The 128390-nt window shown below is 40.8% G+C and overlaps 8 protein-coding genes across 13 annotated transcripts; 6 read left to right on the top strand and 2 right to left on the bottom strand.

The window, feature by feature from the left end:
- Window positions 1-9409: 9409 nt before the first annotated feature.
- fgf8b (fibroblast growth factor 8b) lies at window positions 9410-14392 on the top strand. Its single transcript, XM_035179882.1, has 5 exons — window positions 9410-10099; window positions 10200-10236; window positions 10829-11009; window positions 13255-13361; window positions 13520-14392. Exons 1-5 carry the CDS (start codon window positions 10041-10043, stop codon window positions 13814-13816), a joined length of 681 nt encoding a protein of 226 aa, XP_035035773.1. The 5' UTR covers window positions 9410-10040; the 3' UTR covers window positions 13817-14392.
- Window positions 14393-15205: 813 nt separating this feature from the next.
- Window positions 15206-18629, bottom strand: dpcd (deleted in primary ciliary dyskinesia homolog (mouse)). The gene is made up of 6 exons (XM_035179870.2): window positions 18479-18629; window positions 17825-17905; window positions 17599-17720; window positions 17337-17470; window positions 17065-17167; window positions 15206-16544 (listed from the first exon to the last, which is right to left on the bottom strand). The coding sequence occupies exons 1-6, from the start codon at window positions 18585-18587 to the stop codon at window positions 16440-16442; spliced, it is 654 nt and encodes a 217-aa protein (XP_035035761.1). The 5' UTR covers window positions 18588-18629; the 3' UTR covers window positions 15206-16439.
- A 111-nt stretch (window positions 18630-18740) lies between these two features.
- On the top strand, window positions 18741-25808 carry poll (polymerase (DNA directed), lambda). 2 transcript variants are annotated; one of them, XM_035179690.2, is made up of 9 exons: window positions 18741-18840; window positions 19986-20129; window positions 20295-20592; window positions 20773-20884; window positions 21365-21703; window positions 21891-22064; window positions 23410-23538; window positions 24188-24356; window positions 24451-25808. In XM_035179690.2, the coding sequence occupies exons 2-9, from the start codon at window positions 20015-20017 to the stop codon at window positions 24810-24812; spliced, it is 1698 nt and encodes a 565-aa protein (XP_035035581.1). In that variant the 5' UTR covers window positions 18741-18840; window positions 19986-20014; the 3' UTR covers window positions 24813-25808. The 2 variants fall into 2 exon arrangements, with proteins under 2 accessions (XP_035035581.1, XP_035035588.1); XM_035179697.2 differs by having other exon boundaries at window positions 18828-18909.
- A 269-nt stretch (window positions 25809-26077) lies between these two features.
- wbp1lb (WW domain binding protein 1-like b) lies at window positions 26078-42513 on the top strand. Of its 2 annotated transcripts, none has more exons than XM_035179784.2 (4): window positions 26078-26486; window positions 33803-33905; window positions 37074-37235; window positions 38843-42513. In XM_035179784.2, the coding sequence occupies exons 1-4, from the start codon at window positions 26400-26402 to the stop codon at window positions 39682-39684; spliced, it is 1194 nt and encodes a 397-aa protein (XP_035035675.1). In that variant the 5' UTR covers window positions 26078-26399; the 3' UTR covers window positions 39685-42513. The 2 variants fall into 2 exon arrangements, with proteins under 2 accessions (XP_035035675.1, XP_035035684.1); XM_035179793.2 differs by lacking the exon at window positions 26078-26486 and adding an exon at window positions 30164-31943.
- Window positions 42514-43904: 1391 nt separating this feature from the next.
- On the top strand, window positions 43905-48976 carry as3mt (arsenite methyltransferase). The gene is made up of 11 exons (XM_035179806.2): window positions 43905-44007; window positions 44251-44299; window positions 44544-44671; window positions 44783-44933; window positions 45376-45512; window positions 45609-45678; window positions 45794-45875; window positions 45955-46086; window positions 47221-47360; window positions 47448-47570; window positions 48628-48976. Exons 1-11 carry the CDS (start codon window positions 43991-43993, stop codon window positions 48733-48735), a joined length of 1137 nt encoding a protein of 378 aa, XP_035035697.2. The 5' UTR covers window positions 43905-43990; the 3' UTR covers window positions 48736-48976.
- Window positions 48977-49886: 910 nt separating this feature from the next.
- Window positions 49887-85373, top strand: cnnm2b (cyclin and CBS domain divalent metal cation transport mediator 2b). Of its 2 annotated transcripts, XM_035179638.2 has the most exons (8): window positions 49887-51537; window positions 73793-73936; window positions 75593-75730; window positions 76704-76873; window positions 79333-79426; window positions 80338-80400; window positions 82464-82642; window positions 83407-85373. In XM_035179638.2, the coding sequence occupies exons 1-8, from the start codon at window positions 50049-50051 to the stop codon at window positions 83686-83688; spliced, it is 2559 nt and encodes an 852-aa protein (XP_035035529.1). In that variant the 5' UTR covers window positions 49887-50048; the 3' UTR covers window positions 83689-85373. The 2 variants fall into 2 exon arrangements, with proteins under 2 accessions (XP_035035529.1, XP_035035539.1); XM_035179648.2 differs by lacking the exon at window positions 80338-80400.
- A 3930-nt stretch (window positions 85374-89303) lies between these two features.
- Window positions 89304-114837, bottom strand: nt5c2b (5'-nucleotidase, cytosolic IIb). 3 transcript variants are annotated; one of them, XM_047338268.1, is made up of 19 exons: window positions 114424-114837; window positions 112043-112162; window positions 106433-106506; window positions 101188-101305; window positions 100753-100848; window positions 100569-100660; window positions 99704-99761; window positions 98996-99089; window positions 97859-97912; window positions 97632-97715; window positions 97441-97482; window positions 97206-97313; window positions 95893-95959; window positions 95643-95813; window positions 95438-95530; window positions 95197-95248; window positions 94754-94814; window positions 94265-94441; window positions 89304-93283 (listed from the first exon to the last, which is right to left on the bottom strand). In XM_047338268.1, the coding sequence occupies exons 2-19, from the start codon at window positions 112141-112143 to the stop codon at window positions 93026-93028; spliced, it is 1800 nt and encodes a 599-aa protein (XP_047194224.1). In that variant the 5' UTR covers window positions 112144-112162; window positions 114424-114837; the 3' UTR covers window positions 89304-93025. The 3 variants fall into 3 exon arrangements, with proteins under 3 accessions (XP_047194224.1, XP_035035553.2, XP_047194226.1); XM_035179662.2 differs by lacking the exon at window positions 95438-95530 and having other exon boundaries at window positions 114424-114832; XM_047338270.1 differs by lacking the exons at window positions 112043-112162; window positions 114424-114837 and adding an exon at window positions 101973-102036.
- A 5419-nt stretch (window positions 114838-120256) lies between these two features.
- inab (internexin neuronal intermediate filament protein, alpha b) lies at window positions 120257-124758 on the top strand. Its single transcript, XM_035179817.2, has 3 exons — window positions 120257-121335; window positions 121865-121989; window positions 122186-124758. The coding sequence occupies exons 1-3, from the start codon at window positions 120289-120291 to the stop codon at window positions 122466-122468; spliced, it is 1455 nt and encodes a 484-aa protein (XP_035035708.1). The 5' UTR covers window positions 120257-120288; the 3' UTR covers window positions 122469-124758.
- The last annotated feature ends 3632 nt before the right edge of the window (window positions 124759-128390 follow it).

Raw genomic sequence — 128390 nt, 5'->3', positions numbered from 1 at the left:
AAAATTAACTGTAGGTGTGATGGTGAGTGTAAATGGTTGTTTGTCTCCTTGTGTCAGTCCTGCAATAAACTGGTGACCTGTCCAATATCACCTGGGATTGGCTCCAGTGGTTGAGATAATAAATGGATGGATGAATCAAATCTGTTTTTGGAAAAGTGTTGCTTGTAGTGCTGACAACACTGAGAATTAACACTGACCTCTGCAGATCGTCTCAACTTGAGCTTCTTTTACTTCAATGTTTGTTTGTTTTTTGTTTGTTTTTCCCCATATACACACTGAGAGCCATTTGATGATGAAGAAAATCAAGTTACTAGAAATTGCTAGAGACCAAAACAGAACTAACAATTGATATTACACTAAATAATTAGCCGGAACATTGAATAAGATGGTAATGCTGCTGTGTCTGCTTGATGTGTAATTTGACCATTACTTGCTGACAAGTTAGACAAAACAACCGGATTAGCCGAAGGTTTATCGCTGTCGTGATTATGTTTATTGTAGTTTTCTGCCCCCTAGTGGTCAAGCATGAATTTGAAATGCTTGTTTAAAACCATTGACTCTATATAGAAATGAACCAAACATCTCCCCTTCCTCCCGATGTACAAAGATGAAACCAAAATATCTCTGAGCCAAAATATCTTCCATCTTGTGCTGTGGACGTCAATTGGAGCCAGAGTTAGTTGTGCAGTATCAAGGTCCCGCCCATGCACCCGCCTGACCAATAACGAGTCAATCATCTGAAGTCTCAGGCCATTTTTATAGCATCAAATAACTAATCAAAACCAAACCTATCCAAATGTGAACACTTCAACAACCATCAGTGTGATGAGAACTACATATAAACCTACAATGACAGAAACCCTCTTTGGGAAAAATTTATTTAATGTGTACTTTGACTTTTTGGTTTTTAGGAGGCGGGGTTTATGACCTGTACTGCAGCCAACCACCAGGGGATGATCCAGATGTTTTGGCCTCACTTTTGAGGGCTGTCATGTTGTCCATTTTTATTTACAGCCTAAGTTTAAAACCTATGAATGACATGAATTATAACAGTATAATGCAGATAAGAATATATATGAAATATATTAACAGTGTTTAAGATGTAAAACCAGTGCATACAATTAAACCTGGCAAGTACTTAGGTTAAAATAAACTTTGGAAGTGACACTTAGTTCATGTCAAAGATGTTTATTTTCCAAGCTATGTACCCTGCCTACTTGTATTTGCAGTTATCGCCACTTGACAATGAACTAAATAAATGGTACATTTTGGGATATTTGTTCTCAATGAAAGTTTGATTAGTTATAAATAAAATGTTAAAATTGTTATCATTGTAGTTATATCTGAAGGCAGATAACTGGCAAATCAGGGCATGTCTTGTTCAGGTAAAGCTTTACAGACTCCTGATGTACTGTACAAACCCTTTACAGCAGAGAGGGAGAATGGTGTTGAGTACAGACACAAAATTCCCAAAACAAACTATTAAATCAAAAAATTCCAAAAATACAGCTATGCTCTTTATTACATTGCCAGCTTATTATGAGACAATCATTTATCTGTCAGTTTTATTTTCATGCAATTTGATGATTCAATGATGAAAGACAGCATCTGGGAAAGAAGAATGTGAATCTGAACCTGGGTTGTTTCAAGTTTGAGAGAGGCAAGTTGTAACTGTGAGAAAAGTTTAAAAAAAATAAGTATCTGAGAAGCGTGAGCAACAGACTGAGATGAGGAAGGACGATTAAAATGATATTTCTTAAAAATAGGAAAAACTTTCTTGTGCGAGAGATAAAGGAGAGGAAGACATACAGAGAGAGAGGGGGAGAAAAAGAGCAAGAGAGAGGCAAGGGGAGGTACAATTCCCAGAGGACCATTGAATTTCCTTTCTTTCTTCTCTGCGTTTTTCATGGTCCTCTCACTCCCAGGTCCACACAGCTGTTTCAGGGCCGGGGGCTTCTTTCTCCAGAGCCCAGATGAAAGAGCCGCCCTAAGCAGCCCTGCAGGTAGGTCTGTTAAAGCCATTGCTCTGGCTGTCCTCTGCCCAACGCATGAAATAAAAAAAGGCAGAAAGAGCGAGGGAGTTTGGAGGAGGCAGGTTGGAGGAGGGAAACGGGAGGATGATATGAAAACAGGGATAAAGAGAAACATAAAGAGTAAGAGAGAAGGAACAGAGGACACAGATGACAGACAAGGAGAAGAGATGAAGATGGAGGGATGGATGTGCAAGGGAGGGGGGGGGTTGTGGAGAAATAGGGGAGGATACCTGCCCTCAGCCACCCCAGACTCCCCCTCACCACCCCCTGATACCAGGAATGATGTCTGCTTTTATTGACTTTGTTAAACCATTTTCAATGCTACTTCCTATGTGTTTACAAGACAGTAAATCACACTCCATTCGGGGTGGGGGGCTATGGGTTGAAATACGGGGGGAACATCCAAGACACTGGGAAACGAAGACCGCTCCGGCTGAGCCAACAACAACTTTGCAGCTTTCTACCTCACTGCCAGCGCTTCACGCCACACACACACACCTATTCTCACAGGGAATTGACGGGGATGCCACTGTGGGGCCCTCTGTCTTCATCACACTCACTTTCATCTGCTCTGACTCATTACTCCGAATGAGTAATTTAAGACCCACTGAATGATACAATTATAGTCGAGATACTTAAAAACAGGCCGACCAAGAGAAATAGCAAAACAGAAGTGCTACGCTCGGCCGTTGTAAAAAGCTTCACCAGAGAGCTTTACACTACTTAATATCACTCGGAACACCACTCAAAGTCATTATGAAAACACATTTGGATTATGGCAAAATTGGGTCCCCTTAATCACTTCTACACACTGGGGTCATTCCCAGACAGTCGTTTCATCCAGTTAAAAAGTAATTCAAGCTCTGCGCGCCGCCGAACACGAGTAAGTACTTCAAACGTCATCCAGTGGCAACAACTTTGACTTGATTTTCCAAATTTTCTCACAGTAACAATTTTCTCAGGCGCTGGCATTGTGACACAACCACATATACACACACGCGCGCGCTCAGCAAATAATCACCGTGTGACTGAGCAGCTCCGATTTACTGAAAGGTAGACAGACACCCCAGCCCCACCCCGATGACCTAATTTTAGTGGCACAGTACAGGACCGTTACTGTCCCTCACACGCTGTCTTTCCATCAGACCAAATTCATTTCTAAGATGACAGCTAGAATAGAAATATGTCACAGACACCTCTGCGTGTGACATAGTTATACAAGATGTACAAAATATTTAAATTCACTGAGTCAGGAACATGACTACAAAACTCGTATGACTCCCCATTCAGAGGAAAATGGTTCCAATAATAGTCCATGATGAATAAACTGTATACGAGGGTTTATACATTGTAACTGATGGCTTTTTTTTATACATCACTTGTGAGTTGTCAGATTGAAAAACGCTATATCTTACTGTTGAATATCAATAAAGTCAAGCCATAGTTTCTCACTTTTTAATGAACCATCAAGTCTATACTGATAAATGTTAATAAGACATAAGTTAACAATTGTTAATAAGTGTTTTACAATAAAGTGGGCTGATATAAATGTGAGTAAGTCATTCATAAATTGTAATAAACCATCAGGTTTGATATTCTAAATGTCAGCTAGTGAGGTTATTTGGTCAACCAGGCATTGAAAGCAGAGCCCCATCACCTGAGGGGCCACAAAAGGCCAAGTCTCAGCATGTCAGCTGGTTTTAATTTTCTGTTTATCTGTATATTATATATTGACCATGCACCAATGAAATCAGCATCAACTACAGTGAGCCACACTGATCTTAGCCCCCTCTTGTCTTGTTGATGAACGTACATTTTTGTATCTTTTTATGCACAAATTGTGTGTAATAAAATTAGCTTAAATTAGCATAAATATATCATTCCATCATGTGCTGGTGGCCCTAGAGTTATTAGGAATCTCGAGGTAACGTGGTACCCACAGGTTGCAGAGAGGGTGCTAGGTGGAAGATCAGTCGGGGCCCAACAGCAAATGTTTGCCCTGGGACCTCATAACAGTTTAATCCAGCCATGTAATAAGTCATTAATAAATGTGAATAAGAATGTTATACAAGTTATTAATAAATCAAAATCCTACAGCAATGTTATCTACAGGTTTACGTAAATGGTAATACAAGAATGAAGGGTTTCTTACAAACATCCAACTCTGTAATTGTAAATTTGTTGACACATACTGGTATCGACCACATAGAGTCGATGTCTAATGTCAGGGGTCAAATGCTCCAAAGAAATGTGACTTGTTAAGGATGGTTTCCATTTTAATATGTATCATTTTTGTCGTTGTTAGTTGAAATTCTTTTTTATGTGAACAATGTCAACAAATAATTTGAGTGTTTGACTTCCATTAGTAGAATGTATGTGATTAAACCTGCATGTCAAACACACCAGGAACAAATTGTGACTTGCAGTGATGTAGCCATGAGGCAGCGCACCCTCGAGGCAGTTCAAGGTAAGTAAGCGGTGTGGGGATGTGGTAACAGGCACATTATGTGGTCCACGGTGTTGCAACAAAGCAGCAGTGCGTAATTACAACAGGTGGTTGAAGAGTTTTTCTTCCAAAAACACCACTGAGGTTTGGGCGATGAGCGACACCGCGACCAAATGACACCGAGAACCACAACATCCCACATTTTCTTTCCATCCAAACACACACACACTCACACACACACAGTCTCATATTCTGCCCGTCTTCCTCTCTGGCTCTGTGTTTTCTCTTCCTCCATGGTGTCTACCTTTCCATTGGCTCTGCCTTATGCAAGAGTGTGTATTTTTATGTCTCACATTAGCTAGGGGGAATAATACCTCGCACTGAATGGTAGTCTGCTCTGGGGCCTTTTCAGACATTCAGTCACTTCTCTTCTAAGAATAACCAATGAGTATATTTGCCAAAAAGGTTCCTCTCTCACCAATTTTTTTGTTTTGTTTTTCACGGCGTCCTGCGATTGCTGTTTTCGTACGTCACTCCGATACCAAAGCTTTTGTACGAGCACACTGTGATCCAAATGAGAAAAGCAGCATTGGGAGTCCAAGAGAAAAGGCACAGAGCGGGGATCTGGGGCAAAACTTGGAACTGCGTCAACTCTTCTCAAACTCATTAGGAGGCCAGAAACGCTGGTCACCAGAGAATCTCAGGGGTGAGGCAGCAGACAGTTCGGTATGTGAAAAACTAGAATAAAAAAATGATAGCTTTTGATCGTGTTTCAGAAGGAACCTTTCATGTACAGTCTGGAGAATTTTAGCCCAACCTGTCTGACAGGTCACCTTAACCAAATGCCATTTGGGTTTGCAGAGATGAAATTGTTTCTAAATTGTAAGTGGCTGCTGTGGACTGTAATGAAGTCAAAGAGATGTATCGACTCTGTAGTACTAAAACAAATGTTCTCTGTCACGTTTTCTACAGCAGTAAATGACTGCGGGGCCCGTACGACATGTGAGAAGATGTTGTGTGCAACAGAATAGTTCAGAATTTAGACTATAGTGCAGTTCCCATTGTAAAACTGTCTGATTGGAAGGGGATGTTAGCTTGTGGAGCTAGCAGAGCTAGCGGAGCTACTTCAGAGTTATTCCTTGTCACTAGTGAGTTCTCCTCAAACAGTTCTACAATATACTATCACTTTTATATTGTTTGTGCAGATGTTGTGTGCAGAGCTTTTTATAAACAGTGTATGGTGCAGAGTGAAGTTAGAAAACCTTAAGTTCATCCAACCTGTTTTATCTGCAATGACAATTACATTGCATGTCGACTATTTCTTTTAACCAATCGACATAATGTTCAGACCTTTATTCAATATAAAAGTTCTGCAATATCACTCAGTATAAAGTATTACAGAAGCACCCAGTACATCCATGAATGTCTATGTCAGTCTGATATGGTAAATAGGGTTGAGGATAAAAATCTAAAATCATCTTGAAGTTTGACCCATATGTCGTATTGTATTTTAAATGTATAATTTGCGATTTTTCTGCAATTTACAATGGAAATGATAAATGTGAAGCTGATTAGATGAACGGTTTGTGTGATATGCATTCTACATACAGACAGACATTTGTGAGAGTTAGGTGAGAGTACAGCTGGTTAGCAGCCGGTTAGCTTAGCTTAGGAATGGAAACAAGGGAAAACCACTAGCCTAGTTTTGTCCTATTGTGTAAAATATGCCAGAGAGCACCTTAAATGTTCAATAATCATTATTTCATATCAAACGGAAACTTAAAATGCACATGTTGTGGGGCATACCAGTAGCTCACCTGGTTTAGTGCATATCATTTATCAAAGCTGAAGCATTACTGCTGCGATCTGGGTTCAAATCTGGTCCAGGCCTGTTTGCTGCTCGTCATCCCCTCCCTCCCCCTCTTTCCTCCTGATCTACACTGTAGCTGTCAAAAATAGAAAGAGCCAGAAACAGACATGTTGTGGTTTTACAGAGGGTCATGTTTGGGATTATCAATCGGCTGTTTGCAGTGGTTTCCTACAGTCATGACGCCCCCATGATGTTGCCAGGCAACCAGCATAGATTTACACATACGTCAATGGTCTCAATCTCCTCATCTAACCCTGATCTAAGCCCTTTTTTCCAAAACCGCCGCACTACTCTTTTGAAAATAAAGGTCAGTGACTGTACCAGGGGATTTTCAGTGTCAGTATAATGGCACCTTTTCAACTAAATCAATGCTTGGATCAGGAACATCTCTCTTTCCTTGAGGACTTTTATTAAAACTAGTCACTCTCGTCACATTGACTGTCATGATAATAATTATGATTCTGTAGAATTACCAAGCCATAAACTTTCGCCATGAAGAGTATTTTGTGCACATTTAGCCTTAAAAATAGGAGCTAAAACTGTTTCATATGTTGTTTGCTTTGGTTCATCATCACCATTTACAAGTTACTGAAACTCTTCTTTACAAGTTCTTCTGAAATTCATCCCCCTACTGACAACTGCCACTGACAATGTGGGGAATACTGTAGGCAGCTTTCCGAACAATAAAAAACACACGACCTCTGACACAGTCTGGTCTTGGCTGACCTGACCCCAAGGCCACGACAAGGACACAAGCTGGCAAGTACGTTAGGGGAAGAAAAAAAACACCATCTTGCAATAAAACAGTGTTGTGCTTACCAAAATAAGAGACTGTTTGCAGAGGGGATGTCAGCGGATGAACATCTATGTGAACAGGTTCGTTTCATTTATCTGCATCATCTGTTTTGTATCAAGCAGTGGTACAAGTTGGCAGTTAACATTTCTGTCAAACTCCTGTACTGACATGAGTCACAGGAACTTCATTCATCCGTTTCTAAGCTGACAGGACAAAAATAAACATTTCTGCTCACTTATGTGTGAATTGAACTCCCAAACCCAAAAGCGATTGAAATGTGAGTTATGTTCAGTAGATCATCACAGCAGGTTTAAATATACAGAGACTCTATGACTCCATGTTTCCTCTGCTTCTTAAACAAATTTCATTGAAATGGCTGGTAAGTGAACTAATCAGTAGGTTAGAAGGTGCCATTGTGTTGTCTTCAGAAAAAAAAAGAGAAAAAGAAACACTCATAAGCTTTAATTATCATCCATGTGGATTTCATATCAGCCTGTGTGATCGGTGCTTCACAGGGGTCAAAATATGAAAGAACAAAGTGCTGAATTGTTCCAGGTGGCAAAATCACTTGTTGCCGTGTCCCACTGGAACTAATAAGGCAGGTCCATTTTCACCCCCTAAATCCCCTGCATTGGCTAAAATGACTGATTTACAGCTAAGACATTAAAACATGGACCAAACTCACATTATGCACATGCACACTCACACACACACACAGCACAAAGGTTTCTGATACTGTTCACACAGAGAACATGGGCCTGCGTCTCTGTGGCCTCACAGGTAAAAGAGTCCAAGGCCAATAATTGGTTTTGGCTCGTTGGGACGATAATCAGATTTGAGGTTTGGAGTCAGGAAACCTACACTGTAGATTGGAGTTTCTATTCTGATTTAAAGTGCAGGTATCAAGGCACTGGTGACGCCTTAAAGGAGTTTCACTTGTGGTGTCAGGGGGACAGAGGAGATTTAGACGGCAGAGCCAGATTTTCTTTTTTTACACCATCTTGTGTGTTCAGTTTTAGCCGAATAAGTCACAACCGTTTGTCAACGTGTGAATGACACTTTTAATGCTCATTTCATCGACGAACAGTGAAAGTATACCTTCTTTTACTTTTCCATTAGTATCTCCTCACACATTAAAGATACTGTAACTAAATTGTATTCGAGAATCTGGTGCAAACTTCTTACAAAGTTACAAAACCACACAGAAAGAGACAGGTGAGGTAAAATGTTACACATCATATTATTATTTGAGAAACTTATATTATTAGCTGTGAGCATGCGTAGATGATTTACTGTTCAGGTTATGAAAAGTAAAAAATGAAATGCTACTTCACAATCTTTACTCACAGCCACCGTCTCCACATGGATTAAAGCAAGCATCAACTGATCAAGTCTGGAGTTTTCAGACTTGATTCACACAACCACCCACCTTCCTCCCTAACAGACAAATGAGTGTGTAACAAGTCATGTTCCCCTGAAGGAAACCCCGCCGCTGTGTTGTCGCAAAGAATAATTACAATATAATCGCATGATGTAGTGTTCGAAGCCATGCTGTGAAAGTAGCGCACCAGGCCCAGGACACACTCTTCAAAAGATTCAGACCAAGAAAAGTCATGGAAGAGTGATTGTGAGCGGGAGAGCATTTGTATCCAAGGCAAAGGGCTTTAGATGTTATGTGAAAACCATTTTGTGTCATGTGTTCACATGGAATACATATTACTTACATTTGTAGGATGAAAAAGTACATCAAGGTCCGTCCCGGGAGACCACCAAACAATCTCTAACCTGCATTTAGGGAGTAAGTTAATGTAACTGTAGATTTGCTTAAGTACATGCCAGGGAGTTTTTCCATGTGGATGTCTGTGGTTATAGAAAAAACAAGTGCACCGACATTTTACGTGTATGAAGATACTGTAATAGGACCTAATGGCATGTGATGAATAGGATTAAGGTGTTTGATTGTGATTAAATGCTTAGTAAAAGCTTAGTAAAATTTTGGAAGACATTAGATGTTTTTCTGGTAAGTAAGGAATGAACCTGATTATTAACTTACAAATATAAACTCTTATTTCCTTCTATATGTTGTTAAATGATACACAGTTGAAGGATGAATGTTGTGTTTATGGGGTTGCAAGCAAATAGGTGAAGGCAAAATGTTTTAACAAGTATTCAGTTTCAAATTGGCTCCAGCCTGGACGCTCCGCCTGCTCTCGCCGAGGATATTGACTTTCCCGCAAGTTAAAGTATTTAAATGTGGAGGGAGACAGATGCTGTATGTGGACTGGTGGCGACCACAAGAAACACACGTGTGGGCGGAAGGTTGATGTTGGGAGTTTTACTATCTGCGCATCTTATAGAGAGACATCAGCTGTGCCACCACTGCTTTAACTGCACAGAAAACAAATCATTCCGCGCTGTCACTCATGGAGTCCATTCAACCTTTTTATTTTTTTATTTTTAATCACTTATTTTTAGGGCATCCCCGGTGCGCATTTTACCGCTGGTGCGTAAAGACCCGTGCGTAAAACTCCAAAAACGCACCGCTCTGCCGCGTCAGAGAAAGCCAAAGGGGGCTTATTCCTCTAATCAAGACTTTCGTTTTCAGTGAGTGATTGACACGAAGGGATTTAGCGGAGCTGCGTTGGTGACAGCGACACTTTCTCCGGACTCTCGGTGAGGATTGGCACCGCAGCGCCTTTTAAATCTCCAGGACCAGCAGAGTGGAGAGTGGATCCTTTTTTTTCGCCCGCATGGGACCCTGTCAGTTTTGGATCTCTTAATTGTCCCCGCTATCGCCTTCTATGTGTAACAAGAGGGACATAAATCTGGGCTGAGATCCCCATCAGGAGGAACTGTATTTCCGAGAGCTCCTAGCAGCGAATCAGTGGAGTATTCATGAAGCAATATTTGAACTATTACAAGATGAGGCTGAGAACATCGAGGTTAGGTTATCTGTAAGTAAAGAGGTGTCACTGTCATATAGTTGGTTATATGTAAGTCAATGAATTCCGGCTACAGGTTGTTAATTTTTCCCCATTTTTCTCTCCCCTGCAGGTTACTTCAGTTCACGGCGCTTTGCTTTTACGCACAGGTAACTCACATTCTCACCTCAATAAAAAACACTGCACTAATGTTGCGTAAAGTTCTGCAGTTAACAAAGTAAAAGTTCACAGATATCCAGGCGCCGTCCACCGTCTCTACATCTGCGACAGGCTGCAATAACAATGAAAACATTTTATTATGAGCGCTATGGCAATTGGCAACAATTCAAACATCTTGAAAAGAGGTAAGCTCCAGCCTGAAAAAAAAAAGTAATTGTTTCTCCACATGTGGGTGGAGAAACGCTGAAATGAAGGGAAAAAAAGAGAAATCAAGAAAGGGCGAAAGATCATCGGTGTTGAAAATATAAATAAATAAATGAACCGGCTGGATGAATTAACAATTGAACAAAATCAAAGGCAAATCCCGAGAATCTCCGCAATGTCCTACAAACGATGGTGGGGGAAAAAGACGAAGCGGGCTGAATTGTTTAAATATGATGAATGACTTAATGAACTGTGGGACAGCGGGGCCCTGGCTCTTTGACTGGCAAGCTCGAGTCTCCTCACGGTTAATATTCATATTTCCGCAGTGCAAATTCCATGCGACTACTCCTGACATGTGTTTCCCATATCGTCCGACAGAGCTCCGTGCAGTCACCCCCTAATTTCAAGCACCATGTCACCGAGCAGAGCCGCCTGTCGGACCGCATGAGCCGCCGGCTGACCCGCACCTACCAGCTGTACAGCCGCACCAGCGGGAAACACGTCCAGGTCCTGGCCAACAAGAGGGTCAACGCCAACGGGGACGACGGAGCGGTGCACGGTAAGATGGAGGAAGAGGGGATCCACCGCGCTCAGAGACACAGCCACATGTCCACGGAACTGTGAGCAGCGGGAAGTGAAAGACGTCAAATATCGCGAGAAACATGTTCTTCTTTTTAAACAGTGGCCAAGGTTAATCGTCCCAGAAGGTGGTGTTTTTATTTACACAATTTAGATAGGATTATCAAGTTTAGTATGCATGTGTCAATTAAAACACCACAAGAACCTGCAGGAGACAGGAAACATGTCAAATAAATATTATTAAGCTAGCTTACGCCAGTGTAACCCTGCAGTTTGTGTATTTAACTACATATTTAAAAATATGCTAGAAATCTAAATAGATGTAGCATGTTGCGGAATCGTACAATTCAAGTTAATCACTTTGAGAAGCTGCGGGAGGCCGGAAGTGAAACACGCAAAAATATTGCGAGACTATATATACTTTTAACAAGTAGCCTAGCTTAACTGCAGTTTATATATTTTTACGACATATTCATTACCAAAATAGAGTGAGCATGTAGCTGAATAAAGGTCCAAATATGTGAATTAAAACACTTTGAGATTCGGCGGGAATTGAAATTTAACATTATAAAGCTAGGCTTCTTTTTAGCAAGTAGCCTAGCGTGACATCCCCTGCAGGTGGCATATGTAATTACATTATTCAAATATAAATATCAAATACAATTACAAAAGGTGGCTGAATTAAGGACCACTTAGGCCAATCCAAAATGTCTCTTAAAACATTTCGAAAATTCAGATAGAATGAGTATGTTGTTGAATAAAGGACCACGTATGTGAATCCTTAATTTCAATTAAAACACAATGAGAAACAGTGGGAGACAGGAAGTGACATATGCAAAATATCGTGAGAATATGTCGTGTAATTAACTTTTTTAACTTTTTGAGCAAGGCTACTATTTTATGCAGGTGGAGTATTCAATTACGTAATTTAAATATAGTATCAAATAAATGTGCATGTAGCTGAATAAATGTCCACATATGTGAATTCATTCAGGAAAAAACTTTTTTTTTTATAATCTTTGAAACAACAAAGCAACTTTACCTCTTGAAGCCCCAGTGTGCCATGTCCAGGTCCATGAAAACGCGATGACAGCTAAAGGCCGTCATGTCTTACATTTCAATGCTTTTATACCTCAGGAAAACAGTAAAAAAATACTTAAGATGTTCACCTTACAAACACAGGAATAGTTTAAACTCAATGGTGCACGGTGCGGCGTTGAAAAGCAGTATAAATTATGTCGTCTTTCTGGCAGCCCGTAGGAAAATAGTCGGAGCCAGGAGAAACAGAGGTGGAAACTGTAAACAGAGTTAGTGGCATCTGTGTTGCCATCTTTTATGGACTTATGAAGGTAATTTATTCTCTTTCGTGTGTTGGTGGTCCAGAAAGTCATTGACACCTGTTAGGATGGACTTTTCTTAACTTCTCACAGGAAAATTGTCTTAAACTGAGAGGGAGCAGAATTCCTGTCACCAAAGGATTTTTGGTGCGTCTAGCCATCTTTCCACCGCAGCCACCATCCATCCATCCACTCCTCTGTGCCGGCTGCCCGCCTGCTTTTTTGGAGGCGGTTTTTATGAGGAATTTTCATTGCTTTACAACTCAATGTATGACTCAATTTATAAGGAGCTGCGGTGAAGTCAGCATCTTCACTTTATACCTTTTCCTCTCCTGTGTGCTCTTTTGTCTTTTAAATTTCCCTGCCTACGCACACTCACACATACGCACACACACATACACGCAGAGTCGATCATGCACACACTGGCTGCACATCCTAAGTGGGTGTCACTCTTGTAACTGGCCCAAATCTGACCGCTGCTCTGTGCTTGTGGCTGTGTCCCCGACCGCAGTATTCTCACTCTCCTTTATCCCCAGTCTGAAATGCATCGCAGCACAGCATTTACCGACATCCAACAACAATCACGCCGTGAGAAAATCACTATCATTTGGTGCTATTTTGGACGGCTTGCATGCTTTGTTGAAAGGTGGCTGCCGGTTCATGAAGTTTTAAAGTTTTTGTCTTGATTCTGGTTCCCTGGTCACGATCTTGTCCAGACAATTTCATGCCATTTAATGATGACTTGATGTAAATCCAGTTCACTGCAGCTTCCACTGCACATGAATAATACATTCAAGTCTCACACACACTGCAACATGATAATCTGAACGCCTGCACCGTGTCACAACTGTGTCATCTCATTATTTCTGATCTCTTTTGTCTGTGCAGCTAAACTGGAGGTGGAGACGGACTCTTTTGGAAGTCGTGTTCGTATTAGAGGGGTGAAGACAGGATACTATATATGCATGAACAAGCGGGGGAAGCTGATTGGCAAGGTAATCTTGAATTCATATTTTTGAGACAACATTTATCTGTTGCTTGGAAATGTTAATCCAAATTTGCAGTTTATGGACACATTGTTGAGACGACGAATACAAAATGAATTATATTCAGAAATTGTTGTCTCACTATCTCCCCTCTTTTTCTTTTGCAGCGGAAAGGCCGAGGCAAAGACTGCATCTTCACCGAGATTGTTCTGGAAAACAACTACACAGCCCTCCAGAACGCCAAGTACGAGGGCTGGTTTATGGCTTTCACACGCAAGGGCCGCCCAAGGAAGGCCTCCAAGACCAAGCAGCATCAGAGGGAGGCCCACTTCATGAAGCGTCTACCCAGGGGGCATTTGCTGAGTGAGAGGAGGCCGTTTGATGTCCTTCCTCTCCCTGTCCCCGTGCACCCTTTGAGCAGGCGGACTAAACATTCCCATCACCAGCGCTCAGGGGACCGCTGAGGACTGAAACCACTGAGGGAGAACTGTGGATGAACCAGCGCGAGAACCACTACAAGAAAAAAACAAGTGCTCCCAGCAAAATCAACTTTTACCATCAAGGGCCCATACACTTTTTGCCTCATTTTGTGGACTTATTATGTAATACTTTGTACTGGATTGTGTGTAAACAATCTAATATCTAATCTGCTAGTTATTTCCAATTCAGTCAGACTTTAGGAAAGTTTTTTTTCTCTTATTAAATCAGGGGGCATTTAAAGGACTGAAGAGCTCAACTACATTGACATGAATGAAAACCTTTGGTTAGAAGTTCACCAGCTCAGCAACAAAGAATGTTTGAAAAGAGAAATGAGTACAATGCAGCTAGACACGGCAGCTATCTGTGGATTTTCTTGTGGTCACAGCATCTGAGTCTCAGTTGACATGCTATCTTGCCTTTAGGAGGAGTTTGGAGAATTTTAACCTGTTTTTTTTTTTCTACACATATAAATATATTTTTACTGTAAAAATGTAAATTGCGTCAAATGATGGAAATATTTATTGTAGAGTGTATATTAAAACCACTAAAGAATCAGTTCACATGCTGCGTGGCTTCTCTCTTGTGTAGTTGTTTTTGGACGAAGCGTACAATGCTGGTTGGCCTAAAAAAAGAACAAAAAAAACTGTTGCTTTTTTTTCTCCTCCTCCTCCTTCTTCTTCTTCCTCTTCTTCTTCCCCAAGCTGGAGACCCAGATAACTGAGGGGCAATATCTGTGACAGGCTACTGAATTCAGTGTGCTCAGCAAGTGAGACTTGGGCCTGAATGGCCCGAGCTATGCATTAAAAGCGATGAGGTCAGCCCACCATTTTGGCCCAAACAAAGGTTACCACCATGTAGTTGCATTTCTCACGATCGCACACCGTAACTCTCTGATCAAATGGGCCCTTTGTGTAACCTCATATAAAAGGGCATGTTATACAATAGTGGGTTCGAATAATAACACGAGAAGGGGTCAGTTATCAAAAAGAAGCCAGTCACACAGGGAGGGGTGGGTGGTGGGGGTTGCGCAGAGGGGCTGCAGAAAAAGCACCAGGGCCTGTGTGGCAAAATGTGGCATCGGCTGAAAGAGGGGGAATGGCTGGGAAGAGGCATTCGCGAATGAAAGGGAGGCAGAAAGGAAACCCTCTTCCCAGAGGCAGTTGAGCATGACCATCAGAGGCCAAACGACAGGGGAGGAAGAAGACCCTGAACAGAGGAATTTGGCTGCTCTCACAATGCATGAGCTGGACAACCAATTTGTTAGTTGGTGTTTGCTGCCACAGGAATTTGTTTTGACAGCAGCTCGAGTGCTAAAGACGGCAAAGCATTACAGAAAATTAGCAAAATTAAGACCTCAGAATCATTGCTCGGTATTCGATGTAATCACATTTTATATTTATTTAGTATCAACAGCAACAAGTATTGTAAAAACAAGCAGAAAAACACTTCCTTGACTGACTTTCTTCACGTCAATTCCTTCAAGTCTCTCTCAAGAATTTGCAAAACAACAGGACAGGCTGCGAATGAAATGCTTTCTTGTGTTCCTGTTCTTTCCATCTGGAATAAGACAAAGCACAATGGTGAGAGAGACCTGTGGTTTTGTCTCTGCTTCTTGCACTTGCTCTCTGGGTTTGGACAAGTGGTAAAAAAAAATGCAAGGAATCACAAGGTTGAAACGATCTATATTTAAATACCATTGTCTCTTTTTTTATCCACTGTCTAAGTATTTCCGACAGTAGTTTTTAAAATGAACTTATCAAACATCGCAGTGAAGCAAGGATCTATACAATCATTTCTTTCTGTACATGCCAGGTATTCACTCAGAATTTCCTTTGACAAACATGAGAGCTGCCGACTTTATATTCGTCAACATTAGGCCCTTTTGTAAAACAACTCTGGAACAGTTGCACTCATTTCTAACCTGTGTCGGTGGAGTTTTAGCTGCAGACCACTGCGTCAGAGTGACCCTCTGCTCTAATGGGAAATGGTAACACTAGTTTCAGTAATGGCTTTCAGGGTGGCCCACTACATGCAAGGAACATAAGGATATTCAGTTAACACAAATGGGTTGTGCTCGTAACAGTGACCCCGGAACGAACAGGGATGAGGCATTGTGTGTTTTGAGTGTTTTACAAGGACATCAACGAAGAGGAGGGTTGTGGGTTATGTGACCCTGCCATCGAAATGTCTCCCCGGTAGCTTTGGTGACAAGGAGTACAAAATACATGTTGTACTCTTTGGTGACAAGGAGTACAAAATACATGTTGTGGCAATATTTTAAAATTCCAAATATACAAATGTTTTCTGCAGTTATTTTTCTGTGACAGAAATTATTTGGAGAAAAAAAACCTCATGGTCAAATGGCAAAGTCAATAAATCTGACTGTGAGGCTGAGAAACACATTGACCACGATTAAATGGGCCACAGTTGAGAAACATAATGAGAGAAACTAACCTATGAATAAGGCACTGAGAGAAGGGATTCTGAGTGAAGGGATTCTCACTATAGTAAGTCAAAGTAAGGCTCACATGTGACTGGAAAAATGACGCTGCGTGTTTCTGCTTTAAATGCAATGCAGAACGTTTCTCTCGCTCCCACCGTCACAATTCACTGAGTTTTGCAGTCGACGTTCCCATCTCCAGTTCCCTTCAGTTTCTTCAGCTCCTTCAGTAGCTCCTGCTCAAGGGTTAAGATCTCTTTGGGCTTCTTGTACTGGATAAGAGAGAAGAAAGAGTAATTACTTCAACATTCTCCCCATCTGCCTCCTGCATATCCTCCACTGCAGCCATATCGAAAGAACATACAAAATACAAAGCTAATAAAACAACAAAAAGGAGCAATTACTGTGGGCATAAAAAATTTAAAACCTCTCGGGTGCACAGATTTTAAAATCCACATCTTGTCCTCATGATGCATATAAAAATACTTAAATAAACAAAGTGATGCTTTTATGAACATGACCGTGGTTTATATCAAATTGAAGTAACTCATGCAAGTTAGGATTATAGTTTCCAGTAGATTTTATTTGGATTTGTAAATTTAAAAAAAATCCAGATTCTTTTTAAATAACTCACAATGCTCAGATGATAATGTTCAGGACCCTACATTCATCAATTTAAGTCTAAAAACAGATCTAAGAATCAAACTGTAATGTTTGCACCTTTACAATTAAAGCAAATAGTTTTACAACTGGTTTAAGTTCATTTATTTTTCATTGGAGCGTCGCACTTACGCTGACAATCAAAGTGTTGTTGGCGTGAGTGAAGCTGAGGGCAGAGCAGTCGAATGGCAGCTCACTGCGCTCCATGTCAGGAACACTGAACTTCTTATAATACCTGGGAAGACATGCAGTCAAATGTCATAGGTTTGTCCGGAGACTGTGAAGACTAAAGTGTTGTGCACACTGCCATCTATAGGGAGACAGTGAGGATTACATGCAGCAAGTGTTATGCATAGGAATGACCCGATGGCCAGGAAAACCCAGTGTTCTTATGTGTAAATTACTTTTTGTTTGAGGTCTTTATGATGATGCATTTCTCCGATGGCTCCACAACAACACTGAAGACATCTTTAGGATAGGGAAGGTTACGGATTCGCCACTGAAAGCTGCTCTTTGTGTCTGTACGCATGAACAAAGGCTGCGGAGACAGAAAGATTGATAGTGAAAGAGTTCTCTCTCATACAAGCCAAGGTGAAGGTGAGAATCTGGGGTGGTTCAGCGATAATTCTAGGATGAAAATGAGAGAAAATAGGGAGAAAAACCCACATTGGAGTTGTTCTCCTTGATCACATCGTCCGAAGATGCAACAGGGCTCGCAGGTGGCTCCCCAACCTCCACCTCCCATTGGCCCTGAGCTCCAAGTGTGCTTTTATTACGCCACTTTCGTACTGAAATGAACCAAAGGTTGTGTAAGACAGACACACACAGGCACTCCATGCACTGTTAGATATTTAAACATGAATTGCCCCATGCAGCTGTGTAAAAATCTTACCAATGAGCTCATCTGTTTTCAAGTCATACTCTTCAGCCATTTCGTTTCCATCTGTGAAGAGGAAGTGGATCTTCCTTTTTCCTGGAGGTGGAATTCAGAAACATATTAACATACAAACAACAACAACAAAAACTTGAACGTGTTTCTAGTGGAGCTCAAACAAGCTAAGCAATCGCAGTACTAACCCAGATCCTGTCAATCTTAGGACAGTCATTGACATACTAAACACCTTTTTTAAATTTGTTATTCCTGTATACATATGATATTTAAATGTGGGTCAAATGAAATAAGATGTAAATGCTGGATTATAATAATGTAATGTAATAATGGCAGAAACAGACATGGACGAACAAAAGCTAGTGTTTCAAAGATAAGCTTCAAGTGAGCAGAGATGTTGATCAGGACATTTCCCGAGTCGACACACAGTGTGTCACATCGCACCTCTTATTCATGTCACAACCCTTTTCAGACATCGTTCTGCAGATGAGAAATCGCCACCTGCTTGTTGCCAAATGGCACCAACGCTGTTAGCTTACATTGGCTAACATTAGCTAACAGTCTAGAGGATGACGGGCTCCTTAAGCAGAGGTTTCCTTTTGGGGAAGTTTAGTTTAAAGGTCAGGAAGACGAGTCCTTGTTATCGGTTGTTCTCACCGTCGTGTATCAGAGCTGTTTTCCTCGATGACTGTAAACTCTGAGTCCAGCTCTGCACAGCCATGTCTCCACTGGCGTCTCTGTCGCACAGGACCACTTCCGTAACCATAGCAACCCACGTCAACACGTAACCCGACAAGTAAGAGCATATATATATAAAAACATCTGTATACATGGGAAATTACCTGCATTTTTCTGAAGATTACCATCTATATATTGTAATTTGTAGACTTTCAGATGATTTATTTATAATAGCTAGACTTTATGAGCCGAACGAAACCAAGCAGTGACCCGGAAGTGAACCATTTGAATTGATGTCCGTCTGTCGTCGTGTTCATTTGCATGGTTCCATCTGAGCAGGGGTAAGAGTCCAAATGTCACAGTGTAATGAGTTTAAGGCTTCAGATATGGAAATGTATTCGGACCTGCTGGTATGAGTATAACATATTATATATGTTGGCTGTAGAGACTAACTGAAAGAGTCTAACGCATGTGTTGTTTACTGTTTCTGTTCGCATACGCTAAAGTTGGCTAGCTAGGAGCAGACAGAGCACAGTTTGATTTCTGAGAGATCAGCTTTAGTGTGTGGAGCAGGATCAGCTGTCCTGCCACACAGAGCTGGTCCCTACAGCTCCCACGTGTTTCTTTTACTGGGAAAAAGCTGTAACTGTATGTTCTGTGGGCTGCTCCATTCAGAGGGGCAGACAGAAACCAGCTTGCTGACATCTTTGAAGTCTTTGTATTTTATTTGAGCATTCCCATGTTGTACTCTGTTGTACCATTGCCCTACAATCGGATGAATGAATGTTTACATTTACTATATAGTCATCCTTATAATTTGATCTATGTCACTAGTTACTATTACTACTAAATAATGCTGTACTTTTAAAATAAGTGATCTTCTTATCAATAATATGTTCTGTATATGAGTGGCAGTAGTAATAAGTCCAATTATAATATTTGATGATAAAACACTCTGTTGGTATGATTCGCATGTTTACTCTTGACATTTAATACATTTGATTGATATTACTTTCATTTTACTTTCCTGTTGTCGATGAGTTTTGCAGTGATAAATCTCACATGGCACAGATTGTACGCCTAAAGCAACTTTGATTTGCTTCTCTTGTAATTTGGCACATGTAATGTTCAATATCGGATCATATGGATTGCTAGAGGTGCTGGGCTACAACTGCATGATCACATAGGGGATATTCACTCTGAAATTGATACACTTTTTTGTTTAAAAGGTTCATTAAGATTTTAGAATGTTTTTACAGCATAGTATTGTTACTATCAAACTGTAATGCAGAATTCCAAATATGAAAAGGAAAAAAATAGAAGACAATAATTGTTGTTCAACCAGTCTTCCTGTGTGAACTTGCTACACATTAGTGTGTGAAGCATATTTGGTGCTAGATACAGTACACAGCTGATGTTTCAGGTATGTGGGTTGGTTTTACTTTTCTAACTCATAATTACGTCATAATTCTGCTTTGTGCCACAGGCCCCTGGTGCCCCCCTGTGATACACAAGATGGAGACTCGTCATGGCATCATGAAGGCTTTCCCCAGAGTTAAAAGGGCCAAAGTACTACAGGGAAAGGACGCACCACCACTGAAGAAGAAACCAGATGCATGTGATGCCTCAGGTTGTTATTGTGTTTGCATTTGTGTTTTATAAATAATGGAACAAATGGAATGTTTATAGATTCATATCTATTTAGGGACATAGACATCTAGTGTTAACACCAAAGTAGAAGCCAGGCAATGCAACACATGTGCTCACAGTAACCTGCTCCTCTCCTCTGCCACAGGAGACACTTTTAATGGAGTCACAGTGTACATCCTCCCTGCTGGAATAGGAAGTGCCAGATGTCAGATTTTTCAAAGACAAATTCAGCAGAATGGAGGACAGACAGAGAGTTCACTGTGTCCCACTGTCACTCATGTTGTTGTAGATGGCAACATGGACAGTGACAGGGCTCTGCGCCTACTGAAAGTGGATTGTATGCCCTCTGGAGTCCAACTTGTGAAATGCACTTGGTTGAGCCTGTGCATCAGTGAGAAACAACTCCTGGATGTAGATAACTACAGTCTTCTTTTACCCAAGAGGTAAATGAGCCATTTGTTCTTTTGTTCTAGAATTCTTATGTTTATATATCTGTGTCCTTTGATTTTTCCAGTTTATGAGGTAGACTTAAACTTGTCAATAGACTAGACAGAGACAGTGGATGTACAGTTGAAATCTATTGTGACTTAAATCTTGTATCTTTTTATTCTTTATCTGTTTAGGGATCCTGAAACAGAACATGAAAATATTAAAGAAGAGTTGCCGATTGTCAAACCTGCAGCATTTGTTGAACCAATGTCTCATCAAACCAAGCAAGAGGAGACTATAGACATGGTAGGTTGCAAGGTCATAAGATGCTTTTCTGATATTGGTAAAATCTTTCTTCATAGCAGAGCCGCACTAGATTATTTCACCCTCTCCTGAATCCTCTCTCTCACAAACTCTCCTGCGGCAACACAGAGTAACACACACTAAGATTGTCATTGGATGCATCTGTAAACTCTGACTGGGTTAAAACAACATCCTTTAGTTTCCACGAACTGAAATGACGGGATTATTTGCATATATAACAGGGAAGTGAGATCCCATCACGAGGAGACACATTCAGCACGGCTTGTAATGCCAGGTGTGAACAGAAGAACTCAGAGGTGACCACTTGTGATTGGATCTCTCAGGATGGATGTTAATACCAGGTCCTAATAGGTTCTTATAGAGTTAACCAGCAGTAATCATTTGGTGCAAAAGTAAGCACAAAACAACAAGCCTCTGCGTGTTGGATCGTTAACTCAGTTTTATTTAAATTCCTGCTATTAGACTGGACCAGAAACTAAAGATGAATTGCGAGCAGAAGAAGATGTCGTCTCTCATAGTGACCTGAAAGCCCTCATCACTGGCCAGCACCCCAAAGAGGAGATGCCTGGCCCCAGCCTCGACCCCGGTCCGGACCCTGCGGCTCAGAAGGCGGCCTCAGGAAAGTGGGTCTGTGCCCAGTCCTCTCAATCCAAAAGCAATAACTTCAACAAGCACATCACAGACAAACTAGAAGTGCTGGCCAAGGCCTACACGCACCAGGGGGACAAGTGGAGGGCGCTGGGCTACTCCAAGGCTGTCAACGCACTGAAGAGTTACCACAAGCCTATTACATCATATCAGGTACTGCAGTGCAGATGCTTTTATTATTATGTCGTTGGTGCTGTCAGTAATTTGTGTGGTTGTTAAATATACCGGAGCAAGTACTTTTTGGTGCATCACAGTTAAGTACACTTTTTATTGCAAGGTGTTGGAATAATTTTTGTATATACAATTTTTATATAAATTTGTTTCCCCCCACTTCGTTCAGGAGGCTTGTCAGATTCCCGGAATCGGAAAACGAATGGCTGACAAAATCGATGAGATTATGGAGAGTGGACATCTCCGGAAGATTGATCACATTGGGGAGGCTGTGCCAGTACTGGAACTTTTCACTAACATTTGGGGTGCGGGAGCTAAAACCGCACAACTGTGGTACCAACAGGTAAGACACACGAGCTTGTATGCACATATATATATTATAGGCATGTTTATGTAATGTGAGTGCTTACACATATAAAGGTAAGTCAATTTACAAAAAAGTCTGTATTTTTACAGACATCACTGTGTCAGATAACTGAAATGCTGTGTAGATTAAAACTCTGGATCAAACCCTGTCTGATAAATCGGCTGAATCCATATACATTGCATACCAAAAAGTGTTCAGATCCCTTCACTTTTCACATTTTGATAAAAATGTTTCCCTCATCAGCTTACTTTAAATAATGACACATTGAAAAACTAAATTTTAGAAATTGTATATTTGACAGCACTTACAGCCTCTAGTACTCTTGGGTATTACACAACAAGCTTTGTACACCCATTCCACTCCTGCTTCGTCTTGGTTGTGTGTTAATGGTCATTGCCCTGTTGTAAGATGAACCTTTGACCCACTGTGAAGTCCAGAACATTCTGGACCAGGATTTCATTAAGGATATCTCTGTACTTTGCTCTGTTCAGATTTGTCCTCCTGTCACTGCTGCTGAACCCCCCCCTCTCCACAGCCTGTTACTACCACCTGGCTGGTTTACTCCAGAATTGAGATCTAATAGTTCAGTCTTGGTTTCATCCGACCAGAAGGGTCCTTTAGGTTCTTTCCCGTGTCTGAGGAGAAGATTGAGCCACTCTGTCGTAAAGCTGTAGTGATGTTTCTCCCATCTCCACACAGGATCTCTGGAGCTCAGCCAGAATAACCATCAGGTTCTTTGTCACCGCTCTTACTGAGCTCGAGGAAGACTCCTGATTGTTCCAATTATCTCCCCTTTAATAAATCTAGAGGCCACCGTGGTTCTTGGGAACCACTCTAGATGAAGAAGCGTCTCAAAGATGATTAAAAAGAAATAGTTTAAACCATAAACTGTCCCTGCTCAGTACTTACCTCATCACAGCTCTTTAAAATCCAAATGTAAGAAATTGTTTGTTCCTATTAGGTGTTAAAAGTATTTCTGCTTATATGGTAGTTATCAGGTTTTCTGAAGTCTCAAATATTAATATAAATACCAGCTTCAAAATTCATTTGAGTAAAGCTTAGCTTCATCGGCGGAAGCTTTTGTTATCTTGAAATACGTCTTACAAAAAGATGACTATACAATAAGCTGGAAAGTGTGATTTTTTTTTTTAGTAGATATGGTTTTGTTAAATACACCTTAAATTCCGAAGGTTTAATATTGAAGCTGGGCTACACATTTTCATTGTGATTTAATGAATGAAACTTTGGCAAAAAGAAGACAGGAAGCAAATGTCTAATATATAATGTGGATCAAATGTATTGTTTGATTTGTTGTTATCAGGGATTTCGCACTTTGGAGGACATCCGCACAAAAGCCCACCTGACCAACACTCAGAAAATAGGACTCAAGCACTACGATGACTTTCTGGACCGTATGCCCCGAGAAGAAGCGGCAGCCGTAGAGAAATTGGTAATGCATCTTCATTTCTCGCGAAACATACAACGTTTTGTGATGATGACTGAAATGTGTTTGATTTGATTTTCATCATTTCAGTGTTGTGTTTAGCCGTGTACATAGAGATGTGATATCTCTGAAAAAGATTCCACCTTCAATCCACAGAAATTTGGAGGACTTAAAGTAGGAAAAACTTTGAAGCGGTTTTCCTTGACTGCTTGATGATGAGAAAACCAGACCATGTTCTCACAAAGTGAAGTGAGCTTCCCAAAGGGGAAAAGTAACTCTTAAACTTGCTGCATCTTAAGGTAGCCAGATACCTGCTCGCTCTACAGCACTGAGCACAATGCTAGTTGTTTTTAGATAGTATTACTGGATTTTCTTTTTCCTTCAGAGCTGCCAGATTGAAAGCGCACGCGAGGCAGATGACTAAAGCATGTGTCCTCCCTCAGCCTTGTCAAAATTATATGTGATGCTACCTCCCAGTATTTGGCTGGGAACAGGTAAAAACATTGCTGTTCGCCAGCGGGAGGGACTCTATAAAAAATAGAGAACATACAAATTAAACACTGGTTGTATGTTATTAATCCGAAGATTTCGAAAGGCTCCTTCAGTCTAGGTTACGTGCTGGGCTCTATTTTGTGTCTCTTTTTGGTATGTGCAGGTGAGGGATGCCACCCATGCTATAGACCCAGGACTAGTGGCGATGGCCTGTGGCTCCTACCGTCGAGGAAAAGCCACATGTGGAGATGTAGACATACTCATAACTCACCCCGATGGCAAGTCACACAAGGGCATTTTCAGCAAAGTGTTACAGAGCCTCCATGACAGTGGTAAGCTCCATTCTTTTTTGGTGGAAGGGATTTTCTCCTGTCTTATTCGTAGGTTGGATTTCCTTCAGAGAAACTAAAACGTCCTTTCTCTCAGGGTTTTTGACAGACGACCTGGTGAGCCACGAGGAGAATGGAGAGCAGAAGAAATACATGGGTGTGTGCCGTTTGCCAGGACCCGGCCACCGCCATCGCAGGCTGGACGTCATCGTTGTGCCCTACGGCGAGTTCGCCTGTGCCCTCATGTATTTCACCGGGTCGGCACACTTCAACCGCTCAATGAGAGCCATGGCAAAGACGAAAAACATGAGCTTATGTGAGCACTCGCTGAACAAAGCTGTGGTGCGTCAGGGAACTTTAAAGTTGTATGGCGGCACTCCGCTTCCTACACCGACAGAGAAGGATGTATTCAGTCTTTTAGGCATACCGTACAGGGAGCCCAATGAAAGGGACTGGTGATCATTTGTCAATCACAATGCAAAGTTGGATTTTAGAGAAAAATAATCATGAATCAATGAGAAAGCTCAATCATGCTCAAACAACCAATTTTAAGGATTTTTTGCTGCTCCACAGATCAAATTAGAGCCCTGTTTGCCTTGAATGGCAATTTTACTCACTATTATTCTCCTTTATTATAAAAAGGTTCAAGCTCAAAAACATATTTACTGACTTAACTGCATCTCTCAGGTTGTTTCAGTTGTATATGCCAAGGTTTCTGAGATGTCCAGTCCTGACACTACTGTGAGTCCAATATATAAGTGAAGGGGAAATTTGTTGAGGATTCCATAGCCTTTAAAAGTAATTTAGAGTATTTTTTAAAAATTGTAGTATGTATATATTTATCTATATATGTGTAAGTTAGTAAGTAAATTAAGTAAGTATTTCTTTTTTTTTGGGGGGGGGGGGTGGCGTATAGATTAACTAGCAGGTCGAAATCAAACCCGGCTGCTGCGGAGGCGTGCCCCCCCCCTCCCCTATGAAAAAATATTGGATGAATGGATAAATATTGATGAAATTCCATCAATATCAGTGAAATCAATATCACTTGGAAATTCCCGAAAATCAAAAAAAAAAAAACTGTCGCTCATACTTTCAAACAAAGTAAACCAAATTAATAAATAAATCCTGGATCCTCCACTTTGTCCTTATCTACCGCAAAATGGGATGTTTTTTTTCTTGGTCCATGTCTCATTCTTCCAAGTTTTGTGGAAATCTGTCTGGTAATTATTTTTTTCTCATCATAATCCTGTTGAAAAACAAAGCACCAAACAAACAGGAGCGAAAGCAACCTCCTTGGCTGAGATCATTATCAGCAGGTACAAGTAGAGCAAAGTGGAATAATATGTGGTTTTACAAGTTGAGTGAACTGTTTGACAACATTTTAACATAGGCAGTGATTGGTGGTGTATTTTTATTCTGAGTGGTGATAATAAAACATATTGAAAGGGAACAGTAGATCTCCCTATGCCTTCCTTTTCTTTTCTTACATCTGCTCATTGAGGCCTCGTCTTTACAAACTCCAGTCTGAATTCAAGAGACAGTTCAGTTTGAATTTAAACATCCGATCACGAGGATGGATGTGGCAGCGTTTTAAACTTTAAAGAAGAGGGGACCAGGAAGTCAACAGGGCCGCGCACTTAAAGACGCACCGACCCCTGATTGGACAGTCTCCCCCCAATAGCTGCCCAGTCCGCAAAACCAGTGTAAGTCCACGCAACAGCACGCCCGTCACGTTGCGCACATGGGTCGGGTTGAGGTGACCACGCCACACCCTGCGTACAGACGGAGTCAGGGCGGCCGTGTTGCGGGAGGGGGGGAGCGGCTTGTGTAACAGCTGTACGAGCCAGTGGCACCGACAGCAACCAGTTGCGCCAGCACCGTGCGCCCCGCTGAAATGTCTCGTACGCAGAGGAGGCGGCGCATGCAGCGGCCTCTCAGCGCGACGGGCACCGACAACTAGCGGGGGGATTTACTCGGACGCAGTTTGTGTACGACAGCGGTTACATGTTCGTGTCGCCACCGCCGCTGTAGCCACTTGTCGGAGGAATGAGAGGCCTGTGCGGGGCTCTGAAAATGGGACTGTTCCTGCACGCTGTGGGCTCTGTCACCCCCACCGAGTCTGCGGTGGACCGGGTAAGGCTGAGCTCTTCAAAACAACGCTCCCTCGCAGAGCTGCTAGCCTAGCCGCTCCCTGCTTCAGCGGGCTAAGTTAGCAAACCACCCCGCTAGAAATGTACCCGCTTATTCCGCGGCACACACGGCCCCTAGCACAGCACGTTGTCCGTGCTGTCGTGAAACATGAGCCCCAACTCGCACCGGGCTGTCAGGGAAGCTGTTAGCACGCCTGCTAAGCTGCTATGGCTAATGCAGCTAGCTGAAGAGCAGGCACAGTGAGTCAGGGCCTGGCTCTGCTGTGTTTACGGTGGAGCTCTGACATTTTACACAGTAGAGAGTTGCATAAACAACAGAAGCAGTTCTTCAGGTATGAAGGCTGCCAGACAAGTAGACTTCACCCCAGTTATAGTGAGCTGAGCCTTGTAATTACCTTTGCTAGCACAACAGAAAAGAGTTCCTCTTGTTTTTCTCAGTCAAGTTATTAGATGTTATTGTTGCTGTGTTGACAGGGATCTCCTCAGAATCCCCGGGCAACTAGCAGTTCTAGCCTTTACAGAAAGGACTGTGTATGGATGTGAGAATTCTTACTGTGAGTTGAGACATCTTTCCACGCACAACAGAAAACGTTTTACACTTTTCAGAAAAAGTCCCCAAAAAGTCCAAACAAAACACAGATGTTCAACTCCACAGATAATGACACTGTTCTATACGTGACTTCAATATCATTTATATTGATGCACATGTGGTCAGAATAAAGCTTTAAATTCCAAATTAATATAAGAAATCAGCATTTTCTTTTGTCAAAATTTATCAAGGGATATTTATGAAAAAATATTTTTAATAACCTATATATCTTTCAACTCTCAATCTGATTTTTCCCTTGTGGAGACAGGCAGTGGTTCCCATATTAAGTAGAATGGCTCTCAGTAAAGTTCATACCTCTGCCAAGGCCCAACAGTCCCCTTATGAAACCCCATTTATATTCACTCGATCCAGATTTTTGAATCTACACCAAATTACACATTCGTAAGTATCAGTCCCCTTAATAGGGTAAATTGTTTTTTCATTATCGAGATCGTTGAATTATTCTTTGAGAAATCAACAAAGAATTAGAAAAATGTCCTATCCCAAAATGTTAAAGAAAGTGGAAAAATAACCCAACCTGCATCGGCCACCAGGATCCAGACCAGCTCCAAAATGTAATGGATTCCTTCTTGACCCATATCTCATCTTGTTAGCAAGTTTTCACCAAGTGGGAATCTGTACAGTTTTTATTTGGTGTGATCTCACTAACAAACAAACATACAAACTAACCAACAAACAAACGGACAGGGGTGAAAATCATAACCTCCTTGGTATTGTTTGTTTTGTTTCATATGATCACTCATACGTCATTTGACTGGGTGGATTAATGTCACCAGTCAGCATCCGGTACGGTTTCTTATCAGCGTGTGACATTCATGTCAGGAATTTTCCTTCATTGTTTGACTGGTAAGCGTAGAAAATGTAAAGGACAATCCTGGTACATTAAAATTCAGTCATATAATTTATTATTGATGTGCTGTACTGGAAAAGAGAAAATGTAGTACCAACTTAAAAACGTACATCAATTGGTAACACACAAATTATTATAATATAGTAACTCTAATTTTTTTTCAAATGAAAGTTAGCAATTTTATCAATATAACTTTTAGTTGACCAAACTTTATTTGTTTGTCTGTTAACAATTGAAGTATTTTAAATTGGTCCAACAATTTTCTTTTTCAGAGTCGCAAACAGATAAAGTATCTATTTAGTAACTACACTAGTGTGATAAGAAAATGATGACTATGTAACCACAAAGCTGTAAACTACAAAGTAAGACAAGTTTACAACTGCATGTGGAAGACCAGTACATGTAGGTCTATGTTTATGTCCAGTCAGAGTGCCACGTGTTAAGAGATGCAGTAACAACAGACACTTCAAAGACTCCTGGATGCATCAGAAAAAAACTCTTCTCTATGAGCTTGACTAAGCAGAATCTATCAACAATTACAAAGTTCAAAAGATTATATTAATAATCTACATTTAAATCATCATTGTTGTCCCCTGCACTATTGTGTTCCTTTTGACCACAACAATGTTCAAATGCAAATTTGTATGTCCAAAGCATATCAACTATTGCTTTGCAGGGTATTGTCTTCCCATTACTATAAATATAAGCTGTATGTTACCCTGTTTGTCCTGAGAAAGCATATACGTATGCCCATATCACAACCTGACCAGTTCCTCCATTCAAGAAACAAAGATTTGTCTTTGTTTTATCAGCAGATAATGTGCTAAAATATCTCTGAAGGTTCATGTAAGTGCTGAGATTTAAAGTTCAACTACCATTAAAGAAGCAAAAAACTAAATCCAGTTTATATTGTTATCACGTGCAGTATCATGTTCTATTTGTTATCAGTGGATGTGCATAAGCCATTGAGTTACAAAACAACACTTTTATTTTAGGAAGAGCTCATGTAGTACATTTATGACAGGACAGAAGTGAGTCCTCTAATGATTCATGTGTGGCTGAGACAAAAGTAATATCACATGGGCCTGTGTAATATATAACATTTACATTAATCCCCATAAATCTCCACATAACACAGAGTCAGCATTATGGTAACCAGTGATAACTTGTCTCTGTCAGACATTATGAATAGTATTATCCTAAGCAGTTTACAGGATGAACACTGCATCATACAGTTAAATATTTGAGAAAGGTCACATTCAGGCTAAGGTGTTGTATAGTTATGTTGATGGAGGTGATATTGAATAACTGCATTTTAACTTTTTTGTACTTAGCAGCTGATATGAACTGTCACTATGATGCATTAAGGGACTGAACACCTGAACAAGCATGTTGTGAATGCAGCACAAACATATCACCAGCTTTTAAGATGATATGAGCAAAAAACATTATCATTAATTAAGATGAAGGTTTCTGTTCATCTCATGAATATATGATCAATATTTACACTCTTTAACTTATGTTTCTCCACCAAATCCTGAGGGAAATATCCAACTCTTAAAGGGATAGTTCACAGAAAAATGAAAATTCACTCAATCTATTCGCCACTGTGCCGATGAAGGGGTGGGTGAAGTGCCTGAGATCACAAAACACTTCTGGAATTTCAAGGGTAAACAGCATTGCAGCAGAATCCAATACGATTGAATTCAATGGTGACCTAGGCTTCAGATGTTATAAAACAACAGAAAAAACATAACATGCCTCCATACTGCTCCTGTGGTGTCACCCAAGTGTCCGCAAGCCCCGACATTCATATTCAACTCTAAACCAGGTCATTTACATCGTGTTTTTAGCCTAAATGTCCTCTGATATCGTCCAACGAGGTGCATTCACAGACCCTCGGACACACCATCGTCTGGCTATGTCCGCTGGCTCAGCCACTTCCAGTGGACTTTTAGGCTTAAAACTTGGTGTAAATTACCTTGTTTCGAGTCGAATGTGAATGTCGGGGTTGAGGACACTTGGATGACACCACACGAGCAGTATGGAGGCAAGTCTAGGTCACCATTGACTTCAATTGTATTGGATTCTGCTTCAACAAAGTTCACCCCTGAGACTCCAGAAGTGTTTTGTGGACTCAAACACTTCACCCACCCCTCCATCGGCATAGTGGTGAGTGGATTATGAGTGAATTTTCTGTAAACTATCCCTTTAAGCTGCTGAATGCTCCACTGTGTTCACTGGGGATTGTAGGACATGCAAAGTTCATGCATCCAATGTTCTGCTTGACCCTGCCTGAAGCCTCTTGTTTCAGCCTCACTGGTAACGTTAGTGATAAGATCATAGTTATTCAATAGTTACAGCTGGAGTTGGTCTTCGTCTTGTACCTTAAAGTGAAGCTTTAGCCGCTGGCAAACAAACTGCATTTTCTAACCATGAGATAACGTTTATCACCTCACACAACCTTGTTCAACTCTCCTTCTCAGCTGTTGCTTTGTGGGAATGTAAAGTATTAGTGACTGTGACAAATATACCAGCAGTTTTTTTTACGTCCCAAACAACCTTGATGTCTATGAAAGAGCACCTTTCTTTGTCGCAGGACAGGATAATAAAGAAGGGGTCAGCGGGTTCTCTGTGTGCATCGGCTAACTCGCCTGCTCCTACGGACTGCTGATAAGTGGATCAGCTCTCGCGGTGTGGTCAAGACTAAGAACTGTAGCCACTTATCTCCAGCAGCAGTATTCGATAGTCACCAAGGGATTATTGAGCTGTTCTCACTGTCTGCACGTTTCAACAGCTTCTCATTATTGAGGCTGATTATTTTCTAACGCAACAATAATATCTGGGACAGTTACCAAACCCGCCTTTAATGTGGCAGTGCAGCATGAGAAGGGTGGATGGTTTGTTTAGATTAAGTGCACATGCGCCAATTTTGTATTCTGCGTGTTGCTTTTGCTCCTGTTCTTTCTCGTAAACAACTTTCTGTGTGGTGAACATTGAGGTTGTTCTGATTGGGGGGGAGACAGAGGAATCTGGCTCGTCCAGATTCTTATCTTGGTCATGGTCTGTCAGGAGAGGTCAAAACAAACCGATAGAAATTGTTTCAGATGACCCAGAGTTTTTTCAGGTTCAGATATTTGATTAATTGAATGTCACTTATCCAGTAGCACAGGTTGTTTTTGAGTCCCATTTGTGTTAAAGATTTTTTGTGTCAAATCCAGACCTCTTTCAATTCTCTCTTACGCAGCACAGACTGAATAACCAAACAAACTAGATGGTTATCTCTATCAAATTGCAAAAGGGGCCATGCCAACCCAGTGGAGAGCATATGGTGCAGAATAGTTAGCGAGCCAATGAAAACAGTTATCAGAAAAGCTATCAGAAGCAAAGTGGAGGAACAGAACATTACATGTTTATTACATGGAAAATTAAATCCCTCTGTGTCAGTCTGGGGTTTTGAAAAAAGTCTTGTTGACAAAGCTGAAAAAGCTGATGAGAAATGATTCATCTGTCAGGAGTAGAGAGGTTGCGGCCACATTTCATTTAAGCACTTTGGTTTGTGCTGACCCTGTGTGTCCCATGTCAGTAATCTTTCCTATGTTAAGGCTCTGTGTTTGACTTTCTCACAGATTTTCTCCACGTTTCCCTCACTGCCAAACACTTTGCAAAAAACCTTCTCACCACTGCTTACGCCTTATTATCACGCGGCCCAGGCCCTGTTAGGAGCCCGCTCTCCACTGCTAGTTGGAAATTTCCGTAGAGCAATCCTCGTCGTCCACTGTTTTGGCCTGGGTGGGAGTGGGGTGAGGGGGTGTGTTTGTGTGTGGGTGTGGATGGGTATAAGGTGGACGGACGGAGAGAGAGGGAGAGAGAGAGTGAGAATGTTTGAGAGCTGTTTGACTTTTTTCTTCTATGGTACAATGAGCTGAGAGGTGGAGAGGACCTGGATCATCATGCCTCGTAATCTGGGACCTGCACTGGTAATCTATATACATAATATTAATAAAATACATAGAAGGATCATGAAGAGAATCTAGAGGAAAACATGTAAATGATATTGCAGGGAAAACCACAGACATTTCTCAGGAGAGGATTTTCGTTACACACTTGTCTCTATGCTGATGTGTCTGATGTTATTATCTTCTAGCCTGTGTGCTTCTTTTTACTGGTATGACATTAGTGTGTAGGAGTGGTAACGTTTGACCAGGCAGAGCTGCTATAGTTTGGTCTTGGACAGTTAAAACATGCAGCCAGTTGGACCAGAGACAAATGCCTTATTGAATTTCGATGAAAGTGGACTGTTGTGCCGAACTTCTTCTGACTGTGTGTCGGATCTTTGGGAACATGCTGAGTAGTTCTATGCTGGCTGCGATTCAAACATTTGCACTTGATATGGGCAATGAACGTTGATGCAATTCTAGTAGCTTACAGGGACAAGTGGCCGGGACTTGTTTACTCCAGATTCATTGCTAAGTATAAATGTTTGCGACTAGATATCTGCAGTGTTATTATTCTAAATTGAAGACCAGGGGCAGAGTGTAAAAATAAATACAGTGTCCTACTTCTATACTACATATTAACTGTACATGTGATGTAATATATACTAATCTTCATAGGATACCCTTTATTTTGTAGTTTGTGTGTAAGAAATCAACACTTCACCTCAGAAAAGAGAGTTACTCCTTTTTATCCTGTTTTTCAAATTATTTTCGGTTTGTTTAGCTTGGAGTAATATTTCCGTTTCCGTTATGCAACAGTTGTGTACATCAGCAGCACACTCAAGAAGAAAAGTATGCATACTGACTTTATTTGGGAATAACGTGTGTTAGTGTTATCTGTTTTGAAATTCTACAAAATGGAACTGGAACATGGGACTGGGGCTTGTTTCAGAGGACTGAAGAACAACATAAATGATGAACTAGCTCCATAACAAAGTAAAGGCTTCTTGCATAAAAGGCATTTGAAATGTCACAGTAGGAAAAATACTGGTAGAAATGATAAAATGAACAGTGGCTGCATTCCATTTAGGTTCTTTAGTTTCATTCTGTTCATGTTATTAGAACAGTACCATTTTGACATAATTGGCAGCAAAAGCACCTTTGCTTTCTGCTATGTCAAGTCAAAATGTCTTCTGTGAAAATATCCTGTTATTATAGATATTTTATGGTTAATTCAGAGTTTTAACAAAATAGTAGGGATGCCCGGATCAGAAATCAGTGCGATACTGACTCAAACAGCTGGATCAGGTATCACTCAAATCTATCAACTTTTATTTGTTTAGCCCATGTTTACGAACCACAATTTGCGTTAACAAGGTCTTGGTCTTAACAAGGTGCGGCATCCTCTGCCCTTAACCCTCGACGAGACTGAGGAAAAACCACAATAAAACCCTTTTAAAGCACAGAGAGAGCGAGAGAGAGCTGCATCTTAGGGGATCCCTCTCCCAGGATGGTTGGCGGTTCAATAGGTGTGTTGGGTAACAGAGCACATCAACAAAATAACAATATTAACAACATTCATGAGAGACTACAATGTTTACCATAAATGGTATTTCTTTGATAACAGGTCCAAATCCATAATCAATTATATTCTTTTATTCTCTTTTTAGTTATCAGTTTGGAGATATTTTGCACTTGCAATGCGAACATGTTCTGCAGCTAAGAACTATCCCAGTATCTTCCACACAGTGAGGCTCACAGCTGAGTCTTATGGGTTGTAAGAAACAACATGGATTCTAGCTATTGGCATGTTTTATGGCTCTGTTTTTATACCATTTCTGTTTAATTGCAGGTCATTTATTCCTTTTAAAGTGACAGTTTTTCTTCTGTCCATCTTGTAGAGTCTGCTGCACTGTGAAGGCGTTAATAACCAGAGCTACATCTGTGAGTCGGGACACTGCTGCGGAGAGTCTCAGTGCTGCAGCTACTACTATGAGCTCTGGTGTAAGTGTCTCATTCTTTTTACATTTTACTTTTTTCTTTATGTCTTCACGTTCAACATTCCTTGATAGGTTCTAATACACATAATTTGACATAGTGAGTCTTTTTCATGTTAAACTACAATGATATAATGTTAGTAGTTCACCGTTGATTCAGGAGGAACAGACAGAGGGATGAAATACAGAATTGCATCTTTTTATAAAGATTAAAAAAGGAACTGAGAGCAGAGAATGCAACAGCCACTCAACCACAATGTTAAAGCACAATTCTCATATCGTTCAACCTTTCCTATAAATGTGGCTATTTTGCTACTATGAGCTATGCTTACTTTACAATCACCATCTCTGTTGCAGTGATCTTAGGACAAAAGGTCTCATGCAAAGCAGTGTGTATCAGGGCAGTCAGCATGAGCCTCATATCATTTCAAATAAACATGAATCTTTTCAATCTCTTGTCTCCGACGCTGACCAGAAGTAAAGGGATTGAAGCCACCTGGAATGGCCACTATACTAACTTATAGGGCTCTAAATCAGGGTCAACTTTCAGGTGGACCTAACCTTGGACCCTGCATACACCATATGCCACACACTCACTCTGTGAGGCTGACTGAGGAAATTGATTGGCACCCATGAGCAAAAAGCTAAATGCACATTTTATAAGGGCAAGTCATCTCACTGGTGGTGAAGGGTATTTATCCAAAACGGAGTAAATAGACAAGGAGCTAAATCAAGAGGGCAAATAGGCAACAGGACCATTCTGAAAGACAATATATCTAAAAGAAACTGGTGGTATTCATGTGGCCACTGCTCCGCACAGCTGAATGAGATAGACAACCATTACTGTAGAGAGTGGGAAATGTTGACAGTAAGTCTAACACTGTATCAACAAGAAATTATTTTGTATTGTTTTCAATATATCACTCTCCAATAATTGGGTGAGGAAAAGACAGGGGTCAGCTGGACGAAAGCGCAGGTCTCCATATGGTAAGAGAAGCAATAACAACATGTAAAAGACTGTTGTTATGAAGAATGATTACATCAGCCAGTAAGTTGACCCAGATGTAGATCCCCCCCTATATAGCAAAACAGCTGTTCATCGCGGCTACGTTCTGTTTTGAAATAGGTATTAGAAATAATTGTAAAGATAATTTGGAAAGCTGTGGGGGGGGGGGCTCAAACTGATTTCCACGAGAGTTGCTGTTTTGAACAAATCATTATCAACCTAAATGTATTTATAATGTATTATAATTATGACAATTGTAATACTGTCCGGTCCTGCCACAACTTCTCCTGCACATTACCCAACAATGGTTTGAGGTGTTCTATTTACAGTAACCATTAACACACTGCAGAGAAAATAGTCTAAACCATACAGGATTAGTACCAGAGCTGAATTAATACATCGGGTATTCTGATCTTCCAGCCAAATATTTCAGCTACATTGTGTCTGTGTTAATGTTGTGCAGCAAAGAACAAGATGTTGCAGTTTAGAAAAGCCAAAGAGAAACCATGTCATATGTATGTACTGTGTGATAGTATAACGTTTGTTGAACCTTGTGGAATTGGTTGATCATGATATTCAGTACTGAGATTCAAATTTTGTAGTTTACATTCTTATTTCTCAGAGACACAGGCCGCCTTGCTGCGTTGTCCTTGAAGTGACGTTGTGTTGATGTAATGACATGTGTATTTCAGAAACACAGAAAACACAAACTCACTGTTTTTTGAAGCTTCACTCAGTTTTGGTTCCCTGCTTCTGTTTAGACTTGACTCTAGACAGTACAGGTTCACAAATAATTATTTAGAAGAAATTTTAAACTTCATGCCACAATAAAAAAACACACAATGATCTTTAAGAAACACATTGTGCTGGCATATGTTGTTATTATTATCAGCATTATTGTTACACATTTTCTCTTAATATATAATATAAAATTCAAATTTTTATTTTTTGATATTTATTTCCCTGCTGGCTTGGACAGAAATAATCATGAATCATGAAGTCATCATTAAGAGATAAAAGCAAATCCCAGAGTTATTAAACCAGAGGTCAGCATGTGATGCATTTGTGCTGTCAATTATGAAGTTGCTCCAGAAGGAAAGAATTGGGAAAGTCTGTCAGTTGTAGAGATAAGAATAGACTTGGACCCTTCAATAATGGCTTAACTGAAAAAAAATGAATGGCTCAGTGTGTAGGATTTAGTGGCAACTACAGTGAATTTGCATATTGAACAAAGTAAATACATCTCGCCTCAACCCTCCCCTTTCAAGTGTGCAGGAGAACTCCCTGTGGCCTGACATGAACTGTAGTCTGGACATTTTCATGAAATTTTCCATATGTGACAACACAAATTCCGAATCAGTTGCTCCTGACATTTTCTGGAACTTTTCCTGCCAGCTCCCAAGCAAAATGTCCGGAAAATCAGCGATCTCATTTGAGAGTATACCAGGAAAATGTCTAGAAAGTTCACAGCGAGCGAGTGGGAGCCTGGATGACGTTTAAAACACACGATGGACACAAAACAGAGAAAGAAAAAAAAATAGTACAAATAACTCAGGATGAAAAAGAGGAGCTACACGTAGAAGACAAAGATGTCAGCTTGGAAAGAAAACGACGGGGCGACGCCAGTGTCGCTGAACTTTGAACAAAAACACATTGAGTTTAAACGTGGTATACAGTGGAATTTATACATCATGTCATGCCGGAACCAATTTTCAGGACATTTTGCAGAGTTCATGTCTGAAAACGGCTCAAGCTTACAAAACAGTTATTTGGTGCAATTGCTTATACACTACTTAAAATATAAAAGTGAATATTATTCAATTTTTACAATAGATCCCACTAAATCATACACATAATAATAGGGAATAGCATTAAATTCTTTCTTCAAATCCATAGTGCAGTACAGACAATATAAAGGGAACGTTTCACAATGTGAGAACCAGATGTTGGCTGGATTGGATCGGCAGTGGTATGTTTGTGCTAACAGCAGGGACTTTATGTTACATCACCACATGCTACAGTGAAACATGCGTATTATCGAGCACAGTTTTTCCTGTGTTAACGTTTTCATCACCATGTGAGTTAAAAATATCAATGGATAACACAATCAAAAATCCACTTAGTTCCACTTTAAATACAACATGTCTGTGTTTGTTCTTCTCACCGTAGGGTTTTGGTTGGTGTGGGCGATCATCTTCATTTTGAGCTGCTGCTGCGTGTGCCACCATCGCCGCACCAAACACCGGCTGCAGCAGCAACAGCGGCAGCACGAGATCAACCTCATCGCTTACCGTGAAGCACACAACTACCCCTCTGTGCCCTTCTACTTCAGTAAGAGATACCACTGGCACATGATAGACTTGATAACTTGAATTTGATCATATTTTTATTTTTTTGCCACTTATACATATATATGTGAAGTCTCCTTATGATTGCTGTCAGCAACTACTCAGATTTGAGTATTTAAAGCTGCAGTTTCAAACAATGTATGAAACTTATGTTTAATGTGAAATAGGTTGCTTATGATGACAAACCCACAGAGCATTCTGCAGCTTCTCTCAGCTTGAAGGGTATTTTATTGTCTTTCAGCTCATTGTTTTATTTTAACTGCCTTCAATTTCAAAATTCTGGTTCAAACCCTTGTTTTGATTTTATTTTCTTTATATTTTACTTACTGTATGACATGGAGGCAAAGATTTTGCCGTGGCAGGTTACTAGGTTTAAATGTCACCAGCAAAAACTGTAGGTTCAGTCCAACAGATCTCCCCTGCTTTATTTCCAACCATGGCAAGCAAAAGGTTTAGAAAAACCCACAGTTTGTGATCAGACAAGTCAATAGTAGAGAAAAACTTAGAAGCTAGTCAGTGAACAAATTTGAGTATTTAGATCCAAATATCTCAATTGGGAGATGGTGCTGATCAAAACATCGAGGAGAGTGAAACTCGACTCCAGAAGAATGCTGATGTTTTCTCTCTCTGGTGATGTGTAAAGAGCCATCTCTTTGCTGTCTTAAAGGGGTAGATCACCGAAAATGAAAATTCACAACATTTGATGCATGAACTTTACGTGTTTATCCTAAATCTTCCAGTACCAATCCAAGTTTTCTCACTTCATTCAGTGATCAATTCTTCTGGTCAGAATAAGTTTAACTATATATTGATGAATACAGTACAATCAATACAATATTTATCTGTGGTCTATATGAGTGGATTTTAAGTACCCTTTATAAGTAAATACAGAAAAAACAATAAGCCTCCCAGTACAAGGGAGGTCATACAACACTACACCTCTGAGGCCAATATTTCAGCTAGGCTGAGTCGGCTGATTGCTTTACTGTAAACAAACGAATCACCACTGTGAACACACTATTCTGATACAAATTTTCATTTCAGTCCAGTACATGTCTGCTGATAATGTGTATATAAAATGATTGGACTTCTGTTTCATTGTTTCAGTGTAAACTCTCGTCAATATTTTTTCAGTGATATCGAACTGAGGAATATGACACTAGTGACGAGCAAAGTCAGTGGCTCCTGACTCACATGTAATGTTTGCACTGAGATCCATCCCTGGTTTCACACAGCGTCAGAACCTTCCCTGTTTGCATGCCCCAGTTTTCAGGAAGCGGCAAGCATTTCTCTCTTGGTACCTTGCCAGTGTTGCAACACCATCTCGCTTGGAGCTGAAACAGCCCTCGGCACAGAATTGACCCAGAAATTAACTTGTTTTGTCACACTTTCCTCCTATTGCTTTGGGAATGCTTAAAAAGTGGTATCGAAACTTCAGTAAGGTCACATTGAAATTTGCACAAGCCAGACAGTGGTGTTTTTCCAAGGAAGAGTGACTCATATAATTCTTGCTCACCTGATATTTTAGTCTGTTTATGTTTATTGTTATGTTTTTCCTACTTAACACTGTTTTTTCCATCCTCTCTTTAGGGTTTCTGCCAAACTACCTCCTGCCTGACTATGAGGAGGTGGTCAATAGACCACCGACTCCTCCCCCTCCCTACAGTGCCTTACACACAGGCCCATCCTCAGTGGCTTCTAGTCCCCTGGCCTCTGAGCCGCAGGAGAGACACTGTCCAGCCATCCAGCCTACTCCACTGCCCCAGGTCTCTGAAAGTCTGTGTTGCAGACCCAGCACAGAGGAAGCACAACCTCCCACTTCAGACTTAAGGCCAAAGCCTGACAGCAAGCCCATGCAGACTCCACAAGATTCAGGCGTGATACTCCTCTCAGATGGGCTCAGTAGGGAGGCACTCACCAGCCAGGAGAAAAGAAGCGGAGATGGGGAAGAGTCTTGCAAGGACCCCCTGCTGAAGGACCTGTCAGAGGGTTGCGCTGAGGACAAAGATCGGCTCCCCAATGGAAGGAGGAGGCGATTCACAGGGGACTCTGGGATTGAGGTGTGTGTGTGCAGCACACGTGGGAGCGGCAGTTGCAGTGGAGTAGGAGGGACGGGCCAGGAAGGCAAAGAGTTGAGGGAGCTGGAGAGCCTTCTTGGGCGCGAGGGACATGGCGACAACGATGAGGAGGAGGAGGGGGAGGATGCGGGCGACTTCTGTGACAGCTGCGGTCATCGGGCCTCCTTCATTGTGGAGGAGGAGCAGGTGCTGGGTGGGCTGGAGAGGCAGGCCGCTCGTGGACCTTCAGGATCTCCTCAGGCGGCTCAGCAGATTGGCAGCGGCTCGCTCCACCCTCCTGTGTGCCTCCTCCTTCACACCATCAACGAGCAGGAGGGGCCGCACAACAGCACCAACACTGAGCCGCAGGGCTGAAACACAGCTGACACGGCGTTGTCATAGAGGGAAGGAGAGCACTTAAGACAGGATATGGAGGCACGTGCTTTTGTATTTAAGTGTATTGTGTCTAAATGCTTTCTAAGTGAGTATTTTTATGAATGTGTGCATCTTAGATAAAACGGGTGTGGAGGAAGTGGAATCTCAACTGAAGCGAGTGAGATCCAAAGGTTCCAGACTGGAACAGTGGCCTTAACCTGTGTATGTTGGGTTAGTTGGGCCATAAAAGCCCTCTAACAGCCTGTGGCAATTGAGACTTCTCACACTGCTCACAAACACACACAGTCTGTCAGATGTCCGTCTCATACAATGGAATCTACTGACAGTTAAAGACTGGATAGCCGAAGCTGTGATGTCAGAACAGGACGTTCACTGCCTAGGATGAACTGAGCTCCTCCTCAATGGGTGCTTGTAACAATTCTGCAAAGCCGCTCTTTCCGTTATAATAAAAAGAAAAAAAACACACCCAGCAGGAACATTTTGAATGAGTGGAATGTGGAAGTACCACAGTGTGTTTTTTATGCAATCTGATACTGTACAGGGACACCTGAACAAGACTGTGTGGGACGTCCTGTTAGACTCATGCTTAAGTGCTTTTTCAGCGATTTAAACCGCTTTGCCTTGTTCCCATTTTGTTGTTCCTTATCTGCCCTGCTAGCGATAGTGTAAGTGCATTAACAGATCTTTATGTGAGCAGTTCCTATTTTGCACAAAATGTATTTAGCTATATAAATGAAAAAAAAAAAGTCAAGACAACTATTTTTTTCATAAACTAAAAGTCTTAAAGGACCGATATGAAAGTTTAGCTTTTGGCTACATCTCCAACATTAGCATTAACAGCTGTCTACTTAGCAGGCTTGAAGAAATATTTTAGGTTCAGACTTTCCTTTACTCACAGAGAAAAGTGGAACGCAGAGCAAATGTTAACTCTTGTTTTGCCTCTATTTCTGTCACTTCATCTTCTTCTGTTATGGAGTCACTGTAGCGTCCAGCCTGCCCTGAAAAAGTAGTGCTGCTCAGAGGGCATTGTACTGCCTTTTTTTTTCTTGTAAATGCAACAATTGCTAAAGCTCTTGGCTAGCGACCATCACCAACAAACCGGGGCAGAAAAAAATTACAAATAGCACCTTTAAATTTTAGTTAGTTTCTTAGGGTTTTGTGGCCACATCTGTAAGAAATTGACTTCTGTAAATTGTTTGTATACAATCATTTAAAAACTTGATTTAATGAATGTTTGTAGTATGTGCCTACCCCACAACATGCAGAATGTTGATGATCGATTAGCCTCACTGAAAGTGAGAAATTGTCAGCAATCAGGTACTAAAACCAAGAAAAGAATGTTAAGCTTCAGAGATTACAACTGAGATGGGCAACATCAGACCTCAAACTTTTGTGTCAGTCACTTCAATAGATTACCACCTTCACCAGCTACACAATATAAAAACAAAGATTTACACTCTTAATGTTTCATATCAGCACAATCTCTACCATTCTCCACTCGTAGTATCCATTGATTAAACATATGTTATAGTTTCCAGTTAAAGGATTTTACCCACGAGTGATTGATTCTGTAAGTCTTTTTTTTAATATAGGACAGGAAATTCTTCATTTAAATTGTACACAAAACGTGTAGTATTAAGCATTGGTACACATGGTAAAAGACACATTTTCTTTCAATAGCTGCAGTCAGGTGTGTGGGGAAAGAAAAACCTCTGAGGCAAGAGAACATAGAAAATGTATGTAGTTTAGACAAATTAATAAATGATAAAAACAAGGACCAAATAAGATAAGAAATCACCATATGAGTGCCAAAATTAATTTGAAACACAATGTGGTTAACAAGCAATATGTGTAATTCTTCATTGTGGATATAAAGCAAAGATCATTTAGAAAAATCATAAAAAGAATCATATTAATAAAAATAATAGTTTGTCATCGATACACAAAATATTGATTGATGACAAATGTGCACATGAAACATGAATTGCCCACAGAGGAGAAAGTTGACGTGATGTGTGAATCTTTCACAAAGTAACTTGTTTTTGTTTGCCCACTCTCTGAAATGAACAGGATCTGGTGATTCTAAATGCTGTTGTGCTGTAGCAATGTCGTTTTCAAGACTTTCCGATATTGTGATGTCTGCATAGCACAAATGTGTAGGTCTCTCAGATTTATACTAAATATACCATGAAACAATCAAACGCAAGGTGTCTCCCAAAAGCTGTAGCACAAGATAAGAAACTGTAACATAACTTTCTGTAATAATAGTGAGATGACTGAATTTTACTCATCGAAGCCTGAACACACTTTAAAGTGCTTTATACGCTTTTTGTGACCTAGAAAATGCAATTGTGGTACATGTAGTACAAAGATTAGCTATTTTTTCATATCGGCTGAATCCTTTAAAAAATATTCTAACTGTATAAAAATGTCAAAACCACTTTATATTTGCAAATTGAGGACAATATTCTGTAACATGTTTGTGAACCAAAATAGTTGCTTTCATCATTTTTATGGAATCAGTAGCTTTATTGTTATGGACAGATTTTCTTTTGTCATTGTGGGTATTATTATTGTTTTTAATATTATTCTTCTGTTGAGAAAAGATGTGTGAAGGGTACATGTGACTAACAATACACTAGAGTCTTTGATAACAAGATCAGGGGCATCTCGCCAAAGACACTTTTTCTTTCTTTACCAGTGTGTAAGGTGGTTTTGCACATATTATTTGAATGTTCTGATCATAAGCCATTAATTACAAGTACCAAGATGGACGTATGTTTAATAAACATACTCTTTTAAATTCAAGCTGGCAGTTGTGTCTTTGTGGCTCTTTCATCAGACATTTCAAACATTACAGAGTTGGGTTATGGTTTGTCTAGTCAAGTCCAAGTCAATTTATATATAGAGCACGTTTAAAAATAACATAGCTAAAACAGGGGAGATACAATATAAGATAGAACAAGCAGCCAATAAGACAACTATAAGACATTGAATGAATGAATTAAAAACATAACACACATAAAATACTAAAAAGCCAGAGTAGGCAAATTAAAAAAGCAACTATTTACAAATCTGATAAGAATAAGAATAAGAAGTCCTTCATTAGTCCAGCAATGGGGAAATTTGCAATATTACAGCAGCAAAAAGACATCAGCAGTAATAAGTAGACACATTAAAGAAATATATAGAAAAATATGAATGGAAATAAACATATATACAGTGTTAAGAAATATATTATGTGAGAGAATACGTACAGTGAATTCATTGCACATTAACCGTTTATATTGCACAGACATGATTATGGCACAGTGAACATTGCACAGTTGAGAAGTGTTAAAGTGACAGTCGGTGCATGTAGTTTTACTGGGAGCAGAGCTGGTTGTACAGTCTAACAGCTGCAGGAAGGAACGACCTGCGGGGGGGGGACTGGTTGTCCATCAGAGAAGACAGCTTCGCCATCATCCTCCTCTGTCCCACCACCTCCAGTGGGTCAAGGGGGTATCCCAGGACCGAGCTGGCCCTCCTGATCTGTCCGTCCAGTCTCCTCCTGTCGGCAGTAGAAAAGCTTCTGCCCCAGCAAACTACTCCAAAGAAGACAGCAGATGCCACCACAGTCATAAAAAGTCTTCAGGAGCGCCCCCTGCACTCCAGAAGAGATGATGTAGATCCATGTGTTATATAACTTACTGTGCTTACACAACTTTTGGTATATTGCATTTGATAAAAAATTGATTGCGATAACTATTGATAAGGTTCTCTTGCCTAGTATATTTCAACTTTGGACTCAATTTAGCTTTTCCTCGTCTTGATGACCTTTTTTGCCCTTTACCCAAAAACCCATTCATACAGTTCATCCATGTGCAGCACTTCCTCCTCCACACATCACTCACACTGCCAGCACAGCAGTCATGGGCAACGTGGGGTTCAGTATCTGAACCACCGAACCATCTGGTAAGTGGACGACCCGCCCTACCACAGCTGCAGAAGTTCTCAAGGTTCATCCATTTAGATGATGGGTATTCTGTGTTGACATGGTGAACATACTTTTAATAAATAAATCTAAAGAGACCCTGTTAATTCATTCCAGGGGACACACATGGATATCTTCCATCTTGTAGGGTTGCTCAGCTGAGAGGGAACTGGGAACCTCTGCTGTGCCAACTGTGATTCCAGGCGGTGACAGACAGGGCGCGCTGCTGAGCAGGAAGTGAACTGTAAACATGGGTTCACAGTATAGACTGAATATAACTGCGCTGCTGCGGTGGACTTTACACTCGAGACAATGGCTGAAGACAAGAGGTAAGAAAGATCACCCTGAGAACTTCACTTTGGGCTTTGTCATCCTCACATATTATCTCTAAGCTGGGTCCGATTTCAATCTTCTAACAGCACGTTAGCGTGAGAAGCGAGTTACACATGTTTACATGCGATATTACAACTGTGAACTGGTGTTAGCAGGTTAGAGGAAAGTTAAGTAAACTCTGTATTGTACATGGAGCATTTAAAGTATATTAAGTATATTATGTATACTTATATTTACAGTACTTGTGGAAAAGGCTTCCATGAAGGCGCCGTTCACGTGGACGTGAAGGTAACACATCTTACATGTCACACTGGTCAACCTAGCTTAAATGCTGTAATTAGCCTTAATTAGCTTTGATTAGCATGCTAAAACTCTGCTGATGTTTATTAAAATGATAATGTTGTTGCTCAGTGGTGCTTGTACCTCAGTGATGTCTAAATAAAGCTCTGTAGTGGTCTGTAATGGGTCACCTCTGACCTGTGTGTGTGTGTGTGTGTGTGTGTGATGTGGGGACACTTGTTGCCTTGAGAAGGATTATTATGGAAACAAGCTGAAGCAAAGCTCTGACCTGAAGACCAACGCCTGTGTGGCTCCAGCCAAGCCCATCCCTGCCTTCATCCGCCAGGCGCTGAAGAAAGTGCACCCTGAAGTCACTGCCAGGTGTGTTGTTGTTGTTGTTGTTGTTGTTGTTAGTGCTGCACTCTCCACTCTTGTCTTCTCCCTGCGACAAACTGACTCTGGCTGTTCACTGTGTTTCCCTCTCCTCTTCAGGTACTATGGCTGTGGCCTGGTGGTGCCGGAGTGTCTGGAGGACTGTATCGTCCTGGACCTGGGCAGTGGCAGCGGGAGGGACTGCTACATGCTGAGCCAGCTGGTGGGCGAGAAGGGCCATGTCACTGGCATTGACATGACTGAGGACCAGGTACTGTGCGTCAGCATCACAGTGTGGCTCACTGATAGGCTGTAGTAGCCTCTTGAGGCATTGCACGCCCCTGCATAGTTAAATGATGTATGGATTGTATTGATGGCTATTAATGGCTTATACAATTTTCCAATTTGGATTATAGAAGACAAAAATCAGCTCATCACTCTGCTTTGTCATATTACTTTACACTTGGCAAATAGCGTTAAATGCAACCAGACATGGGCTCCACAGTAGAGCCTGACTGTAGGGATTTTTACTGGCCAATGCCGATACCAATATTAGGGAGTAAAAAACATTCCAATTATTTAAATAAAATTGGCAAGATGTCGTTATCACACCCACATGACAAAGAAATGCAATTATGGCTTAATATTTTACAGTTTAACCGCAAGAGTGTGTCCCCCAACAGCAACACTTCAGAGTCTGTGTTCTCTTCCAGCTCAAAGTGGCCAGGACGTATGTGGACTACCACATGCAAGAGTTTGGATACAAGAAGCCCAACATCAGTTTTGTCATGGGCTACATCGAGGCCCTAACAGAGGCGGGTCTAGAGAAGAACTCATTTGATATCATCATGTAAGATATCGTTCAAGTTTCTCTTTGTTTCACGTTTTAATGCTCTGCGATACTCAAGAAATTGTGTTGAGATGTTGGTTTCCTGCCGTCACATAGTTCCAACTGTGTGGTGAATCTGTCTCCAGACAAGAGGCAAGTCCTGGCTGAAGCCTACAGCATCCTAAAGGTAGGCTATTTTAGACCAAGCTCACAAATATGACAACAATGCCATAATAAACAGCGCCATTAAATCTGTTTACTCTGATCCTACCTGGATACGCTGTTCCTCTGTTGGTCATCAGGACGGTGGTGAGCTGTATTTCAGTGACATCTACAGCAGTGACAGACTGACAGAGGAAATAAAGAATCATAAAGTGCTATGGGGTATGTCACATAAATATTCTGTTGCCACACAAGACAACAGACACCTGCCAGAGTATCAGAGTGTGGTTTGTCTTGGCAGGTGAATGCCTTGGCGGAGCGCTCTGGTGGAAGGACCTGCTTAGATTGGCTGAAGAAGTTGGCTTCAGCCCCCCGCGGCTGGTCACAGCCAGTGTCATCACCGTCGACAACAAAGATCTAGAGGACATCCTGGGTTTGAAACCTTTTTCTTGTGTTTATTTCTTTTTGTGTATTGCCTTATTTGCCTGTTTTTTAACCCCTGATGTGGGTGGATTTGCACTAATGAGAATTCATTTTCAAACTGGTTTTGCAGTTACGATATTACAACAAATTGTAAGATTATATGAATATAGCTGAAGCATTTAAGTGTGCATTACTTAATCTTTCCACTTATTCTTGGTAATTAATCTTCTGCTTAGGTTGAAGAGGGTGCAGAATGATGTGAGGTCACCGGACTTCATGAGCCAATGTTGTCCCAGATGTATCAGAGCTAGCAATTTGCCAGAGTTCACACAGTCCATGGAAGAAGTCTAATTAGCCTTAGTAAAGTAGAGACTGCTGCGTGAGTGTACCATGGGTACGTAGTGCCCTCAAGATAAGGTGACCGGTCAAGTTAGGTTATTAGTATTTACAATACTTTGAGTTACAACACAGCTACCATTTCCTTCACCCCAGCTGATTCTTAAATGACAAACAAAACTATGCATTTTTTTTTTTTTAGACACCTTGTGGTAATGTTGACTGTGGACTGATCGGCCGTTAGTGTACAAGAAATTATCTTACAGAACTGTTTTGTATTTAATAGGAAATGATCCAAGATGTCAATTGAACTGAGTTTGTAAAACTTCTAATATTGAAAACTTCATAAATGCCAGTACATTGTTTGTGTTTGTGGGATTTTATGCGAGTCCAAGTTTGAATTTGCAGTTTGTCATACAGTGTTTTCTATAATAACACAATAGGTATATTACACAACATAATTATGTAAATTTAATGGCCATGCTGTTGCTTTTTAAGAAGGCTTGATTTTGTGTTTCCACTAGTGTTGGTCCTATATTTAGTTTTGACTGTAACCTTCTTTTTTGAGAGATTGATTGATGTTTACATAATTTACATAATTTGATAATTGCACATAATTATTGAGTGAATTAGACTTGTGGGGTTAAATGTAATTTCTCCAGCACAGCTCTGTTTCATGTTTTATTCAGGTTTACATATAAAGCAGACCAAATCCTAACTATGCTCTTGAATCACAGTCTAAAGGTTAATTGACGTTATAGATTGTTGTACCTCATTTATTTATTTCTTTACTCTTCTTATAATACAGGTAACTTCAAGTTTGTCTCTGCCACATACCGACTGTTTAAGGTCCCTAAAGGCAACACCAAGCCCAGTCAGGTCATATATAACGGCGGCATTACTGGAGTAGAGGACAGCTTCCAGTTTGACAGTCAGTACACATTCAAGGTGAGTAGATCCAGCAGTGTACCTGCAGTTATGTCTATTGCACATGCACATGCATCAAATGGTACCAAATGTGGGCGTCTTTCACAGGTCGATGGAGTAGTGGATGTGGACGGAGAGGTGGCCAGTATCCTGAAACATTCCAGATTTGCAGGGGATTTCACTATCCAGCCGTCTGGAGGCCCTGGCGGGTCATGTGGAGTCAAACCTACGGTCAGCGTCACAACTGAATTCTTAAAAAATGTGAAAATGTCCGATCGGTCTGTGAGCGCTAGATGTCAGTATGTTTGTATTATCCGTTTGAAATGTGCGACACACCCAGAGAGGCCAGAGTGAACAAAGTCACACACACACACACACACACACACACACACACACACACACACACACACACACACACACACACACACACACACACACACACACACACACACAACAGGATGCATGCTGCAAGCTCTTACACACACACACACACACACACACACACACACACACACACACACACACACACACACACAGTCACATACCCACTCAGACATACAGTACATACACACACATCCACATGCACAAGGTCAAGCAGCTGTCTTGGAGTCATAACCAGACTCTGGAGTCATGCTGGGAACCTTGAACAGGAAGGAATGTGTTCTCCTCTCAGCTAACGGAATGCCATCTTATCAGCCGTCATGGCCATTGTGTGTGCACATGCAAACACACACACAAGCATGCGAAAGCATGTCTTCAAACACAACAACATGTTTTTTAATGACTACTCAAATCCTTTAATCACTCGTAACACTTGCTTTCTGCTATTAAGGGATTTTCATTCTGTTTTGTGGAAAAAACACATGCATTTATAATCTCAGTTATTTATCAAAACCTGTGCCTTGGTTTAACCTTTGGACTGCCCCTCTGAGGCCAAATCAGACCCTATACACTTTATTCCATTCAACAACACTAGTTGGTGATAATAGCCATAAAAAGTCTTTGGTCTTGTTCTTAGAGGCGCAACTACTGTGAAATGAACAATCAGTGTCTGATAACAGACACCAGGAGTATAAATTAATTTATAGAGCTCAGTGAACAACAACTTTTTACCCAACACGTTTGCAGAATGTCACATTAACCTGTTTGATACTGGAAAATATGAGAATGTTCTTCAAGCCTTACTCTTGTCTTGGATGAAACTCAATTTTTATGTAATGTTAAAAACAAACCTGAAATCAGGTCATAAACTGATAATGATCTCTAACTCTTTTAACAATTGATACAGGCAAAAGTGGAGGATCCTTTCCAGTTGGTTCTTCAGCTGGAGAAACAAGGACCAGGTTCAACCACAGGGGGGTGCTGCAGCACAAAGTCTGCGACCTGCTGCAAATGATGATGGGAAGAGCTCAGCAAAATGCAGGCCCAGCATCACACTGTGTGCATTACAGCTGTGACTGTACTAAATTCCTTTTTCATAATACATAGTGAAATATGTGTAATTAACTTTGTAATTAATTCTACTGATCTTATGCTTACTTACTTACTTACATATAAACATATTCAGATAATGTATAATTCAAGTTTTAATCTAAGAATAATGTGATGTGAATAAAACGACTATGGCCGTGACAATATTTTTTGCCTTTTGCTTGCATCATTATTCTTCTCTGTTAGTGTTCCACTTTTGCCACTACAGTACTTCTGTTACAATACTTTTAATTTAACGGAATAATTTGACATTCACATTAGTGTGAGCTTTGCAACTTTGTTGTTATTATTATTATTATTATTACTATTATTGTTATATGGGTAAATTTCTATGAATGGATGATATACATTTTCAATCAACTGAATGTATTTATGTTCAGTGGACATCATATTGTGTGTTTTTACATCAAGAACAATTTCAGAAATAGTAAATGGATATTCGATTTTAAACAGGCCTTCTTATTATATAAATAATAAATTAATAAATAAGTAATAAATGTATAAATCTGAGGGATCAAATAAGGGGATAGGTAATAATTTTTGTAGTTTACGTGTTATAGAACAAATTGGGTTTTTATTTTAACTACCTTTTGAAATAATTTTGGGTTTCTTGTGAAACATCAAATAATTGATTGTCTCCCGGTCAGTTAAACTCTTTCAAATCAAACAATCTGAGAACACAACATTATTATTGAATTCATTTTCATGGGGAGCGCTTCTTTATAAAAAGTTTGGAGTGTGAGCTACAGGTGCATCAGCGTGTCCTTTAACCGTGTGATGCGATGCATAAAATGTAAATCTCCATATGACATCTCATTATAAATGCAAAATCATTCCCTTGCATTGACTGACATGTCAGAGCTGTGAGTCCCGGATCCGCTGCAGTGGGTTCATGTTGGAAAAGTCACGAGCAGAGTCCTGTCTCTTAACATGAGGTGCACTTGTTTTGGAATTTGATTCGCCGACTACGCCGCGCACGCCCCGCCCCCTGGCCGGCGGCGCCCCCTCATTGGCCGCGGCCGTCGCCTGTCTCGGGGACATCAGGGGAGGCACGAGCTGGCCCGTAAGCCTGCGCTCGCGAGGCATCAGTGTCGGACACGTAGTGGGAGCGCGCGGGTCCCGATGCACAAGTGGCGGCGACCCTCTGCGGAGATGAAGGCGGACTCCGACGGGCTCTGAGTTTCCACTGCCCTTTTCATTCAGGAGCTCGGTTCGCCAATGGTTATCAATATGGCAGAGCCGTTATCCCAGGCACCCACTGCTACAAAAATGGCGTCACTGAACCGGGTCCGAGCTCTGGCGATGATTTTCTTAACTGTCACGGGCTGTTGTGTGGCCCCGACAAGTGGCAAGGAAGGGTCCGAGGAGACCGTCATCATCGGCCTGAGGCTGGAGGACACGGACGACATTTCCTTCATGGACAGGGGCTACCTGCGGGTGAGTGAGCGCTCCCGGTCGAAGCTGAGGGTCTACGGGCAGAACATCAACAACGAGACCTGGTCCAAGATCTCCTTCACGGAGCACGAGCGCAGCCGGAGCGTTGACAGCTCCTCGTGGGAGAACCAGAGCCAGGAGGACCCGTCCAGCGCGCATCCCTGCGGCATCAGGACTTCGGATATAATCATATTGCCCCACATCATCCTGAGCCGAAAGACGTCGGGAATAGTTGAAATCGAGGTCAAACCTCTGCGGAAGACGGAGAGGAGTAAATCGTACTACCTTTGCATCGCCACCTCCACACCGGCCCCAGCCGGGATGCACGACCCGTGGACGGAGACCACTTGGATCTACCACGACGGGGATGACACCAAAGTGATCGTGGTGGAGGAGAAAAAGTTTCTGCTGCCCTTCTGGCTCCAGGTCATCTTCATCTCCATGCTGCTCTGCCTGTCGGGCATGTTCAGCGGGTTGAACCTGGGGCTCATGGCCCTGGACCCCATGGAGCTCCAGATCGTCCAGAACTGCGGCACGGAGCGCGAGAAGAATTACGCGAAGAAAATCGAGCCGGTCCGCAGCCAAGGGAATTACTTGCTTTGCTCGCTCCTGCTGGGGAACGTGCTGGTGAACACCACGCTGACCATCCTGCTGGATGACATCGCCGGTTCGGGCTTGATCGCGGTGGTCATGTCCACCATCGGGATAGTGATCTTTGGGGAGATCGTGCCCCAGGCCATCTGCTCCAGACACGGCCTCGCGGTCGGGGCCAACACCATATTCCTCACCAAGTTCTTCATGCTGCTCACCTTCCCCGCCTCCTACCCGGTGAGCAAGCTGCTGGACTACCTGCTGGGACAGGAGATCGGAACCGTGTACAACCGGGAGAAGCTCCTGGAGATGCTGCGCGTCACGGACCCGTACAACGACCTGGTGAAGGAGGAGCTGAACATCATCCAGGGCGCGCTGGAGCTCAGGACTAAGACCGTGGAGGACGTGATGACGCCGCTGAGAGATTGCTTCATGATCCCGGGGGACGCCACCCTGGACTTCAACACCATGTCCGAGATCATGAGGAGCGGCTACACGCGCATCCCGGTGTTCGAGGGCGAGAGGTCCAACATCGTGGAGCAGCTCTTCGTCAAGGACCTGGCCTTCGTGGACCCGGATGATTGCACGCCGCTCAAAACCATCACTAAGTTTTACAGCCACTCGTTGCACTTTGTGTTCAATGACACCAAGCTGGACGCGATGCTGGAGGAGTTCAAAAAAGGTGAGGCAGCCCATCACACTATCTCCTTTATTAAGAGTGAAACGTTCTCAGTTTGACACCACCCTTGACACCTCTAATGCCAGGTGAAAGGGTCACTGCCTGACCGGTCAGAGAGATCTCTTGACCCCTCAGGTGATAAAAGTTTATTGCACAAGCAGGTTGGCCTTCCACCTGTCCACCACCATCCCCCTGTGCAAGAGCCAGAGACAGACTGGTGAGTAATAGTGTGTCCCAGGTCCTACAGCCTCTTACAGCTCTTCCCTTTCAGGATGCCACTGCTTTGTCCATCTGAGTCCTGGGAGCCAATCCCCCAAAAATGTGCATAACCTGATTTTTTGTTCTTGTAGGTTTTTCTTTTTGGGGAGTAGCAGGATAAATTCTTGTCCCCTTCAAGATTTAACAAGAACTTCCAGGTAGCGGAGGACAGGGAGGAGGAGGAGGATGGGGTTGTTGTGGCACTTCTCACTAAAGTGCCCACATCAGGAGTGAGGTGAACTTGCCACAGCCTCACTGGTCACTTCCTGTGAAGGGGAGGAGGAGGAGGAGGAGGAGGAGGTGTCCTTATCTTTCTCCATCGCTTCCATTCAGCGTTAATGTTCACACAGTCTCTCTCTCTCCTCATACACTCTCTGTCTTGCTTTCCTTGCCCTCCTCCCATTCATTCACCCCCTCCATCTCTCACTCTCTCTCTCTCTCTCTCTCTCTGATTTGTGAATGCATTAGGACATGTGGGAATGGTGCAACGGCAGTGCTGAGGTTATCAGGTGGGGGCATCTTGTTTGAGAACCTGCTTAAATCCCCCCTCTTGCCTCTCCTGTGCTTTGCCTCTTAGTGATGGTGGCGATAACTCCTTTTTGCCCAGCCCTGGAATGCAGTCGTGTGGATAATGAATAACAGCCTCTAACACCCTCGAGCCCCCCATGTGTTGTGTTTGTGTATGCGCATGGTGTTTGAGAAAGATGTTTACCTCGCCCATGGTTTACCTGGTGTTTTGCATAGCACACCCCCTCCTCTCCCTGTTGTTGCCTCTGACTTATTCCTGGCAGTGTGTGTAGATGTGAGCCTGTTCTCTCTTCCTGGCAGCCGTAGGAGTGATTCACAGAAACACCTGTCGAGCAGCCGATTTCCCAACATCCACAATGTGAGGGGAAAAAGCACTGATAGATGCATCGCGTGCTCATTCGAATATTCACTTCCCTTTTAAGAGGATTAATTGGGGGGTTCAGAGCTACTCATTGAGCTCCATTACCAGAAATTAGGTGTAGTTCTCCATGCCAAATTAGCATTACATAATATACTCACGGGGGGGGGGGGGTTTCATCACCGCTGACTATTTAAAGACGTGCAGTAGTTCTGAGCAAAACAAACAATAAGGAGGAGTTACTGCCCCATGTTATATTATTACTATATTAATATTACAGAATATAATTCCTGCAGTATAACCTCCCTCTCTATAACGGATTATACCCTTTTATTATATTTTATTTCACTTTAAAGTCAATTTATCTTTGACTGCTGGTCCGACATAACAAGGAATGTGAAGGTGACACTTTGGACACCATGGGAAACCGTCCATCCATCCATCCATCCATCCATCCATCCATCCATCCATCCATCCATCCATCCATCCATCCGTCCATCCATCCGTCCATCTATCCATCCATCTATCCATCCATCCATCCATCCATCCATCCATCCATCCATTCATAACAGGGACTGGAGCTAATCCCAGCTGTCATTTGCTATACACTCTGCACAAGTCCCCTGTGTATCTTTGGGAAATTATTAATTTAAATAATAATATCTTATTTCTTATATACATTGGAAATATAATGGTATATATCATACTATTTTCGGGCATTTTATCAAAAAAACAATTAGCAAATTAATTGAGGAAAATACCGGACCTAATTCACTGACAAACAGCTTGAAGTGTGTGTCGTTAAAGATCCTGAGATATGAGCGTGAAAGTAAAGTTTGCTGTGCTGCTGCAGGATCAGAGAGAATCCATAAATTGTTGCTGTACATATCATTTCATCATATCATCAGTCACATCTCAATGAGGTTCATATAAAACAAATAACTCCAGGGCTGACTGGGTTTAAAATCAACTGGCAGTTCACTGGAGTTTTTAGGTATCTGTGCTGTTCACTAAAAGACAAACACATTATGTTGCCAGCGTACTTGATGCTATACCTTTAGCGAGTAATGGCCAAAGTAGGGTGTCTCTGCTGCTGGCCAGGTGCCAGAGGGAATTCGCCTTTAGGCTTCTCATGGAAGTCATAAGCAACTGTTGCAGGGAAGGCGGCGGGGTCAAAGTTCCCTGTCAATCTGGCTCTGTTCGCGGCGCACACTCAGTTCAAAGTGCTTTGTATTGTAAGTCACTGTTAATTAATTTGATGCCGCTTGTGGAGCTGCACAGTCGTCTGAAGTCTGTTACAAAAAAATCCCAAAACCCACACCGCGTCGCTCGCGCTGGACACCGTGTCCGAGTGGCCGGCGCTGCTTTGTGTTGGATCTGAACTTTGTGACTGACTAGATTTATGTTATGCTCGTGTTCTCAATTTAACAATGTGACAGAACTCACTGTAATCCTATTCTCCGATTTCTAATCAACAGAGAAATTACACTAAAATAATGTTGCCCTAAAATAAAAAGCAAAAATATGAAAAAGTCAGATTTAAACCCAGTGTGTGCCCATGCTCATTTTGTAGGTGGCTCGACCTTGGCCCTAGGTCAGGGGTTAAAGTAGGATTTATGCGGGAGCTTTTTAATGCAGGCGGACACCCTTCTGGAAACTTCTGACCCTGTCATTAATTGCTGTTTGTGCTGCTGTCTGTGATTGCAACAATTACTGTCATCCAGGGGCTGCTTGTCAAAGCTGCAGGTTTAGCGGTTAATGAGTAGGTCAGTGTGTGCCATTTGGGACCAGAGAAACAGGAATTCCACTTTCCCTCTCGACTTCAAAGTAATGGGCGATATTACTGAAAGTGAAAGTTATTCACTAGCTCACACGCAGTGCAGCCTTGTGAGAGGAGGAGAGGTGGCTGACAGTATGTATGGATCTTTGGAGAGCTCAAATCAGGTTGTGCACAGGTATTCTTCTCCAGCACACTGTGCTCTCTGCCCCCCAGGGAAGGCACGCCACTTGCCTAACTTGTATATGGGAGTCCAGAGGGGGACTGAGACGGGACCCAGCAGAGGCAAGGAAAACGTTGTCCCCACCGTTTTCCTCAGGCCTTTCTAAGACCGGACACAAACTCCCTCTTGTCATCTCTGACTCTGTGTGTGTACATTGATTTGGTTACTCCACTGTTTGTCCGCGACAAACATGGTGTTTCATGTAGGTAATGTTTTGACAGGTCTATGAGCCATTGTGAAAACAATGCAATTCTTCACAGCACTTCTTTTCAAGCTGTTACATTTACATTCATGTTAATAGTACTCCTCCCTCATCTGAAGAATATCCTCATGATAAATGATCAAAATCATGTTCAGCTAGCGCTCCACACCTCAGGTTTTTGTGCCTCACTGTTTCAGAGTGCCGTCCCCTGTGTGAAAGAGCCTACATGAGGCCTGGCACGTCTTGAACTAGTTCCCCCGATTGCTGCAATATAGGCCAATCTATGCTTAATTCAGATTCACCAGCCTTCACGGTCTCTCTGCTCAGGGCTTCGTCTTAAAGTGAAACTGATTTTTTTACTCTGTCGGTCTTATTGAAATCCTTTTTTTCAAAGCAGTTTTGTGTTTTGCTTCAGATGTTCTTTGCTGGCGTTTGTTTGGAGCGTACTATAGCTAATGTCTAGAAAGCATGTTGGAGTGTTTGCCTGGTTACCCTTGGTGCTAACGCTGCAACAAGTGTTGGGATTAAATGGCATCATGTTGGTTAGAACACTTAATGTTTCCTGATGAGGGACACCCCTTTGAACTCAGCACGACGTCTGCTGCCAGCCGCTCACTTTATCAGAAGTAATTACCTCGAATCAAAGGTTTCACTATACTTTGTGTTATCGGAGATGGCATTATTAGTAGAATCGAATTTTGTTACAGAAGCACTTACAAATGGCACAGTGTGTGATTACATTAGCACATATTAAAAAGAGATCTTATTTTTGTGCTGTGTTTTGTTCACATTTCTTCATGCACCTGTTCTGTCGTTTGGCAGTTAATCCTCACTGAAAGAAAATCTTGAGTGTCATCTCTATGATTTATTGCATGTATTTTGTTTAAGTCTTTTGAGTGACTTTTGGGTTTTCGTATGCACAGAACGTGAGTCATTTGGCAGCACTTTATGAAAGAAGGCAAAAACTGCTGTTGTAGCAACCCTGTATATAGTCAACTCTCTATTGTAGTCTGGACTCTGAGTTTAAGGAACCACACTCAATGTTTTGCATGTTTGAGCCTGTTTACTACAAGCCATGAATAATTTATATCACTTCTAACGGTTCTTTTAAACCATAGTTTTAGAGTCGTGTTGAAACTCTGGAAGTGAAAATGTATTGTTTTTTTACTTTTTTCACAGTTGGATTCACAATATGCGGTTATGTGCTCACTTACAGGACAGTTTTTATGAAGGTTTTTTCTTTTTTGTTAAAGTTTTGTTCTCTTTGCCACTTGGGGCAGCAGAACCAACAACATGGAAACATTATCCCCCTTTTAAGTTGTTGTATTAGAAAATAATTTCATATTTCAATTAGGCAGCTACATCAGACTATATTTGGAGTAATTTCTGGAGCCAGTGGCTGGAGACATACACATTTTTAATGATTATTTCAGGATGAACTGATTAGATTTGGTGGTCAAATGTCAAAAGTCAAGGTCACTGTGACCTGACAAAGCGGTTTTTGCCTTGTGAATGTGATATCTCTGGAATTTCCGTCAAAGAATCCTTTCACATTTGGCACAAACATTTACTTGATTTGGAAAACCAAAGCTCAGAGGTCAAGGTCTCAGTGGCTTCACAAAGTATCTTTATGTTTTTCCTAAACTTGATATTTTAAGATCAGCTTGAGGGAGTATCTTCAAATTTGCTACACAAATTCATATAGACTCGGAGATGAACTAAACTGACATTTTGGGGGTTGAAAGTTTAAGGTCACGTGGCCGTGCATTTTTTTTAACACATTACATCTGGAATAACCAAAGGAAATATTATTACATGCGGCCCAGACATTCACTTGGACTCAAGTATGACCTGAAGAGAATTTGGTGGTACATTTTTGACAAGGATTTGGACAGAAGAGCAGACTTTGTTCTCTTTCTTTAACATTGCAAGACATTTTCTCAAGTTTTCCAGAAAACCATTCACCGATCTTGATGAAAAAATCAGGTACATTGACAGGACTGATATCTATAAGTGTGTACAGTTTGGTGAGGCTTGATTGAATTTGAGAAGACTGTTGGGCCAGAGCGGTGGTATGAGCTCTACTGAGAGCTTTTTATTGTTTGTAATAGAAATCTTTAAGAGGGTCAGAGACAGGCAGTTAGCCATATCCCCTGTTAAAGGTTATTGTGCGTGTCTATTCATTAGTATTCTTTGATTAAGACATTTTACAAGGCCTTGCTGAAAACTTTCATTAGATTTTGAATGTGATAATACTGATGCAGCTTTAAAGATGTTTAAACATTTCCACAATTTTTGACTCATGCCAAACTTACAGAACGGAAAAACAACCATATTGACATCATGTCTTCACTACAATTTGCACATTGTTTGGCTTTTGTGTTTGATTTTTACAAAAACCTAGCTCAGAGATTCACCGACAAGGAAAGATTTCCAAATTATCCCCTCTAGCACATCAGTATCAGAGTAGCATATTGTAGTAGAGTAGGCTGCTTATTACAGAACTTCCACCTGTGATGTAATAAATATTAGAGTAATTGCCGTGTAAAATGTCAATGAATGATTGACTTATGGTGACTTCAATATTGTCTGGATTGAACTCTTGTTTGTGTTTGTTGACTGGCTTTTGAATTGGCCTACATTCTTCAGATTCTGGTACAACATGGAGTAGGCTTTTAAGACCCGATTAGTACAACAGTTGAGGAGTGTGAATATGGGCGCAGTGCATTCCCCAAAGCCTGTCTGATCGGGCATTATGACTTTGCTTTACATCCCGGCACTCCATATGTAACTCAAGAACACCAGAGAAGTCTGTCTGCAGTGGTCCTGATTTGCCATTTAGTGGTGTGGTCCTGTGCTTTGAGTGTCCAGGTAGGTGCTGCTACGGCGCCACAACTCCTACCGTTATTGTTCACCATACAAACAACTGTTTCACTGTCAGCTATCTTACTGTATATTTACATTTAAAATCAGTGGGACTTCAAATTTGCCCTGCTTGGCAACCGACAAAAGGTGCCACAGAAAATAGAACATGCTTTGGTCTAAATTAAATCACAAGACATCAAAAAAAGTCCCAGCAGCCTTGAAGATGTAATTTTATGAAGAGTCACTTTGAAGAGAAAATTCTGTGTATGTCGTTTGATCTAAACCTCTGTGATCTTGCCCTCTTGCCTCTGTCGAGCAGCGACAGTGGGCATTTATGGACGCCCACTAAGATAAAGGTCGCATGAATCTGAGGCACTCATTGTGGTATAGAGATATTATTGTATTACTTATGTGTCTTTTTGTGCAATATATTGTTTGGATTGATTAATATATTTATATTTCAACAGCTACTTTTTTGCTCGACACAGTTGTGAAATCATATGTCAGGTCACATCTTTTCCTCTTAATAACTTCTTTGATTCATTAGTGACTCGTTTCTCTTCTGGTAGCCTCTGACGACCGCCATTCCTGAGAAAAGGCTTTGGTAGTTTTGTGTTGTGGATGTAGTTAAGGAGCTGAGTCTGCTTCCAGCACATGTTGCCAAGGATCTGTAGCCGTGCACTACTGAGCAAAATTTGTTATTACACAATTGAGAATGCAGCCACCCCCATGTTCCTTTTAATAAGCTGTTTCCCAAAACAGAGATCACACTGGGTATGAAGGATCAAGGTAGTAACAGTATTCAGGATTTATAATTGACATGAGACAAGCTGTATTACTATAACAGCTGAAGAGTGATGTAGAGATGAGTGAGTAATTATTTGCTTGATTATGAAAAGGCCTGGATTTTACTGAGTCACATGAGTAAGCAGAGTGTGCATACATTTTTGAGTGTACACTCTTTTTTTTAAAGCATTTTTAAAGTAATTTCATCAAGTGTTGTGGTCTTAGGCTTTTTTGAAGACTTGTTGATATTCAGTCAGTGTTAATTGGATGGTTCAAGTCAATTATTACACAGCAAAATGCAATGAGAGTTAATTCAGGACATTTAGTCAACATCGAGAACACAAAAATGTCTCTCCCAAAGCTAAAAAACATAAACAAATAACGTAATTCATAACGTTACAACATAAAAGTACATTTATTTCTCAGTCACGCTTATCCAAAGCCAATTAGAACCCAGAGACAACACAAGAGCTTCAGTACAGAAGGATGCGCTGAAGTATCCTCTTCAATAAGACCAAGTGCAGGAGCTCCGGTAAAAAGTACACAGTAAGTGCTAGTTAGGCTTGTAAGGAAAGGAGATGCCCTCAGAAGAGATAAGTCTTTAAGAGGTTCTTGAAGATACAAACTCTGATAGCATTTGCTAACTCACTCTACTGCCAGAGACCCAATATCGAGAACAGTCTGGACTCTGGACTGTGGTTGCCTTTTGTGAAGGGATGGTGATTCCGGATGATATTTCTTGAAGGAATTCAGTGTACAAGTAGGAGCATAAGCCCATTTGATTGAGTTCAGGTACTGCAAGTGACCCTGAAGTTACTCTGTAGGCTTTAGCAACTTGGATTTGATGCTGGCAGCCAGTGGAGGTCGATGGACAACCGAGTGACATGAGCTCTTGTCTGCAGATTGAAGAAAACATCTGTGTGTTTCACTGAGCACTAGGGCCATTCATAAGAGCATTTCAGTGGGTGAGGCGAGATAACCATGACCTGTACAAAGCTCTTGCTGGCACTCTGAGTCAGGTAAGGCCTACTTTCTATAGCATGAGGAGACAGATGCAACATGGTCTGAGAAGGATAACTCGTCATCAGACATGGCACCTAGCTTTTCATGACCTTGGTTGGTGAGAGATGAAGAGGTGGTGTTGATGTTGAGATTGATTGGTGGGGATGAGTAACTGTTCAGTCTTAGAGAGGTTTAGCTCAAGGTGGCCTTTCCTTCATACATGACTGATAGACCAGTTGAGATTGACACTGTTACTGTGGGATCATCTGGCACGAATGACAGGAACAGTTGTTTCACATTTGCATTGTGGTGATATGAGAAGCCATGCCAGTGGATAATTGGACCAAAGGAAGTTGTGAATATTGCAAAGAGAAGGGGTTCCAGCAACGAGCCGTGGGGCACCTCAGTTGGGAGGGGATGGTATCAGGACATTTGTCCATGCCATGACACGGAACACATGATGAGATAAAATTCAATCTGAGAATGCACTGTGCCCTAGATGCCCATCGGAGAGTAATAAAAGTTCATTCAGATTTTAAAAAATCTGAAATTCATACTTTTGTGCAAAGGAATATACTTTGTGTCTCATGTGAAGGGAAAATGTTGTAGATATGTTTGTTTTCACTGTAGTTATGTCTTTAAGATGCTATCAAGGTAATTTGGGTGTTCTGCATTATGTCATTCTTATAAAATGAAGGGAAATTGCTGCCATTAGTGTCCCCGTATGATCATTTTGGGGAGGAGCAGAATAATTATGATGATGATGATGATCCCTGTGTTGCAGTGATTATTGTGTCTTATTAGCAGAGGCTGAGATGTGCAAAATTCTACAAACCCTGAATTCAAGGTTTGCTGTGAAAATCAGGCCCAGTTTTCACACAGTAAAGTTTGTTGCACTGGTCGTTGAGCTCCTGAGATAGAGAACTATAATGAAGTAAGAAGTCAGTGTTGCTTTTCTTTCTGAAAGTCAGAAACCTTGATTAACTGGCATCTCTTTGACATCTTTTGGTTCTCAGATGTACAGTAAAGCTGCTAATAGCTGCTAATAAATGTGTACTGTGTGTATGGTTGGATATCCTTCTCTCCTACAGTTAGTTTACTTGCATTCATATTTATACAAGTATGTATGTACAAATTATTATATCTTTATCTAGTTTATGTTTCACTCGGATTTGAACGAAAAAGAAAATAAGGCCCATTCAGCCTGTGCCTCACAGAGGGACAGAAAGCCCTCCAGCTTGGTCAGCCTGGTAACCAGGCTCTGTGCAGCACACTCTGGGAGGCAGAGCCACTTGCTTGTGCAGCAAGTCCCATCCCCCTCCTCCAACATTCCCTCTCTCCCTCTTCTCTCCATATTGTCCTCTTGCCCATTTCCCTCAGTGTTATAAATTACAAACGACACAAACCTTCCAGGCCTAATGCCCTGCCATGGACGCCTTCCAAGCTGCACTTTTTGGAGAGCCAAGAGGCTGGCTTCATTGATAACACCGGGCACACTGTCCGTCTCTCCATTTGCTGGCAGGAGGAAAAGCCCAAGACGGGCCCTTCACAGGCCCAAAAGACACCAGCGCTTTTTTACAATCAGCTGATGGAGCTCACTTTTCTGAGACTTCAGCAACGGTAGTGTTTCATTTCAGGCGGCCATTTGAAACTTATAAGTAATAAATAAAACAACAAGGAAGACTGAGAATCACAACTTTATCCAAAAAGATGCCCTATGATTTAGATTTATGCATATGAGAAGAAGCAGTGTGATTTTGGGGGGACTTCAGACTGTACTGTTTGGGTTTCTTTAAAATTTAACACCAGTTAAAACTTGTTAGAGAAAGACAATGGGCCATGATGTGTCATTCTCAAAAGTGCATGTGATCATTTCGTGACCACACACTGCCACAGAAGTGATGCTAACTAAATCAATCTAAAAGAACCCCAGCTGACAACTAAAAAGATTTATGAAGAGAATAAATGCCCTTTCACTTAATAGTAAACAAACCATTTATCAAGATCTCAAATATCCACTTAGTTCCACCAATCGGCCTTTTAGTGCTTCCTGTTAAAATACAACCAAAATCAGATTCTCTTCTCACATGTGACAAGGACGAGGCATGTATGATGTAAGTGTAAAAAGAAGTTTGAATGCACGTTTTTTGAGCCACATCCACATGCAGCAATAAGCAGTTTATCTATTAGCGTGGTTCTAAATACACAGACGCATTTTTGGGTCACTCAGTTCTCTTGGTATGCCTGCCCTTTTTCCCTCTCTGGTGTCTCCCATCAAACAGCAAGGGGGGAAACTGCTAGTAGAGCCCCACTATGGGCTGCAGGCCCCTGCCACTGCTCCAGCTGACCCTCCAGACCCAGATCCAGCCTCCAAGTCTTAACCCCATCTGCAGCTGACCCTCCAGCTTGAATTATTATTCCTGTCCTGTTTGCTTCCATTGCAGATGGCGACTTTGCTGTGCTCATACAGTATATTTGAGTTGTTTTTAGTCAGCGATCTAGTCAGTTCATGTCTTTTTCTTGTGCCTCAGGAGAAGGCTGTCAGTGGCCTTTAGTGTTTAAAACCCTCCAACTTACTTTTATATTGTTGGGAGGATTTTCCCTCTGGAGAAAATGAGTGTAACAAGTGTCAAATTAAAGTGTCATTTCATGAGTTATGGTTAATTTGTGGCTATTTGAACATTGCAGCATGAAGACTTTGATCATTAGAGATTAATGATTTGAGATCAGTTCCAGGAAATTCAATAACACCATGACACTCTTTGGTCAAAGCTCTTCACATCTTTCCACTGCAAGGTGGCAGTATTCGAACTCATACAAGCGCATATGATATCATTTTGTATTACTCATCACTATAATGTTTGTTGTTCTATATTTTAGTCTGTGATTTTACCACTAACTTATGTTTCTCCTAAATTGTTAATATAGTAACATGCTAACTAGCATGTCGTTGAGATATACAGTGAGTAAAGGTGAAAACCAAAATCAGCTTCACATCAGGGAATACACAGCCAAAGATGGTCTATGAAATATCACAGTCATCACAGTGGGAGTCAATCTGCTGTTTACCTGGATGACATTAAGCTTTCAAATTAGTTCATATTTCTCCCCCAAAAAATGATAATATATCTCATCAGAATTTATCCAGTTTTATTTGAGAATAAATAAATAAATAACAAGTCACTGTTGAAAGCAACTTGGTGAGAATAGTGTAGTAAACCAACACACGGTTGCAGGACATTCGTGCAGGTTTCATGTTTTCCTCAACAACCCACATTCTCAAAGCCTATTGCACAAAGCACAAGAGCTTTTTTTATTGAGTACTTAGCTCATTCTAGCTTTAAGGATTTTGCCCCGGATAATTGTTTTTATTGAGGTATTAATTATGAGTTTCAAAGCTGCAAGTTCTCTGTGCCAAAAATACGTGTTTTCAGGTGTTGGACCTGCTTCCTCTGCTTGTGTCACAAGTGAAGAGTGCGTCGAATGATTCAGCAGCAGCAGCAGCAACAAGGCTGCGACATGTTGTTGTTGATATCGTTGCTTTCCAAAGTGTGTCGTTGCAGGTAATTTAAATTACAACAAAACTCATGCTTAGTGGGTGAATCCATTTGACATATCCCAGCACTTTATTGCACCCCTGGATCCATATAGTATGACACTGTATGGAAACAAACTGGTTATGTCTCTGCATCTCAAATGCTCAAGTGCTTACTGCACACATAATTTACTTCTGCTAAAACCCTGGCAGCAAAGCTTAATATTGTAGGTGTTTTATGTATACATGCCATATATAAAATCAATTGTTGATTTTATTAATTCAAACATTTTATAATGAAATATTACCTAAGTTGTTTTTACCTCTGCTATAGCTGACTCCTCCCAGATGACAAATTGTTCTTAAATTGCAGTAAAGCAGCAGTTATAACATTACATAACAATATTTGTGATTTAAATATGTTCATCCATCCATTAACTATACCCCTTATCCTTTGAGGGTCGCAGGGGGGTGCTGGCGCTAATCCCAGCAGACATTAGGTGAGAGGCGGGGTACACCCTGGACAGGTCGTCAGTGTATGACAGGGCCGGGATTAGGTCCTTCATTAAACTGTACAGAGATGTGTTCACTCTTCTATGCTGTTAGATCAAAAGTCAGAGGATGATGAAGAAATTAGGAAAATTTGAATCAAATCTTTCTTTTTCATGCCTTGTTGTTTAGTCTGTGGGAACAAAACTCTTGTACAGTGCATTGAATTTCCCATATGAGTTAGGTATACCAATAGAGAATTTAAGGGAAAAGATGTCACCCAATTGGATGCTACTTAATTTGACTTTCTTAAATATGAGTGTATTTTATATTTGTAGTACAACATGACATTTGCCATAAGGGTGTTATATCTTGGTAAACCTACAGTGAAAGTATAAGTATAAATAAAAAGGTTCTCATGATTTTTAATTGCAAAAGTTAAATCAGGAGTACGTTTTAAACATGAATAGCTATTTACAGATCTACGCACTGTGTGGATTAAAACACAAAAGATACATAATAAACAATAAACCACTGAACAACCAGGTAGACAAGACCAGGTAACATCAGTGTATATGATGGAATCGGTGCTTCAGAATACAACAGATTTCCATCAAATTAGAGCCTTTACAGCTAAAGTCTTTCTTGATGGGGGCATGCATTAGGACCCAAGTGTATTTCCTAAATTGTTCATCTTCTGGTGTAACTCGCAGTAGACTGGATAGTCCATTTGTGCAGCGACAGACAGGAAGTGAATAATGAATGAAAATGAAAGTTATCACAGTTTGTTGATGTGATGTGATCTGCAAGCACGAGGCAGCACACTGTCTCCAGAGTGTAGACTGTTAATATTCTGTATGAGAGTTGCTGTCTGTTGACAAGCAAAATAAAGATGGCGTGGAATCAGAAGTGGTGAAATGTTACCATCACATTTATTGCTAACATTAAAAGAATATTAAGTTCTGTAATATTCTGAAGTTCCTTGGGTTAGCTGTGCCGAAAGAGTTGACGTGTAAAAACACGTTTTGGCAATGTAAAATTGCAAACTTAAAACGAACATAATTGTACTTTTTACATTTTTGCTTCTTCGAAACACCCCCGCTTGGTTCTTGTCATTGTTGTATGATGTGCTCACCATTCAGCAGTTACAACGCTCACATAACAGAGCAGCACCTGACCACAGGCCCATTCATTTATCCCCTCTGGTTTCCCATTGATGCCTCTCCTTATGACTGAGGCCCAGAGGAATCTCCACCCAGGGGACCTTTCAACAACAAACGCAGCCAGCTACGACAGCAAGCTGCTTCTCTGAATGAACAACAATGTCATTCCAGCAGTGTGCGTGTGTGTGGCTGTACTGTATGAATGTGTGTGTGTGTGTGTGTGTGTGTAGCGAAACACCACTGGCTAGTAGCAGTAGAGTGATCTTGTGACCAAGGCCTCTTAATGATGGTTAGGAGCTGTGAGCAGACTTCATGTCTCTGCATTACCCTGATTAGTCCATATCATGGTCGCTGTATTGTTTGACTCAAAGGCCATCCGAGGCGAAGGGAGCAAATCATCAGTGCCTGAGCACAAACACCCAACTGGTTGACAGACTTATTTTTACACTGCAATAAATCTGCTTCAGGGGACACTGCTTCAGCTGCCCTGAATTAGAATAAAGATTATAAATATATATGATAAAAATAAGCGACCACAGAGACGTATGCTGTCTTCTTTCAGGCACAATGAGCTTGGTGGTTTTTTGACTGAGCGGGTTGAGTTTGTGGCTTTGTGGGCACAGGACTGTTTGTGACAGGACCACCCTGTCTCACTACGTACAACCTCCGCTGATGTAACATTGGCAAGTTCAACATAAACTCCTATGTTACTGTTTGATTCTCAGCTCAAGTGATGTCAGTGCTTCTCTCAGTGAAGACTGATATTCATAATATAAGCTGTAGTCGTTATGCCTCCGTGTGCAGTAGTTAAAGTGCTCAGCTATGACTTGCAGATATTAGACTGCGATCCCAGCTGATATTGGACAAGAGGCAGGAACAGGTGGCCAGCTCATCACATAGCCAACATACAGAAACAATATAATATTTAGTTTCTGTATGTTGCTTGGACAGATTTCGTGCACTTCAGCCTCAGCTCTGCTCCTCGCGTCAACACTACACCTGGCATTCTGTTGGTTGATGAATTTTGACTTGTCGCACAATAAAAGCCCCAAGTGCATAAGAAAAAAAATCATAGAGCAGAGGAGTAATCCGGGAGCAGGCCTTTCCCGTGCGCACACAGAAGCAGCATGAGCGCGAGGAGAAGAGCTGAAGCTGGAGCGAAGGAAATCTGTTCAAGCAACAAAATATCTGAGTGCAAGCACACAGTTTGAGCACAGGAGGAATATATCGTAGCTCAAGCAGGGGAGATTTCAGTGCATGTGCAGGGTTTTTGAGTGAAAGCATTACAAAATGTGAACATGAAATAAATAAGTCCTGCTCTCAAACTTAAAGGTTAAGTGTGTAAGATTTAGGTGAAAGGGATCTTTTTTTATATAAAATAATCCTAGTTGTGTTTTCACTAGTGTATTTCATCAACATTTTTACAAATTGTTGTTTTCTTTACCCTAGAATGGGCCCTTTATATTTAAATACTTTATATTTACATCGGGAGTGTTTTTTTACAGTCGTCCAAACTGGACAAACTAAACACCTTTTGAGTTTTAATGACAACTGAGGGCGACCACAGGTTCTCTTTCATGTTTGGAAGGGGAGGTTGAGATGAGGGGGCTTTAGCTGCAACATACAACTTCACAACCAAGTGTCACTAAATTCTACACATTGAACCTTTAAAGACCAATGCTCTTGAATAAAGGAAATAAATAGGGAAAAAAAACATACTGGCAAAACCCCCCACAGACACCAGGAGAATATGGGTTAGGGTCAGGGTCTGTCTTTATAGACAGACCCTGACCGAACCGGGATTCAAACCAAGAACCTTCATGCTGTGAAGCAACGGTGTAATGTTTTATATATAACATTTTCAGGTGAGGCTGAGTCACAATATATAAAGTAGTGTTAGCTAGTATTAGCATTAACATTAAGTAGATACCAGTGTATTGATTTGCACTTGGGGCAATTTTCAAATGTTGTTTTCAAACTTTAAGTCTCTTCAGGAAACTATATTTCTTGTTCTTGTGCTTGCACATCATACTGTGTTTGAAGTGTTAGATTACAATAGTGACTAAGGGGATTCTTGTGTAGCTACATGTTTGACGTCACTCGTAGGATTTCCTCAGAAGTTTAGAGTCTCTGTAGAGCAGCAGCAGCAGCAGCACTTCCCCTCTCAGTCAAAGGTCAAGGTTAATTTGCTCCTGTATTTATATTAACAAATTTATAGAATTCCATTTTTCTGATTAATTTTAAATACTTGTAGAGGAAATAGGAACACTTATACACACAAACATACAGACACACATTCCACTTATGTCTCCAGATAATATGGGCAAAGACAGAATGATGTTATTTCACTGTGTGTATTCAGACCAAATGTTTATGTAAATGAAGAACTTATAAATAGTCGACATGTTACCAGCATCAGGGTAATGGATTTGCCCATGTAAATGGAAAATCTGTCAGATTATTTGGAAACTTAGCTCGTTTTTCTTTTTCTCCACTGGAGGTAAGATCATCAAATGGGTTCCCATCACCCTAACATTGCTCTATATTTGTCAGTGCTCAAATGTTTGGAAAAAAAGGAGGAGAACAAGAGAGAGTAGAAGGGCAATGATGAGTGAACAGGACAGATACTGACCCCTCATACTCCCACCCCAACTCTGCGAGCCTTTTGCGCCTATTTATAGGGGGAAAATTGCGCTATGGAAAAATATGACAAAGCTGCATTCCATAAATAAGCTGGGAATGGTGGAAAAGAGCACACGGCTAAGTCTCTGAAGGCCTGAGTGGTGGTTCTCAGGCTTGGCTTTGGAGCCTCCACACTCCACAGGAACAGGGCTGTAGCTGCCATTAGCCAACTTTCGATCCAAATGTGGCGCAAAATTTTCTGGACAATGCAGATATTACGAATTGGTTCATCAGTACAGCTCGTGTTTAGTCAAGTGCCATTGAAGAGCAATGGTGCCAGTTTAACACCAGAGGAACTATAATGGAAATATACCATTTGTGTCAGTTTCATGTTTTATTTTGAGAAACATGACTCCATGGCTCCACAGGGTTGGGATGTTTTTGTCTGCCCCATGTTTCTGTCTCTTTTGTTTTAACTTCGATGCACATTTAAATCACCTGCATCATGTCGTTCTTATGCCAACATACCAACGTTTCAATTTCAGCAGAGTTTTGTTTTGTGTCGCTGGTCTGTCGGTCAGTTCATCACTATTTGACCTGGGCTGAAATATTTTACAAACATCAGATGATTTACATAACGGCGATGCACTTTGTTGATCCTTTGATCTTTCCTCTAGCACCATCATAAGCTTTTGAGGGAAACGTCTCAATAGTTTCTTAATCATTCTGGTGATCATAAGGTCAGTCTGCTCAAAAAATTGTTTTATGACCAAATACCTTCAACTGTAGTATTGACATCAGCATGTTAGCATCATCACAGTGACAATTAAATTCAACTCAGTTTTATTTGTATTGCACCAAATCACAACATACATAATCTCAAGTCACTTTACATAGTAAGGACCAAACCTTACAAAACGACATGTCAGCATGCTAACGTTAGCATTTACATTTAATTCCAGCCTTACAAAGGCATGGTTAAAGACTCTTAATCTTGTTTATAATTAATTATTTTTTAATTAGATTATTTTAATCCCACAAAAATTAAGTAATAAATTAATATACAATTTGTGGCCACGGCTCTGGGCAGTGGATCTGTTGCTTTGCATATTCATCTTTTCATAGCAACTGTTTAAATGTAACTCTGAAACACATTAACTAAACAACGTGTTGTGGTCCCTGACCGTCTCCTCAGTGGGATTAAGCACTTCCTGGTACCTTAGTCATTTGCTGCCTTGTTGTTAAGGGAAACAAAATAATCCTCTCTGTGTGTGTGTGTGTGTGTGTGTGTGTGTGTGTGTGTGTGTGTGTGTGTGTGTGTGTGTGTGTGTGTGTGTGTGTGTGTGTGTGCATGTGTGTGTCTTGACTTCACTCAATTACAAATGTAAACTGAAACAGCCATTTACAGTGCTAATGACTCAACCGTTATTCTGAGAAATCTTTCAGAAATCACATTTAATGACTGTAGTGTTCCAGTTTGTGACCAAGAAAACATGCCGCTTTAATGGATGAAATTGAAAGTGAATTGACCCCCGACCCTGATGTGTGCAGTGTGCCTGTGTGCTGGACTACCCAGCATGCATTCAGTCGCAGCCCAGCTAGACAGCCCCAGATGTCAGGCAGCAGTGGTGGCTTATAGGACCCCAGACGACTGGTCTTTGCAAGGACACGCTCTCCCTGAGGCCCTCTGCCAAGTTCCAGGCTCCAGAGGGTCCAGAGGGTCAAACTCCCCACTCTACCTCCAGTACCCCCACCCCCCAGCCACAAAATCCACCGCCATAACAACAGCTTAGGAGCTATGAATAAACAGGCTGTCATTGTCTAATAATATATTTATGGAAGACAGAAGCTGCATTTTTTTCAGTTGCTTGTCTGGTATTTTGTCTTTGTGGGAAACTGGAAGGTTTGCATCTCATCTTGTGGGACAGCGAGACAAAACGATTTGGAGTGGAGCTACTGTGCAAAACAATGTGTGTGTGTGTGTGTGTGTGTGTTTGTGTGTTTGTGTCTAACACTAAGCGAGACAGTGCTAGACTTTAGATACTAGAAGAGGAGTTTATATGGATACAAGACTCATAAACTGGCAACTTTTATATCTTAATCTCTGCAAAATAGTCCTGCCTAATACTTGCATACTTTTAGAAGAAAGTTTAGGGTTGTCATTATAGCTAAGCTGTTGCATGAGAGATTGAAAATTGGAGTTTCATTGCACTTTTTGTAAGTCATTTTAGACAAAATAAAATCTCCAAATCTATCATAAAACCATCGTCCATGCAATGAAAATTCCCATGTGAGTTGAACAAAGATTCTATTTTACTTTTGACTCTCAACTGCTGTAAACATTTCTCTTAATGAAGATTAATATTCATGATATACACTATAGTCGGATATACGGCAGTCCCTAGCTAATAGTTAAATAGCTCGGCCACTTATTTTTGACCAACATCCTGGTCAAAAACATGTGGGAAACCAAATAGGAAATAGAAGCTGCAGTGCGTTTATCTGGCTGTATGCCTATCTGTCTGTTTGTATTTACATTCAGCCATCCTAGCAGCATGAAAACTCTCAAGGGATTGAAACATTGGTTGTTTTGCCATTTTTGGCTAAGCAGAAATATCTCAACATCTTTTTGATGGATTGTCACTCAGTTTTGTACAGACATTAATGGTCCCTAGGAGATGAAACATACTGATTCTTATCCATAACGTGAACCAGACTATTAGTCTTCATCAACACTAGCTGCACTCTGAACCCAGCTTTGACGTAAATGCTAACATCAGTGTGTTAACATGTGCTCTATGACAGGAAATATTAACCTGGTCAAAATCGTAATTTAGCAAATGATCACCAAACACAAAGTGAAACTGTGATGTGAATGTCATTGGCTTTGCAGGTATTTAGTCATGAACTATAGAACTGATTACATTTTTGACCTGGTGATGATGCTGGATGAAACATTTGAGGATCACCAATAGGAAGTGGAATGGTTGTAAATTTGACGGAAATACATCCTGTAGTTCGTTTTACCTTAGACTAAAAACTTAAACATCATGCATGGTGCCAGAGTCAAGTCAATGCACCTTTATCACTGGGATTTATCCTCTTGGGGACATGAATCTATGTACATAGTTGTACCAATTCAAATCAGTGGTATTAAATCATTTCACAGGATAAACGACAACTTGGACCTCTTGGTAGTATTAGGGGAAAAGTAATGGAATCACCAAAGTCATTACAATTCTACCCAGTGGGGAACATAAATGAATATTCTGGTACTTCTGGTACCGTACTTTGTGCCAGCTCATACAGAAGTTGTGAATATATTTCAGAGGTCACATAAACAAATTTGACCTGCAGGTGGCACTAGATCGAAAGCCAGGGGCTCTTCAATGTCATTAGGATTCATCCTCTTGTTAATCCAGTCAATACTTGAGATATTTCTCTTTGGAACAAAGTGATCGGCCAACTGACCGACAATGTCTTCCCTGGATTCACAGCTGAGAAAAAATATTTTCCCAATACAGACCTAATTACTTCCATATAAAAAATTCAGAATAATATGAAGAAAACATCTATTCCATGGAATTTGTGAAATTCCTGTCTCCTTACATTGCTGCCCAAGGGACAGACCCTAGGATAAACAAAACTAAACGCCGCATAAACACATTTTTCTCTGTTATTTCAATAACTTCCCATTCATTTTTATCCTGTGTGTAATGCTTTTTCTTCTAACTAGCGACCTATTTAACCTCTGTTAAAGCTCTTACGCTAGGTCATCGTTAATAGTGCCTCAAGTAACCTCGTCAGTAGAAGAAGGCGATAGTGTTGATGTTGACAAACATCCTGTTAGCTTAGCTTGTCGAACAAGTGACTATTGAAGATTGTGTTTGATCTTTTCCACCTCTTATCAGTTGGCTTACATAAAGGTCGGAGGTCAGGCCTCGTTTTGTGTCAGAAAGGTGAGGTTCAGTTTTTTTGTCCCTTTTTTCTCAGATTAAATCCCCTTATATGGAGAGTAGAGACAATTAAAGGACAACAGGGAATGTTTCTGTTATTTTCTCCATTCTGTGGGGGTAGACTGAAAAGATTACATTACTACCTATATTTTAAATGTCTCTCTTGAATAGTAATTATAATGCACTAGTAAGGTGGCTTTAATTGTTTGTTATTAATAAAAATGTTATTTGGTAACATTTTTAATTGTTCCTTCTGAAAAGTTATATATATTTAGCACCACCAAGAAGGTTATGTTTTCATTTTCGTTAGTTTGGGGCACGAGAAGTGGGACATGACCCAAAGAAAATCTGACCCAATTTTAATTTTAACATTTTTCAACATTTACATTTTTTTTTTTTTAAAGAATAATTCATGGATCTTAATGAAAAAAATCAGGCATGTTTAGGGGACTGGTGTGGTTTCATAAGGAGACTGTTTGGTACGCAATCTACACTGAGTGCCAATCTAGTCTACATAAATAAATTCTTAAAGAAGAAGTTTGAAATTTCAGGAAATATGTCAACGTGCTTTCTTGCTGCGAGTTAGATAAGAACACTCTCATCATGTCTGTGTTAAATATGAAGCTTGAGCTCTAGCAGCCTGTTAGCCTCCTATCTTAGGATAAAGAATGAACAGATGGGGAAACACCTCTTCATTTGTGTCAATGTTTTTTGTTTGTTTTAATTGTCTATGCATTTAACAAACAGTTTCAGTGTCAACATGTTTATTTGGTGCTGTTACCTGTAAACAGAGCCGTGTTACATGTTAGCTAAGCTAACCGTCTCCTCTGTAAATATCTAATGTACAAACATGAGAGGGGGTTGATGTTCTCATCTAAGTCTCGGAAACAACGAGAAAAGTGGATTACCAAAAAATTGCAGTATTCCTTTAATGGGCTCGGAACAAATACATGAGACTGTTAACAAGTGTATTTGTGCTGAAACAAAAGATTTTAAATGAGATTATATCTTCACATATTTTCTGGATTTTGACTTTCATGTTTTATTTTTTTACCTCTTTAAGATAAGACAAACCTACATTGGGGAGCTGTGTGTTTATTCCTGATGTGAGTGGATGCCATTAAAGCGAAGGAAGTGAACATTGATCTGTTTCACTGTGCTGTGCTGGCCACTCCATTTGCCTTTTCCCTCCCCAGGCAGTTTCGAGTAATTGCTTGCTCAAGGACTTCAGAGGCCTGATTGCTTTAACCCACCAAAGCCCCATTTGTGTTTGTCCTAGTTAAACACAAGTCCTCAGTGATAAAGCAATATGCTTTAGATGTCTTTGGCACCTTTATAGTAATAGTTAGACTCTCCTGCTGTTGTTGGACACTTTGAAAATAAGATATAAATACCGCCTGCCACTTTGTGTTGGAGGATTTCTGCATTTACATTATTTATACCTCTCTTTGGAGATCTACCCTGTTAGGTGTAACCTGAGTGAATTTGTTGAAAGCATCACTTCCGTATCTAATACCCACAACATTCTCTCGCTCAGCCTCTGAGGCTCTGCACATGTGCTGTCATAGTGTTGTGAGGAGGCAGTGAGCTGCAGTGCTATAAAACATTCTTGGTGATCAGCCCTTTCAGCCTCTGCTATCCTGCACCAAAGCGTTAGCTGAAACAGCACCTGACTCCGCTGTGATGTACCTGTGTTCTCCAAAATTAACCACACACATGTTCGCACACCCATGTGCCCATGCACTCGGACACAAGCACATGCACACGTACGCACACAGCCCCACCGATGTCCTCCATTATTTACACCCCGGTGTATCTGCATGCAAACGGCCCATTCCGAGACAATCTGATCACACAGCGGAGGCTTCGCCCAGTCTGTTCCTTCGCTCGGTGAGAATATCGCCGGGGCGGAATGGAAACTTCATTTTGCAAGGGCTAATATTAGCCTGGGCCTCTGGAAAATTCCTTTTAAATGATCACAAGCTGAGAAAAGGCAAAGAATTTGTTTAGTGTTTTGCCTGACAGTATTCTCTGCATACACGGCAGTTTGTTTCTTTTTTTCAGATGGTACAGCACACAGGAGGGTCCTGGGAACACAGATGTGGAGGGAGGGAGGGCTGAGGGAGGACATATGATGAAATTTAGGACAGTTTGACTGTCACTCTCTCTGTCTCAGTCTCTGCTGTCCCTGTTAACACTTGAACTACCATGTTGTGCATCCCTGCCCACTGAGGAGATCACATCACTGTCTCCTGCTCTGTGTGTGATTCGCACTGCAGCCTCAGTGTCATAACAGCAACACTATCTGACATGAGTGATTTCCTTTTCCTTTTTGTGAAGTATTTACTTTTAATACATGTCAGATTGGTACATTATAAGAGGATCCCTGTCTGTTTGTTCCCCTGTAACTCCACCACTGCCTGACCTATATTCAACTCTGTTTATCATTATTATTTACCCTAACTTGATAACCTGTGTGTGTATGTTTTTCTAGGAAAATCCCACCTGGCCATAGTTCAGAGGGTGAACAACGAAGGTGAGGGAGACCCTTTCTACGAGGTCCTGGGTATCGTCACCCTTGAGGACGTTATCGAAGAAATCATCAAGTCAGAGATCCTGGACGAGACTGACTTGTACAGTAGGTCTCGCTCTTAAAGCTCATACCTTTTAGGCTTTAAGATTTCACTGGTCACCAGCCTTAATAGCACTCTTACATCACAGTGACGGTTTAAAGCATGTTCATTTAAGTCTAATTGATGCAGCAGAACTGTCTAAATATGTATTTAACGATGCATTTTGAAAACTAGCAGGGCACTGGTGAATGAGTCACATCTTATTCTGTTTAAACCTTGCTGATATATGGTATTAAGGTCTGTAGCAATAGATTGTAGCAACAGTAAATCATGACCAAAGCTGGAACCAGTGATTTCTACAGAATCGGCCCATTTGTGATTCTTGAAAAATGTCTGTTTGCATATTGAATATGAATTCTGAGGAGTATTTTAGCCTCTTTCAGCTCACTGTCTTGGTTTTTACACCCTGCAATAAAATGTGTGTATTTGGTTTGATTCCACCGCTCTCAATAAGCTCTTTTAAACTTCAGAATTCAGATGTAAACCATGTGCTCAGCACTAAACAGCAGACAGAGTAGTAGTGGAGCGTCTAGCAGCTGAAAATCCAGATACTTCCCTCAGCAGTTGGTGGATAACAAAACAAAGTTAAAAAGAGAATGAATGGACTGATATTGATCAGGTGACCAGAAACACAACTCCAGATGAAAGACAATATTGTTCCATGTCTACTGTTTGTTAGATAATTGCAGACACAATGTTTTGAGGTTATGGAGACCCAGTAAAATGGTCCAGTTAACCCCCCTATAATGTCACATATGTCTAGTCAAATGTGAGCAAGGTTTTAATTTAGGAAGGGTTAGGGTTAGGGTGCTCAAGTTTGATCAAATTGTTCAGATCTGACTGGACTACAGCTCTACAGATATTATATATATATAAAATAATACATTTTTGTCTAGTGATCCAACAAACAGCCTTACTACATTGTTTCTCAACTTGGGTAAAGGTCAAGAGTGTTTGTTGTTTGTTAGCGAGTCACCCAAATTGAATTTGACAGATTACCCCCAGGTGCAGGATGAGCCATCAGAAGTGTGTCAGTGTTTTACTGGAAGAGAAATGGGAGGGAATTTATATAAACACTGAAAAGAGAAAACAGAATAGTTAAGACAGGGACACACGAAGTGTCTAAAGTTAAGTTCACACAAATGAGGGGATCGTTAGATATTTTTATTATTAGTTCCATTACAAGAGTTAGTTTATTGTGTTGTTTTTTCACTTAAGAGTCTTAATGTGTATTTTCTACGAAACCTACAAACGTATGATTTTATATTCAAGGATAACTCTTTTTTTTTTTACAACCTTTGCTTTCATTCAGACTTTTTCACACCAAAGCAGTGCTGTTACAGTAAATGGTATCAGAAAAGGTCTGCAGACATGGAGTTCATGCCAGTCTATTTGTTGCCGTAATACATATGGCTTTAAGCAATGCTAAGAATGTGCTAAGCTCACAACGTAGCCCCCTATAGCTCTCCTTTAGTTCTGAGAAGGACGCCACAGCTACGTTTCTGGAAAAAGCAATAAGCTTTTGGGTAACTCCAGTTTAGTCACCCTCTGACCCGGGACGACTCAGTATCTGTGGAGGGATATGGATTGACGCTTTTCCTGTTGCAGAAAAAAGTTAAAGTTTTGTGTCTCAACCCCGTCTTTTAATTTTCCCTCCTCAGCTGACAACAAGACGAAGAAGAAAATCACCCATCGGGAAAGGAAGCAGGATTTCTCGGCCTTCAAGCCGACCGACAATGAAATGAAGGTTAAAATATCACCTCAGCTTCTGCTGGCTACCCTGCGTTTCCTAGCAACAGGCAAGTGGGCTGCGTTGCTGCTTGACTTCCCCCAGTGTGCCCTCAGCCCCTCACTGTGGGGAAAGTGTGTGTGTGTGTGAGCTGTTTGTGTGTGCATGTGCCCGTATGGGCTTTGAATTTTTGGGCAAGTGGATGTAGGGAGGAGTGAGTATGTGTGTAGAATGAGTATCTGTTGTGTGTCTGTGAGAGGGAATGAGTTGTGTGAGGACTCACAGCAAGCGTGTTGGTATGCATGTGTGTGTGTGTGTGTGTTTCTGAAGAGGTGGAAGGCCTTTCGGGAGCGCGGCACGGGATGTCTGTGCAAAAGAAGGCGTCTATTTGCTTGCATGTCATGCACTGAAGGTTACATGTTGAGATCTTTGCTCACAGCTTTAAAAACACCACCCTGTTTGCTTACACTCGTTCCTCGGTGACATCACGTCCAGCATTTTTGGCCTCTGATCTCTGTTCTCACACAAGTCGACATACTTTGTGTAAAATGTGAAATATTTCACCCACTTTCCCTTGGGAAATGGATTTCTGAACCGGCAGAAGAATATCCAAGTACTACTACAGCAGCAGCAGCAGCAGCAGTTGACTATGTCTCCTTGCAGTTGGATTTGCTTTAGAACTTTGACCTAGCAGCTAAGCGTTGATTAAGTTCCTCTAAAGACTATTAGGGAGTTTAGTTCCTGGTGGTGGAGCCGGCAGCCAGCTGACACATATCACCGCCGCTGCGTTGAAGGAGCTGATTGGCCCATTAGGTGGTTGAGGCAGACCTGTCACAGTTAGGTTACGTCTTTTAAAGGTCTCGGGCACGTTTGTATATATGGAGATGTTTGGATGCAAAAACTGCTGAAAACATGGAGGTTCTCTCGGAACCAAATTACTGTTTGTTGAATTAAAAGCGGGATTTTTTAAAACTCTCATATATTCATTATCAGCCTGTTCATGTTTGGTTTTCCTCACTTCACATTCCGCTCTCTCTCCTCAGAGGTGGAGCCATTCGCACCGGTGCAGATGTCAGAAAAGATCCTGCTGCGCTTGTTGAAGCATCCAAACGTCATCCAGGAGCTGAAATACGATGAGAAGAACAAGCGGGCGGCAGAGCACTACCTCTTCCACAGGAACAAGCCCGTGGATTATTTCGTCCTCGTCCTGCAGGTGCGTTGGCATGACGACAAACTAAAGTGAAATCTGCAGATTTGTTCCAAAACCGACCAACTACTGAACTGCATATAAAAATGATTTACAGCACAAATATTTCAAAATCTATTCATATTCCTTTTGTGTGTACATGTGTGTGTATTTCTGCTCTAATGCAGAGGATTGTGTTTTCTGAAGTTAGACTTAATTACAAACATTTATCCAACGAGACAACAGACAACACAGAAACCTTCAAGGCTCTTTAATAACAGGTGTTGTGTGCACCCGTCCAACCTACTGAGTCACTAACACTTGTGTTTATAGTGTGAATAGTGTTGTTAAAAAGTAGATATTTCACTAATACATTGTAACTGCTAATAGTTCTGGTACATTTTCGACAAGAAGGACTTCATAATACTTTTATCAGTATTACTATTAATAATAATAGAAGCAGTGTAGTAGTATTTGAATTAGTTAATTGAACCTCCTAGGTAGGGGGACAGGGACAGGATAGAGATAGGAGGATTTTATGTTTGTCTGTCTGGTTGTTTGGAGCATTACAGTGTGAATAAGGAATTTTTTATCATTCTCTTTAAGATGGCAAGTTTTTGACGTTTTCACCAATTTCCCTGGGAATAATTCATAGATCTTGATGGGGAGAAAAAAAAAGGAATACATAAATAGCATATAAATATATAAATGGTCCGTGTGAATATAGCAGCTTTTTTAGTCTTGATGGCCACTCAAAGCAGAGTTTTTCCATTCACACACACATTTAGACAGTTCATCATACATCAATATGCCGTCAGGGGCAACTTGGGGTGGAATGTGGGAGACGGGGATCAAACCATCAACCTCCTGGTTAGGAGTTATTTAGGCATGAGATTGGGTTGATGTAAGCTTGTGAGTCTTTTTCAAACTGCCTGTTGTGAACTTCAGATGTGGATTCGTCAAATGATGCCATGCCCCATGCTTGTTCACTGCTGACTTCAGTAGTTTCACAAAAACAGATCACAGTATCTTTTGAAGCTCATGCAGTGTGGAATTTTGTAATAATGTCTTTCCTTTTTTCCAAACTAAAGTCTGGAGTTTTCACTGCAACTGCACAACTAAACTTAAATCATGCTTAGAGTGACTTATATAGCAAGTGACATGTATTTTTAAGGCTTTTCAATGAATCATGATGCATTTTTCTAAAACACCAACAGAATCAAAGAGGTGGTACACACATCCCTCTCCTCTCCCTGTCCCATCTCTGCAGACACCTCAAAGAAATCCTGCTATAAAGTTACTATTATTTACTCAAAAGCAGATGCAAAGCACATGCTGCTGATCTTCATGTAGCTTTACAGTTTGCCTCTATGCTCTCGCCCAAGGGGCTTATGACAGCATCAGTGATATGCAGCAGTAACTGCAGCTATGCAGCGATGCGATCGCTCGCACCCTTTACTCTACTCTCCCCATCACTCCACTAAGTCATCATCTGTAGTAGTGAAACCCTCTTTTCTTGGTTGGTAGCGTGTTCCAGTTCTTCTGGGCTGTGGGTAATAAGCTACAACTTCTCTTGTAAACACAGGGTTTTATTAGTCTCCTGTCTTCATTTAATAAACACCAGCATGGCAAAACAGTACATAACTCTGCATTCACAACAGGCCTCTGGCACAACTCTACTCCACCCTGTTACACTCATACCTGTCCTACCTATAACAATGGCAGGTAGGGACCAAGTAACTCCTTGGTAAGAGGACGTGCAGCCACAACTTAAATGTTCCACAGGAAAATATCAAAACAAAATAATAATTAAAGTGCTTTAAATGATAGTAGAGCAATGCTGATTTGACAGAAAACTGCACAATGTTGCTCTGGAATTATTCCAACTGAAAGTGCACAAACTATAAAGCTCAATAGGAAACAATACAATTTGCATAATAACTGAAGTGATTAAAATAACCCATAATACAATGTGTTCCAGAACTACAGTTACAGTGTCTCTGGATCAGGTGAGGTCCAGGTGGGACAAGTGCGAGGTCACTGCCCTTGAGATCAGGCTTATAGGAGCACATTGGGAGCTATTAAACCGAGCACGGATTTTCTACAAGTAGTAAAAAGGAGAGAGAAGAGGGAGGGAGGGGTGGTGTGGGTGGATTTGTTCTAAACTCACGGGCAGGGTGAATAAATATATTTGAGCAGATTTTGTTGAGGGTGGAAGTAGGATTGCAAAGCACAAAGCTGTAGCGGAAATCCTTGAAAGGAAGGATGAAAGACTATACTGTAACTGACACAATGAAGCACTAATGCAGAACATCCATTCTGGGTTGATGAGAAGTTGGATATCCAAAGAAAACATACAGTCTGAAAAAGGATGGATAAAGATGTAATCAAATGCAAACAGCCTGAAATGCAGATGTAAACTTCTACAATATTGGTTGGTTGGTTGTGTGTCTTTGTAGATAGTAACTTGTTTGTTGCCGTCACAGGGGAAAGTGGAGGTGGAGGCAGGAAAAGAGGGGATGAAGTTTGAAGCAGGACCGTTCTCCTTCTATGGGATGATGGCTCTGACAGCGTCGCCAGGTACGACCGACTGACTGATGTACATCCTGTCTTTGTCCTCCGTGTCATGATTGATCAGTTTCTTTTAATAGGCTCTCAGGTAAAAATCATAATTTGATTTTTGAGTAAAATATTAAAATGCAGCTTTTTGGAGAAAAATTATTCTAAACAATAATTGAATGCTGGGATTAGCTCCAGCTAACCCCCGCAACCCTCAAAGGATAAGCGGTATATGGATGGATGGATGGGCAAAAAAATGTAAAAGCAGGAATTGAATGTTTGTTTAGCTTTTTCACTTATTCTTTGATCAGACAACATCTAACATTTTAATACTTCGTAATTCTCTTATTTTGTCAAATAAAAAGATTTTTTAACATGCGTGAAATTAATTTTAACTTTCTCTTAAGTCCTATGGAAAATGTGGAAATGGTCCTGTCCACAAATCCCAACATACGTCCTCTCAAGGCACTTTGCAGGTTGAAACCGTACAATATTCGAGAGAAACACAACCACTGTAGGACTGTCCTGCAGTGACATCATGAGAAAGTGTCACACAGTGATCCACTCATCCCCTCAGTTCATTCATAAACTGTAATACTATTCTCAGCATTTCTCAACCGCCATGATAACTGTGGGCGGTGAGATCTGAGAGACACCTACTGGTGAAACAGTAGAATAACCTTCCTCTGTATGTGTGTTTAGGTGCTCAGAATTTAAATGATTAATAGTGGAGCAATAGATGGTGATTTTTCTTTGATTACACCTTACAATTCAAAAATATGCTGCTATAATATGTACGATACATATGTGATTTGATCCAAGAAAATTCATAATATGTGCATTGATTTTATTTATTTATTTCATATTTTTTTCTACTCTTTCTTTCCCACTTTCTCTCTGTTTCCCACTTTCTCTCTGTTTTCCTCCCCAAGTCCCTCTGTCCCTGTCTCGTACATTTGTGGTCAGTAGAGCTGAATCATTAGCAGGATCTCCAGGTACAGTGGCCTTTTCTCTATCTTCTCATCTCATACCACAGCTCCTGTCCACTGATTAATGAGATTAATGTGAAGTAAAGTAATATTTGGTTGAATTTACAATGTTGCATTGTAGATTGTCCGCCTGTTTGCTTTTTGTAAACGTACATGAGTGTGTTCTATAATTTTGTTCCTCAGTTTGTACTTGAATGCAACACTCACTGTATACTCGTGTGTACAAGTGAAGGAGAAAGAGGGCGAGAGGAAAACAGATTCAGCTTGAGACTTTAACACTTTCATCCCTTGAGCCATTAGTCAAGTGGCTGAATGGTGTTGGAGACTGGAGGCCCCCGAGTGGACCCAGGCTCCGCCCCGCTCGCCCCTAACCTTTAACCCTTCAACTACATAAACAAGACCTACAGCTACAGGCCCCCTGCCGAACACCACTGAGAGCACATACAAAAACACACACACACACGTACACATATGTTCACACGCACGGTTACGTACACATATAGAGTTATATGCTCGGTGCAGGAGAACAAAATACGCTCTCTTTCTGTCTTCTCAAGTATCCGACAGTGCACTTAACATGCTTTGTTTCCTCCAGTGTGGAGCCTATGCACACATTTGTGTGTGTGTATCTGCCTGTACGTTAACGCATTATGTGTGTACTCTTGACCCAGACCGCCATTTTTTTCTGCACTGACCTGGCCCCTGTGGCCCTGAGAAAGTGGAGTACTAATTCGCAAGAGTTCACATGCCAGGTCTTTCGCCCACTGCGCTCAGTCCGCACACACACACACACACACACACACACACACACACACACACACACACACACACACACACACACACACACACACACACGCACTGTTTGTGCTTTGCGCTCCCTTTCACGCACACACATATTCCAACATGGGATTACATACATTCCAGTCGGCATAGTAGCATTAGCTCTGGCCAAGCCGTTTCCACTTTGTTGTGTGTGATTTTCACTAGGCTTCTTTAAGAAGTGGAAAACATAATCTGGCTTTAATTAAAAAACAGAACAGGTTTTCTGTGAGGCAGCTCATTGGAGGAAGGATCATCAGAGACCACTGACTCAATACCTGCTGCATGAAACTCCCCTCACCCAAAGACTTATGTAGAAATGAGATTTCCATACAGCAGCACAGCAAGCATCTCGGTAATATCTAACACTTGACCTGGAAAAATGTCAGTGGTGCACAGGATCTAGAGTTCTGACAAAACTGCAACTATCCAAATCTGAAAAAACTATGTCCAAATAGATTATGTACTGTTCTCATATCATGTCATATTCATTTTAAAGGTATGTTTGATAAGAACAAGAGAAGAGTTGAACCTGTCAAATAAGAATCATCACCCATGTTTCATTCATTTCAACATCATCACCCTCACTCTTTCTGTGTTTCCAGCTGATGTGACATAATGATACATATTTATAGTAATACACTTTTTTTGTAGATATGGTAGCACTGATGCAACAGCACAGTCCATGGGAAGAAAGATAAACCAAGACTATATAATTTCCAAGTAATGATGCTGCATATTTTCGGGAAATGTTCAATTTCATGCATTATTGGGCGACTGTGATTGGGTCGTCCACTAATCAGAGGGTCGGCGGTTCGAGCCCTGGCTCCTCCAGTGTCCTCGGGCAAGATATTGAACCCTCAAATTGCCCCTGACCTCTGTTCCATCTGTATGTGGATGATGTGTGATAGAAAATAGCGCGGTGTATAGAAGTGCTATATGAATGTGTGTGAATCTGTGATTGTGACTTAGAGTAAAGTGCTCTGAGTGGTAGATAGGAAATGGTAAATGGACTGTGTATATATATATATATATATATGTACCAATTTCTAAATACCCAAAACAAATTAATGACATCTCAACATTATAAGGCTTCACTTTGTTATTTGTTCCCACTCTTCCCATAAAGAAACACCTCAGTCTAGTAATGGTAGAACTGAGACGAGTTATACAAATTTCACACCATATACATTAGAACTCTGATGTTTAAGATTACTCAAACCTTTTAAACCTTTTTCTCCTCCTTACAGAAAATAAATCTCCTCCACGGCCGTTTGGACTCAACCACTCGGACTCTCTGAACAGGAGCGATCGCATCGAAGCCATCACCCCGACTCTGGGCAGCAGCAACAACCAGCTCAACTCCTTCCTGCAGATCTACGTACCTGACTACTCAGTCAGAGCGCGCTCAGACCTGCAGTTTATAAAGGTGAGAAGGCACACGAGGCAGAGCAGGACACAGCTCACACTGAGGCTCATGGGTGTAGATGTGTTCGTTCAGTACCAATGAGGAGCTGCTTGTTAATGAGGTCTTGCAGAGGCTGTTAATGAATAGACAGTAGAAACTGTAACGACCTAAGTTGCATGCATTTATTAATGAACTGATCAAATTTAATGCAATTGCTGACGTTCAAATGTTTATTGCAACAGTAGAACATGTTAGTGTTTGGCGTGTGGCCTCCGACTTAATCACTCCCCCAGATATGATTACAGAGCAAATACTTGTAAACTCCTAAAGAGCTCCTATTGGCTAATATCTTTTTACCTATTAGTACCCCTGATACCTTGAAGAAGTTTTATTGTTGAATGAACTGCTTTGATTTGATTTATGTTCATTCATTGATTCTTTTTTTACTTTACTCAATCATAATCTATCACAACTAATTAATTTTATGAATATCTTTTTTACTGTCCAATTAAATATCAGTTAAGTTATTCCATCATGAGCATTTGAAAATCTCTCCTGGTCCACAGCTACTTTACATCTGACAATGAAAAACAACGGATCACGATGATGTCGTCTTACAGAACCTTTCATTACACAATAAAACTGGAAGAGAGTCAAGTCTGACTATATTAAAAGATCATTAAATTGATAAAAACATTATTACAATGTTTACAGAACGTTTTACATAATTATGTTCAGGAAGCAATCAGTCACAGTCAGTTGACCCCATCTTCACTGTTTCCTAGGTAACACGCCAACAGTACCAGAACGCCGTGATGGCGTCGCGGATGGACAAGACCCCCCAATCCACAGACAACGAGTTCACTAAGATCGAGCTCACGTTGACGGAGCTCCACGACGGCGTGGAGACCTCAGCCGTGGTCACCACCACAGCCAGCACAACAAGCACCACCCCCGCCGTGTCCATAGCTGTGTCCAACGAGACGTCCCATCTGCTCAACCCGCAGCAGAACTGTGTGGGCCTCAGCAGGAGCAACCACAGCGCCCACAACGAGGGACCCATCTAGCCCCCGCCGAGCCTGGTGGAGACCCCAGACCCTCCACCCTGTCTCGTGGACACACACACACGGAGCGGTGGCTTAGATGGAGATGAGGGAAAGCGGGGGAGTGGAGGCAGGTGGAAAGAGGGTTCTGCTCCGACCAGTAGGCCCCAGTAAGTCAGTCAGTCTGTCAGTCAGTCAGTGAGACCCTTTCATGGGAGGGGCAGTGGGGAAGAGGGGCGCTGCGTCGCCCTGAATGCCCCCCCCCCACCACCTGAACGCTGTCAGGATCCCTGCTGTACCACTCTCCTTCCAGAGGCTGCACTCGGACAGTTCCTGTGACTGAGCTTCTTTTCTGGGACAATCAGACACTTTCATAGCGGTGACTTGGACTAGAGGACGACAGAGTGCATGCAAACCCCTCCCTTTAGCCTACACACACACACACACACACACACACACACACACACACACACACACACACACACACACACACACACACACACACACACACAAACTCTTTATACTTTCTCCTCAGGCCAAAGACTTTGGTCCCCCCCCTTCTTACACTGGACACAGACTGTTTTTTGCACATGTTTGAACATGCTCACACTCCCACACACATTCAGACACACACACTCACACAAATACAGACACACACATGCAACTCCATCACCCGTGCATCTTTTCAGGGAGGCTCAGTCAACTGTTGATCCCATCAGCAAGGACTCAAACCCAAACACGCAGAGAGCAACGGTTAGTCAAAGACTGCACCAAAAACCGCTTTGAAAGAAACCGTCGAAAAAAAACATGAACCAAGAATGTTTTCCTGTATTTATTTATTTTATAATATTGTATGTATATATGTACGCGTGGAGACACGATGTGACATAAACTGGCATACGAACATGCTCGAGCATGTGCAGCGAGGCGCGTGTGGGGCACACGTGTCGTATCAAAAAGGACATGCTACATATATGGAGATGAACATCCATTCGTGTAAATGAGGAGGTGAGGGTCTTTTACAGATACAGTATGTATATTACAGATCTTGTTATTTTTACTATTATCCTAAATCAGGCTTATGGTACACTATCTTTTTCACCTTAAAAAAATCACACTATTGCCTTTAAGAGAAATCATATAATTAATTATTTTAACAAGTGCAATGAACAGCAATTTATTTAAGAGATGATTATGAATGAAAAAAATCAGTGTATTATAAATTGACAGATATATTTGTATGTATGTACTGTATGTATATGTATATTTGTTTTTGAAAAATGCTAAACTGCAGCCATCCACAAGCAAAACTGTCTTTAGTCAGTTTCTGTTCTCACTTCGTCTCCATGTTTTTGCATCGTTTGACCTCAAACACGTCTGCTGTAGTTTTACGTTCATATGGGAGCTATGACGCCTGGACCTGTCACCACAGTGTAGCTCAATGGGTAGTTGGGTGGGAGAGGGGCGGAGTGAACTGGATGGCGGGGGTTTGTTAAAGTGCCGACACAGCATCTATGCATGTAGAGGTTATGTGTCTTATCTTTTTTTTTTTTTTCTTTTTTTTTTGCCAATTTTATTCATAATCGAACTTGTTAATTGCACAGTATTAATGACCTCATCTAACATGTTGAGCATCATCAACGTCACAAAAAGCAACCTCGACATTAAACGTGTCCATGAATGATACGCAGCGATGCTTTGCCACTCTTTATGTGTTCCTTTTCTTTTTTTTAATGCATGTGTGTCACTTACATGTGCGTGTCTTCAGAACAAAGCCAGATTGTTCAGACTACACTTGACTTATGTAGATCATAACCGATGTTTAACGATTCTTGAGTTAATTTAGATTAGTATCTAAACTCTTATTTTGAAAGAACAGGTCCAGAACAAATCCTCCTCTAAGGCTGCAACTCATTCTTTTTGCACATACATTCATTATCATTCGTTGTGTCTTGTTTGTTTGATACAAATCTATGCAAGAGTCAGGTTGTGATTTTTACAGTTGGTTATATGTTGGACTGTTTCTTGGCCAATTTCGTGAAATAACTTGTGATGTGTATTGTATTTTTATATCCAGTCCTTATGCTAAGCTAAGCTAACTCTCCTTCATGTCCAGAGTCTGGTAGTGACAGTGATATTGAGCTTACTCTCTCTCTGCTTATTTCTTATATTCACCCTTTGCTTTTATCAAATTTTTACATTAAAAAACACATTTATACATTGTGCAAGGAAGCATTAAAGGGAAAGACAGAGGGGGGTATTATGAAAATATATATATATTAAAAAAAGATATATATACAGTATATATAGAGAGAGAGAGAACGAGAGAGAGAGAGAGAGAGAGAGAAAGAGAGAGAGAGAGAGAGAGAAAGAGATAGAAAATGCACAAAGAAAAACAAATTTATCCCTCTTTGATATTTTTCATCCCTGACTCCTCCCACCGAATTCTCAATGAGAATGGTGATTGCAAGATAAATATGGAAATACAAAATAATAATAATAATAATAAATAATTCACCATTTCCTTTTTTTCCAGTTCTCTCTTGGCCTTATTGCTTTACCTCGTAAAGACTAAAATGTATTTTAAGTTTGCTTGTTCCTGAAGTTCCATGAGTCACAGTCTATATTTATCTTTACTTCACATCTGCTGCTCTGTCGATCTGAACTGTGAAAGAGTTGATTTTCACTCCACTTCCTGTTCATTAACATTAAATATACGTTACGCTGATGTCACAACACCAAATGTGCTTCAGCTGAATCTTTCCTCTAACGTCCAGTTGCAGTTTTTAACCACTGGTGGTCGCTGTTTCCTCATGTAAATCACTGTCAGTGTGTGACATGGTGTGTGACAGGATGCAAAAGCAGCACACACACACACACACACACACACACACACACACACACACACACACACACACACACACACACACACACACACACACACACACACACACACACACAGCCCCTCCATCTGCTCAGCCACGTCCCTCTGTTGTCTCACCAGATGTTACAGTGCGTCCATCCTGTTGTTTGCAGCTGTTTGTTGTTTGTTTACTGTTTACCTGAATGTGCCCCTGTGCAGCAGAGGCCCGCTCTGCTCCGCAGGCACAATCCCTCCAGAGGTGAAGCAGTGGATGGTGACGACCACATCATGGATCTCAGTGCCTGACAGGAGCGCAGGAAGCATGGCGACAAGTCACAAGTCCAAACGCACAACATGAAGACACTGAGGGCACAAGCATCAGCTGTGACTGGGCTTATTGTAATACTCTGTTACACAGGACACACACACATACTGTATTTTCTCTGTCTCACACACTCCATCATGGCCTGGACGACCGCCCTGTGTGTAGCTGGTCTCTGGTCCTTCCGCATACGGCTGCGGCTGCTGCTGCTACTGCTGCTGCTGCTGCTGCTGATGATGATGATGCTTTACCCGTGTGCCGTGTCCACAAAGCTCCTTCCTCCTGAAGACAACTGTCCCTGTGCCTCCTCCAGCTGCCGGTTTAATAAAAAAAAGTGAATGATTAACAGACAACACAGCTGGTGGCTCAGTGTCCTCAATGTTGTGTAATGAGGATTTAACCATAAAGATATACACGTACTAGAGATAAGTAACTCATAATACTGGTAATCAAAGTGACTTACGTGATGTAACTTTTGAGGGAACAAATAACACAATGTCCCCACAACAGAAAACTGTCTCACTCAGTTCATTACACACTCAGAGCTTTTGTTGCTAAAGCCTCAATCGGTCGTTCTGAACGTATTGATTTGATTCAGATCCTGATGAGCTGATGCTGCTCTTTCTGACGTCCACACAAAATATAAATCAAATACAAATCAGTAAAGACACTTATAGAGACAAGCAAATTATCACATCAGAATATTTTTATTTTACAAATATTCAAATATAAAATATTTCTGGAAACATATCATATTTATATTCATATACACTATGATACATCATTTATACATATATAAAAAATGTATGCATATATGCAAACTTTCCAACATATTAACTTATTCTTATTCCTGAATTTGTATCTATATATATATTAATTGTTCATAGTTTTATTAATCATAATCAGACATAACCCACCATGTTGCTATACTCTTCATTAACATCAACACAGAGGTTACTATACTATATGATAAGTATCTACGTCTTTTTACAACATTACCATTCATAATCACACATATTGAATGTATATATATATATATATAGATATGTGTGTGTGTGTGTGTGAACATTTACATAAATATATCATCAAACATATTATGATATTCTTATATATATTCCATTTTTAATACATGTTTAGTTTTCTCACCCTATGAGTATAATCCCATTATATCTCATTTATCTTTATTAATAGATCTTGGTATGGCCAGTAGTTAATAACACCTGATATTAACCAAATACTTAAGTACTTACTTAAGTTACTGAGTCAGTTTTCTGAGTATTTAACTTTGTACTTCTCAGCTGCTCACACAGTGTCCCTCCTGTCTGCTGTTCAGGTTAATGGGACTTTAAACCTACAGAAAAACATCAAGTGAATCATGTCAAACTAGAGGCTGCTCACAGACCTGGATATGTATAAGATCTTTTTGTGGTATTGTATATATCAACGATATTTTAGTGTCCACCACATATTATGACAGGATGGAAACTATGTATGTTTTCAGGATGTGATGGTTGAGCCAGCAGGACCCTCTCCCTCCTGTTAAAGTGTGTGCGTGCGTGTGTGTGCCACCTGTGACCCTCAAAGGATGAGCTGCATAGATGAGGAATGGAGGGAGGAATTGAACAGTAACGGATAGATTGCAGTGACCAGTCCATCAGATGGAAAGACCGATTTTTGTACAATATTTTTTCCAAATTTACTTCAAATTCACGTAGACATTTCTGAAGGAAAACTTTGGGATCTTTACTCGGATAAAAAAAAGAAAAACCTCAATCACTCTGATATGTATTCTTTTGTAGTCTATCAGTCTTTATTCTTATTACTATACGATGGTGGATCATGATCGTGGTGGCTGCTGACCGTGGACTATGATTACAACAAGACTGCTTGATATACAATATTTCTCCTCAGATACTCGACCATTACTGACAATAATCCCTCAATTCATTTACCTTCCATTATGCTATAAAACTGTTTATTCTAATCAATGCTGCAAATACCCTTATCTTTCTGATGCTCTCCATTACAGAGAGCATATACGTTCTTTTTACCCTGTTAAAAGGGTTTTTTTGTCTGTTTTTCCTGACTCTTGTTGAGGGTTAAGAACAGAGGATGTCACACCTTGTTAAAGCCCTATGAGACAAATTGTGATTTGTGAATATTGGGCTATACAAATAATATTTGATTGATTGATATAAGGAGCTCTGTTAGTTTTGAAATAAGTTCAGGATTCGCAGCTATAAACCTTTCATGCTGTTGTCTTTTTCTGCCATGTCAACTTTTAATAAATGAAACCTGAAAAAATCACTTTCATCACTGACAATGAAAACATGAACTTCTACTGCCTTTCCTCCTTCGTCTCTTTGTGCGGTCGAGCTACTGTGACTGCTCGGCACATCACGAGTCTTCCTCGATGTGCAGCTGCAAAATGTGAACAAAAGAACATCAAGACAATTATGAAAAACTATTTTTATTCTACATTTTTTATGTATTTTCTCAATGTACAGTTTGTAGGCTAGTTTCTGGAAACAAACAGACGAAACACTGTTCAGGAGAACATATTGATATGCATAAAAACCAAAGATCACCGTGGTTTACAGAGAGACAGGTGACTGTTTTGGCACCGGATGTTAGTGTGGATGCATCACAACAAAGGTTAAAAGTCTTCTACAACAGTGGAACTGTTCACCAGGCTTTAGGTCGACCACTGTGGTACAGTATATAAAAACAGAAAACAGTTTGAAAAACAAAGATGATAAGAAAAGGAAATGGAACGGTCTAATTACAGACGTGTAAACCAAGACCATTTTAAAAACACTAGCTTAGAAAAATTAAATAAAAATAAGCCCATGGTGTTGATTACAAGTTACGGTACTTAACATGCTATTCACATTTCCCTTCATTGCAAGTTTAGTTTTTACAGATTTAGATTCACCCTGTGTAAACTACAATGTCCAAAAAAGAAGCTTATCCTAAAAATGATGCCGTCCATGAGAAATAAAACAAAAAATGCTACCGTGGCAGAACAGATACGCTTATTATTTTCACATGCATATGCAAATTATACAAAGAAAAAAGTAATTCTCATAAGCAATGCAGCTGCCTCGTGTAGCACATCCAGTCATTCAAGAAACAAAAGTCACGCATGAGAATACAAACACAGTATTTCAGTTGTGTAGAAAAAAGAAGGGAAAAAAGAGGAAAAGGGGTGTTTGTGTTACCGTAGCGACACATTTCTTCCCTTTGGTGGCCTAAATCAACAGGCTGACATTTACAGGACTGATGCACGTCAGGACTGAATATAAAAAGATGAGGAACGTTAACATTCAGGAAACACTGCATGTTCAAAAAGAGAAGGAAAGAAAACAAACAAGTCACCAGGTTTGATATTCACGTAGTTCTCGTTTAGCATTTTGAAAACCAACACTGATGCATTTGAATACGAGGACATGAGAACTTTTTCCCACTAAGTTGAAATAGGCAGGGGTTGGGATAAAGGAGATTTCACATGCTTTCTTGCACCAATCAGGACTCGGCAACGTTTAAATCCAAATGTGGTGACAGCTGTTTGGTCACTTGCCAAGTTTCCATCGCAATTTAGGTCAAATTTCAACTTTGTTCCAAAAGAAAATGTGAATTCTTGTACGTTTGCATCCACCACTCTTCACTCCTTTCTGAGCTCGAGAATAGTCTGCAGGGCGTCGTGACGACGTCAAACCTCTCCAGCAACATGGAAAAGTAAAATTTGTGCTTGTGTCACGTATAAATCTGAAAAACGTTAAAGTCTCCTCATTGCTCCACACAGATGATGTTATCTGCTGCTTCTTTTTACTCCTTCGTTTGAGTCCCTTGCTTGTTCATTCTACTTTAATCCCTACGTCTGTTTGCATCCCACTTCATCAGCTGTGACACATCGCCTCTGCCTCCTCAGGTCAGTGGAGAAACAGTTCTTCCACTGAAGGCTTTCCTTTTTATGCAGATTGAAAATGTACATAAAAACACTAACTCACTCAAATCAAACTACACAGTCTTGATGAAGCAGGTAAACTGTTGTTGACAGTTAAACTATTAATAACGAATACCTAACCCTTTTATACATTTTGATATCGCTTATTCATTCATTACAACGTAGTATTAGGGGCTTTTAAATGGATACAAATCTGAGATTTCTTGAATTAATAAGTAATAATATGAGAAAAATTCAAATGTTAGAATGTGTGTCATGTGAGAGGGGGAATGTAAGAAGATCAGCCTCTCGCCTGTGTTAAAATGAGGCCTGTGGAATATCTTGTTAAATTATACTTCAAATAACAAAATACTTTGACTCATCTGCACCATTTTATCACAAGTATCAGGAGTTTGACAAGATAGAGTGAGAAACTCAATCTATCCTGACGAAAGAAACACAGAGACTTGGAGGAAATTGTCTCTTTTGTGGAGGAGAACATCGCTGGTAATGGTCGACTGGACAATTATCGTTGGTTTCATCTGTGAGGTTTTTGAAGGGGTGTCGTGAATTGTACATAAATAATTGTTAATCTAGATTTTGGATCCAGAAGGAGCAGACCACTGGCCAGCATGCTTATAATTATTTATACCATAATAATATAATACTATGACTTTTTCTCAATAAATTACAGCTATATTCTCATATTATGACTTTTTTCCTCTCATTGTTTTTTCTCGTATTACAACTTTATTCTCGAAAATCTTATTTTTTCCACTTCAATGTGGCCCCAATACGCCGTCGTTATTCATAAATATTTGTTTTAAAGAATTAAACGTTTTCAAGGGCTTTAAGTTCTAAGCTTGTCAATTGTTGTAAAGTTGAAAGAAAATGCAAGTTAGAGCAAAAGCTTGACAAAGCCTCAGAACCAAGGACATGAAGAAAGCAAGCTGATCACAGTCAGACGCGAGGTGCACGTACTGAACGGAGCTCTGCACTGCACATCCCGAAAACCCCTCCTCTCACACACAGGCCACCTTCACACTCCTGTTATTACAGCTTCCCCTCACACCTCTTATTAGTTGCTTCAAATGGTCAAACTCTTCTCATATTTTACATCCGGCTATTAAAATAAAACCCTCTCAAATATTCAAATATAACAATCATGTTTCTTCCTCCTAAATAACCGAGCTGGAGGGAAAGAACCCCCCGATGCTATTTAAAGACACACCACTGTAGCTCAAAGTTGTCATAGAGACTGTCGGCATTAGATAGAGTTACAGTACTCTGTTCTCATTGTTGCTAGGTAACAGAATATCAGTTCAACAGCCACTTGCGTACCACATGTTTAACGGCTTCACGCTGGCCTGTGCTTCAGTGCTTCAGTGCTTCAGGTTGATACAGTGGATCTTTCGCTCGCCGTCACTCAGGGTGCTACAGTCTGAGTGAGTCTACTTTGGCAGATACACACACACACACACAGACACACACACACTTACATACAAGTTAGAAGAAATCACTCCTCTATCATGAAGGAAATCGACAAAATGGAGCAAAACATGACAAACTGAACGTTGTTCCCAAGTTGCATAAAAAATATTTTTTTGTTTGATTACAATGTGCATACTGCAAGGCTAGTGTGTTGTAATTAAAACTACAGTGTATTGACCGTGTCTGGTGGATTTAAGTGTACGTCTGTTTATTCCACCAGCAGGTCTCAAAAGTCAACTTATAAAACAGAATGATAAACAATATGTGATATTTATATTTTTACTGTGTGTGTGTGTGTGTGTGTGTGTGTGTGTGTGTGTGTGTGTGTGTGTGTGTGTGTGTGTGTGTGTGTGTGTGTGTGTGTGTGTGTGTGTGTGTGTGTGGTGAGGGAAAGGATACAGAGATTAAATCAAAAACAAATATAATTTTCTTATAATGAAGTTGCATTAGAGGACCTAGAATTAATACAGTCTTCATACAATCTGTCTCGCTACTGGTCCTTTATACTTTCCTCACAAATCTCAGAGTGTGTGTGTGTGTGTGTGTGTGTGTGTGTGTGTGTGTGTGTGTGTGTGTGTGTGTGTGTGTGTGTGTGAGCATACAGTACTGATACAGTAGACACACACATACATACTGGAGGTGTTTCCTCTCTGCCTCACTCTGAGAGAGCAACTGACTCTACTGGGAAACATTGGAAGGCAGGAGCAGGAGCATGGCTCTCCTCTCCATGTCCACCTTACTACTCTTCCTCTTCCTCCTCCTCCTCCTCCTCCTCCTCCTCCTCCTCGTCGTCATCTTCATCGTGGCAGTGAGTGATCTCCTGGGGGGTCTGTGGGAAGAGGTTGGGAGGCTTGATCTCGCTGAAGGAGCGGGTCAGCTGGTTGCGTTTGCACTCCATGTCCTTGCAGTCGTTGCAGTGGGTGCGGTTGCGCGTGGCCAGCGGCGACTCCATGTCGATGTCCACGTGGGTGTGTTCGACCGTCGACTCATGGGGCATCTGGGGGTGGAGAAAAAGTGATATAAATATATAAATATAAATATACATCTATGTCAGTTGCCAAATGTTGCACCTCCAAAATATAAATATGTGTTGCAAAAAAAACATCATCACACAATCATAAAGACATGAGTCAATATTAAAAACTGACCGAACGGTATAAAACATACAAAACTCCACAATGAAAAGAAAAAAATCTTCACTCAGTCACCTCAGATATAAGATTGAGAGATTATAATCCAGAAAGCCTGTCTCAGTTTTATATGGGATTTAATTTCAATCCTACTCAGTCCTAGATTGAAAACATCCAAATATGTTTTTTAAACCATTTTAAAGGAGTAATCTACTGATTTAGCGCTGCACTCTATTTCAACTTGATGCTGCATCTTAGTTTTAACGCATTCTACTTTCTTGGTAAAAACTGGTGCCTACAGTACCCACAATGCATCGCATGTTAAGGTGCGTTACACCAGTGGTTCTAGGCTTTTTTTTAACAAAGATGAGAAACCAAATAAAGACATAAGATGAATTCTTTCTAACTTCACATCCACATAATTTGTAGTCTTCATCTCATCGACTGAGGCAATTTATCAGATTTAACACAGTTCCTTCTGGAGCCAAAAGAAGGCTTTACACAGGCTCCTTCACATTTTCAGTAGTACCCCACAAGGCCTGTGAACACTTGAATGGAGGTCTGATAGTCTTGAGGAGGAAGGACTACACAGATGGATCAGTGAAGGAGGGAAACTTTCAGCAGGGACGACCACGAGTGAATCTGGGAGTTTGATGCTGCTGAGCTCAACATGATTAGTTGTGTGATCGTAAATTTATGCAGTAAGGGATAAATACTGAGACTCATGTTAGATCTTTCATGAGAAAGAAAATGTTTTAAGACCAATGATTCGAGGACAACATCTACATCTTGTACTTTGATGGTTTATGGTTTCATTCCACTCGCTCTCGTCACATTCAGAGCCTCACCAGCACATGTGCGGCCCGGAAGAGGTAGCTGAAGGGGTAGTACAGTAGATTGATGAAGGAGGCGGCGTACAGGTCGGCGTATCGCATCACTTGGGAGGCAAACAGGGTCTGTCTGGAGCCACTGCGGAAAAGGCTACCCATCATGCCGTAGCACATGTCCATGTCGTGTGTCACTTTCTAAAAGGGCGAGAGGGAGAAGAGAAGACACTGGTGAGCCTTATTATCAAGATAACGTGTGCGTTTACCCACTTTTAACAGTGCAGTGTGTTTATCAAGGGCGTTGGTGCCGTTATGGGATTGTATTTATTTCACCACACAGACAATATTCACTGAAAACGATATAAGTCGAAAGAATGGTTAATGATTAGACTATTGTAGACCCAATGCAAATGTGGGCACTGATAACTAGGCCTGTTTGTGTCAGCCAGTGTTAAATACGTGTGGACATGTCTCCGGTCGTCATAGAAACGGAGGTGATTAAGGCTGTACCTTGACTCTTCCCTGAAGAGTGCTGATGTCTGGCCTCTCGTTGCTGCTGCTGTCCAGATGTCTGAGGAAGGACAGGGGAGAGAAAGACGATCCGGTCAGGAGGGAGGTTCGGGAGGGGGTGGGAGAATGGAAATGATATCAGTCTGCTGAAAGGTAATGTGTCAAAGAAGTGATCTAAGAGCGGGGTGTGCCAGGGCTATAAATAACGTCAGCGGACTCAGTTATCGGGCGGAGTGCGAGAGCCGACCCTCAGACTTTACCCTATTCACCCTGTCCTCTCTCGCAGACACGTGATCGCTTGCATGCAAACGAACACGGCTGCTGCAGAGAGCAGAGAGCAGCAGAACTGGTTCAAGAGACAGAGGTTGACTAAGAGGGTGGGATACAGTGAACGGAGAGGGAAGGGGGAGGGGGTAAAGGAGGGTAAAGGTCACATTTCTTACTTGTAGAGTTCAGCCAAGAAAATGTCCAGGCCCTGCAGTTCTTCAAATAATGCTGGAAAACACGAGAAGAGGGTGAATCCCTGTCTCCTCATCAGATTTACAGTGCACATGCTGTTTAGCTTTAGTCCACTAATGTGTAAATGAGCTTGATTCTGTGAATATGTGGTGAGTGATTGCTACAGAATCAGAGTTGAACTTGTTGTCAAATGAAGCTCATGTATAACTTTAAAGAGATTTTTACACAAGGTCTGACGTTGCAGCTTCTGTTCTAGGTCAAGTCCCTGCTGAGTCCTTTTTCTGATGCACTGCGATACTTGGAAATAGTCTGATGCAACTGCAAACACATGTGAACCCATCTGTACGTTCAGCCAAATTCTGATTTCCACATGTCACTGTGAGTGGGTGTGTGTGTGTGTGTGTGTTTATGTGTCAGTCTGCAATCTCACAGCTCTTGTCGGTCCACACGTGCAGTTCCTGGGCCAGCTCGGGTATGACCAGGAACGTCCTCCAGCCTTGACGCTTCTTGGACTTGAGGATGTCTCCGAAGATGTGGTCCCCGATGTACACGATATCCTTCCCCTTGGCTCCAAGCAGGTCGCACACGATGTCTGACGAACCTAAGCGACATTTAAAGATATTGCAGACAACCGATCGCTACGTCCCAGAGTGAATGACTGAAAGGAAATATAATCTCACCTCCAGAGTAGACTATCCCATGCTGCAGAGGTCCTGTGTAGGTTCCTATCTTCAGACGCCCTGTTGTCTGAAATGAAGAAAACAAACAACTGCTAGGAATCTTGGCACCAACAGGGTCAGTTTCATGAAAGCAACATTATGCTTGAACACATATTTACATGTGGCTTTTTAAAGCCATAAACATCTTTTGTGTTTCCCTGGACAGTCTTTCATTGCTGAGCTGCAGTGGAGGGACAGTAACAAAACCAGGTCATTTGTTACTGTGAATATCAACTTGATATTTTGAACACAGACGTCTGTAGCCTCATAATAACTTTAATTCAATTCTACAGACTACATAGAACAATGTTTTGAAATATGCTTTTTTATTTTCAATAATATATTTTAGCCACCGATTCCCATATGTTTCTTTGAATGATCTCTGTTTTTTGATCAGTTTACTGTATTTAAATATGTTTTTTTTGAGTGGCAGTGTTACATTTAAAACAAGATGTTTTGTCTCAGAGGGACTTTTCTGGCTAAATAAAGGACAAATATGAATAAAAGATAAACTTTGCAACATAGTCTTTTTTGGGTGAAGATATTTTGGGGGAATTTAATTGAAAGGACAGTACAAGTGTGAAATGGGGAGAGAGACATGCAGCAAAGGGCCGAGTCAGAACAGAACCTGTGGTCACAGCAGGAAGACTCAAGACACAGCCGGGGGGTGCCTGTGCTACAGAGTGATCCAGCAGGCGCCCCCGCAATGTTCTCTCACTTTGAAGAGAGCATCCATTATGTTAAGTTTTCCTATTTTTTTTAAATAGTACATGTCTGTAGCTGCTCTGTCCACATAAATACTTCTCTTCAACATAAAGAGAATATCTGACTTTAAGTTAGAACCATTTTTCCAGTTAAATGGTTAAACGTTTTTCAATTATTAAATAATTTATTATTAAATTAATACTTTAAAAACATTAAAAATAATGTTACAAGGCTGTACCTGCTGTGCTGAAGAATAAACACAACTCATAATAAGTAGCGCATGTTTCTGAGGCAATTTCTTCAGTTTTGTCTTTTCCACTGAATCTCTGTAACAGTTAAACAATGTGATAGCGTTTGCACTCTTGGATCCAGGCTACTTAGGAAGTTGTCATGGGTGTGTAGCCTTGATAAACAGACATAAAGTAGGGAAGGTGCCCTCCCACTGACAAAAAAACCCCGTAGTTCTAAAGAACATGACCAGTCCTGATTGGACACTCGTCGGTCAGTGCTAACATGCGTTAGCTGGGAGAACCTTCTTCGTCTCAGCTGCATGTTGTGTTTCTGCTCACCGTGTCGACTTGTCGGAGCACCGTCCCCTCCCCGAAGAACAGCGGCTTCCTGGCGTCCACCAGGATCAGATCAAAGTAGGACTTCCACGGTCGGTGGGAGGTACCAGGCTGTGGTGGATACAAACACACACACAGACAAATCAAGATATATGAAAGACATCTTTCACCTGCAATTTAGCATTCAACACATTTCAAAGTGTGATCAAAGCAGAGGGAGAAAAAAATGTAATTTTACCTTGGGGCCATGAGGAAAGTCAAACAGGTAGGTCATGATTTTCTGTGAGAACACAACACACAGACAGTGTCAGTCAGTCGTTTGAAAACAGTGGTTTCTTTCTAAATGAATCCGGATTTATTAATCATTATCTGTCTTTCCCCCCCCCCATAACATTGAAGCTTGTGACACAACTGCACACACATACTCACGTCAGTGTATTTGAAGTCACTGTTGGTAGCCAAGAAAACCTTGGCTACTTCATTCATTCTGCTGAGGAGGAGAGGCAGCTTCCCCTGGTGGAAACGGAAAGAAGAAAAGACTGAAGCTCATGGCGTCTTTACAACACCAGACCCTTCACAGAGCTCAACAACAATGTGCCATACACTGTGAGTGTGTTCTCATGCATGTGTGTCCTTGAAGAATAAAACATACTCACATCCCTCACTACATACTTCTCCAGGTTCTCAACTGTCTTCTCCTTCAGCGTACCCTTCAAAAAGAGACAGACGTGTCAGACTAAACACTGCAAATATGTGTTAACATAGTGTTTTCATTAAAAATATGACCTTCTTAAGTAAGAAGTAGTAAAACAAACAGTAACAGTTACAAAACCATTGTTAGCTTTGCTTTACAAAGGATGTGTAGAATGAGACAGCAGCAGTGATATCAAAGCTACGTGCTTTTCAGAGGAACACCCCCCACCTGACAAGACTATAAAAACATGCATTGCAACAAAGGTACCTGTACAGAATCAAACTGAGAACATATTGTACACAGCACAAATATTGCATCACAACCACGAGACCAGCAGGACGACCCCTGACCCCTGCTCTTTGATTCTATATGAGGCTGACAGCACTACAGATGTTCAAGATGGCTTTGTTCCAGTATCATGGATATTAATAGCCCCAGAGTGTGACTATTTACGATTTTGGTGACTCTCTGACATTAAAGGGATAGTTTACCCAAAAACGAAAATTCACTCATTATCTTCTCACCACTATGCCGATGAAGGGGTGGGTGAAGTGTTTGAGTCAACAACACACTTTTGGAGTTTCCTAGTTACTGCTGCAGTTCTCGCTGATCTCGGCTTGCGAGAATTTGCGAGTATCGCTAGAACTCGCAAATTAGAAGGAGGATCACAGAGGACATTTAAACCTGGTGTGCATGACACTGTTTCGAGTCAAACTTTAATGTCGGGGCTTACGGACACTTGTTTGACACCACAAAAGCAGCATGAAGGCATTTAATGTTTTTTTTTCCTTTAGTTTCTTTACGTTTAAAGGAGTCCACAGTTACTTCAATTGTTTTGGATTTAGCTGCAACACTGTTTACCCCTGAAACTCCAAAAGGGTTTTGTGGACTCAAACACTTCACCCACCCCTCCATCGGCATAGTAGTTAGTAGATAATGAGTGAATTTTCATTTTTGGGTGAACTATCCTTTTAAGTCTGATGGCAACATCCGGTTACCCCCCTACCCCCCTTCCCCCCATCAGTGTAACATGACGAGTTTTTGTGATAGTTTTGGAGTTTCAGGGGTAAACAGCCCTTACTCGTTGTTCGAGTCCTACCTTGAAGTGGACCCAGTCAACTGAGTCGCGGACGTCCTGGAACATGCTCTTGTAGGACATGAAGAGGTCTCCATCTTTGAAGCCAGTTTCACAGCTGAGGGAGAGGAGCAGAGACACACACGTACACAGCCGTCGCACAGGCCACATCTTTACTGAAGGTTTTCAAAAGCATGACATTTGTTTTTTGTTTGCTTTTAAATGGGATAGCCTTCCCTTGTTGGAGGGGTCCCCAGCCAAACAGGAAAGCATTCTCCCCCTAAAAGACCAACAACCAGGTTTCAGAGGACAAAGGACATGCAGCCATTCCAGATTACATTCTCAACAAATTTACAGGCCATTATTATATCTATAGTACCATTTAAAAGATAATCTCTTAGTAATATCAGGATAAAATAATAGTTAGTGAAACCATTTTTTTTTTTTATTCCTGTCTCATTCTGATAAGAGTCCATGCTTTCCTACATTTAGTAGTGGCAGAGATGAATTAATTATTGTTAAGGAAAATGAAAATTAGACAGGTTGTCTGACATGTCTGCCATTTGATTTCCATTTTTAAACAATTAGCTGAGATTAGCAGCTGAGACCCCTGCACCCTCCCATGCTGTAGGGCTTGCTCTTGACCCAGTTTGGCTTGCAACTGTCTTTGTGTCACCATGCGATGCCCAGAAACGTGTTGCGACACTGATAATGTAACCAAGAGTTTTTTACCTTGTGTATCTGTCACAGTTGGAGAAAAAGTCCACAAGGCATGCAAAGAGGTAGGTCTCTGTGAAGAAAAATAAAAACATTATGGTTTACTGTAAGAGAAAGTTAGGTGGCAGTGAGAAGACATCAGTGCTCAATTCCTATTTATATACTAAGCAACTTCCTGCTAAACGTCCTGGGTATCTTACACATATTTTTAACAACAAATCAGTTTCATAGTGCACTGGATCCCAAGTCTATTTGCTCCTTGAGAATCATCATGTTATCACTGAGGCTGGGAAACTGGCTCTCAAACACTATGAAAGGCACTTGTGGAACAATCTGCAGAAGCTTGTAAAATTAGATAAGCTAATCCATTCTGATTGACACACAACAGTGTGCAGAATGCATGTTTTCATGATGGGACATGGGCAAAGAAAGAACCTTTTCAATTTTGGTGCAGATCTGAATCACAGGGGCAGATCCAGGAAAGTCTTTTGTCACTTTCTTAAACATCATGACATTGGGCGTTCGTTTGACATTTTCACCAATTCTCCCCAATTGTGTCCATCGGTGTGGATCCAAATAAAAATCTAGATCTAGTGAATTTAAATGTTGTTTTATAAGGGGACTGTTGGCCCTTAGTGAAAGCATGCACTCTACTGAGTGCCATTATAGTTTGTATAATTTGCTGATGTATACGGTAATATTTGTGTGCCTTTATTGTTTTATATATACTGTAATCAGCAGGCCCTTGTTAAGTGTCCCTCCCTCTTTAAATCAAAGTTGGAGGTGATGTTGAGGCTTAATCAAACAAATAAAGACCTTTCTTACTTATTAAAATTGTCTTTATCAGTCCTGTGGTGTTGTCAGTGTTCAGAGACCTTACCTGGCAGGTTGAAGAGTGTGTTAAGGATATAAAAGCGCTCTGTATCATCTCTCTGGATGAACTTGTTTGGGTACCGTTCACGAATCTCTGGGCTGCGAAAACAAACGGCACGGACAACAGCTTAATGTAGCCAATGTCAAAAACAAATAAGTTTTACTCTAAATTACTCATTACTATCGCTCACCCTCGGAGGAAGTTGAATCCGTGGACACAGACCAGGATATTACCATAGGCATCTACCTTCAACAGGTTTCCATACATGGTATCAAACACAAGGCCCCTGGAAGTCGGAATAAAGACATGATTGTTTCAGTCTACGAAACAGGATAAAAGTGACTCTCAATAAATCAGAAGATCTGGCATATTACCTGCTGTAATTTGTCACATTCAATAGTTATAATCAGGACACAGAGGTTTTAGCTTCTAAAGAAACTCAGAGTAGGACTGAACTTTAAGCAGGTGATGGGCTTTTGTTCACCCTGTTGTATGACAGTATGTCCTCTGAGGTTAGAAAGTAAGAGGGACTACAATGATTAGAGATGAGGCAACAGAAACAGTGGTTTGCCATTGACCTTGTGGCCATCATGATGTCTGTGTTCTGTGGTGTGATTGGTCTGACCTGGTGGGAAAGGATGGGTCGTACACAAAACTGAGCAGCTCCTGGGGGTAACCGATGGAGACCATGCGCTCCACTGTGAGCTCAAAGCCGAGTGACTCGTACTCCGGTGACTTGTACACTAAAAATAAAAACACATTTACAAAGATTGAGCAAATGTTTTGGTTCTGCCGAAATAGGCCTGGTATATCAATATTTGTTCTTTCTCTGGCATCTACATAAATTCATAAGACAATAGTCAGACCATGTAGATATTATCAACAGCAGTTTTCATAATTAAAAAATTACATTGGCCTTCATCGAGCCAAAATAACAAATAGTCTGATTTCAACTTTCGAATGTGAGAGAGTTCTGCTTTTTCAGGATAATGTTATGTCCTCCTCTTCAGTTCTGGGAACATGAACATGTTTTATAGACAAAATAATGAACTGTATCAATTGGTAATGAAAATAAATGTTAGGCGAAGCTTGAATATCTTTTTTTAATCTATTTTTAGATATTCCTCATCAACAGTTTTAAAATATGACTTTGGGGTCTGGCAACTGAAGACGAATGTTGTTTTTCTATGAATGAATCTAATTTAACAAATCAAAACATTGTGATAGAACATGTGGAATGCATGTTAAGTTTAAATAAACTATGTGGCATGTATACAGTACAGGAACATGAGCTGTGGGGGATTACACAGCAGACATACTGTCAGTGAACCTTGCTCATGTTACACAACATGTACATGTGACTTTTCACAGAGAAACTCATCTACTTCAGACTGTGTGGGGTTGTCTCACTATTCAGATAATGTGTTCTCACTCTCCAGTAGCAACCAACCTCCCTCCTCGCCAAGGACGGGCTCTGAAAGTAAAACCACAGACTGATGCTAAGCTAAGAAAAGGCTGGCAGAGAATTAAAATGCTATTTGACACTGGGAAAAGAACATGTCAGATGTTATAAATACGCGACAGAGAATGCACTTGTGTTGTTGCCTGTTTTTCTATGCTCCCAGTGGGGTGGCAGGAGGCCTCTGGAGGGGAGGATGATATTTGGGTAGAGGACGGTTTGCAGGGGAAGGGTACCGCAGGAAAAACAGGAAAATATCTGAGTCCTGATCTGCTAAATGTGTGAGCGTGCACTTGCTGGGATGTTTGAATGCTGGATTAACCAGAGAGGCAAGTTACAGGAGAATCTTGGCATCAGTAAATCTTTGTCCTTTTGTTGTCACCCCTACTCTGTGAGGCTGAGCTAGTTTCTGCATTACAGTCACGTAACCGCTTGTGGTTTAACCCCCCACCCCCCGCAGCCGTTGTCTCCCAGCAAACTGAGTATTTGAGCCCTCTGCCCAGAGCAGTAGCACACACCAACTAAATTTCTTCCTCCTCCTCGTTCACTTGTCATATTCCTCTTGAAGCTCTGAGGCGCTACAAAGAAACCTATTTTAAGAGCTGTTTCCCCTGTCCGTCACCTTTGCTATCATCACTCTCTCTTTAGCTCGCTGTTCGGCTTTTTTCACGTACTGACCTTGGGACACTTGTAAAGTTCTCCCACCCACACCCAAAGTAGGACATGTATGATCACATCTCAGTCGAAGTTATATAAAAGTCAGTCAGGCTGCTCATTTAGGATCAGGAAGTTGTTTTGTTTCAGAATAATTAACAAGATAAATGTAAGGCTTTATCAGCCAAAGTTAAGACAGTAACTATTATGATACCTAATATCATACCTTCAGTTGAGATAACTACTCAACTGAATGGAACCACTGTTAAGTAAAGACTGAAAACCATTAAAGCTCCTCAACACTTGGTCTCCTTGTTTTTCTATAACCTTACATTTTCACGTCTAAATAAGCAACAATAAAAGTTTAAGTTTACAGTAAAAAAATTAATGATTTTATAAACATGCCTTTAAAGCACCCCAAAAGTCAGTGACAAACCTTCGCTAATATTCTATATCTTCAATGTTCATATCTAAACCTGTCTATATAAACAACAATAGCTTAAGTGAAAGTTTAGTTTAATTTATTTTACTAAATTGAAATGTTTTTATAAAAATGCCTTTAAATCCACTCAAATCCTTACTTGTTTTTCTATTACGTCAAATATGTATTTAATATCCATAACCCTAACAATAAATATGTAAAAAGAAAAGAGAAAGCGTCATTACATCTATGTGGGTGTTTGATCAGATTTGATTGACGACACTGTATTTCTAAATGAGCTATGCCATAAAACCCATAAGTCTCTTTATAAGCAGACATTGAAAAACACAATCAATGACCGTAACTAAAAATCTATTTTTAAATGACTTACTTACTGTTTATTTCAGAGAGGTGACTTTAATGAGTGTAAAAGCACAAACAAGCTCCCCCCTCCCCTTAAAACCTCCACACAGACACATGAGACCATGGCTTACAGGGGATCCTTTTCACACGTAATTCTAGACACCCCTCACTATTTCAGAAGGTTGGTCTGCTTGAGCTCTAATCCGTTGACTGATTTGTGGATGTGTTTTTCCATGAAAGGCACACCAGAGGCACAAGTCATGCAGGTGCTATGCATTTGTAAACAAGACAACAAAGCAAATCTCATCAACAGATGTTTAGAACATTTGTGTGAGCACTGCAAGTTGTGTTATCTTTTCTTGCTGTGTCCTTGACTCTTGCTGGAACAGCTTTCTCATATGTCCCGCTGTCAGTATGCACACGTACATACATGCAGACACACACATAGTCGCAGACACACGACCATCTACTTGGAGCTGAGGCGAGAAACAACCTCAGCTCCAAGGATCTGTTACCCCTTGTATCCCTGATGAGATTATTACCAGATAATTATACACCTACTGCTGGTAGTGTGTGGCGTCTCCTCAGTTTCTAGGCCAGATAACCTTGGGTTTACATGTAACACACACCCCTCACACACACAAGGTAAACAACCCCCACCCTTCTACTAGTAGAGCGCTAAATTCAAATCGTAGAAATAGTCGCAGGCGGAGTATTTATCTGAACCATGTCAAATGTCAACCTACATAAAAAAAGGTAACACCTCAACTGTTAAATGTGGGGCTTTGTCACAGATTCATGACATGATGGAGCATATCGAGAAATGAGAAAGCCTCCACTCAGCCCTGGGGACGTAAATTCCAGCCAAAGTCTGCTGGAAAACTAGGACAAAACTGCAATCTGGGCCTGAGTGTGTGTGTTCGAGCTACATTTTCGTCTGACCTCCCTGTAGGAGGACAAATAACACATGAGGCAATGTTGCCCACACAATGTTGATTTAGATTACAAAGTCCTACAGATTTACGATATTTGTGGACGCAACGGTTGAAAGTGTTTAAGGAGATGAGTTACAGAAGTAACCTCAACATTTTTTTGGCTGATGATTTTAGATCAATCATTTTCTAGGATATGCATCACAAAGCAACAGGTTCATGCAGATGTTTGTTTACATTCTGTCGCGTAGAAAATGATCAACCGATAAACTGTTTGTATAAACTGTTCATACTTTTATCCTGACTACTTTACAGACAAAACTACTAATGATAAGTAAAATGTTTGTAAAAAAGTGAGTGAAGATCATTTCTTTAACTTCTGTTAAATACTATGGTGAATATCTCTGGTCTAGATATCAGTGACGTTTCTGTAAACTGAGTTTGACCACTGAAATAGTGCAGAGTATTAGTATTAAGTGACAACTGTTGACAGGGATGTTTGAGGTTTGGAGGTGACTCACCCCAGTCAATCAGAAATCACAGCAATTTTTTTCCATACCAAGATTTGTCAAGAAAGCAAATGTAAGGAAAACATTTTTGAAAGAGTGCATACTGATAATTATGCACTTTGCACATTTGAACCGTCTTTTACACCCTCTAAAACAAATACTGGGGCCCTATGGTTAAGCAGCAGCCCTTCTCTGTGAATCTTCCAGCTCCCTTGTCGTGATGAAGCATTTGTGCAGTCAAACGGTGAACGCCCTCCAATGATACACGATAGCCACGCTTCTAGCAAACATTAACACTTGGTTATGGGCCCCCATAAAGAGAACCATGTCAACAGCTGAGCGTCCGTAAAATCCCCTGCACTCTGAGTGAGAGTACGAGTACAGAGCCAGAGAGGGACTACGAGTGATCCCCGTTATCAAGGGAGCCATCACCAGTGAACTCAACAAACAAACGTGACCTCCTTCTCAAAGTGAGGCTAGATTTATTTATAGAGACGGAGAGACTAAAAGCTGCAGCTGAGTCACAGAACCAAAAAAAAAGAAATCTGGATATTTTTGGACTGGTTACTGGTCAGTAAGAAACAGATATCTGTGCAACTGACTGTGTTTACCAGAGAGCTATGCTTCACATTCTGTTATCTGAGAGTTAGGGTTAGGGTTAGAGTGTATTCAATATGTCATCACCACTGACCTAAATAACATTTTGTGGACAACAAGCTGCAGTTCTTGCGAGGTAGCCTGATAAAGAGCTGCAGAAGATGAGATACGGTCGACTTTAATATCTACATTTAACTCACGTCAGCAGAAATTCAACAGCTAAAGATTTGTATCGATTATTACGATTGCAGTAGTGGCAAATCAGATAATAAAGTTTACAGAAATCTATGCCTTGTCTGAGTGTTTTATGAATTCAATATGTCACCAACATAGACCAAAATAAGATATTATTGAAAATGAGCTGCAGCTTTGTGTGGGTAGCATAATAAAAAGCTGCAACAGATGAGATACGGTCGACTGTAATATCTACATTAAACTTAAAACATCAGTCAAATTTACCAACATAGGATTTCTTTTGATTATCACGATTACAATGGTGACAAATCAGATTAAAAAAAAGTCCTTCAATATGACCCTGACATTCACCACCAGCTTCTGATGAATGAAACTTTCTACAGTATTTCAATGCACCTCCATGGGGTGAAACATGATCATTTCTGTAAGTCTGCATTATTAATAACAGCAGGAATGACAATCCATGTAAACTGAGGAGCTGCTGTGCAACCCTTATAGCTTTCATACTGACACTCTAAAAGTGAAGGTTCATATGACAATGCAAATATCAAGTTATTTAAATTACTATTAATAACAATACATTTAGGAATGTATTCTGTTGTTTAGCCAATCAAATAAAATAAAAATAACACTGTTAAAGGGATGTGTTAATGTCAAAGGTCTGAAACCTTAGAGACGTTCAGTGATGAGTTTGTTTTTAGTACCAGTGGTGACTCGTTAGATGAGGTGGATCAACTTACCTGCTAAAGTGTAATCCATGTCAAAGCCAAAGCACTTAATCTTCTCCATGGCCAAACTTCTGTTGACAAACACCCTGGACAAAACAAGTTAAGAACAATTTAGTAGAAATACAATCTTCAAAATTGAGGTTAAAATGTATTTAGCACAAGAGAAAGTATTCTCTGGGGGGGGTATTTACTAGAGCTGGTTCACTGCTACAGTGCGACTCTTCAAGAAACAGATGATGTTTAAATGAACCAAATTGTTGCTGCTATTTAGCAGGTGAATTAAACACACAAAAATATTGGTAACTTCGTTTAGGTTTTTTTAAACAACAGACCTTTTTACTTCTTCTGTTATTTTGTGATTTTGACTTGGGGCAGTTTTGAGCCATTTAATGATTTTGAATTGTTATCGTCAAATGTGAGTGAAGATGAAGATAGAATTTACCATGACACATTAAGTAGCTCTCAGCTGCATCACTTGCATTCACAACTTTGAATACAACCGTTGATATTGTTTCATCACAAATTCATTGGTTTTATATGACAAAAACAATTACGTCACAAAAATGCTCTCTATTTTGTTTTTAATAAATCTGAAATAAACACCAACAACTCTAAATAGATACCCCAGTTAACTCTACTTCTTTCTGTTTAAGAAGTTAGGTAGTGAGAGGCAGCTACAAGTAGAACTTGAGGGAAACATGAAACTTTACATGCAACAACACGCTTTTCTTTTATTCCATTTTAAGTCAGTATATTTTCAAACTTCTAAATAAATAAAAAATGTGTCATGTATGAGTGGGTAAGAATTTGAAAAAATATGGCACCATGTGATTAGAGAATGGTTCAGCTCTACAATGAACCTAAAGAAGTTGAGCCATTTAAAACCACAGGCCTTCAGCGTGGTGCTGGGTAAAACAACAGGAAGTGAACACAACTCTAAACCAGGGGACAGTATAAACCCTACAACCTCAAGAGTATGTCAATCTTCCAGGAAACAGCTCTACTGTCCTCACTTATAAATCAGTCAGGACACAGTAATAGTGTTTACATACTCTGGCCAATACAACTTCCACAGTAAAGACACGCAAACACACACACGCAAACACACACACACAAACACACACACACACACACACACACACACACACACACACACACACACACACACACACACACACACACACACACACACACACACACACACACACACACACACACACACACACACACACTCTCTCTGCTAGATTCACTTTGGCTGCTGGAACAGACCCACACAATTTATCTTCAACATCTGTGACTGAGATGAATGTGGAGCTGTGTTCCTGAATATTTCCACACAAGTCAATATTTTGTCATGCCAGAAATAAGATGTAAATCAGCTGAAGGGAAATTTAAAAAGGAGGTCACAATGAAAAAAAAAAAACCACTCGCAACTAGCCCAAAAATATGACACACAAGTTCACAGCTCAAATGTCCTACACTGACAGCGAGGCATCTTCTCGTTATCCTGTGACAATGACCTTCTCGTCTGATCTAAAGCTAAAGTGTGCGGTGAAATACCTGGCAGCAGATCCATAGTGAACGAGCTCCCATTTAGATCTTAGTCCAGCTGACAACTGCCGATGCATTCTGTGCGAAATTAAACCTCAGTATGACTCTCCGCTGGTCCGACCTGCTCCAGTAGCACAGAGCAGCTCTGGCCCACAAACAATGACACCCAGCCATCCCTCTCTCTCTCTCTCTCTCTCTCTCTCTCGCCCTCTGCTTTCTTGCCATTCAGAAATTTTCTGACTTGTTGCAAAAATGATTGTGGCCATTCTGCGTCATTCTCTGTTGTTGCGTTTATTTGACCCTCAGGGTTGCTGTTGTTGTTGTTGTTGTGGTGGTGCGGCGTGGTGTTTGTGGGCCCTCAAAGACATCCAGAACAATCACAAGTCACGTAGAATCAAGTGAGCCCCCGCCCTGAGTGACAGCTGCTCACATCACCACACACAGGTGATGAGAGGGATGGGGCAGCAACCATCGGTTATTTTCATCATCGAACAGAGGATTGCTTGAAGATTAATCTCATTAGGCCAGCAGATTTTCTCTTTCTATTTTCTTATTATATATTATCTATTTTATGGAACCAAAAAAAGACATTTAAATTTCTCTGAAATACATTTTTATAGCACAGAACCTATACATTTTTTTGGGTGCATAAATTCAAGTGTCCAGTATTCAAATTAGCATTTTCAAAATGAAGATCAAGGTACTAAATTCAGACATCAAAATGTGTGCAGTGAATACACTTTACTCAAGTTTCTCTACTCATAATATTCCATTTTATTGGAAAGTGTATATTGCATACACATTCTGAGTATTTTTATTTTATTTTATTCTCTATTTTATTCTCTCATATTTTGACATGTTCTCTTGTCTATCACATTTAGACTATCTGCTGTTGTAGCATGTGAGTTTTCCTGGCATGGAACCAATAAAGTTTTCCTTATCTTAAGTTTAAGATGAAAACTCCAAACCCCACATATAAGCAGACTATCCTGAGCCTTAAACAATGTGACACTTGTCAATCATAAAATAAATGAAAATATGATCCAAGAAAGTTCAAATGAGAGCACCTTTAGACCCAGTATACTTGAATAAATCTAAATTGATGTACATCAAATAAAGTCTAGTTTATAATATTCTAGTCTAACAAAACTAGAATGTTTAAATATTTCCATGCTGTCATTTCAATGGTATTCAAATTCCAACATCAAGTATTCAGACAATTGATGTAGGTATCAGCTGCTTAAAAGATAATCCCATTATTCTGCCCTTATTTTGCTTCCACAGAGCGATGACTTTTTCAAAGCTGAAGTCCTCCTATATAACCAAAAACAAATGTTCTTCTTTACTGTCAACATTCAACAGCGCTGAGTGGGCACATGCCTTTTCCAGTGAGGGACTTAAATCTATATCTCTTCTATTTTGTTGAGCTGTTGTCATGTCACATGTGACCTTAGGCCTGATGCCTGTGGGAGCAGTGGTAAAGGACAGCCATAAATGATAAGTATGTTCGAGCCACTCCTAAGCTCAACAGTATTGCCAGTAGAGGATGACTTGTATTCAGCCTTGACTTTGGTCCCTCTGATAACTCTATTGCCTCAAATAGCCAGCATGAGCCCCGGCACACCTTCAAGAGAATCCCTTATGACTTTCAGTCCATCAGTCCATCAGAGCACAGCTGGTGCCGCAATCTGACAGATTTTTTTCCACTGTGCTCTAATCTCATGCAGACATGACTCGGCTCCCTGTGATAGAAAGTTTATCTGTGCCGGGCAGAGTCGTCAGCCCTCTGCTATGTGATACTCAGCTCTCATTATAAGGCTCCATTGCTCCAGCTGGGCTCTTATTTTGAAGGAATGGCCTTAATCTGTTTGTGCGATAAACAAAAGGTCACCCCTAACATGCTCTTATGTAAAAAATACATCAATTAAACAGATCAAGTAGCTTCACTGAAGGCACTACTACATTGGTCAAGCAGGCAGAAGTTCCTTCTGGTATCTTTGTTATCTTCACATGTGCGATTGTGTCTGTCTTATGTCAGCACAGAGCTAACACATGAGTGACAGTTATATAGACCCAGTGAGAACAGCGTATTATGTAACAGTGTGGAAGAACAGCAGTATCCAGTGGACACAAATGACTGAGGGCGGGTTAAACATTAAACAACAACACACGTGTTACGAATGTGACAAGGAATAAATTCCTCCTTACATCAGCCTCTGTTGCTCCAGGGTGTTTCCAGTCGACAGATTCAGACACATGGGCATCTATTTGTGGTAAGGCTCTCCCATTGTATGAGCTAACAAAACAACTTGCTAGTCAAAACAGTGCAATCGGCTTCATTTGGCCTTTAGCGCAACAGGCTTCACGGACTCCATCCCTTGACTTCACCAGTCTGGTGACATTTTACCATGAGACTGAGGAGTTCTGCAAAACAGCCAGAAAACCACACACAAAGAACCACTGACTGTATGTGTATGATCTGCTTTGCCATTCAAATGAAATTTCACGGACCCAATAGAAATGGCCTATTGAGTGATTGTGACACACAATGAGAGGATTATGAGCTGAAAACCTGCAGCTAATAATAACGAATAAACACAAACTGCATAAAAAATAACCTCAAATAACTTCTGATTATAAACCAGTACATGCCAGAGAAGTAAAAACTACATTACACTAAAGTTAGCTGTGACATTTCACCATCTACATGGTGGAAGTCATTTGGAATGGAACTACTTTTCAACTAGCCAGTGATTGTTAACCGTGTTTGAGGTGTAAAGAGACAACATTTGAACCTATCCCGACTAGTCTCAGGGTACCCTCCTAGTGGTATTAATGTCTACGCCGCTGTCGCATAATCCTGCCAACGGACAAACAAACTCCAGTGAAAACATCCTTGGGGAAGGTAAGAAAAGACAAAGAAGCACCAAACAACAATAACAATCCCAATTTGATCTAGAAACTCTGATCTCAGTGCCAAGATAAAGACAGATTCGAACATTCAGTTGTGTTAATGAGTAGTCAGGTTTTGTTACATGGTGATTGAACAAATGCCAACAAATGTTTGTTTTACACCCTTTCAATTCTCAGGTTCTCAGGTTCACTCAGTAAATTGAGGGTTTTACCTCAGTGTCTATCACTCGCCCTCGTTACCTTCTTTGCATTCTCCAATAACAGAGCTCTGTTTCTTTTGCCAGGTAGAGTTTCCAGTTACTTTGGTTGTTCTGCCATCTGAAATTGCACAATCATCTTCCTGTTCTGGCTGCACAATGACAAACGCACTTCCTTTGTGCAAAGCCTATAGTTTCCTGTGAGTTTTTGTACCAGTGGCCGACAGAATTGTTAAGTCAAAGTGAGACTTATAGGTAACCAATGATGGTGTATTTATTTGACAGACATTTCATTGTGCAATCAACCTTTACATTGTAATTAAGGCCTCGCGATATGACAATATACTGTATATGTTAGGATGATAGAAAAACATTGATTGTTTCATATCATGATCTATCAAATATTTTATACTCAATAACAATATTTTTAGACAGTGGGATGTGATGGGTGAGAGTCTGAACAAACCCCAGAATCAGACATCGCAAGGCTCTTGCTGGCGGCACATTATAAGTCAAACAATCGTGAAGATTGAAAAAGATAATGGCTGTTGTTTCAGCTTATTTATATCAAGATATGAGAATTTACACAGTTGAGAAAAGGTATGAGTAATGAAATGTGCCAATATGTGGATATGATAATACCTCTCTATGGATTTGTGATTTTGCTGTGTTCATAATTATAAAAAGCTGGACTATTGCCACATAAAGAAAAGCACAGGAGCTGCCAAACCTGATTCAATTAAGGCTTTGATGATGGCAGATGATTGTTTCACAGTGTTTTCCTTCATTGTATATATGACAAGTATGTCAAATTATTTATATGATGTGTCCTATTGAGTTCTGCATCTATGTCCTGTCCTCGGTTAAACTCAATCTCAATCTTTTTTGCTGGTGTATCCAGTGGCTACATTCAGCACAAATGTGTTGGTCCTTCTCTACCACCTTCACATGTGTGTCTTACCTGTGGTAGGGCTCTCTCCTGTACTTCTTCATCGACAGCCTGTCCATGTTGGCGGGCAAGTCTGCATAATTCTGCAGTCTGTCACTCCATGAGGTGGTCATCTTTAAAAACGGTCAGTGTCTGAGGAGAAGGGAGAGAACAGGTTTGCAACAACAATTTATACAACTGTTGAAAGGAGCCAAGTTATCTTTACTCACAAGAGGAACATTTTATAAAGAAGGAAAAAGAATAACTACGTTCAACCTGTATGAACTGTGAATGCTTTATCAGTTATTATTCAAAGGCTTCTCAGCGTCCTCAGAGAGGATATGTGAACTGTCACAACACAATAATTCACAACTGTGTGATCATCATCAGTCAATGCAGGATCTGCCTGTGGCCTCCTCCAGCAGCACACAGAGGACATTAGGTGAGTGGAGAACAAACTGGTCCAACCAGTGGGCTCATTTAAAACCAACAACTAAGATCCACCTTTCTTTGTTAAGACAAAAACAAAAGGCAAAGTCCAAAAGTAAAAGCCATGAGCAAGAGTCAATTAATAGCCTGTGAAAAGATTTAATGTGAATCATCATTAAAATCCTTGTTTGGCTAAAGCATCATGTCACATGTGAACAAGCTTAAAACAACTGAGAATCTGTGAATCCCTTGAAGTTCTCCCTAAAGCCTAATGTTGGCCTTGTCTTTGTTTTTTTTTTAATGGCCAGTGTTGAATGTTTTTCTTTCCTCCCATACTGACACTGAACCACTCTGCCTCTGTCACTGGAGAGGCTGGGCCGCAGGAAGGAAAGCTAGAGGTCAGCTTTCTTGTTCTTTCAGTGCCAGCACAAATGCAAATGAGACTGGCAGAGGTGGGGCGGAGGAGCTGTCAACAGGGGCCACAATGCATCAGAGAAGCAAACATTGTCTTCAGTGTAAACAAAAAAGGTCATTGTCTTCTCCACCTTCTGGCCTAGTCCCGTGAGAACATTCTTTATTTAATTATTATTGTTATCATTATCATATTAGGACAATGCTCATTGATCAACAGACAAAATAATATGAATGAGTGATTGAGCTGTTTAGGCAAATTTTCATCTGTTGTCCCCAATGACCTAAAGATATTATTGTAATGGGTGGTCATGCTTAAATTTCTGTCACATGTTTTCTATTCTGCTATGACTGCATTTTTTATGATTTTACTTGTGTTTAATTTTATTTTAAAGCGTAATTTTATCATACCACATTCCCTGATTTGAGCTAATTTCACTTTCAATCATTGTAAAGGGTGGTCATGCTTTCATTTGTGTCACATGCTAAGTGTTTTTATTCTTGTACGACTGCTTTCTCTATATGTGAACCACTTTAACTTTGCGTTGAGAAGTGCCATATAAATAAAGATATTATTATATTATAATTATCTATGGATAACACATGTGGTCAGATCAATGCAATTCATCCAAGCTAACTGTATAGCTAAACACTACACCCAATAGCGCTGGGAAATAAAACAATATTGCAATATAATTTTCATCTGTAGCAATACAACAAATTTTCAATATATATATATATATATATATATATATATATATGGATAAAATACCTGTGCATTGTGTGAGCAGAGTGAGGAGATATAACACATTAACAACAACATCAGTGATCTACCTCAGATTTAAGAAAAGTTAAGAGGAATAACCACAACCTTCCCTCAAGAGCCAAAAACGTCTTAAAACTTAAAAGTAATAATGTGACATTTACCTTGATAATTATCGATATTGACCGAAATGAAAATATTTCATATTATATTATATATCCGGGCCTGACATCCATTAAATCTTGACATTTCAAAAACTGGGAGCCCTACATCTCAAGGGGTTTATCCCATGACAATACGTGTTCTACATAATAACTGAATAGGAACTCTGTACCCGCAGCTTTAACACGCATTGTGTAAGTTTAGGTAGAGATCGGCTGGAAGACTCAGAGTTGAACAGAGAGAGAAGCTGCACTGCCACTGAGAGAAAGGACTAAACTTGACCTTTGTTGCCTGGGGGTCAGCCTCTGGAGACACAGGGTCGACGGCTGTTGCAACGCAGCTGACTCTCGTTCCTGCAGGAGCTCGGTTGCGTTGCGGTGTATCCTCCGTGTCCGTAGGAAGAACCAGGGCTGAGCAGCACCCCGGCGCTAGCTTGAGCTGCGTGTTAAAGTGTCCCGACGGGCTAACAGCAAAACGCCTTGTTCCCGACAAGGGGTTAGCAAGCAAACCACCAGCCGTCGCTTCAGTGTGGAAACGCTAACTGACAGCCCGCTGCTTCGCGCACCGAGCACCGGCTAACGTTAGCTAGCTTAGTTTGAAAGCTAACAAAAAAGCCAAACAGTCCCGTGAGTGACATTACTGTACTCACCTCTGAGCTCCGGAAAACTGCACCGTCTCCGAGTGTGAGCATGCGCCCGCAGCCAGGAGAGGAAGAGGAGGCAGGAGAGACAAGAGACCTGAGGAGGATTGTTGTGAAGAGGAAGCTGCGGGGGAAAGCGACTGATGTTTACTGTGTGGAAGGCAGACAGCGGAGGAGAGTGTCCCAGCCCTGTCTCTCTGTCTCTGTGTGTGTCTGTGTGTGTGTGTGTCTCTCTCTCTCGCTGTCTCTTCCTGTCTTCCTGTATCTCTGTATCTCTCTCTCTCTCTCTCTGTGTCGCTGTCTCTTCCTCTCTTCCTCTCTTCCTCTCTTCCTGTGTCTCTGTCTCTTTCTCTCTCCCTTTCTCTCTTTGATTCTCTCTGTCTTTCTGCTGCCAGCTGTTGTTATGAGACATTCAGGGGGCGGGCTTTACTCTCACGTCTGTCACGAGGAGGCGGGACTGCTGGTCGTCGTCCACGACCATGTGACTCACCACGTCATCGCACCTATGATAATAATAATAAACTTTATATAGCACCTTTCAAAACACAAGGTGTTTTACAAGTTGAAAATAACAATTTAAAAGGCAAAAAGATCACAGAACATCAGAGCACAAATACTGAAATAATAAAAATGTTACAGATGAGAAAAGAGCAAAAACAAGATCACATAAAATGTTTAAACTATTCTGTAGGATCAGGACGAAGCCCACCTATAGCATGTGTCTTTAAGAGAGATCTACAAGAGGATAAAGACTCAGAGCCCTGACAGAAAACACACAGTCACCTCTGGACCTCACCGTGGGCCTGTTGAATAGCAAGTAGGGTCTCTCCGCCCAGGACCTCAGGTTACGACCGCAGGGGCAGGTGTGCTGTCGAAAGATCTGAAATGTACTTTGGAGCAATTCCAGAACAAGCCTTAAAATCCAACAATAAAATCTGAGAGTCAATTCTTACTGCGAGCCAATGAAGAGCAGCTAAAACCCAAGTAATATGCCCTCTTTAAGCAGATTGTCTGGCTTGATGTCTATTTGTTGTCCGTACTTTGGTATCACTATTTTGCAGCATAGAAAGAATTTATAATAATGTAGCACAGCTGTAAGCAGATCAATGTGTTTAAAAAATGTTTAACTGATGAGTGGAGGCCGCTGTATAAACTTGATACATGAACAATACAGTAAAACACAGTTATAAAATATCAAAAATCAAATAAGTCTTCATTGTAATTGATGGCAAACATTTTATATGAATAAATAATCTTCTTACAATGATTTAATGCTTATGTTTTTGTAATTAATGTTAAATAGAAGGCATTCCCCATTGCCAATTGATTTACTGTATATTGTTTGTCATGTAACAGTAGGAAATGTATCAGAGTGTGCATTCACTGATAAATGTTTACGTACAACTATTCATTTTCTCTATTTGGTTTGACAAATTAGAATCAAGAATTACTGTTACAAGTTCCTCATCCATAAATGTAAGTGCTAAAAACCTAATCTCTTAGTTTTTTTAAAGGGAAGCAGAGTTCTATATTAGGTTATTACAACATCAAATCTTTGTTGACATAATCATAAGATATATCTTATTATCCATATTATTTCTTTATCACGAAAGGTTTGTATTTGCTTAAGTGAAACTTTATTTATAACCCCTGGCATATTTATATGTGTTTGCTATGTTTATGTGTGCTTTATGTTATTTAGATCATTTGTTAATTAATAAAGTTCATTTGAAAAATATTTTCTGTTGTTTTCTGTTCTGTTTTTGAGATGATGTCTCATTGGCATTGTGAGGCATCTGTGGCTCATTTTGAACATCACCATGTGTTTAGACTGATATTGTGAGGCTTTTTTTAGCTCCTCAACTATGATACTCATGAAAGGACATATGAGAAGAATGAGAAAATCCAGTTGAGGCCTATCATGTCAGGCTTCATTTAATGTCTTGCAGAATGTACTGCTAGGGATGACACATTATTACCTCACACATTTCTTTGATTGGAAATAGTCCCATACATCTACAAATCAATGTATGTGCAGAGTCTCATTCATAGATTTATCAAAATATTCTGAAGCCCTCAAATGACTATGAGGTTCACACAGTTCACACAGTTTAGCCCCAGTAACCTTACATTTGAGATAATGGTGAATACCATGTGTATATTGTGATCCGACAACAGAGGGCAGCAAAGACCAGTCAGTGGGAGGCTGTATCCCAATAGGCTCTTTACCCAAACATACTGTGCAAAAGGTCCACCAGAAGTGGCTAAGCTAGCGAACGTTAGCACGTCTGACGCCCCCTGAACGCACCGTGCACGTTGGAAGATATCAGCTGACTTTTAGGCTTACAACTTGGTGTAAATGATGCCGTTTCGAGTCGAATCCTAATGTCGGGGCTGGCGGACACTTGGATGACACAACACTAGCAGTATGGAGGCATGCTGTGTGTTTTCTGTTGCTTTATTACGTCTGAAGCGTTGGTCACCAGTTACTTCAATTGTATTGGATTCTGCTCTAACACTGTTTAACCCTGAGACTCCTAAAATGTTATGTGGACTCAAACACTTCACCCACCCCACCATCGGCATCGCTGAACTATCCCTCTAAAGTTTTTTAGGTTAATGTAGTGAAGAGTTTACAGTGCAGACACTGTCACTGTGCTTCCATACTGTTGGAAAATGAAGGATACTTTACAAAATAGATTATAAGTCTGTGTATGATTTGAAGATCAATCATCCTCAGGCCTGAAAATTAAGGTTTTAACCTGCCCAAATGGACAGCACTGTAAGAAAACAAACAAACAAACAAAAAATATCAAACGTATTTTACTCCCATCAATGACATACTTTAGGTTAGTGCACAAAAATTCCAAAATCATTTTGATCAAGGATTAAAAACAACTCCATATCCCATTGTGACAAGCATCTGAGAAGAATCACTGCCTTTGAAATAAGGACAAAGTACCTGAGAATGAAAAAACCCTCAGTTAATAATCCAAATAATATATATATATGTTTGTCATATTCCACAGCACAAAATTCAAAAAATGAGTTTCATCTGAAAGGTGTGGGCAACCAGTGTTTACTACTGACATGTGTAGCTACCTGTTTACCTCTTCTGCCACCTTCCGTTGTCCTGAAGGACGTCATTTTGATATCAGCACAGATTTTGAGATGATGTCTCATTGGCATTGTGAGGCATCTGTGGCTCATTTTGAACATCATCATATGTTTAGACTGATATTGTGAGGCTTTTTTTAGCTCCTCAACTATGATACTCATGAAAGGACATATGAGAAGAATGAGAAAATCCAGTTGAGGCCTATCATGTCAGGCTTCATTTAATGTCTTGCAGAATGTACTGCTAGGGATGACACATTATTACCTCACACATTTCTTTGATTGGAAATAGTCACATACATCTACAAATCAATGTATGTGCAGAGTCTCATTCATAGATTTATCAAAATATTCTGAAGCCCTCAAATGACTATGAGGTTCACACAGTTCACACAGTTTAGCCCCAGTAACCTTACATTTGAGATAATGGTGAATACCTTGTGTATATTGTGATCCGACAACAGAGGGCAGCAAAGACCAGTCAGTGGGAGGCTGTATCCCAATAGGCTCTTTACCCAAACATACTGTGCAAAAGGTCCACCAGAAGTGGCTAAGCTAGCGAACGTTAGCACGTCTGACGCCCCCTGAACGCACCGTGCACGTTGGAAGATATCAGCTGACTTTTAGGCTTACAACTTGGTGTAAATGATGCCGTTTCGAGTCGAATCTTAATGTCGGGGCTGGCGGACACTTGGATGACACAACACTAGCAGTATGGAGGCATGCTGTGTGTTTTCTGTTGTTTTATTACGTCTGAAGCGTTGGTCACCAGTTACTTCAATTGTATTGGATTCTGCTCTAACACTGTTTAACCCTGAGACTCCTAAAATGTTATGTGGACTCAAACACTTCACCCACCCCTCCATCGGCATCGTTGAACGATCCATTTAAAGTTTTTTAGGTTAATGTAGTGAAGAGTTTACAGTGCAGACACTGTCACTGTGCTTCCATACTGTTGGAAAATGAAGGAGACTTTACAAAATAGATTATAAGTCTGTGTATGATTTGAAGATCAATCATCCTCAGGCCTGAAAGTTAATGTTTTAACCTGCCCAAAGGGACAGCACTGTAAGAAAACAAACAAACAAACAAAAAATATCAAATGTATTTTACTCCCATCAATGACATACTTTAGGTTAGTGCACAAAAATTCCAAAATCATTTTGGTCAAGGATTAAAAACAACTCCATATCCCATTGTGACAAGCATCTGAGAAGAATCACTGCCTTTGAAATAAGGACAAAGTACCTGAGAATGAAAAACCCTCAGTTAATAATCCAAATATTTTATATATATGTTTGTCATATTCCACAGCACAAAATTCAAAAAATGAGTTTCATCTGAAAGGTGTGGGCAACCAGTGTTTACTACTGACATGTGTAGCTACCTGTTTACCTCTTCTGCCACCTTTCGTCATTTTGATATCAGCACAGATTTTGAGATGATGTCTCATTGGCATTGTGAGGCATCTGTGGCTCATTTTGAACATCACCATGTGTTTAGACTGATATTGTGAGGCTTTTTTTAGCTCCTCAACTATGATACTCATGAAAGGACATATGAGAAGAATGAGAAAATCCAGTTGAGGCCTATCATGTCAGGCTTCATTTAATGTCTTGCAGAATGCACTGCTAGGGATGACACATTATTACCTCACACATTTCTTTGATTGGAAATAGTCCCATACATCTACAAATCAATGTATCTGCATAGTCTCATTCATACATTTATCAAAAATATTCTGAAGCCCTCAAATGACTATGAGGTTCACACAGTTCACACAGTTTAGCCCCAGTAACCTTACATTTGAGATAATGGTGAATAACTGGTGTATATTGTGATCCGACAACAGAGGGCAGCAAAGACCAGTCAGTGGGAGGCTGTCTCCCAATAGGCTCTTTACCCAAACATACTGTGCAACATACAAAACAAATAAATAGGGTGCAGTATGGATGCATTTGAATATAGTTCAAGATTTTACACTTTTTTTCTTCTTCTTCATTTTTTAAGATTTAACTTGAACTAAACAGATAAAGTATAAAATCGCTTTATAGAATTTGTTCAAATGTTGTCTGGCAAAATTTATATATTAAAGGTCATGGTTTATATATCACATTAGGCTATCAGATTATTCTAAATAGAAACAGACATTTAAAATGTATATATCGCCATAACAGCTGCAGATGTACAAGAGGTTTTGTGGATCGTGTCACTGCAGTGTTTTGCGAATATGTAAGCCTTGATAAAATAATAAGCTTTAAGGTAAAGTGCATCATCTTAATTCTGCCTGAAATCAGCGTTGCACTAATGGCACATGTGACTCGATGTGAATGTGGATTTAAGTTGGAACAGGGAACTTTTAGAAAAGTCGCATCTCTGTTAATGCTGTGAAAACATTGGAAGTATGCTTGAGGTTATAGCCTATCAGCTATTTTGTTGTTTTATGTGCAACAAGCGATCAAAAACCGACGCATCACCACTGCGCAAAATGGGACAGTTCCATCTGCTCCACACAAAGAGCAGTGCCAACTGCGCACATCTGGACCATATGTCAGGATTAATGCAGTCTGGACTAATTGTTATCATTTCTATCACAGTATTAATCATATATTCACACAAACAGTGGACTACCTGACCCATCTGGATCGGATCGGTCCGGATGTGAGCAGTGGGCATTAATTAGTTATTGGGTTGGTCCTCCTATAAAAAGGGCACACGCCCACTGCTCTGCTCTTTTCTGTCTCAGTACAAGCCAAGATGAGCTACGGATCTGAAGCCTTCTCCTCCTCCTCCTACCGGAGGATTTTCGGGGATTCTCCCCGTTATGCATCTCCATCACGGACAACCGCGACTGCGTCCTCCCGGGGAGGAGGTTACCGGTCCTCCTCTCTGTCCCGGACCAACGCTTCATCCCTGGGCTCGTACAGCAAAAAGTCCGGCCGCTCCTTCTCTTCCATGCCGCTGGACACCTTCGACCTGACACAAAGCAGCGTCCTCAACAATGAGTTCAAAATCGTCCGCACCAACGAAAAGGAGCAAATGCAAGGCCTCAATGACCGCTTTGCAATGTTCATTGATAAAGTGCGCAACTTGGAGCAACAGAACAAAGTGCTGGAGACGGAGCTGGTCGTTTTGCGCCAGAAGCAGGCGGAGCCGTCCCGCCTGGCCGAGCTCTACCAGCAGGAAATACGCGAACTGCGCTCCCAGCTCGAAGAACTGAACGGAGAGAAGTCCCAGCTGATGATCGAGAGGGACAGCATTGACGACGAACTGCAGAAAGTCCGGGGGAAATACGAGGAGGAGTTCCGTGGCCGGGAGGAGGCTGAGGCCCTGCTCAAAGCTTTTAAGAAAGATGTTGATGATGCCACCATGGTGCGCCTGGACCTGGAGAAGAAGGTGGAATCTCTCCTGGATGAGATCAACTTCCTCAGGAAGGTGCACGAGGAAGAGGTGGTCGAGCTGTCGGACATGATCCAGGCTGCCCAGGTGTCTGTGGAGATGGAGGTGTCCAAACCGGACCTCACCTCCGCCCTCAAGGAGATCCGCGGCCAGTACGAGTCCATGGCGTCCAAGAACCTGCAGTCCGCCGAGGAGTGGTACAAGACCAAGTTCGCGGACCTGTCCGACCAGGCCAACCGGAGCAACGAGACCATCCGCAACAGCAGGGAGGAGATGAACGAGTTCAGGAGGCAGCTGCAGTCCAAGACCATCGAGATAGAGAGTCTGAGGGGAACCAACGAGTCTCTGGATAGGCAGCTGCGGGAGATGGAGGATAGGCACAATGCGGAGATTGGAACCTACCAGGTAATCACATTTCACTAACCTATTAACGCCATATCGTAAGGATTGTAATCTGAAAAATCTGCCATTTATTTTCAGTATCATGAAAGTTTATTAGAGCATTAAAAGCATTGTGTTGTTATGGAGAGCGATAGACTTTACATTTCAGAGCAATAATAATAAGGAGGAGCAGCTGTGGTGGCTCGGGCTCTGTCCGTGGTGCTGAAACTCCCTCCCCTGGGACAGCCCCGCTCAGCAGCTGCACCAGACAACGCCCACCGAGTGGAGCTGCTCGAACAGTCATTTTATACGTGCTTTGTGTGATGCAGGTTTACAAATATGAAAATTCTTCATATAAGAAACTTTTACTCAGAAACGACCCTTATCCCCGAACACACGATGCATAATTTTGCAATTAAATGGTTTTTTTTATGTGTTGCTGCATTTCCCCCTGCAAGCAGTAATGAATAGCAGAGCTCCTTATGCTTTTTTTTCTATAAGTGAGTAAAAAAGATATGTTAGGAAATGCTGAACTTTGGCTTATTGTCTGTAGGATAGCATGATAGAGCTGGAGAATGAACTGAGGACCACTAAGGGCGAGATGGCTCGTCACCTGAGGGAGTACCAGGATCTGCTCAACGTCAAGATGGCACTGGATATTGAAATTGCAGCCTACAGGTAAGGTCATCTTTCAGAGATACGTCACGTATATGTTTTATTTCAATAACGTATAAAGTGCAAAATCCTTAAAAGAGAGGGAAAAATTCACTCTCCCTTGTAAAATGACAATATCCGTTTTTATGTCATACCCTCCCCTATAAATCTCAGAGTTGGTTCTTTCTATAAACACTTCCCTGTATCACCCTCTCTGCAGGAAACTCCTGGAAGGGGAGGAGACCCGCATCGGGACAGGCATCAGCTTTAGCAGCCCCGCCATGGGTGCTGGCATGGGGCAAGGCTACAACTACCAGTCCCGCATCTACACCAGCTCTGGCAAGAGCTCCAAGAAGGAGGGCAAGGAGGAGGAGCAGCAGCAGCAGAGCAAATCTGGAGGCAAGGTGACCCAGCGTGAAGTTTATGAGGAGATGGTGGTCAGCCCGAAGAAGATGGAGAATCAGCAAGAGTCCAACGATGTTCCCACCATTCCGAAAAACTAAGAGTCATACTGTAAGCCCGTTCACGACCCTGTATCCTGCAAATTCTCTCCTCTCTCCCATCTTGAAACAAACCTTGAGCATTAACATCTGATGCACTTGTGGGGATCTAAGATGATAGCCCTGCGTTGCCTTCTTATTCTAAGCATAATAAGATTGCCATGGTTTCTAACATATAGTGCTGAGTTTGTAGGTTTGTTTCATGTTGGTTGATCCCCTCTTGTTCCCCTGTCTCCCCACATGTGTTCTCCCAAAAGGAAATCCATTGTAACTCTACTATAACCATCACTCTATACAATACCACAGAACAGCAGTTTCTGCTGTGTTTTCATCCACAAACTCAACATTAAACAATAACAAGCACTTAAGTAGCAACGACAACATGTATCACCAACGCACAATAGATAAAAACCTCTGGTCATGCACTACAACCACAAGCTGTGAGTTGCTCTCAACACATTCCAATAGTAGCATGTGTGTGTGAGTGTAACTGTGCGCACAAAAGATTCAGAACACATCAGCTAGTATCGGTCACTCTGCAAAAAATCCTTTCATACAGTAGAAATGAAAATCTCCCAAAACAATGATCATAGTTGAGTGAGAAAGCACACAGTCCGCAATTATAGGAAACCTGCCAAAATAAAAGACAATGATATATGATAGCTTTTACTGAGCCATTATTTTGGGTCTCCTTTTGTCTGTTTCTCTTCTGCACAATATTTCTAACCACAGTCAGTGCGTCAGCGCTTCGACTGTGTTTCTATCAGCTCTGCATGACAACAGTATAAAAGATGATAAACGTCCTTGTGCGAGCACTGACCCTTTTTTAAACTTCCCAATGAAGTTTCATTAAATAAATTGGATTATTATAGCTTTTTAAATGAGATGAAGATTCGAAGTAAACAGGAAAACAAATGTATTGATGGAGCATAACTTGCATGGTGTATGTAGACCTCATTCTAGCATGGAAACCTCCGGCCCATCGTTCAAAGTTCATTGTTTGGCCTTTGCCTTCCTAATTTGGTAGTGATGGATGCTATGAAGGATTAAGAGAAAAAGAAAAGTTGAGCAAAAATACTTTAAAAGATGCTAAATGTAGCTAATATGAGAAAAAAATTGTTTTCTCTGTGCAGTCAATTACACACTGAATTGGAAATTATGCTTCAGTGCAAACGCATGGGATTCTGTATGATCCATGTAGTTGTGATGGACAGTTTGCATATTTAACATCATTTCACATATGTTACTCATGATGCTTGAAACACATTAGCGCTCCAGAATCCATACTGCATCATTTGCCCTGAAGAAAACCATGGCAACCAAACTCAAAATACATCCCAGTGTAAACTGAGTGAGTGAAGTGAGAACCTGCCAGACTACGATGTGTTTACAACTTGACCTCTCTCTTTGTAACTGTGGCCATGACTGCTTTAAAATGCCTGTTAGTAGTCTGATCTCACCGGTAGAAATCCTCCAGTATGAAAGAATTGTAGCTTGTTTTTCTGCTTGTGCACTGCCAACTCTAGCACACACCTATCTTATTCTCGTGCTGCTGGTCATGGCACACACACACATACACACACACACGAAGAACGAAAACAAACAAAAACAGCTGATTTAGTTGCAGACTGTTATGGATCAGGTTGACTGCTGCTCTATTTTGAGGCTTGTGATGAGTATCTTTGTACTGTAGTAAGTGTGTTTGTATCTCTACAAAGTGGCCTATCATACCTGGAAGTTTGGGCATTTTCTGTCAAGCAGAACAAAAGTCTCAGAAGGACAAGAACTTAAAGACAAACGCAGCATTTTATAGTTAACAGCTATAAGAATGGATGAATGGTTCAGGGTTGCAAATGTCTAAGCCTTTATCTTTCTATGACAAAACCAAAATAGTTTTCATGGATGTCTGAAGAAAAATGTCACTACTCCTACAACACTGCCAAACTTTGCAAAATGCACATGCAACACCACTTCATGCAGAACCAAGCATTTTCCGGAAAATGTCAGAATGTCACCAATCTGAAACCAAGAAGCAAGACTTAGCCATAGAACAAATGTGTAGGATGTAAAAATGCCTTAAAACACGAGCAGCTTTTCCTCTGGCCATGTGTGTGATTCTGCTCAGTGGGTGTTTAATCATTATTATCTCTTAATTAGTTTCCATTAGAGCTTTTATTGCTTCAAACGCATAGGGATTGAATGTAGATGACATGCTATTCTCTTTACTGTTATTACTACTTATGTATTCCTGTATGACACCATATGAATAAAGACTTGACGTTACTGAGGTGCACATGATTTCACTGTGATTTCTTTATCAACTTATCACACAACTTTAAAGAAAGCAGGCCCTGTACTGGAACATATTATATTTACTATTATACACTCCCATACAGAAATGGTACATGTGTTCAATTTTGAGTTTCTGTATTTTAGATTTTCCTACTTCCTACTTCAACTCGACCACATTCCTTGTGCAGATATTGGACACTATATTTATTTGATGCTACTTTGCAGATTTAGATGAATACATATATAATAATAACCAACATTTAATATTATATGTTAATAATAGATAATACTTCATTGATTCCATTCCCAAATTGCCAAAGTATATAAATGATCATTATAATCCAAAATTATAATACGTATTGAGCATAGTGAATGCTTTTTACTTAACATTAAGTAAAATATAGATTTGTATGACTTTTATGAGTGTATTTCAACACTTTGGTACAGCTATGACATTCTTTATACCACAACTGATATTTGTAATAGAATTTATAATACTATTAGAACTGATATTTGTAATAGAATTTGTAATAGGATGAATAAAGCTGTAATATTTCAATTGAATTACCTGCTATAATAAACACATAGATGTCAAAATGTGGAATGTGAAACGATAAAGTAATCGAGTAAATAATCTGCAGCAAATGAAAAGGCAATTCATCAATTAACCTGTGAGGTTCAATGTTCAGAGCCAATATCTCATGTTTTCAGACATGAGATTGGGAAAATGCCTTTGCAGCGTTATCTGTAAAAGTAAATAGTGTTTTGGACCAGCATTGGACGAACAGCAATGTCACCTTGACCTGTTTCTTGAAAATATATTGTTTTTTTTCTGTTGCTCCTCGGGGCCACAGTGCAGATGTACATTACAGATGTGAGATTTGATGGATTACCTGCTGCTGTACTGTACGTTGACCCTTATACCCTCACCGCTGCGCCATACACTTTAAACACACTTACAGAGTCCTGGGCCTTGACACCTTGGGCCTCGCGAATCGTCTCCAATTAGCCCATCTCTGTTCTCGCCCACCAACTGGGTGGGACAGCCTCGGCGCTGCGTGTGCATGTGTGACGCGGGTTGCAGTTCTTCAAAGATTTATACCCCTGCAATGCTGCTGAGTTGAAGGTGCGGTGGAGCCGTCCACTGAAATGCCACCACAGCCCGGTTATGAAACAGCCCTCCCTCCATTTGAAGGGTACTTCAATTTTCTATTTTGAGTCTCACCATAGCTACCATGCCCATAGAAAACACACGGCAGTGTTATGAGACTATAAAAATATATGAGTAGCACTGTATGACATATTGCCTCCTATAAGAAATCATGACCAATCTGGGATTAATTTAAAATTCATATCTGCTGAAAGCTATTAGAGTTTGTGTAGCCTTCAGCAATATCTGTACATTAGTGCACCATACTCACTGAGGCAATACTTCCATTTCCATGTCTTTCCAGAGATAAAAGAGACGGTGTTGAGGGAGAAGCATGTTTTATGCGCTGTCTGGTGATAAGTGTCTATGTGGGGCGGTGATGGTGGTGAAATGAGAATCAGGCAGTTGAGTGAGCGGCTCGTGGCCATAAATTTTACCTGTTTGTCAGCATCTGTGGATCAAAGCCATTCCTCGTACTCACTGGACCACCCACACATGCACACACACACGTACACATGTATTATACAACCAGAAAAAAAGGGTGTGAAATGTCATTCTCTGAACAAGCGATAATCCAATTCTGTTTTCACCTTCTTCAAAGCTTCTTTGAGTTTTCAGATGTGTTCAGACAAAACACAGAGTGAATTTTACACGAAGCAAGATTCCATGTTAAATCGATAGATATGGCTGCAAGACGAGGGGTATGTGTGGGAGGCGTATCTGGCTCTTCTCTAGTAATAATGTAACATTAACCAGAACCAGAAAAGGCCTAAAAATTGGGTAAAGTTTTTGAAATTGGAATAAAAACCACACAACGTCCAACAAACAACTGAGGTTTCTTTAAAAGATGTTAAAACACACAAAGCTAGCAGTGTGCAACAAGCAGTTTCTCAGACCCTTTGATGCATCAGCTAACTGCTCATTAAACCACCTTCTTGTTTTCTTCCCAACACATCAAAGGTGAAATGTGGAAATATAACTTTATTCTAAATATGTGTTAGTGCTTTGGCAAGCAATGGTCTTTGTGCCGTAGGTATTCAAGCAACCTTGATGAACCTTACATCAAACGAGCCAGTTTCCCAGAATGTGAAATATGGTTGTCTTTAAATGCACTTAAGTGAAAATCCTTAAGGGGGATTTGGAATCATCCTGCCATCTGACTAAATGACTGGTATACTGTAGCTCAGTCGTATTAAAAACATTGGTAAGTCATGAGTTAAATGCTGCCGTTGCCGTGGCGTCTGTTGCTAGCATCCTGCTGAGCTGCAGCCTTGGGGGATGACCTCTCTCAGAGAGACGGGTTTGCTCTCGTCCAGACAGACAGACAGACAGAGAGGTCTGAAGAGAGGCATTAACGAGACATTAACATTGATACAGAGATTAATACAGAGATTAATACAAAGCTATGGATACTTATTGTATAAGAGAAAATTGGATGAGCTTAATTGGGGCTGCAACAACAAACATATTTTGGTTAGAGTAATAGCAATGTGGTGAGACATTAATAGGGTATTCACCATGACAACCATTCCGTTGCCTGGCAGAAGCTGCTGAATCATTTTGAGGTGTGACGTGGCGTTCTCTCTATTAACCAAGCCATGTTTTTTCTCTCTCTCTCTGGCTGCTAATAATAGCAGAGACAGAGAGACAGACTGAGGGAAGATGTTTTTCCTTGAACAAAGAGGAAGGTCACATCCTCCAGCCTGACCTCCGTCTAAGCTTGTCTGAGGATGAATGAAGTGGTATTGAGGGTTTTCAACCAGAGAAATACAATCATGTTATCTAGAGAGTCCATCTCACTAATCAGAAAATGGAGAGGTCTGTGTTCTTCAATGTTTCAAATATTGAGGAAGATTTGATTTCTGTGTAAAGATTGGATTCAAAGAATAAAGGTTATTCGACTTAATCTAGTCTAGATGTGCTGCATGTGTTTCTCATTCTTTGCTGCTTGAGAGGTGAAACTTGATCAACACTCAATTTTACCTTTCATTTTGACAAATTTCTGAAATGGTCACACAAGTTGTATTTTGAAGAGGACACCTGAATGAAGGCAGGGAAAGTTTTTTGTTTCTTCCCAGGGGACAGTAAGAGATTGGAAAAAGAGTATAGTAAAGAATACAAATATTAAAAATTTCCCTTTTTCCTTACAAACACCTATATTTGTTTGTTGAGTGCCTTTCCAATATTGATCCGTTCTATCTTTTTAGAATTGCATGTCAGAGTATTTTTTTTTATAAACATTTACTACAAGTTACTGATGTCTACATCTTTTTAATAAGTATGCTTATCGATTTTAGAGTTTATGAAGATAAGACCACTTCCTCAACAAACATTAGAGTACACACAGGAAGAAATACACATAGCAAAGAAGAAAAAAAACAGAGAATGAAAAACAAAACAAAAATGTACATAGGGAATATAAAGACAGTGCATCAGGGGTCATCAGAGACATTGTTGAAGTAACGGTCGTCTAACAGTGAATC

Source organism: Hippoglossus stenolepis, chromosome 2 (assembly GCF_022539355.2).
Source record: "Hippoglossus stenolepis isolate QCI-W04-F060 chromosome 2, HSTE1.2, whole genome shotgun sequence".
Taxonomy (NCBI): Eukaryota; Metazoa; Chordata; class Actinopteri; order Pleuronectiformes; family Pleuronectidae; genus Hippoglossus; species Hippoglossus stenolepis.
Note: the sequence above shows the minus strand (reverse complement) of the source record. Positions and strands in the feature narration are given on the sequence as shown.

Excerpts from the sequence above, each read along its gene's own strand:
- cnnm2b (XM_035179638.2), top strand. The coding sequence starts at position 50,049 with ATGGTTATCAATATGGCAGAGCCGTTATCCCAGGCACCCACTGCTACA. Across the intron at positions 79,427-80,337 it reads GGCTCTGACAGCGTCGCCAG|TCCCTCTGTCCCTGTCTCGT; the intron begins GTACGACCGACT and ends TTCCTCCCCAAG. Across the intron at positions 82,643-83,406 it reads CAGACCTGCAGTTTATAAAG|GTAACACGCCAACAGTACCA; the intron begins GTGAGAAGGCAC and ends ACTGTTTCCTAG.
- dpcd (XM_035179870.2), bottom strand. The coding sequence starts at position 18,587 with ATGGTTACGGAAGTGGTCCTGTGCGACAGAGACGCCAGTGGAGACATG. Across the intron at positions 17,471-17,598 it reads TCAAGGAGAACAACTCCAAT|CCTTTGTTCATGCGTACAGA; the intron begins GTGGGTTTTTCT and ends CTGTCTCCGCAG. Across the intron at positions 16,545-17,064 it reads ACAACACTTTGATTGTCAGC|TACAAGAAGCCCAAAGAGAT; the intron begins GTAAGTGCGACG and ends TCTCTTATCCAG.
- wbp1lb (XM_035179784.2), top strand. The coding sequence starts at position 26,400 with ATGAGAGGCCTGTGCGGGGCTCTGAAAATGGGACTGTTCCTGCACGCT. Across the intron at positions 26,487-33,802 it reads CCGAGTCTGCGGTGGACCGG|AGTCTGCTGCACTGTGAAGG; the intron begins GTAAGGCTGAGC and ends TCCATCTTGTAG. Across the intron at positions 37,236-38,842 it reads CTCTGTGCCCTTCTACTTCA|GGTTTCTGCCAAACTACCTC; the intron begins GTAAGAGATACC and ends TCCTCTCTTTAG.
- as3mt (XM_035179806.2), top strand. Across the intron at positions 46,087-47,220 it reads AGATCTAGAGGACATCCTGG|GTAACTTCAAGTTTGTCTCT; the intron begins GTTTGAAACCTT and ends CTTATAATACAG. Across the intron at positions 47,361-47,447 it reads ACAGTCAGTACACATTCAAG|GTCGATGGAGTAGTGGATGT; the intron begins GTGAGTAGATCC and ends CGTCTTTCACAG.
- inab (XM_035179817.2), top strand. The coding sequence starts at position 120,289 with ATGAGCTACGGATCTGAAGCCTTCTCCTCCTCCTCCTACCGGAGGATT. Across the intron at positions 121,336-121,864 it reads CGGAGATTGGAACCTACCAG|GATAGCATGATAGAGCTGGA; the intron begins GTAATCACATTT and ends TATTGTCTGTAG. Across the intron at positions 121,990-122,185 it reads ATTGAAATTGCAGCCTACAG|GAAACTCCTGGAAGGGGAGG; the intron begins GTAAGGTCATCT and ends CCCTCTCTGCAG.
- fgf8b (XM_035179882.1), top strand. The coding sequence starts at position 10,041 with ATGAAGCAATATTTGAACTATTACAAGATGAGGCTGAGAACATCGAGG. Across the intron at positions 10,237-10,828 it reads CGCTTTGCTTTTACGCACAG|AGCTCCGTGCAGTCACCCCC; the intron begins GTAACTCACATT and ends ATCGTCCGACAG. Across the intron at positions 13,362-13,519 it reads GGGGGAAGCTGATTGGCAAG|CGGAAAGGCCGAGGCAAAGA; the intron begins GTAATCTTGAAT and ends TTTCTTTTGCAG.
- poll (XM_035179690.2), top strand. The coding sequence starts at position 20,015 with ATGGAGACTCGTCATGGCATCATGAAGGCTTTCCCCAGAGTTAAAAGG. Across the intron at positions 22,065-23,409 it reads CACAACTGTGGTACCAACAG|GGATTTCGCACTTTGGAGGA; the intron begins GTAAGACACACG and ends TGTTGTTATCAG. Across the intron at positions 24,357-24,450 it reads ACAGAGCCTCCATGACAGTG|GGTTTTTGACAGACGACCTG; the intron begins GTAAGCTCCATT and ends CCTTTCTCTCAG.
- nt5c2b (XM_047338268.1), bottom strand. The coding sequence starts at position 112,143 with ATGACCACCTCATGGAGTGACAGACTGCAGAATTATGCAGACTTGCCC. Across the intron at positions 97,483-97,631 it reads GTGACTTCAAATACACTGAC|AAAATCATGACCTACCTGTT; the intron begins GTGAGTATGTGT and ends GTGTTCTCACAG. Across the intron at positions 95,814-95,892 it reads TGGGATAGTCTACTCTGGAG|GTTCGTCAGACATCGTGTGC; the intron begins GTGAGATTATAT and ends AATGTCGCTTAG.